Genomic DNA, 125,397 nt, shown 5'->3' on the forward strand with positions numbered 1-125,397 from the left:
ACTTGGGTTCACACTTCAACCCAAATAATGTATTATGGCAGATCGAGTGCAGGGTCAGATGTTAGAACCCAGCTATCTTGATTAAGTTTAAATTCAAAAATTAAAAAAAATTTGTAAATGTAAACTTACTATATTTGTTATTATTTTTTGTTTTGGAAAGAGATTATTTTCATTAAAATATATTATTTATGTTAACATATGGATTTATTATTATCTTTATTTGACCATTTATTAGACACTCTGCAAAGAGTTTTTCATAAATTAACTCAGTCATCATAAAACTTGATAATATCATGAATGATATATTATTGTGTTTCAATATTCTTTAACATTTTTTTCATTCTAGTGTGATAAATCCTGATAGAGTCTCCATAAATAAAAGTTCTTTGAGGTCCTCAATAGTTTTTAAGAGTATGATGGAACCCTGAGGCCAAACAGTTTGAGAATCATTGCTCTACAGCAAATATTATGTATAAAAAAGAAACTTCAGGTGCATTCTCACGAAGGCCAAGGATAAGATATGGATTCTTCTTCAGATCAACTAGTTTCATATTCTCCTGGAGGACCTGCCCACTGCTAAGACAAGAAACAGGAGAAGGGTAAGAAATGGAAGAGAAGAAATGAAACCATCATTATTTCAAGATGATACAACCTTTTACATAGAAAATCCATCAGAATAAAGTGGACAGAAGAGGCTGGTGGGCTACAGTCCATGGGGTTGCAGAGACTCGAACATGACTGAGCACATGTGCACAACAAAGCCTTTAAGAGAATTCAGTGAGATTTCTATGTTTCACATTAAAAAATCAAATGTATTTCTCTACACTAATTTTTGACAGCTAAAAAATACAACACAAAATAACATCAAAGCATTAAGTATCTAGGGGAAAAGCTTTAAAAATACATAAATATTTACAGAACAAATTTAAGTTTGTTAAGGGATAAAAAGTGGGGATGTGGGAATGTCATGTTCATGGAGAGGATGTTAGTAAAGATGTCAGTTCTTCTTGGATTAATTTATAAATTCAATTCAATACTAATCAAAAATTCCCAGTGGAATCTTTTTAGGAACCCAACAGATCTATTCTTTATGGATGAATGAAGGGCCATGAATAATGATGTCAATCAAAAAATAAGAGCCAAGAAGGAACATGCCCTAGTCTCTGAGTTGCATGAGCTTGAGATTTACCCCAAGTGGGAAGGAAATTCTGAATGCTATGTCTGTGTCTCTAGGTTCAGAGGGCATCCCTGGGGCCGTGAGAACTGAGAGCCGTTTGCAGTACCAGTTATGTTCAAAACAGGCATCAGGGAAGGGGATCCACACAGCTTTAAAGATCCTTCTCATCCTGAGTCTGGATGAAATTATTTCACATCAATAATGGGTGCCCACAGAGAAGTGTGTGTACCATCCCCTGCCTCACCATCCCATGGGGAATGTTAAAATGGTGTTGGGCCACACCTGGGGATGATTCACGAGAGATGGGACAAAGAAGGTGAGGACCCAGTGGGCATCCTCTCTCATCCTTCCCGCACCAGTGCAAATAGTGTGGCCAGCACTCTGTGGTGCCAGGAACAGGTTTGTTACTTGAGGTGGGGAGCAGACCAGGGAAAGAGGAGTGTGAATAGTGAATGGAACACACTGGGGAGTGAAAGTTTCCCTGGGGTGGATACAAGCAGGTAGTGGAGGAGTTAGAGAGTGTACTGTCTGAGCTGTGATTGTGGAGTGGCAGGCTGGGGGCAAAAATGTGTATAAGTTGAGAAACAAGGAGGCACTTGCACTTGACTGATGAGAACTCTGGAACATAGTAGAACCCGCCATGGAGAGGTCACTAGGTTCTTGACCACTCTGCAGAGAAGGAAGAATGGACTGCTGGGTTGATTGAGACTCGAGACATTTAGGTCAAGGAATTGAGATTCCAGGGATAAATGAATGCTAAAGCAAGTCAGGCAAGGCTCCAGCATGCACTGGCAAGGGCTTCATACAGCCTGGCTCATTTGGCAGCAGCAGGAGGCCTGAGTCACTCCAAGGGTGCCTCAGAAGTTGTGTTAATTGCATTATTCTGTTCTGTATCTGTGTTTTTGATGTTTTCACATTCTGGGGACTCCCTGCCCCTGGAGGGACTGCTTCTTCCAGAGGTAGCCAATTCTTAGAGATCAATAAAGTAACCTGTGATAGTAAACTAACCTGTGAGTGAGCCTTTTCTATGGAAACCAACCAAGTCAGTCATACCTCAACCACCTCCTTTAATGGGCCCTCACACTCTGGGCCTCTATCCACCTGCCCTAATTGCTCCAGAGCCAGGTACTAGACAACCAGGAACCAGCCCCTATGCCAAGAGCCAGCTGGAGGTGTTCAAACTAGCTAACCCTAATGCTCACCCTGCTTCACTGTTCTTTCCACAGAAACCACGATAAAGGCATTTTCTCATGTTTTCCCCCACTCTTTCTGTCCCCTGACCTCTGGGTGCTTTCTTGTGTGGTCACCCTCTTCCCACTTGGCGTGGTGTGCCCCCTTCTTCAGGGATCTGTAACAAACTCTTTTTAGTGGCAGCTGACTTCTGATCTGTTGGCCTTACCATACCCGAATATTCATTGGAAGGACTGCCGCTGAAGATGAAGCTCCAATACTTTGGCCACTTGATGCGAAGAGCCAACTTATTAGAATAGATCCTGATGCTGGGAAAGATTGAAGTCAGGAAGAGAAGGGGACTACAGAGGATAAGATGGCATCACGGACTCAATGGACATGAGTTTGAGCAAACCCCGGGGGATGGTGAAGGACAGGGAATCCTGGCATGCTGCAGTCCATGGGGTTGCAAAGAGTCACACTTGACTGAACAGCAATAAACCATACCTGAATAATAATTAAAAAAAACCTATGTTTTAAAACAAAAAACTTACTGTTACAAGTGTTTCAAGCAGGAAAAAGAGCCAAAATGTTGAAAATAGGGGGGAAAAAAAAGAAAAGAAAAGACATAACAACAAAAAACCCTGCAGACATCATCAGTGGGAAGGGAAACCTCTTGAGTCAGCCAGGCAGGCATCCTGGTTGAGAGAGGGTGAGGAGTTAGCCCTGACGTCTTAAAGGAAGTCAGGCCTCACTGGAGATGGGATGGGGTTAGGGTGAAGGTCTGAGCAAACAAAGTATTTCCTTACCTCATTGATGATTCGATGTCTCCCTGAGTTCTCCCACAGGATTAGAGCTGGGGAAAGGGACAGTCCTAGGGGAAGTTGGGAACCAGATTTGGCAGATGCTGTAGCCAACTGGACCACAGGAAGCCATCGGCTATTTTTCCTTAATCTTGAGACCCTCTCACTTGTCCAAATGCTGGTAATTTCAGGCCTTTCTCAGGTGCACATGTCCTGGAGGTGGGCACCCCTGTGTGCCAAGAAGGGCAGGCATGCCAAGCAGAAGCTCATGTCATCATTACCCCTCATCTTTCTTTGAGTGACACCTGTCCCAACTTCTCTTCCAACCTGGAGTCTCCTTGCTGCAAGTTCCCCACCCCTGGGAGCAACTGTTGGCTAGTTTGAACACTTTCAGCTGACTCTTGGCATAGGGACTGGTTCTTGGTGTAGGAGCCTGGAGCTCCTGAATCAGGCTGGGGGCTTCGAAAAGTGGAGGCTCTGCTTTGGGCAGTGTGCCCATCTAGCAAGTCTACCGAGCATGCACTACTGGGGGTATGGAAAGACACTTTGTGCAAGAGAGATGTGAGTCTCTGTTTAGGCTGAGAATCAACTTGGTTCAAAGTAAATTGGATGGCCAATCACTTGGAACTGGATGTACTTTTTTGTTTATTGAACCACTGTGTTGTAAATCACGTTTCTCAGAAGAAAGACTAAGGAAAACAAGGGAGTTCCAGGATGTTTAGGACACAGGGAGCTAAACAAGCACTCTGTGTTTTGCTAATTAATCAGATTAAGGCAGATTCTTCCAGTAAATGTAAAAGTTCGACTTTGTTCAATCATAAGCAGTATATGTCACGTTAGATTTTCCTGCCAATGAATAGAAGGGAAAGGAGTCTCTTTTTGAAATAACACTTTATTATTCATCTGGAATTAAAGCTTTCTCTATTTTATAAAATTGAAAAACATACTTGAAGAGACTAGCAAGTACAGAAGGTTTAATATGATTCATAAGATGTTCTTAGTGTTAAACACTTGAAATTTAAAAATAAGATGAATTATTGGGACTTAAAAACTTTCCCCTCTCATTACTTACATGTGAAATCTAAAATATGACACAAATGAATTTATTTACAAAATATAAATAGACTCACAGATATAGAAAAGAAACCTGGTTACCAAAGGAGGAAGGGGGATGGGGGAAAGAGATAAATTAGGAGTTTAGGATTAGCAGATACACACTACTATATTTGGGGTTTCCCTGTAGGCTCAGTGGTAAGGAATTTGCCTGACAATGCAGGAGACATGGGTTCAATCCCTGGGTCAGGAAGATCCCCTGGAGAAGGAAATGGCAACCCACTCCAGAATAATTGCTTGAGGAGTCCCATGGACGGAGGAGCCTGGCAGTGTATAGTCCATGAGGTAGCAAAGAGTTGGACATAACTTGGTGAACAAAAAGCAACATCTACCATATATAAATTAACAACAAGGTCCTACTGTATAGCACAGGGAACCATATTCAATATCCCATAATAAACCATAATGGAAAAGAATACAAAAAAGAATGTATATATATGCACACAAATATATATATATATATATGTATATAACTGAATCATGTTGCTATATACCAGAAATTAATGCAATATTATAAATCAACTCTACTTCAATAAAAACAACAACAACAAAATTTCCCCTCCCCAAATGAGTTCTTCGTTTCACCAATACTGCACAATTCCATAAGAGATTTGGGGTTTTGATTTGTCGGTAACTCAGTACTCCCTTTTGCAAGTGTTTAAAAAGAAAGAAAATAAAGTATCTTAAAACACATCAGAGCCTTTTTTGTACATTGTATGTTGAGAGACAGCACCAGTTGCTGACTCTCAGCATGGCCTGTTGCTGACGGTGGGCTGGTGACGTAATCCCAGCATGCTCCTCAATACACGTCCTTTATCTTGATCTGCTCCATCAGTTAGAGTCCAGGAGGCTTCAGAAGAGCAATAGCCTCAGCCAGCAGCAGCCTTTGGGGGAAGAGACTCAGAATTAAGTACAGACAGGTTTGAATGGGAAGTTCCTGGTGCCTGGAAAAGGCAGATTCTATGCTAGTAGGAACATGTTCTCTCTTCATGAGAGTTTGTGGGCTTGGCAAGAAGAGACGCACACCAAACAAAATTAGGAGTCCATATCCTTTATTAAATTGGTGATCTTTTTACATGTGTAATGGTGAACTTGCTAAGCAGAAGAAACAGGAAGAAAACAATTTTCCCCATCTTCCCTACTGCAGTAATGGAGAGCCTGCTGGCTGAAGGAAATAAAGGGGCAGGAAACCTCTGACAGCTGAGCTATTTCTCATTTTATGAATTTAAAGCAGACAGGATGGGAATGAGGAATGAATTTAGCATCTGAGGACTGTTGTTCCTTGTGAGGAGATAATCTTATGGGGATTAGTGACACCTTGTCTTCTCTTTTCTTTCAGTATAATTTTTGTACATAGTCTTTCCCTTTTATTAATTGGAATCTAACTGATTTTATCATCACATAAATAAGGGCTTTCTCTCTACACATGCATAATCATTTCCCCCAATTACAAGTCTCATTCTCATGAAGGCATAGCCTGGATCTGGTTATTTCTTATCCCCTCTCCCTGCAACATGTGCCCAACATCTAGTGTAGTGGCTGTTGCATTGAAAGTTGGATGAATGAATAAAAGAATGAACATGTCATTGTGGAAATTCTAAGAACCCAGAATAAGATGAACATTTGCCACTACCTAGAAACACAGATATTGTTTGATGTGCAAATTCCTAGGTTCTGTTTCACACTGAGAGAATGTCTTTTAACAAACCTGAGATCATATTCTATTTCACTTTTTTCCCCTTAGGTATTAATTATGCTTCTCCAGGTCAGTAGACACTCTTCCACAGTGTGAGTATCTGACAGAGCAGAAGTCATTCTAGGTGTGCCCAAATCCAGGGCTTGGCTCTTAATGCTACTTCCAAGCCCAGGTGGCTGGATTTAAGGTCTGTGATGGGAACTCGATGTCATAATCTCCACTGGGAAGGTACACGGGTGTTTTGTAATGAGACTTTCTATCAGAGATAAGCATGGGAAATGAAAGGGGCAAAGTTCTGGTTTCTGCTGTCTGCAGCTGAGGTTGCTGTGTCCACTGGTGTTCTCCCAAACCAAATCATCCAGCCTGGAATTACTGTAACCTACCCTTCATATTTCTAAGACGTACACCACTTCTCAGAAGACAGCATTGCTCAGATATGGAGGCAAGGGACTGGAGTAGGAAGAACAGTGACCGAGGCATTGTTTGCATCCTTGGTTTTGGTATTTGAGTGAGCCATTTATAGTCTCTAAAGCTTCTCCATAGAAAGAAGTTTGGAAGTGGACTGTTTTTTTTTTTTTTTTAATTTACTGGAGGATAGTTGATTTACAATGCTGTGTTAGTTTCAGGTGCACAGTAAAGTGAATCAGTTATACACATATCCAGTCTTTTAAAGATTCTTTTCCCATGTAGGTATCACAGAGTAATGAGATGAGTTCCCTGTGCTATATGTATGTGCGCACGTGCGAAGTACATTCGTCATGTCTGGTGCTTTATGACCCCGTGGACTGTAGCCCACTAGGCTCCTCTGTCCATGGGACTCTCCAGGCAAGAATACTGGAGTGGGATGCTGTGCTCTCCTCCAGGGGATCTTCCCGACCCAGAGATCGAACCCACGTCTCTTATGTCTCCTGCAATGGCAGGAGGGTTCTTTACCACGAGCGCCACCTGGCAAGCCCGTGCTATTAATAGGCCCTTATTAGTTTCTATTTTATATACAGTAGTGTTTATATGTCAGCCCCAATCTCCCAGTTTATCCCTCCCCACCTCTATCCCTGGGCTTCCCTAGTAGCTCAGTTGGTAAAGAATCTGCCTGCAGGGCAGGAGACCCTATTTTGATTCCGAGGTCAGGAAGACCCCCTGGAGAAGGGATAGACTATCTGCTCAGGTATTCTTTTGGGCTTCCCTGGTGGCTTAGACAATAAAGAAGCCACCTGCAATGTGGCAGACCTGGGTTCGATCCCTGGGTTGGAAAGATCCCCTGGGGGAGCACATGGCAACCCACTCCAGTATTCTTGTCTGGAGAATCCCATGGACAGAGGAATCTGGTGGGATACAGTCTGTGGGGTCGCAGAGTCGGACACAACTGAGCGACTAAGCACGCATGCACCTCTACCCCGTGATATCCAATTGTTTGTTTTCTATATCTGTAACTCTATTTCTGTTTTGTAGATAAGTTGATTTGTATGGAAGTGGATTGTTTCTTAATGAGAAAAGGAGAGACACTGCCAGGAGATCTGGTATACATGTGAGAAAGAATGAATTGACTGTGACTCTATAAAAGATGAATTCATAGATAAACAAAGCACCCCTATCTTAAGGAGAAATTGGGATCCCCTTCCCAGTAATCAGAGATCTCAAAAGGTAGAAACACCTGGCCGATTAGACCTATGGACACCAAGCTTGAATACTGTGTCAGTTTGAAAGACCAGCTTCTTACTTACAAATGTTTCAAGGTAAACATGTGTTGGGAGTATACCTTACCTATGCTCACTGATCTCTCTTTTCTATCTTCCTCCTCTGTGGCTCCATTCTTTCTAGAGCAATTGTCTCCCATCTTTTTGGCACCAGGGCTCAGTTTCATGAAAGACAATTTTTCCATGGACCAGAGCAGGGTGGTGGCGGTTTCAGGATAATTCAAGCATATTACATTTATCATGCACTTTATTTCTATTTTTATTACATCAGCTGCACCTCAGATGATCAGGCATTAGATCCCAGAGGATGGGGACCCCTGCTCTAGAACTTCTGTTAAAAGGAGGAGGGGGAGATCAGAAAGGCATCCCCATTGTATCATTTTACAGTCCTTTTGGACTCTGGTGGGGGGATGGTTTCCTACGGGCTCATAAGTATCTGCCTTCCATGGCACGGTACCTACATCAGCCCACAATAAATGATCCTGGCCTGCTGTCACTAAACAATTGTCTAAACTGCTGTTCCCTTTACCCTTGTTCTCCCGTCCCTGTTTTCACATCACAAAAACTATTTGCTCCTCGAGTAAAGAGCCTCAGACCTTTACACTCTTCCTACCCTTCCTCTGAGCCCTGGGCGAGAAGGCTCTGGGGAGAAGGCTCCCCTTTATTTTTGCCTCTTTCCTTTCCCCATTACAAAATCCTGAAGTTTGCCTTTCCCTTAACAATTCTGCTTTACTGTCACCTTCTCCCATGAGGCACACCTCCTGCAATCCTGAACAACAGAATGGGAAAGAAGGGACTCCATCCTTTTTTTCCCTTCACTGTCATTTCCACAGATTTTATGCCCCGTATTCTTTGGAGTGTTGTCTCCTAAGTCCTAGGAAATTCTTTCCTGTGCTCTCTCCAGCCTTACCAATGTTATCTACACAAGTGATTTCCAAAACAGGGAGATTTAACACAGGCATTCCTGAAGTCCACCCTGCACTTGCTGAATCAGAACCTTCAAGATTCTGGTCCAGGAATCTGCATACTTAAAATGCTCACAGGATGCTTCTGAAATAGACAATCTGATTAGCTATGTTTGGGGACAAAGTATGTCTCCATTATATTTGCTGATAGATCTCATGTCACTCACAAAGCCCATTTCTACATATTTGCTGCCAATGCTCTTTAAAATATATTTATTTATTTTTAATTGATTGGTGATTGGTTTGCAGTATTGCTTGATTTCTGTCATTCATCGACATGGATTAACCATAGGTGTACCTGTGTCCCCTCCCTCTTGAGTCTCCCTCCCCCCTCCTGGCATCCCCACCCCTCTAGGTTATTACAGAATCCCAGCTTGAGTTCCCTGACTCAGGCAGCAAATTCCCATTGGCTATCCATTTGCATATGTTGATGTATTTGCTTCCATGCTACTCTCTCCATGTACCTCGCCCTCTCCCTCTTCTTCCCACTCTTGTCCACGAGTCTGTTCTCTGCATCTGAGTCTCCATTGCTGCTCTGTGAACAGGTTCATCAGTACCATCTTTCTAGATTCCATATATATGCGTCAATATATGATATTAGTTTTTCTCTTTCTGACTTACTTCTCGCTGTATAATAGGCTCTAGGTTCATCCACCTCACTAGAACTGACTCAAATGCATTCCTTTTTATTGCTGCCAACACTCTTAATGACATTGGTGGTACTGAACCTTCCCACATCCTGAAATCTAAGATCTTGCTCTTGCTAAAATCCCAGTATGTGAATATCTGGGGGAAAGAATGTTCAGATGAAAAGAACCAAACCCTTAGCTTGAAATGTGCCTGGAGGGCTTAAAGATTAGGGAGACCAGTGCGGTGGACGCTGGGGAGCAGGTGAGAGGAGAGACCTAAGTCACGAGGTGTGAAGGAGACAGAGCAGAAGCCAGTGCAGGGCTTTGGCTTCAGTTACGCGTGAAATGGAGATCCTCTCCAGCAGAGAGAGACATGGTTTGCCTTGTATTTTAAGTCTGGTTGCTATATTGAGGAACAAGGGTGGAAATATGGAAGGCAATTAGGGTTTCATCACAATAATCCAGTTGATGGTGCAAAATAACAGGAGGAAGCTGGAGAGGTGTTTGCTTTCTGGAGATATGTTTTGACAGTAAGTTCAGCCGTTCAAGTAGGCTGGGATTTCACTACATATAAACAATGTCCATATTCGTCTCTAAATGATTGACCCTATACCATATGTATCATTGTTTCAAAGCCTTTCCATCCTTCCTAACTTCCAAACTCCACCTTCACAAGACCTCTACCAGTCTCCTCTTTCATAAACTCATTGATTTATTTATTTTATTTTATTTTATTCATTTTTTTCCCATTAATTAATTGATTTAGTCAGTAAAAAAAAAACTTGCGATGGGGGTGGTGCTGCACTAGGCGTTAGAGAGACAGCAGATGGTCAGGCAGCCAGACCTAGGTTCCTACCCTAGGCTTTGTGCTCTGTGCTGCCAAACTCAGAAATGCAAATAGGCAGAGTGATGAGTGACAGGTAAAGGACGGGTGTTCCTGGTTTTCCTCAGTTCTCTGTCCTCCATCTCAGAATACATCTTCCTCATCCTCTCTCCTTTCCTTTCATTATCAGAGAAAGATCTGCTTCTACTACACCAGAGCAACCACATCCTTAGTGGTCCTAATGGAGTCTTGGATCTTGGAGCATATGTCATGCCCATTTTCACTTTCGGTCACCCTCCTCTTTTTAACACTCTCCCTCTATCCTTTGAAAGTGAAAGTGAACGTGAACGTGAAGTCGCTCAGTCGTGTCCGACCCTTTGCGACCCCATGGACTGTAGCCTACCAGGTTCCTCCATCCATGGGATTTTCCAGGCAAGAATACTGGAGTCGGTTGCCATTTCCTTCTCCAGGAGAGCTTCCCAACCCAGAGATTGAACCTGGGTCTCCCACATTGTAGGCAGATGCTTTACCGTCTGAGCCACCACTCTCCCTAATCTTTATTTTATTTTTTGATCATGCATGCAGGACCTCAGTTCCCCAACCAGAGATTGAACCCATGCTCCCCTGAAGTGGAAACACGGAGTCTTAACCCCTGGACCACCAGCAAGGCCCACCCACTCCCTGATCTTCAAGTGATTCCTCCTTTGACATTTGCAAGCATTAATTCATTCAGTAACTCAGCAAGTATTTAATGAGTGGTGATATCCAATTCCCCACTTACTTCAGGTCTGTACTTTGGCAGCTGGATGTGGTCAGAGAAAAACACACAACCACAGTGACAAGTCTCACTTTCAATTCATGGTCATTAGCCTCGAGCTGCCTTGCAATCCACTACACTTCTAGCTCATTCTCTCTGCCATCTCCTAGACAGTAAGTTTCACTTCGATCCTGAAACTTTCAATACCTCCTCCTCCATTCTCCTCTTAGTTGATGACTTTGCTCCCTATTTCACTGAAAAATGGAAGTGATTGGAAATAAACTTTCACAAGCTTTCACCATTGAACACACTGATCTACCTGCATTTATTCCCAGATACTTGGCTGTCTATTCCGCACGTAGTATGTGTGGTGTGTGTTCATATCACTATCTAAGGCCAAAGTTCGGTGTGGATCCTGAAGAAAACAGTGACACCCATTTCCAGTGAGTGATCAAGTCACATTAAACAGTAATATCCATTCAAAAATTTTACTGCTAACATAGTTTCATATTAGGAGGGTGACGGAAAGTGAAGGCAATATAAACAGACATCTATTTGATATGCCTTTGTGTGTTTCAATAATTGCATCATCTGTAACTTCAGACCATTGTTTACAACCATCTGTGTACAGAATTTCCAGTGCAGGTAGAAAAGACTGTCACCCAGCTCCTTGAATTTGGACAGAGATGAATCTTAGATGTGTATTTTTTTCACTTATTCTGTCACCAACATTCCTGTATACTTTATTATGCAAAATTATTTATATTATCTTTAACAAATCTTTTAATTTTTAAAATTTATAGGCATATTTGTTGCAATACAGAAAGAAAACAGAATTCATGTCCAAGTTTCTAAAGTATTAGGTGGAGATTTCGCACAAGACACCCACCAATGGGCTCTTTAATTTTTAAATAATTAGGCAATTGTTGTTTTGGTTTATATTGTATAGGTATTCTCGATAGGTTGCTAAACAGATTTCCAAATATTTCTGACATTGTCTGTAAAAATTAGCTATTTTTAGTTAATTTTTATTTATTTAAAAGATTATTATGTTTTCTCTTATAAAATAATTAAAATAATTGATATTCAAAATATTACTACCCCTGACCCTCCAAAAACTACTGCTTTCCAACCAGCACACTGTCAGGGATAGATTAGATTTAAATAATGAGAGATGTCACTATTTGTGTAATATACGTATTTACTGATTACTACAGTATAAACATTATGGGGCTAGAGACATCCAGCACATATAGGAACAGCTCAGAAAGTACCAGTAGAATGAATAAAGTCATGAAAGAGTGCCTGTTATTCACCAGTGAGCGTGATAAGCACTATAGGTATAAACATGATGAGACAGACATGGTTTCTGTTAATTTAAGTTTAAATTGGTCCTTGGAAGAGGTTTTTAAAAATAGTCACAGAAGGCAACTGAACTTTTAAATTGTTTGCATTTCCTCTACTTTTTAATCTCCAAAAAAGAAGTCAGCTGTGTTGTCTTAACTGATGATTTGTTGCCCTGATAACAACATTATTACGGATGTCATTGACAATCTTTGGTCCTAAGTGGTATAAATACATATAAAAAACCTTTGTGAAGTCAAAAGGAAATCTTGGCATGTCTGTCTCCTCCCAGATGCTAGATTTTTTAATTCAAACCAAGTTTAAGACTCTGTCTTTCACTTATATTAGCAAACAATGACGAGATAACATTTGACTAAACAGGCAGAGAGTTGAGAGTCAAAAAAAGTATTTGCTGGCCAGTTCAAAAAAGCCCCTTGTGGCTCAGATAGTAAAGAATCTGCCTGCAATGTGGGTGACCCGGGTTCGATCCTTGGCTTGGGAAGATCCCCTGGAGAAGGAAAAGGCAACCCACTCCAGTATTCTTGTCTGGAGAATCCCATGGACAGAGGAGCCTGGTAGGTTATAGTCCATGGGGTCGCAAAGAGTCGGACACAACTGAGCGACTTCACTTTCACTTTCTTTCAAAAAATCCAGCAAAGAAAAAAACAATCAACTTCCTTTGGTTTCAGGTTTTGCTTGTTTGCTCTGTCTTTAGACAACATAAAACAATGTCAGCTTGACTGAACTACAGTCTCCAGAATTCTCTTTAGAGAATGTTTCTGGTAAGGGTGAGACACAGTGACGTTTTCTCTTGAGAGCTGAAGGCTCTGTTCATACACATACGGGCCTCATCAGCCAGGATGACACTGCTGATATTTTTGACTCAGAGTGACAAGAGGGAGGACGGTGACACCCCAAGCCCCAGTCAGGAAAATACAGCAGACAAAGAGCTGTCCTTCACCAACCCCAGACAGGGAGCCTGGCACTTCCCCAGTTGGGCTGCCATATTCCATAACAGCTGTTGCCTCCCTCTGTGTCCTGTTATGGGTTTCTTACACCTTGCACCAAACACTCTCACGCCCAGTCTGAGGCATCTCCAGGATTGGTTTGGGGAAGCACAAACTCCTCTCTACCAGGATTGCCCCTATCTCAGGATCCAACTTAGATAATATACCTCTTGTCTTCGAGGCTGAGAGGGCTTTCCATTGCCTTGGAGCTGAGAGCTCAGCACAGCCACTCAGCGTGGTGGAAGGAGCCCAGACCCCCCAAGCGATTCGGTGGGGCTGATCTGTCAGTTTTGAGGCTCAAGGGCTTTGGACATGAGCTCAAAGGATTTAATTTCTGACACATCTTCTATCTGGCTCATCAGGGACCATCCTGAGGGAATGACCAGGAAAATACCAAGGTCTAGGCTGGAAGAGCATCCTCTAATGACACACCTTCCACCCGCCAGGAGGCCTCCATCCTGGAGCTCCACACCCTTCAGATGACCTTCCATACCCTTCTTCTCCAGATGGCCCTGCCTCAGCCCTTCGACCCCTGACAGCAGACACCAGGCAGATCAGAACTGCCTATTTCCTCAGGCTTGCACAACCAGGGAAATGACCTGTGGATGAGAACAGCCATCGGTGTCCAGTAAGTCACCCTTTGCAGATCCGTAGGAGAAATGACCTGCAGGGATTCTCCCCGGGCACCAGTCCAGCTGTCATCCTCACCCCCTGACCTGCCAGGGATGGCTCAGTATAAATAGGGCCACCCCTCCACAGCAGGCAGGGACCAGCAGCTCTGCTCCACTGGGGATCAGGTGAGGAACCGCTTCAAGGAGCCATTTCTTTGAAAACATTTGCTTTAAAACATAACTCTTCTGATTTCTATTTCTCCTATATGTGGTCAGTGCTGGCAGAGTGGTGCATGGGAAATGCTTTTTGATTAACGACAGGCTGCTTTAGTAAGACACAACTTGGACCCAACTGTCCTCTTCTTCCACCAAAGCCACCTGGGTGACCTCCTAGACAGTCTGGGTTCAGGGTTGGTGGGTTCGGAATCGAGGGCTTGAGGCTGCGAGTCAGGTCCTACTGCAGTGTCTCCTAGTAGGACCACTGGGAGTCTAGTGGAAATGAGCAGCCAGGCTCTCCTTGACATACAAACCCCAAAGTGGAGAGGGGTGAAAGTCTTGTCCGTGTCTCCCTGACCCTCTCCTTTCCTTTCAGCACAATGAAGCTCTTCACAGGCCTCATTCTCTGCTCCTTGGTGCTGGGAGCCCACAGCCTGCTTTCCTTCCTTGGTGAGGCTTTTGAAGGTAAGGCCGATGGAGGGGCGATGGCATCCTTGGGCCTCTAGGCTTCACCCTAAACACCCCTGAGGGTTGGAGCTGCAGTCCTAGGGGATGTTACACTATGTGGCAGAATGTGCCCGGTGTTAGGGAAGTATTTTCAGACAGATTGGAAAGCACAGGATTTATGTCCATCAGGTACTACAGAAAGAATGAGCATCATTTCCAGCTGAAATTTAAGTATGAATGGAAGACACAAAACAAGTCTGAAATGGAACGAAATTTCCCTCAGACCAGTTGCACGATGTAGGGTGAAAGCGATCCATGTTCTCCTCTCCTGTCCTCCATCCCTACTCCTCCCTCCCTCCCTTCCTCTCTTCCTTCCTTCCATTTCCTAGTTGGATGATTCAGAGGCCTTCAGAACACCTTGTTTGTGCTTCCTATGCTGAGTGACACCATCCCTGTTTAGTCTGTTTCCTACCCTTTCCTGGCCGCTAAACTGACAAAAAAATAAAGGTGTGTGTATGTGTGTGTGTGTCTGTGTGTGTGTTTGTGAACCTAATATCATATGAAAACCTCCACCAGGAACTTGGCTCTTAATGTGCAATTTTGAGGGACCCACGTTTCTTCTCTGCCCAGGGCTGGGGAGTTTTCCAGGACATTAGCAGCATGAACTGGGCAGTTTCAGGAAGACAGAGGCCGTTCCAGTCAAGCTGGGACAATTGGTCGTATATTACCTGCGGAAAACCTCCGTGAGGGGGCATCTTTCTCCACCAGAAGGGGAGAAAACCGAGGCTTAGAGCAGCCAAGTCCGTCGCCCAGGGACTGAGTGCCCGTCAGCAGGCGGCAGGACAGAGGTGGGAACCCAGCTGTGTTTGAGGCCAAGGCTCTCACCGACTTCTCCCAGCACCACTTCCTGAAGACGGGGGCTGAGCAATCTGGGCCGCAGTTTGGAGTCCCCTGGGGAGCCATGAAAACTACTGCTGCCTGAGACCAGCCCGGAGATGGGGAGGTGACTGGCCTGGGCTGTGAGGGCTCAGGGGACTTTGAGGGTCTCCCCAGATTATTGGACAGTGCAGCCAGGCTGAGGAATAGACCCACTTCCTCAAGCAGCCCACATCACCAGTACCATCCACTAGAGAGTTCTCAGGATTCCTTTCACTCACCTAACAGGCAGGGGAATCAAGTCACAAGGGGTCCTTTCATGAGGCAGGAATACATTTCTTAGGCGTCAGAGCAGAGGAGTATGTCTGCCCTTTCTCAGAATCTGTCTCGCATGTCGCCTCCTCACTCACCCACGTGCCCCGGAGCTTATCACATGCAGCTTCCTCTACAACAGTGGTTCTGGACCCAGGGCAAATTTGTGTCCTGGGGACGTTTGGTGATGCTTGGGTGCATTTTCAGTTGTCACACTGGGGTATAGTTTCAAAGGTCAAGGATGCTGCTACACATGTTGTAACATCCAGGACAGCCCTGACAGCAACAATGTACCTGGTGTCACATGTCAATAGAATGCTGTTGAGGAATGCTGTCCTGTAATGATACCTCCCTCTGTCCTTAAACATATCAGGTAGAGCCCTCACTGAGACGCAGCACAGAGACAGCATCACAGGGGTCAGACAAAGGGGTCCCACAGCCGTAGCCCTCCCCCACCCCACCCCAATGGCGCTCACTCCGCTACCAGGAGCAGCAGCTGGGCATAAGGAACGCTCTCCTCACCCTGTGGCATTTGTGGTGCTCTGACCACAGGCTGAAACCGAGTCAGTGGAAGATTGTTCATTCCTTGATTCTTCAGTTTTCTCTCCACCGGATAATCCTTACTCCATGTGCTTTGCTTTCCAGGGACTAAAGACATGTGGAGAGCCTACTCTGACATGAAAGAAGCCGGGTACATAGGTGCAGACAAATACTTCCACGCCCGCGGAAACTATGATGCTGCCCAAAGGGGACCAGGGGGTGTCTGGGCTGCTAAAGTGATCAGGTACCAGGGTCTCTGGGTTGCAGGGATGGGTGGGCAGAGTTTGGCTGCCTTGAACAACCTGGAGGGGCCAAGCCCTGGAGAACTTTCCAGTAGGGTTGTGGGCCCTCCTACTATTAAACGCCCTCCTGCTCTGCGCCCAGTGTGAGGTCTGAGTGGTTGAAGAGCAGAGCAAGGCTGGTGAGACAGGCGATTCTCAACCCTCCCCCTATGGGTGCTGTTTCCCCAGCATCCAGGGAACGTGCAGGGCTGAGGTGGGCTGAGGCCAGGGAGCCTCAGGGTTGTAGCCCCTCTTTCCTGGCCTCCTCTCAGAGTCACTGATCCCTTGGAAAGAGGAGAGATGGGGAGGGTGGGGCTGGGGCTCATAGTCCTGGATTAATCCCCTCCCTGCTCTCCTTCTTTCCAGTGATGCCAGAGAGGCTCTTCAGGCAATCACAGACCCTGTGTTTAAGGGCATGACCAGGGAGGAGCTACGGGAGGACACGAAGGCTGACCAGTTTGCCAACGAATGGGGCCGGAGCGGCAAAGACCCCAACCACTTCAGACCTCCTGGCCTGCCTGACAAGTACTGAGCTGCCTCTCTCTCTGCTCAGGAGACGGGGCTGTGAGTCCCCAAGGGCAGGGACACTGAGCTAGAGTGTTCTCTGTCCACAGAAGGCAGCGGATCTAATAAATGCTTAAGAGATGGAATACTGAGACTGTGTGTCATTCCTGGTATGAGGACAGCCTGTTGGTTCCAGGACTGATGGCAGGACAGCCACGTGAAGCTCAGCCTGTGCCTGTGTGTTTGTTTCCGGGACACACCCTCAGCATCATTCAGGACAGACCCCCTGTCCAGCCTTCCCCCAATCAGACCCGCTCCCTCTCCAGGCCCCTCTGGTTCCCCCGGGGCCGTTTCCAGGCCCTTCTCAGTCCAGGCCTTCTCCCTCCCGGCACTTGTGTCCTGCCACCTCCTCTGTCCCCGGTCTAGTCTCCCAGCTTGTCCTTGGCGCTCTCTGCGTGGGGTCAGGGACACAGTCCTTGAAGGCAGGACTGTAGAATTCTCTTGGGACTAAGCTACGAGCCACACATCACTTCCCTCCAAACAGGGTAAGAGGGTCACTGAACTCTGTCACCCCAGGAACTGAGACACGTACTCAGAGCTGCCCAATAAACGTTTGCGGAACTGAACATGTTGATGGGAACTGGAGTCTTTGAGTCAGACCCTGGGGAGAAAGGCCTCCTGGCACCATATGGAAGGTGAAAGCTCTGTGGAGGATGAGCCTGTGACTGGAGGGTCCCAGGAATCCCCGGTGACCTGGACCCCTGCCCTGTGCTCACATGGCCCCATTGCGCCCCAGTACTCTCAGGACCCCAGTTTCTCCTCCTGAGTAAGCCTGAGCTGGGAGAGCACTGGCCATCACGCTGGGCTCCTCGGTGGCGGGGCCTGACTCGGGCACAAGCCTGGGCAGCCCCACGGCCTCTTCTTCCTCCCCAGTCACTGCGTCGCTCCTTTAGGCCTCTCTGGGTCCCGACTCTCCACTGCCCAGCCAGTTGCATCCTGACCCCGCCTCACTCCGGGCCTTATCCCCAGGGATCTCTTCCCAAATCAAGAAGGCACATTTGCTTTAGGAAGACCAGTCCCATGACACCTGTCCTGGAAACTGCATCTTAGACTCTAATTATTTCTCATCAATACCAGAGCCAACCCCTGACTCAGCTGTTAATTAGTTTCAGCTCATTTTATCTGAGAAATCATTCTCAGATGAGTTTCCCTTACCTTTATCCTCACTACCTTTGGATCAAACAAAATACTATTTTCACTTCTAGAGTGAATGTCAGCTATGAAGATACACACTTCCAACACAGTTTAAGACGAGCCTCCTCAGAAACACAGACCAATGGTGATCCAAACTCTGCTGGGCTGTGGCTGAGGCATAGTAATTATAGAGGCCACCATTTTCTTTCATTGCAAATGTTCTAACTCTACATGCTTTATTTGATTTACCACAAAGGCTTTGCAGTTCTCACTTGAAGAAATGAGGCTTAGAGGGAAGTGATCTGGACCTTGCTCAAGGTCACACCTGCAGTGGGTGAGCAGCCAGGACTGCAGGCTGGTGAGGCTGACTGCAGGAGGACAGGGATGTGCTGTCAAGACTGGGGTTCAGAGGTGGGGACTCTCTCCTCCACGGATCTCCCACATGAGAGCCCTTGTGCTCAAGAGATGCCTGACTGGTTACAGACACACCACAGCTTGTTCTCCTCATGGGAACAGTGCCTCGCGGAGTCCTTACCCTCAGCATCTGATTTCTTAATAAATTTCCACATTGAAAACCCAGACTTCAATCCATGTCACTCTTCACTCTTTCACCTTTTCCTCTTCCTCTTTATCGTCAGACTTGAGAGTCTGTCCACCTGCACGTTCTGCTTCCTCACTTCTGACTCACACTAGAACCCACACCAGCCTGACCTCTGTCCCCACCGCTCAGCAAAACAGCTCTGGTCACCGGTGACCACCAAGGTGCCAAGATAATTGACATGTTTCTCTTCCTGTATCAGGAGGACTCTGAGCCATGCTCAGCACAGTTGTCCTCCCTCCTATCTGGAAGCAAACAGTATCTATATGTTGATGGCTCTGAAAATTATTTCTCCTCCTCAGAACCTCAATTCTGAGCTCCATGCTCATATATCTGATTGGCCTCTAGACATCTCTGACTGGGGTGACTTCCAGAGATTTCACACTCAATGTGTCCCAAAGTGAGCTCTCATCTCCCCCACCAGAATTCTTCACAGTCAGGCCCCTCCATTTAAGTAAATGATCTGATTATTCCCTCTGTTGCTCAGTCCAGAAATTGAGGCATGTCCTTGATGCTTCCTTCCCTTTACCCCACATCCAGTCCACTAACAAGTCCTGTGATTCAACTTCCAAAATTCATCTCTAGTCCATCAGCCTGCTCTCATATGCACCTCTGTGCTCCTGGCCACACCATTTCTCTCCTGGGTTCCTGCAACAGCTGTCTAACCAGTCTCCCCATCTTCATGGCTTCCCCCTCTGCTTAAGTTGACTGTATAATTTTTCATCTAAACCGAGTCACTTTCCACTGAGGAAAAGGGCATTATTGATTATTATACATGGATGGCAGGAATAAACTGAAACCGTCCTGGGTAAAAGAGAGCCTGTGTTTACCACACCTCTCAGTCTAGCATACAAATGATATTCAGATCATGTCTCTTCCGTGCTTAAATTCTTCCATGGGTTCCCACTTCCCTCAGAATGTAATCCAGTGTGAGCTGTCCCTGGCCACCCTACAGCATCATCTGATGCCACACCCTTCCAGGCTCCCTGCCCTTCCATCTCACAAGCCAAGCTTTTATTTGGCACAGGACGTTTGCATCCTTTGCATATGACTTTTTCTCTGCTCAGAACACTCTTCTGCTCGTTCTTCACATGACTGCGTTTCTCACCTGTCTCTCCTGAGATCACTCTTTCTTGAGAGAGGCCTTCCTGGTCACCCTGGCTGATCTACTCTGGTTATTCTGTGCTTTTTGCCAATTTCAATATGTGGGTTTCTTGTACTAAATTTTTGTTTTATTCTTCTGAATTTTTTTTTATTTTGTTTTGGTCCATCTTCCTCCCTTTTATTATAGAATCAGTGAGAGAAGTGACCATTTCTTTCTTGTTTATATCTGAATATCCAGTCCGGGCACATAATGGAATTTCAATGAGTGCTTATTGGAAATTAATAAATGAATAATTGAATTCATGTATTGTTTTATTAGTAAAAATTTTTCTTTCAAAGAAGGTGAGACGAGCTTTAAGAAATAGGAAGGAGCTAAGGAGAGGGAGATGCTGAAGCTAAAGAAGGAACAGTAGAGTCAGGGGAAGCAGGAGGCAGGGGATCAGCCACAAGGGATGGTGGACCCCCAGGGGAGCAGACACCTCTCTGGCTCTGAGGGAGGAACAGAGGCGAAGATACTGGGGTTGGGGAAGCAGCACATGGGAGAGGAGGACGTGGAACTTGTGAGAAGCCGCTTGTAGCTGCTCTTATTGCAGGTGACTCTCCCTGGGACTCATTACGCTCCAGGGTGTCTGCCCAGTTTCTTATCTGTCTTTAGAGCAAGTAGGTAGGAAACCCAAAGCCAAAGGCATGTCTCTCCTCCTGCGTGCCATCCTTGTATCCACAGTGCCTGTCGTAGGGCCTCACAGATAGTAGTTGCTTTATGAACATCTGGTGAAATGAACGAATGTAGTCTGAGAAGAGGTATTGTTCAGAAGTGGTCAGAACTGTGAGGGGGGTTGGGAGTTGTACAAAGTATGGATGTGGATTGGATCTGCAAAATGTGGTATTGGCTGACATTGAGGTGACTGCTAAATCTGTACAAATGCCATACTAAGATACCAGTCAGAGAGATACAATTTTACTTCATCATAGAAAATATTTAATTTTCTCTAGCAATGCTTTTCACACTCATAGAAATAAAAATTAGAAACCCCCCATGCAAATAAACTATTAGTCACTGCAGTAGCTGAAGAGAAGCCTTGGGAGAAAGGAAAGAATATTTTGACTTTCTAAAGGACTTTGTTGACTAGCAGAGGGGCAAGTTAGCAGAGAATACTCTATGAGACCAGAGGAAGGGAAAAGGGTCCCACTGCATGTCTCTGAGTCTAGGTCCTCTAGATTGAAAGATGCATTATTATTTATACACCACCAAGAAAAGAGATGCTACCATTTAGATTCAGGCATAGTGTTCAGACACAAAGTTTCCTTATCACCTAGTATGTTTATTTTACACTTACTAGGAGAGTTCTTCTAAACTTAGACATAGATTTTAATCTCACATCACTCTTGTGTGTAATCAAAAAGAAAAGTATACACAAAATTAACCCTAGAACAATGATAACCTTTTCATGAGTGTTTCCTGGTTATTAGGAAATGTAAGACATGTACTAATTTCAGAAATGTATAACCAAGAGATGTGCATCTTAGAAGTGATGTAATATGAGATTTAAATTTAAACCTATGCAAGTTCTCTCTCTCCTCTCTTTATATAAATATATACATATATAGGTAGATAAATAGAGAAGAGGAGCACTCATTGTCTCTCTGTCTACATACACACACACACACACCCACAGGGAATCACCCTGACCCAGGAATCAAACTCATGTCTCCTGTATCTCTTGCATTGCAGGCAATACCTTACCCGCTGAGCCATCAGGGAAGCCCTGTATATATAAAGTGTGTGTGTGTGCATGTGCAAGTGCATATGTGTATATACGGCTTTCCCAGGTGGCACATCGGTAAAGAATCTGCCTACTAATGCAGAAGACACCTGAAGTAGGAAACGGCAACCTATTCCAGTATTCTTGCCTGGAGAATTCCATGGACAGAGGAGCCTGGCAGGTTATAGTCCATGGGGTCACAAAAAGTCAGACAAGACGAAGCAAGCACATATATATATACATATATATATATGTAAATATATGTACATATACATATATATATATATATAATTATTGAGCTATTATTAATCACCAAGTGAAGTGGTGGTGCTCCTGAGGTGAGTCCAGCTTCGCACCACCCCTCAGCTGTGGGGGACCTTCCCAGAGAGGAGCAGGTTATCCACAACGGGTTCTGATGATGTGCACATTCCAAGGCCCCTCCCTAGCTGAGATGTCACCTCACCTGGCCCAGCACTGCCTTTTCTCAAACCTCACTGGTCTTTCCAGCAGATTCCAGTGGGCCCCCCAGAATGACTGGGGGCCTCTTCACTTCCTGCAGAGATGACAGATGGGAAAAGGCTCACCCCATCTCCTTCCTAGTCACACTCCACCACTGCCTTTTCAACTCTACTGGCATGGGTGCTCCATCTTTAGAAACTTCCAGAATATTCACAGCTCCTACACATGGAAACTCTCTCAAGAACTCACCTCACTGCCCTCTGCTTGGATAGGGGCATCAGAATGAGCGGGTAGTGTCTGCAGCGAGCATGCACCCGGCTGAGAGATGAACAGGCATTTTTGTTTTCTTCTTGGCACCCTGAATCAATTTCCAGAAATCACCTGCCTGCACAAATACCGCACTCCCCGGGAGACTGGTAACCCTGCCGTCTCCCCTCCCCTCCTCGGGCATCTCCTACGTGGACCAGAGGTGGGATGGTGGAGAGGGAGGTGTTGACTGTGGGGGCCAGCGCTGCTGCCTGTTCCTCAGCTTTGGGAGCTTTCGAGGTCTGGCGCTGCTTCCTGGATGCCCTCTCTAGGGGATGGGGTACTCGAAGCCACTGTGTCCTCAGCTCTGGGTGATGGAAAAGCAGCAGCACTCAACAGCCTGTTTTCACACCCGGGTGCCAAGGGAGCTCTTGCACAATTCTCTAGTTTCCCAGGTTCACTTTTCAAAATCTGTAATTATGGGAAAGAGGAGCCAGGCCCTCTCTGAGAACAGTGTGTTCAGTTTCCACACACATTTATTACCTGTGGAGTCCTGTCAAACCACACTGTGTGAAACATGTGTGCAAAATCTCCTGTGAGTGACTCACTCGTATGTTTCCTGAAAGAATTGGGCAAATGGACAAGAACTCAGGCTGGCCAGGGTGCCTGGTTCCTGAACCATCCGACCTGGGAGGAGCCAGTGCACTGAGCCCTTCCTTTCCTCTCTGCAGGTGGACTTAGGGCTGTCCAAAACAGCCTCACGTGGAGTCTGCAAAACCTCACTTCACCCTTCCAGTAAAGATGCCTACAGAACTCCTTCATCCTGCTGTTCACTCTTCAACTCCCCCTTCATGCTCCCCCAGTGCGTGGCAGGAGCTGGGCCAGGCCCTGGGGATCTGAGACACACAAGCCCAGTCCTCTCACGTGAGGAGCATTCCCTGGAGAGTTATGATTAAGCTAATCAGTATTTAAGAGAATTGAATTAAAATATATCATACATTTATTTATGTGCCATAACACGCAGTGTAAGCTCTATGACCTGAGGCTAAGAATCTCAAGGCTCCATCCTCACAGACTAGATCTGAATTTCCGCTTTGCCACTGTGACAGGTAAGGGTAGTAACATGCAAACATTATCATGGTAAGCTGTGAAATGAAAAAGCAGAACATAAAACGATAGTATTATACCACCCTGCTCTCGTTTATGTGTTCATATGTCTACATCCACTTAGATAATAGACTGGAAACATTTTCTATGGAGGTTCTTCCTGCCCCTCCCTCTCTCTTCCAGGCTCAGGAAATTAGTATTGCTTTTATTTTTGTCTTTATACTTATTTTATATTGTTCAAGTTTCCTCGCTGAAGATGTTCATTCAGTGAGATTCATCAAGCCTGGCTGTGTTGAGGCTTTTCCTAGGCACCGAGTATGGTGGTAAAGAAAGCCAACAGCTTACTCCCTGTCCTCACTGGGAGGAGATAAGGAAAAACAGCAAATGTCCATTTACACTGTAGCTGACCTATATATTCCTTTCTCTCTACACGCATACCCCACAACAACACTAGATGCACAAACACATATATACACATAAATAATGCACATGAATTAATAAAGATCATGATAAGATAAAAATTGATAAATGTGTCAGAGTCACAAGTAAAAATTCATAATGGAAAATAATAGAGAAAGGACATCAGTAATTTTCATGCTCCATGTTCCATCTATTATTAATCTTATTCTTAGCTTTTCTATTCCATATGATTTCTTTTTCTCTCAGACTGAATCCCTTTCAGGCTTAAACAGTGTGATTTCAGCAGTTGGCCTGGTAAACTATGTGACCTACTAATCTCTGGAGGAAGAATTCTCACCAAGGTAAGAAACAGAAAATATTCCATCTCTCCTGCAGCTGCAAGGATAGCAAATAGAACAAAACCTGTATCGACAAAAGTTATTTCTAACAAAGTGTTTTTTTTTTTAATGACAACAGCAGAAGACACATCAGAGACAGTCACTCTGTCCTGTGACAGCAACCCTCTAATATTTTATTTATAATTTAGATATTAATTTATGTCTTTGAAGAAAAATTATTATCTGATGGAGCTATTAGACTGGAAAAGCAGATAGCTGGTCCATACCAAGGCAAGAACGCAGAGCTATAGAAATCCTCCCTGTTGCTGAAGGAGCTGTGAGCTGGGCTGCCCCCCTGGACCGCAGAGTGACCCTTCGCTGTGAAACTAAGGCTATGCACACCAGCTCTGTCCTCCTTTGATACAAATGGCATGATGGAGGTATCATTTGTATTGATCTGACACTTAAAACATGACTGCTTGTTGGTTTATTTTTCTGGTTATTAATGATTTGTGAATCTCTTTGTGAGCTTATTTCTTATTGCATGTTGTCTATAAACTGATTTTCTTTTTAACACTTCACCCATTTTTCTACTGGGGCTGCCATCTTTTCCTTATTGACTCATAAAAGTTCCTTGTATTTTTGAAATATTAATCCCTTGCCATATTTTAGACATCTTCTTCCATTCTCTATCTATAGCTATATTCTTATTGTTGATGTAATCAAATTCACCACTTCCTGATTTGGGGTTTGTGCCTTTGAAATTTAAGAATTTCTATACCATCTCTAGATCACAAATCTATTCTTTGATATTATTTTTATTAACTTTATAGTTTATCTTCACATTTACATATTTAATACTTCTAGAGTTGACTTATGTATGTGTATTAGGTAAGGGTCTAATTTTCTAGGCAAGAATACTGGAGTGGGTTGCCATTCCCTTCTCCAGGGAATCTTTCCAACCCAGGGATTGAACCTGGGTTTCCTGTATTGCAGGCAGATTCTTTATTGTCTGAGCCATCAGAAAAATAGGAAAACCCTATTAGGTAAGGGCCCAGCTTTATTTTTCTCTCATTCCAAAACTATCAAGCCATCCTATCTTCAATGATTTGTGATGTCTTCTTGATCATATACTGACGTCCTATACATGTGGCCCTAGCTCTGCACTCTCTATTCTGTCCCATTGGTAGATGTGTCTTTAGTTGAGCAAATATTATTCTTATTACTGTATTTTGCTGTTTATCTTAATGCCTGGTACGATAAACCCCTCTTGTTAATGCTCTCCTTTTTTGAGGCTGACTTTTCTATGCATGGACTTTTATTTCTATATATGAATTTTGAAGTAATCATCTGTTCCAGAGAAATTCAGCTGAAATTTTCAGTATTAAATGTGTGAATTAATTTGGGGTCAAATCGACATCCTTAATATGTCATCCCATCAGTGAGCTAGAAACTTCTCTCCATGTTTGAATCATCTTTTAAGGTGTTTGTTAGAGGTCCGACACCTTCTCCACTGGAGTTCTGTAAATTATTGGTGAAAGCAACTGCTAGGAATTTTATAGTTTTGCTGTTACTATGAATAGTTTATTATTTTTAGTCATGTTTTCTATTTGGATATTTCTACTATGTAAAAACCTGTTGGTTTTTGGATCAAGTGTGAGCCATCTTATTAAATTTCCCAATTAATTGTAGTAGTCTGTTGATTTTGTGGCTTGGGGGTTTATGATTATACTAATGAAAATTTTTTTTACATTTTAAAAAAATTTATTTTTTTAATTGAAAGATAATTACTTCACAGAATTTTGTTGCTGTCAAACCTCAACATGAATTAGCCATAGGTATACACATGATGACAGTTTTTTCTCTGCCTTTCCAATCCTTATATCTCTTCTTTCTTTCTATTTACTATGGCATTGGCCAGGGCTTCCAGAACTATGTTACACAATAGTGGTGACAGTGGGCATTCCTTGCGCATTCCTGATCCTTCAAGTGATGGGCTAAAAGTTTTTCTACTATAAAATATATTAATTTTATGAAATTAATTTTATTTTAATTTTATTTCATCTTAATTTTATAAAATTAAATAAGTTCCCTTTGAAATGTAATTTTCTAAAGGATTTTTCTCTTTCTTTTAAAAAATTCTTCTTATTGTTGATTTATAATGTTATGTTAGTTTCTATATGCAGCAAAGTATATCAATTAGATAATATCCACTATTTTTTACATTCTTTCCTCATATAGGTCATTGCAGAATATTAAGAAGAGTTCCCTCTGCTACACGGTAGGTCCTTATTTATCTACTTTATATATAGTATTATGTGTTTGTCAATCCCAGTCTCCCAATTTATTCCTCCTCACCCCCCACTTTATCCCCTGGACACTACAAGATTTTTTCCCTACATCTGTGACTCTATCTTAAAGGATTTTTTAAAAGAAACATAACTTCAGCTTTATCAAACTCTCCTTTTTTGATCAATCAAGATAATATTTTTCTCCTTTAGGTTAATAATGTGATGAATTACATTAATTGTAGTCATAATGTTGACCAATTCTTGCATTCCAAGAGGAAACCTCACTCAGTTATGAGGAATTTTTAATGCTCATATTTGGTTTGGTAACACTATGCTCTGTTTGAATTGTTTGCACCTTTAGAGGTGAAATGGGGCTATTGTTTTCTTGTATTGCCCATCTCTCACTTTAGAATCAAGTTAATCTACTTCTTTAAAATGAGCTGAGCATCTCTACTCTTGATTAGTTTTCTGCACCAACCTGTGTAACATACTCTTAACTGTCCCCTGAGATTTTAGCAGACTCTCCTGGAAAACATCTGGCCTTAGTAGGGTATACTGGGGAAAAGAGATCCGTGACAGCCACTTTTGCTTATTTAATACTTAACTAACTTCCTAAAGACATATATGTCTTTTGCACCAAAAAAAAAAAAACAAAATGGCTGTACCTTCATCTAAATTAGCAAATGATGTGCCACTGTGAGTTGATGAAACGGAGATCTGAGGCTCCATATTAAGTTTAACTTTGAACTGGGAAAGAGGAGTTCAGATTAATCTCACTCACTTGGGTCTGTGTGGACAGTCTACCTCTGCGAACTGGTTCTAACCATCTCAGAATACTGCTGCTGAAGAGCTTTTATGCTGAGAGACACTAGAGTCACTGCAAAGGGTTTCATGTTGTGTTGAGTTGTAGCTATTGTTGGTGTTGACTGTTGCAGCTTCTGCCAGAAGTCACTGGGTGTACACGCATGAACTGTGGGTGTTGTCTTACCTGTGAGTTGCCAGCAGTTTGCTGAGAGGAGAAACGTGGTGGATCTGGTCTCTTAGATGGCTGCTTCCAGGTTGGGAGTGACTGGCGTCAGATTAATGTGCGATTCTAGGAAGTCGGTCTTTCCTTATGACACCAGCAGTCTGTGGAGGCTGTTTTCCTACACTCCTGGACCAGGGCAGAGTGAGGACCCCCTCCAGAGCAGAGATGACCCCCTCCTAGCAGGTCACCCCATTATCAGGGTCTGCTGCCCTCTACCAGAAAAACAGAGATCCTCAGGAAGCTCAGCGCAGATGTGCAGTGTATCCTTCTTCTGGTGTGTCGATTCCACGCTCATGTGTTTTTCTTTTTTTTTTTTGAGAAAAAAAAATGCCACCAAATGATCAACAATGTACACGGCATTAATAATTTCTTCAGTGCTATTTTCTTTTAATCTCCCTGGTGAACTGAAGGATGAAGAGGAGGGAAGCCAGCCTTTCTGGTCCTAAAGCTGTGCCTCTTTTCCATTTGGTAAACTGGGAACTTCACAGGCCTCTCTCTCTCTCTCTCTCTCTCTCTCTCTCTCTCTCTCTCTCTCTCTCTCTCTCTCTCTCTCTCTCTCTCTCTGCTGTGTAGTAGAATTCCAGGGTTTGGCGTTAGAGAAACTACACACCCTCGCAACTGCTGGTGAAAGGAGAGCTGTCAGTGTGAGGAGAGACTATCCCCTCTTCTCCTGCAGCTACAACAAATACAGGAGGGTTCTCTGTCTCAAAAACTTTGGGCCTGGTGCACTGGGAAGACCCAGAGGGATCGGGTGGAGAGGGAGGTGGGAGGGGGGAATCGGGCTGGGGAACACATGTAAATCCATGGCTGATTCATGTCAATGTATGACAAAAACCACTACAATATTGTAAAGTAATTAGCCTCCAACAAATAAAAATAAATGGAAAAAAATAAATAAATAAAAAGCAGAGATGTCACTTCACCAACAACAACAAAAAAAAACTTTGGGACCTAGGCCCCAAGTGTCAGGGTATCCTGTGGGGTTTTGTTTTTTGGTTGCAAAGCTTTGGTGTTCTTCTCTTCCACTTAATTATAACAGAAAATGAAGGTCTCTTAAACCTCTCAGTAGTCTTATCACACATGGCTATTAGGAGAGGGGTACCTTCTAATTTATAAACCAGGTCTCTTTCAAAAATAAAACAATTTGCTAATTGTCTCTCACTATTAACTATTAATCTGGGACGAGAGGCACCAACAGAGACCATCTCTGCAAACCAAGACACAGCTTCTCATGGAAGACTCCTGGGAAATCCCTCTAAGGCCTGAAGACTCTGAAATCACCATAACAGGATGGTTTTCTATTGCAAGAGAAACAAGTAAAAAGAGCTGACCACTACAGTCGTCCATTGTTCTAAGCATGGCCCTGCAAAGAACTGGGTGTTCCTTCCAGAAGTCTGAGTGCCTTAAGTTAACAAGGAAGTGAATTTGCAATGCTTGACTTGGTGTTTAGAAATTGTACTTGCTTTGTCTCTAATGATTCTATCAAATAAGAAATGACTGGAATGATGCAAGAAAGTGGGAAGTGAATTCCAGTATCAAATGGCTCCAAACAGAGTCAAGAGTTGCAAAAGAATGTGATCACTGGCCCATGATTTCTGCCCCGAGGAAGGTAGAAGAAGGGATGTGGACATCACAACCCCTGTCTTTGGAGCAGCCCCAGGGCACATCTAGGGCCAATGACTATAGACAGTTGACAACATCCCCTCTCCCCACCATGTCTACTCCTGGGACAAAGTCAGCTAAGCCAGCTCAGGGACCTAGGCTACCCGAACCACAGTGAACCCCAACTTTCCCAAGGAGTGTAAGTTCTGTTGAGAATATTTAAATACTGCTTAGCTTTGCCTTGGATAAAAGCCAGACAGAGAAATCCTTTAGACAGTTATCTGCCCTACATGTTCATCTCATTACACCTACAGGAAATAAAACATGTCCCAGACCCAGAAAGAGGCATCATTCTGATTTTGAGAGGCTCTAATCTAAGACAGGGCTTCCCAGGTGGCTCAGTGGTAAAGAATCTGCCTGCAGTGCAGGAGACATGGGTTCGATCCTGGGTCAGGAAGATCCCCTGGAGAAGGAAATGTCCACCCACTCCTGTACTCTTCCCTGGAAAATCCCACAGACAGAGGAGCCTGAGGGGCTACAGCCCATGGAGTCACTGAAGAGTCCGACATGGACTTGGTTCCTAAACAACAACAACAAGTCTAAGACCGTGGTTCCCAGACCACAGGGTCATCCTCACCTGCCATGCTTCCTCCTGGGCCAGTGCTCTTTCTAATGTCCTGCTCATGATTCCCTGAGTCTTGTAACAAATTGGCAATTCTTCGCCCTCCTTATTCTCAGGATTACTACTTGAGCACAAGCCCCATGTCCTTCTAGACTCTAATTTACCATCTCCCCTCGTCTCAGTTCGCAAGTCTCCGTGATTTGCTTGCATCTGTCTTGGAGATCTGTGCCTGTGTCTCCAATGCACGGCTCACATTCCTTCTCTCCTGTGAACACTCCAGGGAAGAATCCTGAGGTGGGGCTCCTGGACTGGGCCTCACTTGGCCTCCTGCCGTCCTCAGCCTTCCAACCCAGGGTCCCACTGTCAGGAAGAGCAGTTCCATGTCCTCTGGGTCCCCACCGTCTCTGACATATCACACACGCATCATCCCTTCTCCTCTGGGAAATCCAGTGACTGAAATTTCCCTTTTGGATGAAGAGGCATAGATGGGACAAGGAGTTCATCAGAGATGCCACCCCTGTGAGAGCACCTGCATGAAATTTCCTCCCAAGATTATCTTCCTGAACTCACAGAATAAAGCCCAGTCCTGCTTTTCTGATTGGAATAGCTATTCTCTGACATCATACTCTCCAGCATTCTTGTGATAAATCAGCTTTCTCTGTAACCGTCCTGAACCATCTATGCTGATAATTTAACAGACATCTGGACTTTTCCTGTTCATTTTTATGGTGTCATTTCTACACAATATCATAGCAAATTTCCTCACTGTAGTTCAACCTTCCTGGGATTGCAATGACCTCTCAATATGGTCGACCTACTGTTATGACCATCAACAGCATCTGATCATCAATACACTTGAAGCTGGAAGACTCCCTTTTCCAGTGCTGGATCCACCTCATGTGGGTGCTGGAAGTTTGATTTTCCTGAGTTTCTGTCTCCTTCCTTTCCTGCTGCTGTACCCTGAGGTCCCAGCTTCACCCTGAGCTGTTCCTTGTAATGGACCCTTCTGCTGGTCCATTTGCCCTGTATGCTCACATTCTTTACTCAACTCTCTTTTTCTAATGTTAATCTTTGGAATTCCCAAGTGGCTCAGGTGGTAAAGAATCCACTTGCTGTGCAAGAGACCCGGATTCGGTCCCTGGATCAGGAAGCTCCACTGGAGAAGGCAATGGAGTGTTCTTGCCTGGTATTCTTGCCTGACACTCCAGTTATCTTGCCTGGGGAATTCCATGGAGAAAGGAGCCTGGTGGGTTACAGTCCATGGGGACCCAAAGAGTTGGACAAAACCAAGCGACTAAACACACACACCCTTCACAGCAAAAGTCAGTACATTACAGTGGGGGATGAAAAACACATTTGTCTCCTGGAGTGAGACTAGAAATGGGCAGGAAAAAGCCCAATATGCCACATTCTGAAAGTTGCCAGATTGCACAATCTAGGAAAATTAGATGTGAGTAAGGAATAACACTGCTGTTTTCAATGCTGTGTTCTGGTCAGGAGGGATTTCCCAAACTTTCTTCCCTTCTTTCTTTTTTTGCTTCCACCCCGTTTCTCATTGGCTCCACTGGCCAAGTGTCAGTATATAAAGCACCGGCCCGTCTCCCTGGCAGGCCGCATAGGCAGCGCAGCTGCACCAGGAGCCTCAGCAGGAGGGCACGGCCAAAGGTGAGGTGCTAGAACTCTCCAACACTTTTCCTCTTCGGAGACTTTCTCTTCACCAGCATTCTTGTGCTGCAGCCCAGCTCTCTGCTTCCTTCCTGAATCTACTGTTCATTCTGACCATTAGAATCCTCCAGGCATGAGCACGTCAGGGGGTAGGGCTCCCTTGTCTGCTTCTTCTGTGAAGGCGGTGATGGGGTGAGCACGCGGCCACAGACACTGTGCCTCATCCACCTCGTCTCACATCACAGACAGGCGGCAGGAACTCACTCCTCGTGCCTCTGGGGAACCTGCAGTGCAGCTGGGTGTCTGGCTGATAGAGGATGAGGGGACTGGAAAGTGGTTTATGCTAAAAGCCCGTTGCAATCCTCCACGCAGGAAATCACTGGGATTCCAAGATTTCACATGGAAATGAGAGCTGGATCCTCTGTGTTACAACCTATCGTCTATCTATCTATTGAGATAAAATTCAGAGAGATTTACATTTGGAATGTAAGAGTGTATCCACATTACAACTCAACCTCAAGACCTGTCATTCTTGGTTGAGTCCGCTCATCTCTCTGTTGCAGGATGAACCTTTCCACCAGCATCATTTTCTGCTTCCTGATCCTGGGTGTCAGCAGCCAGAGATGGGGGACATTTCTCAAGGAAGCTGGTCAAGGTAAGGACCAAAGGATGGGCCAGGGGAGGCTGTGTCTGCTTCCCCAGGATTCACCTGAGCAGAGGACACATCCCCACAGGGCAAAGGCCATCAGTGGGCAGAAATAGAGTTTGGTTTGCATGGTAGCACTTCCCGAGGCTGTTCTGGCAGCTTTGCACTCTTTTTGGGGATTCCCCAGCCCGAGGTCACATAAAGTCTGGGCCCCAACTTTCAGCAGGAGTGAGGAAGACATCTGGGGGGCGGGGTGCGTGTTCCCAAAATACCAGCAGGGCTCTGCTGCCCCCTCGTGGGCAACTAGAGATGGCTCATCTCCAAGTCTCCTGTAGCCATGAAGTGGGTGCAACTGCTGAATACTTTTAACTAAAATACCTGAATTTTAGTAGCTGGTCAGGACTGTCTAAGAACTTTATGTGCAGGAATCGACTCATTTTCCTCCTCAAGGTTTAATCCTTGAGCCCTGCAATGTAGGGACCATTACCCTTTATCAGAGAACCTGCTGCCCCAAGAGATTAAGATAGGTTCCAACGTCCTCCAGCAGAGCAGGATTGAACCCAGCATCCTGAGACCTTGCTGTTAACCTTGGCCCTTCTAGTGCCTCCCAGACAAGAGTACACGTGGAGAGTGAGGGGTCTGTGAACATGCGTCCTGCTCATTATCTGAGTAGACGGCAGAGAGTGGGGGTTGGTGCCTTTGGAAGGAAACCCGATAGAGTTCCCCTCCACATAGTAAATGGGAGCATGAGTTTTCTTAATGATGGTTCTGCTGAGGCTGAGACCTGGTGAGAATCCTATAGCAAGAGACATAGACCTCACTAGCCAGAGCAAACTGGCCATAATTTATTTCCTAAAACTATTTGGTGTTCTTATTTTTCTGTGATAATTGCTGAATAGTTATTTCAAGAGTTTGTTCTTAATTCCATCTAAATTCACACAGGCCCAGATAAAAGTATCTTTTCATCTCCTCGGTCAGTGTTGTTCAAGGGGCACTCCAGGATGACTTGCATGAGAATCACCCCTGGTCTGGGTGCTTTGTGGAACGCAGGTGTCTGGGTCCACACACAGTCCCTTCCCTGAACCACAATCCCTGGGGCTCTCTGCAAATCTGTCCATTATTAAGCACCCCAGTTGATTTTGTGCACAATAAATATTGAGAATCACTACCTGGTTTTGCACCCAAGGGACAAATATGTCGTGCATTTGGAAGCACTTCTTAAGCAACTCTAGACTCCAGGGAACTATTTAAATCTGTAACTCAGGGTGAATAGCTATACTAAGAATATCATAGCCCTCAACAAAACTATTTTTCTGAACAGTGGAAATAGCTAATACCTAAAATAAAGATAAGTTATCTCACAGAGATATTAGATAAACTATGATTATAATCCATGTTATATTTTCCTCTTTTCCCTAATGTGCTAATCTTTTAAACCTTTGCCATTTCATTCTACCTAGGTTGGGTTCTCTGCCCATGCCTCCCTGATCTTCATTCTACTTTATTTATTTATTTTTTTGCCCTACTCTTCTAAGGACCAGCGAGGTGATAGTATAGTGAGCACCTACAATGTTCTCCAAACTCAACCTATATTTCCTCAGTTCTGCTTAACCACCCTGAGAGAAGCATTACTCCTCCATTTTACTGGAGAGGACACTGAACTTTAGAGATGGTGGTTCAGTTGCCCCTTTTCTGCATCTGATTACCCTGTTTCATCAAACCCCCCTTAGAGAGCTCACCTTTACCACCTGCTGATTTAATTCTGATGGTTGCCCATGTGCAAACATGCCCTCAGTATTCAGATGTACTCAGGCCCGAGTTAGTCACCAGGGCTGGATTTCTCCCCTTGACCAGGCTGGGAGTATCCTATATCCACAGCCTTTCTCAGTATCGTCCTTCATCTCAATCTCTGGTCAGGGCCTTTCCTGCATCTTTCCAGGTGGAGGTTTATTATGTAAGCAAACATCCTTTAAAGAAAGAGCATCGACCTCTCCTTCACACACATCACACACCTCCAGAAACAAAGTTCCAACAGACTTAGAATGAAACCAAACAGAATAAAACTTGCACCAAGTGTGTACTCACAATTTCAGATCAGGGAAGTAAGTGAGAAGTAAAGAAGTATTCATTTCAAGCCAACATAATAATCTCCAAGGGCTTAGTCGAAGGCTGAAACCTAGAATCAGTGGCAGGAAATTATTTATTTCTGTCTGTCACCAAAGCACAATCCCATTCATCTCATCATTTTCTTTTCCTCCCAGGGGCTAAAGACATGTGGAGAGCCTACAGAGACATGAAGGAAGCCAACTACAAAGGTGCAGACAAGTATTTCCACGCCCGCGGAAACTATGACGCTGCCAAAAGGGGACCAGGGGGTGCCTGGGCTGCTAAAGTGATCAGGTACCAGGGTCCCTGGGGATGCAGGGATGGGTGGGCAGAGCTTGGCTGCCTTGGACAACCTGGACGGGCCAAGCCCTGGAGAACTTTCCAGTAGGGCTGTGGGCCCCCCTCCTCTTACCCACCCTCCTGCTCTGCACCCAGTGTGAGGTCTGGGTGTCTGAGGAGCAGAGCGAGGCTGGTGGGACAGGCGACTCTCCACCCTCCCGCTCTGGGTGTGTTCACGCAGCACAGGGCTGAGGTGGGCTGAGCCCAGGGAGCCTCAGGGTTGTAGCCCCTCTTTCCTGGGCTCCTCTCAGAGTCACTGATCCCTTGGAAAGAGGAGAGATGGGGAGGGTGGGGCTGGGGCTCATAGTCCTGGATTAATCCCCTCCCTGCCCTCTTCCTTTCCAGTAACGCCAGAGAAGGTATTCAGGGAATCACAGACCCTCTGTTTAAGGGCATGACCAGGGACCAGGTACGGGAGGACACGAAGGCCGACCAGTTTGCCAATGAATGGGGCCGGAGCGGCAAAGACCCCAACCACTTCAGACCTCCTGGCCTGCCTGACAAGTACTGAGCTGCCTCTCTCTCTGCTCAGGAGACGGGGCTGTGAGTCCCCAAGGGCAGGGACACTGAGCTAGAGCGTTCTCTGCCCACAGAAGGCAGCGGATCTAATAAATGCTTAAGAGATGGAATACTGAGACTGTGTGTCATTCTTGGTATGAGGGCAGCCTGTTGGTTCCAGGACTGATGGCAGGACAGCCACGTGAAGCTGAGCCTGTGCCTCTGTGTTTGGCTCCAGGACACACCCTCAGCATCATTCAGGACAGACCCCCTGTCCAGCCTTCCCCCAATCAGACCCGCTCCCTCTCCAGGCCCCTCTGGTTCCCCCGGGGCCGTTTCCAGGCCCTTCTCCATCAGGCCTTCTCCCTCCCGGCAGTTGTGTCCTGCCACCTCCTCTGTCCCCGGTCTAGTTGCCCAGCTTGTCCTCGGTGCTCTCTGTGAGGGGTCAGGGACACAGTCACGGGAGGACTGGATGCTGGAATCGTGCTTCAGAAACTGCCACCTTGCCCTTCTAGTAGCAGCACCTGCAAGTCCAACTATGAACCAGTTTCTGTCTGTGCATCCAGAACCATCTCCAGTGCTCCTTCCCCTCACTCTAGTTTCGTTGCCTTATACAAGTTCCCAGGAACAAACATGTCAAGAAGTGGAGGAATAGTGACAACATCAAAATTCAGAGCCAGGAGGCTTTGTTTGCATTGGATATGAGTCATGTCCTTGAGAGGAAGTCATTTTCCCCTCCTGGTCTTTTCTCAACCCAGGGAAGCCAGCAGCATTTACTTCTTATTGTGGAAAACTGTCCCTTATGGCAGGGGTTTGGGTCTGTTGTTGGTGTTGTTTAGTCGCTAAGTCATGTCTGACTGTTTGTGACCCCGTGGACTGTAGCCCATCAGGCTCCTCTATCCATGGGAGTCTCTAGGCAAGAATACTGGAGTGGGTTGCCATGGGTCTGTTAGAGTGCAAGAATTATGAGTGATTCTGGAAATCATAAATTCCTAGAAAACCAAGAAACTTCTTCCTCAGAGAAAAAGTTTGGTTTTGGTGTTCAGTTTGTTTTATTTTGTTTTCAGATTTGATGTTTAGGAATTTTTCAGATTCCAATAAGTAAAATGATCTAAAATCTTAAAAAATGGTGAATACATTTCTGTATCCAACTTTCATATCAAGTAATAATACACTTATTTTTCCTTTTTACAAAAATTTGGAAAGCTTCTGTATCCAGCCTTGCCAATCATCCTCTCTCTAATGTTCCCTTTCTTTCCCCTCATTTTGCAAAAATTTTAGACCTTCAGCACCTGGGATAGAAATCTAACAGTAAAGAATCTCATAACAAAAGGCTTCTTACAACCTGGGGTCCATTCAGACTCTACCATAGAAACCCCTAAACTCAGCAGAGCTTTGAGCCTGTTCTCAGCAGCTGATGGGCACCCACATTCTCCTTAATCCCAGCTAACTTTCCCCTGCTTTATTTTGTCAGAGAGTCACTTTTCTGAGATACAGCCATAATCCTCCTTAAACTTCTACCTACATCTCTGACAAGGCCTTCTGATGGGACCTGTATGAGAAAGCTCTCTTGTGACTACCTTATATCCACACTTCTTCTTCCTCCTTGACAGGGAAAGTCAACATGTCTTTCCTCTCTAGAGATCATTTTCTCATTAATCTTCTCCCCTCGGGAGTGCTCCTCAATCCCACGTTCAGAGTAGAAGTGTGTGTTTATTTACTCTGAGCTCCACACCTACCCTTCTTTGCCTGGCTTGTGATTCTGGAGCTGGACCCTACGAACACATCCCCGGTGCCAGCTGGCCACGGTGCTAATCTCTGCAGTTTAGGGTGCTAGAGGGACGTTGCAGGAGAAGACACTTTCTGGTTAGTGGTTCCCTTCCGCCCAGCTCCTGTGGCGCGCTTGTCCTGCACAGGACACCTGGGGACATTCATCTCAGTGAGGAAAATGTGCTTGTTCCTCATGATACACACCACACCTCAGAGTCCGGACCCTCTGTACCTGCTTCCTGAATAAATTCCCACATTGAAAACCCAGACTTCACTCCATGTCACTCTTCACTCTGGTACCTTCTCCTCTTCCTCTTTATCATCAAACTTGACAGTCTGTCCATCTGCACTTCCTGCTTCCTCACTTCTGACTCACACTAGAAACTACACCAGCCTGATCTCTGTCCCCACCACTCAGCAAAACAGCTCTGGTCACCACTGACCTACATGGTGCCAAGACAATTGACAAGTTCCTGTCTCATATCAGGAAGGCTCGGAGACATGCTCAGCACAGTTGTCCTCTTCCTCCTTTCTGGAAGGTTCTCTCTTGGCTTCATAATGCTGTATCCTCCTTTTGTTTCCCTTTAATTTTCCTTTATCTCCGTAGCTGGGTCTTTTCATCTCCCTAAACTCTAAGGGTCCCTCAGACTTGGTTCTGGTTCTCACTTTCTTTAAGTTTTTTCTCTCTTTTTTTTCCCCTAAACTTATTTAATTGAAGGAAAATTGCTTCACAGTTTGTGTTGGCCTCTGCCATACATCAACATGAGTCAACCATAGGTATACACGTGTCCCCTCCCTCTTTACCTCCCTCCCACCTCCCACCCCTTCCCACCCCAGGAAATATAGCCAGTATTTTATAATGACTCCCACCCCAGGACTCTCACCTTTTAAGTCTCTAAATTTTCTCCAAGTGCAGGAAATAGCACCTATACACTGATGGTTCTGAAAATTACACCTCCCCCGTTCAGAAACCTGGTTTCCCTGCTCCGTGCTTGAATATCCGACTGACCTCTAGACACCTCTGCTTGGATGGTTTCCAGATATCTCACACTCACTGTGTCCCAAAGGGAACTCTCATTTGCCTCCAGAACTTTTCACCTGCAGGCCTCTCCATTTCAGCAGATGACATCACTGTTCCCTCTGTTACTCAGCCCAGAAATTGAGATATATGCTTGATGCTTCCCTTGCCTTTACCCCACATCCCATCCACTAGCAACTCCTGTGAGTCTATTTCCAAATTTCGTCTCTAATCCATCAACCTGCTCTCACGTGCACCTCCAACAAACACCATTTCTCACCTGGGTTCCTGCAGCCACTGTCTAACTAGTCTCCCCATCTTCATGGTTTCCCCTTCTGCTTAAGTTGTGTATAACTTACCATCTAAACCAAGTCACTTTCCAGAATGAAAAGGGGCATTAGTAATAATTATGCCAGGATGACAGAAATAAACTGGGACTGTCACAGGCAAAAGAGGCCTGTCTCTCTAGCACAGGCTGATCTCTGTAAACCATAATCTGATCATGTGTCCCTTCTACTTAAAACTCTTCAGCAGATCTGGTCCCTGGTCATGTTCTGGCATAATCTCATGCCATATCCTCCCAGCTCTCTGCTCTCCAGCCACATTGGTCTTCCCTCAGTCCCACCAATGAGTCAAACTCTAATTTATAGGTATGTGGTATTGCCTTTGCCCAGAACATGCTTCCCACCCATCCTTCTCAAGGCTGCTTCCATCTTTCCTGCACCTCTCACTTGAAATTCCTCTTCAGGATGGCCTTCTCCGACTACTCTGGGTGGCCTACCATGGCTATTACTTCTTTCCCAACAATTATCGATATGTGAGATGATTTTATTCATTTCTCTCTCTCTTTTTTTTTTTTTTTTTTACTTTTTCTGTTATTTTTTCTGTTTACTTTTTCTGTTATTTGGTTCCTGGTGGGGGGTGGGGCATTGTTTTGCTGGTTTTCTTGGTCTGTCTTCAACCTTACATTGTAACAATTTCTGTCTCATTTAACTTTAAATATCTAGCACTAAGCAAGGTATCTGGCATGTAATAGGACTTCAATGCTTATTGAACCAGTGAATGAATGAAAGAATTAATTTTTTTAACTAACTAGTAAAAAGGGAATTTTTTCAGGGTAATACATTACAAAATGTATTTCCATTATACCACATCATCTTTATGCATTCACTCACTGATGGACTTTAAGGTGCTTTAGATGGTTTCCATATCTTGGCTGTTGTGAATATGCTGCAGTTAACACAGTGATGCATGGATATTTTCTTTTTATATTTTTAAATTGAGGTATAGTTGATGTAAAATATTTCATAAGTTTCAGATGGCCAACACAGTGATTCACAATTTTTAAAATTTATACAGCATTTATAGTCATTATAAAATACTGGCTATATTTCCTATGCATCCTTATAGCTTATTTCATACAGAGTAGTTTGTACCTCTCAATCCTCTACCCCTATCATGCCCTTTCCTCCCTTCTGTCTCCCTACTGGTAATCACTAATTTGTTCTCTTTAACTGTGAGTCTCTTTTTTTTGTTATACTCAGATTTATTTTTTAGATTCCACATGTAAGTATGTCAAAGTTGTCATCACACACACAAAAACTGTCATTGTGTATGGTGATAGGTGGTAACTAGACTTATCTTGACGATCATTTCACAATATATACAAATATCAAGTCATTGTGCTGTATATCTGAAACTAATGTCATGCTATATGCTAATGACATCTCAACTAGAACAATAATAAAAGCCATTCCAATCATCACCCGGTATCACTGGAAGAGAGGAACCAGAGAGCCTGAGCTTGTGTTTGATCCATTTGGAGTCACGTCCCTAGGCACCCCTCACAGAAAGTTCTTTTTCCAGAGCAAGTTTATTTAAGCCTAAATAAACTGAGAACAGAAAGAGCTGTAAAACCATCATCACCCGGGATTTGGCCAGAAATGCAAAATCTCAAGCTGTACCTCAGATCTACCACAGCAGGCAGGACCAGTTACATAATGTGTGGTACCAGTCCCAAATAAACATGTTCAGAAATTCTTAAAAATTCCAAGATGGTGAAAGCGGGGCATTAAACCAAGCCCAGGGCTGTGCTAGGCGTGGGGCTCTGCATGGGTGCACAGTGTCATGCCACGAAGACGGGCGGTTTAACTAGGAAAAGCCGAGGAATTCAAAACACTGATGTAAAGCCATGAAACCCAGGCTTTTCCTATTAGTATCAGATAAAATAATGCCTAGATCACTAGTATATGTCATCTTGAATATTCAGACGGATTCAGAGTAGTCCATCTGGAATAATATATTATTACCTGGGCAAGATGGGAAAACCCCAGTCCAGGAAAATATTCTCTGCATTCAGGACACAGCAGTGCCAGTATTTTTCTGTGTCTTCTGGGAAGAAATAGCAAGAAGGAATTTCCAGCCTCTCTTGCGGTTTGTGTTTGATCCACTAGACAAAGGTTGACTGGAAACTCCAGGCTAGTCATCTCTGCAAAACAGAGTTGTGTTGTAATTCTGTACTGTTCCTCAGGAAATTTCATGGTACCCAGATTTCTTTTAAATGAAGGGGTGAGAAAAATTGGAGTTTGCTCTAAATTTTACCCTAAAGTTACTGTTCCTGGCAAAAGGGCAATTTCAGTCCCTTGTCAAGCCACAAAACAGTTAAGATGGTAAATTTTATATTATCTGCATTTTACAATTAAAAAAAAAAAACTTGCCATGTGGAACTGGAAGGGACAGAACCCTGGTGGAATTTCAGCAGATGGGCCCTGGGGCAAAGGGCGGGTCAGGGGTGAGCAGGGGGCATGACCAGAGGGCAAGTGCAGAGCATGTCCATGAACAGTGCCCAGGATGAGAGACAAACCTGGGCTCTGAAACTGAGAACAAGAATCTGGGAACAAGTCATGGAGGGCCTTGTCAACAACTGTTAATCAATACTCAATCTAAGAAGAGAGGGGGGAACTCCCCTGGTGGACCAGTGGTTAAGACTTCACGTTCTAATGCAGGAGTATGGGTTCAGTCCCTGGTCAGGGAGCTAAGATTCCACATGCCTTGCAGTCAAAAAAACAAAACATAAAACAGAAGCAATATTGTAAGAAATTCAATAAAGTGTTTTCTTTAAATGGTCCACATTAAACAAAATTTTTTTAAAAAGGAAGAGAATTTTACTTGAGCCAACATGAAGATTACAACTCAGGAGACAGTCTTACAGAATGTTCTGAAACTGGCGGTCCCTGGTGGTCCAGTGGTTAGGACTCTGCCCTTTCACCACTGAGGGCGCAGGTTCAATCCCTGATCAGGGAACTAAGGTCCAGCAAGCTTTGGGATGTGGCCAAAAATAAACAAATTACTTAAAAAAAAAAAAAAAAAAAGCCCCGACTGGTCCACCCATTAGAGGTCAAAGCAGTTATATGTTTTTGAGACAAAGAGTTATACATCAAAGTGTCACACTGACATTGACATAGTCCAACAAGGTGACCAATGGGTCATTGTGACTCCTTACAGGGTCAAGGAAGGAAATCTTAACTCCTAAGGAGTTACCTTGATGATCCCAGGAGGAAATTGCTTTTTTTTCCCCTTCTTTTTGGAAAGCAGGCATTCCTGTGTCTTTTAAGGGAATCTAGTTAATGTAATACAGACACACAGTGTACATGAAAGGGAAGAGGATAGTAGTTCAAAAGGCAGAGAAATTTTTATGTCAATTTTTTTTCTTGTCCCGCCTTAAAATAATTTTTTTCATCAGTTTTAAATACCAAGCACAAGGATTTGGGCTTTAATTGGAAAGCAGAAGGGAGCTACGAAAGTTTCCAATTGGGAGGGGGTTGAAGGTTATGTTTCAGAGGATAAGGATTTTGACAGAGGGTCTCCAATGAACTTCCCATGAGACCCAAGGAACCATTCACTCTCAGGAGCCGAGGTTTATCTACCAACTAGGATAACCTGAACAATGTGGGGATAGGTGACAAGTTGAAGGAGGTTAAACTAGTCCTCGGGTCTACATGTTCAGGTCTGGGGCAGGATTCCCACATTTGTACTTGTAACGAGACCCATGATGATTCTAATGCATGGCAAGTTTGTCAATCACCTGAGTGATACTGAAAGTGGGTTCCATTGTGGAACTGAGACTGTGTGCCGAGACTGCGTGGTGTGGGGCAGGGGGGGCGGCAGGGTTTAGAAGCGTTAGAGAAAACCACAGGACCAAAATGGTGCCACTCGTGCTAAAGCCCATGGAACCGAGACTTTAGTACAAGTTGCAGTTTCAACCCTCCCCGGAAATGTAATCTTAACCAGTGGAATTTTCTGGTCAGAGGTAATCTGCCCGTGGGCCTTCTCCATTCATCCCATCTCACCACCTCCACCCACAAGAGGTAATATGCATGATATAACAGTCTTAATGGTCCCTTTTCCACAAAAATATATCCTGACCTACAAATAATTCTTTCTTTTCTTTTGCTAATAACTCCCTTGTCTCACCCTTCTAAAATTGCCCTCCCCTTCGTATACCTACTCTTCTAGTTATTAGATGGGATGCTGCCTGATTCATGAGTAATTGAATAAAGCAATTAGACCTTTAAATTCACTGTTGAATTTTGTTTTTTAACAGAAGTGAAGAAAGTTCCCTAAAGACTGATGTAATTGTCTCAGAAAGAAATAACGACAATGTGGGCTGGTGGCAATAGAGAATATAAAAATAAATAACTATTGGAAATAATCACCAATGTTGAATTGAGGGGATTTGCCTAGTAACTGAAAGTGAGGGTTGAGGAAAGGGGAAGAGACAAAATAAGATTTTGAGCCTTGATCAGGGCAGTGACAAATACAGACAAGGAAATTATTTCAATTTTGGGCTTCCTGCTCTCGTCCATTCATGAAAATCAATTACATAGGTCTGATTGACTATGCCAAAGCCTTTGACTGTGTGGATCACAATAAACTGTAGAAAACTCTGAAAGAGATGGGAATACCACACCACCTGACCTGCCTCTTGAGAAACCTGTATGCAGGTCAGGAAGCAAGAGTTAGAACTGGACATGGAACAACAAACTGGTTCCAAACAGGAAAAGGAGTACATCAAGGCTGTATATTGTCACCCTACTTATTTAACTTTTATGCAGAGTATATCATGAGAAACGCTGGGCTGGAGGAAGCACAAGTTGGAATCAAGATTGCCGGGAGAAATATCAATAACCTCAGATATGGAGATGACACCACCCTCATTGGCAAAAAGTGAAAAAGAACTAAAGAGCCTCTTGATGAAAGTGAAAGAGGAGAGTGAAAACGTTGGCTTAAAGCTCAACATTCAGAAAACTAAGATCATGGCATCCGGTCCCATCACTTCATGGCAAATAGATGGGGAAACAGTGGAAACAGTGAGAGACTGTTTTTTTTTTCTGGGCTCCAAAATCACTACAGATGGTGATTGCAGCCATGAAATTAAAAGATGCTTACTCCTTGGAAGCAAAATTATGACCCAATCTAGACAGCACATTAAAAAACAGAGACATTACTTTGCCAGCAAAGGTCTGTCTAGTCAAGGCTATGGTTTTTCCAGTAGTCATTTATGGATGTGAGAGTTGGACTATAATGAAAGCTGAACGCCAAAGAACTGATGCTTTTGAACTGTGGTGTTGGAGAAGACTCTTGACAGTCCCATGGACTGCAAGGAGATCCAATCAGTCCATCCTAAAGGAGATCAGTCCTGGGTGTTCATTGGAAGGTCTGATGTCTAAGCTGAAACTCCAATAGTTTGGCCACCTGATGTGAAGAGCTGACTCATTGGAAAAGACCCTGATGCTGGGAAAGATTGAGGGCAGGAGGACAAGGGGATGACAGAGGATGAGATGGTTGGATGGCATCACCGACTCAATGGACATGAGTTTCGGTGGGCTCTGAGAGTTGGTGTTGGACAGGGAGGCCTGGCGTGCTGCAGCTCATGGGGTCGCAAGGAGTTGGACACGACTGAGCGACTGAACTGAACTGATCATTACTGGGTAAAATGATATTCCAAATATTTCAAATAAGAGCTGGTATTTATTACCCAGACACTGGCACTATGTCCTGCATTTTGTAGGTAGTTTTGCTTCACATTTATTATCTCATTTAATCCTCCGCTACCTAAGGCAGGGCTACTATTAACCCCATTTCACAGATGAGGAAACTGAAACCTGCAGAAACAAAGCAACTTACCTGAGGTCATTCAGATAAAGAGCAGACATTCAAAGCCAGTCTGCCTCAGAACCTGCCCACTACAAACTGGCACTTGTCAATTGCTTCTGCAAGCATTAAATCATGAACTGCTTGCTGACCTTCAACATGCCCGGAAAGGAATTCAGGGTGGAGATCAAGAATGAAACACTCCAGTGATCTGGGAAAAACTGACTGAACAAGTCTTCAGATAGCTATTTTCAGAAAACTTTATGAGCTCAATTCTAGCCTCTCCTCTGGAAGAGCACTAAAATCATTAACAGTGACATTTGTTCCTCCTGACCAGTAGCAAGGTTCTGCCAAAACGTGTGCTTGGCTGCAAGCACCCTCCTTCACTGAAGTCATTTCTAACACTTCTCACCCCTACCTCTTTGGAAGTTTCTTACAGCTATCTGAAATACCATCTCCCAGATTATAGTCCTCATTTTGCCTCAAATAAAACAACTCATGACAAACCCAGGCTAGCAGCCACTATGCCACCCTGAAGTCCTGTTAAACACCAGGCAGGCCTGGGGGCAGGAGGAAAAGTGAGACAAGCACAGGGCAAGTGAAAGATGACAAGTTGTCCTTGCAAACACTGCCTAATATCCAAGTAGACTGTTCAAATATAAATGTCTAACTGAAGAGGATTTTTGCCAGCTGAACTGACCGTGGCTGTATTGGGTTACTGGACCTGTGAGTCTGTGCTAACATAAAGGGTGAAGGCCCTCCTGTCACTGTCAGACTTTGTCATTACACAATGACCATGCAAAAGATGGTCTAGAGGAAATCCCAGGAGGAGGAAACTGCCTGAACTGGCACAACTGTGCAATCTTTTACGGCCCATCTTTCTAGGGCACATCTATCCTCATTTATCAAAAGGGTACAAAGAATTTTCTAGCATTAAAGGGAAAAAAAAATTTCACCTGAATTTATTTTCCAAGGAAAACAAGCAAAAATCCCATTCAGTTGGTAATGAACAGGGAGGCCTGGCATGCTGCAGTCCACGGGGTCACAAAGAGTCAGACACCACTGAGCAACTGAACTGAACTGATAAGAAATCTATATTTGATCTTCATCCCCTTTCCTGGGCACAGTTCAGTTCAGTTTGGTTCAGTCGCTCAGTCGTGTCCGACTCTTTGCGACCCCATGAATGGCAGCACGCCAGGCCTCCCTGCCCATCACCACCTCCCAAAGTTTACTCAAACTCATGCCCATCGAGTCGGTGATGCTATCCAGCCATCTCATCCTCTGTCGTCCCCTTCTCCTCCTGCCCTCAATCCCTCCCAGCATCAGGGTCTTTTCCAATGAGTCAACTCTTCGCAAGAGATGGCCAAAGTATTGGAGTTTCAGCTTCAGCATCAGTCCTTCAGAGTTCCTAAAACCCTTAGAATTTCCAGTGACAGGTATCTTTTTGATGTTAATGAGGTGACTTTCGACCACACCTAAGGATGGGGGCTGGCTGCCAGTGCAACGAACCACGTGATTAGAGGGCTGGAGCTTTCGGTCCTGACACTGGCCATTGGCCACTGAACTCAACCTCCAGCCCGTGTCCCCTCTCCAGACTGCCGCTGCTTTATCTAGAGCTTCTGCTTGGTGAACATGCAGTGACCCATCTGAAGTGGCACTGGGAGGGGGCACGGAAATTCCTTGCCCCTTCCCCATACCATCACCTCCATCAGCTTTTCCTGAGTTACAGGCTTCTATAATAAACTGATAAATCTAAGTAAGTAAAATGTATCTCCAAGTTCTGCAAGCCACTTTAACAGATTAATCGAACCCAAGGAGTGGAACGTGGGAATCTCTGGTTTATAGCCAACTGGTCAGAAACACAGGCACACGTGCAATACAGTGGGTTCAGTCCCCAGACCACAGCAATAAAGCGAGTCACATGAATTTTTAGTTTTTCAGTGCATATAAAAGTTATGTTTATATTCTACCATAGTCTATTAAGCATGTAATAGCATTGTCTTAAAAATCAATGTATAAGCCTTAATTTAAAAATATTTTATTGCTAAAAAATGCTAACTTTTTTATCTGAGCCTTCAGCAAGTTGTCATTTTTTTCCTGGGAGAGGGTCTTGCCTCCATGTTGATGGTAGCTCACTGATCAAGGTGGTGTTTCCTAAAGTTGGGGTCACTGTGGTGATTCCTTAAAATAAGACCACACTGGAGTTTGCCACGTCATTGACTCTTCCTTCTCTTCCTTTCACAAAAGACTTCTCTGTAGCACGCAATACTTTACAGTATTTTACCCATATTAAGAGTTCTTTCAAAATTAGTTTTCCCTCAACCCTGCCACTGCTTTGTCAATGAAGTTTATGTAATATCTTAAGTCTTTTGTTGTCATTTCAAAAATCTTCCCAGCTTCACCAGTAGACTCCATCTCAAGAAATCACTTTCTTTGCTCATCCAAAAGATACTCTTCATCCATTAAAAGTTTTATCATGTGATTATAGTAATTCAATCATATCTTCAGGCTCCACCTTTAATTCTAGTTTTCTTTCTCTTTGCACATGTGCAATTACTTCCTCCACTGAAGTCTTGAGCCCCTCAAAGTCACCTATGAGGGTTGGAACCAACTTCTTCCAAATTCCTAATGATGTTAGTATTTGACCTCTTCCTATGAATCATGAATGTTCTTAATGGCATCTAGAATGGTGAATTCTTTCCAGAAGGTTTTCAATTTACTTTGCCCAAATCCATCAAAGGAATCATAACATATGGCAGCTATAACCTTACAAAATGTATTTCTTAAGAAATAGTATTTGAAAGCTGAAATTATTCCTTCATCCATGGACTGCAGAATGAATGTGTTAGCAGGCATAAAAACAATGTTAATCTTGTATATCTCTATCTTGGGCAATGCAGTACATTGTCAGTGAGCAGTAATACCTTGAAAAGAATTTTTTTCTGAGCAGTAGGTCTCAACAGTGAGCTTAAAATATTCATTAAACCATGTTATAAGTACGTGTGCACTCATCCAGGTTTTGTTGTTCCACTTACAGAGTACAGGCAGAGTAGACTTAGCCTAACTCTTAAGGTCCCAGGATGTTCACCACGGTAAATAAGCATTGGCTTCAACTCAGACACTATCTGCATTAGCCCCTAACAGGAAAGTAAGTCTGTCCTTTGAAACTTTGGAATCAGGCATTGACTTTGCCTACATGAAAAGTACTAGATGGCATTCTTTTCCAATATAAAGCTGCTCCATCAACACTGAAAATCTGTTAGTGTAGCCAGCTTCATTAATGATCTTTGACCTTCTGGATAACTTGCTGCAGCTTCTACATCAACACTTGCTGCTTCACCTTACACAGAAGTTATGAAGACAACTTCTTTCCTTAACCTTCATGGATCAACTTCTGCTAGCTTCAGATATTTCTTCTGCAGCTTCCTCATCTCTTTCAGCCTTGCTGTGGATCACGCTCTCGCTAAAGGGAATGCTCTGGTTGGCTTGAGCTTATGTCTAGACTACTAAAACTTTCTCCATATGAGCAACAAGGCTGTTTCACTTTTTTTTTGTTTGTTTGTTTTTGTTTGTTTTTTTTGTTTGTTTGTTTGTTTCACTTTTTTATGTATTCATCAGAGTAGCATTTTTAATTTCCATCACATACTTTTCCTTTACATTCACAATGTGGCTGTTTGATGCAACAGGCCTAGCTTTCAGCCTACTCCAGCTTTCAACATGCCTTCCTCACTTAGCTTAATCATTTCTACCTTCTGATTTAAATGAGAGATGTATAACTAGTCATTCCTTTCCAGTGAAAGGAACGACTTTTATATAATTAAATATATAATATATAATAATATAATTAAAATATAATTATATATAATTATAAGGTTATTAATTGGCCTATCGCTGTGTGTCAGGGAATGGGGAGGCCTGAAGAAAGGGAAAGAGATGGGGAATAATCAGTTGAAACAGTCAGAACACACATTTCTAGATCAAGTTCACTGCCTTCCGTGGGTGCAGTGATGCCACAGAACATTTACAGCAGTAACAATAAAGATCACTGACACAGATCACCATGACAAATAAGAGTGAAAAACTCTGTATTTTGCAAGAATCACAAAAATGTGACAGAGACACAAAGTGAGGAAATGCTGTTGGAAAACTGTACTGATAGACTTACTCAATGCAGGGTTGCCACAAATCTCCAATTTGTTTAAAAAAATTACAGAACAGTATCTGTGAAGCACAACAAGACAAACTGCAACAAAAAGAGGGACGCCTGTACAGTTAACAACCTGGACTTGTGACTGGCGTCTTAAGCGCAGGCAGTTTTGTGGGAATGAGCCTCAACCTGTAGAATTCAATGCCATCTCCGGACTGAACTTTCAAATGAGTGGAAAGAACACTCAGCTGATACTGGAGAACTGCTTGGTGTGGGGAAACACACAACACACACACCCTGCCACACACTGGTGACCGAAACTGTTAGGATTTCCTAACAGGAAGGAACGAACTGTCTGAACTGTTAGAGACAGAAACTTGTGTCTCTAGCTCTCTGGCTGTGTTATAAATGAAAAAAAAAAAAACAGTAGTGAATCATTCAATGTATCCAACATTTTGCTTATTCCACACTGAGTTTATACCACACCTTCCTGCAAATTACACACAATGAGCCTCATGCCTACATTCTAGTCAAGTAACATTTTAAATCAGATTTTACATTTATTATTAATAAAACATGCTGTGTAAGTATACAGAAGCCTGAAAATGGTAATCTAGTACTTGGCTTAAATAATACAAGTACTCCCTGCAGTCTTTATCAATACTCAGCCTGCCTTTATTATGGCTTTTAAAAAACAACCTTTAAAAGTGCATGATTCCTTTGGGCTACTTTATTTAGGAAAGACTGGAGTAAAACATCTCTAGTAATGAATTAGTTTTATATAGGTTCGGATTAGAAAATGTCAAGCACTAGAAAAAAACATATTCTAAATTAGCTCAATTTAAATACGGGGCCATTTCATTTATACATTTAATTTGAAACTTCAGTGGTTCACTTATTTTATGTGTTAATTCCATTCTACCAGGTCTTACTTTGGTAATTTCTCAAGTATCCCAGAGAAGATAAGAAAGCAATTCAATTTCTATCAACTACATTGCTATGTCTTCATGTGAACAGGTTGAGAAACTTTTGCTCCCTGCATGGCAGTCACAATAGGAAAAAAATTCCTCCAGTCCACCAACAAGGAACCAACAATACTGCTGTCCAGCATAAGGGCTGCACAGCTGGGAATATTCACATTCTGCTTCCTTCCAGAGCATTTCATTTTAGCAAACAAGGACTGATTCCTTTCAAAATTCAACTTTGGTTGAAAAACACTGAGGTCACAGACAGAGCCACAAATGCAGAGGTATGAAGGTGTTCCCGAAAAGGTGCTGGGACCTCCGGTGGGGCCTTTCCTTCAAGAACAAATGCGTTCAGGAGGCTCAGGAGCACAATTCAGTCATTCTCAACATGTCGTGACACCCTGCTGCGTCTTCTTCAGCTAGGCCTGCTGAGACCAGAGAAACCGATCACATTTTTCGAGCATGCTTTGTATCAAGGCTCTGAAATCCCAAAGAAAAGAAACAAGCAAATTTAGTTGTCATTGTTCATTCTTCACAGGAGTAAAGAATTCAAAAAGCTGACTGACTGTGCGTGAAAAGGCATCCTGTGAATACGGCACCTTGTGCTATATAGTAAGGGAAAATATTTGCAAATCATTTATCTCAGAGGTCAATACCCAGAATATGTAAAGAATTCATATGACAAAAAACAACGCAATTTAAAAGTGGGCAAAAAACTTGAACAGGTATTTTTCCAAAGATGACATTCGAATGGCCAACAAGCATATGAAAAGGTGTTCAACACCACTAATCACTAGGAAGACGCAAATAAAAACCATAATGAGATATCACCTCATGCCCATTAGGATAGCTAACTATCAAAAAATAATAACTAGTGTTGGTAGGGATGCGGAGTAACAGGAAGCCTTGAGCACTACTGGTGGAAATGCAGAATGGTGCAGGATCCATGGAAATTAGTGCAGGAGTGTCTTAAAAATTTAAAAACAGAAGTACCATCTGATCCAGCAATTTCACACCTGGGTAAACACCCAAAAGAACTGAAAGCAGGGTCTCAAAGAGAGATTTGTATCCTCATGTTCACAGCAGCATTACTTACAATAGCAAGAGGCAGAAGCAACCCAAGTGTCTATCAAGAGATGAGCAGATAAACAAAACGTAGTTATATACATACAATGAAATATTATTGAGTATCAGAAAAAAGGGAAACTCTGACAAATGCTACAAGATGGTTAAGGACATTATACTAAGTGAAATAAGCCAGCCACAAAAAGACACACACTATGGTCCCAGACAGAAAGAAGAACAGTGCTTGCCAGGGCGGGGGCAGAGGGAGGAGAGGGGAATTGTGGGGACAGTTTCAGTTTTGTAAGATGAAAAGGTTCTGGAAATTAACTTCACAATGACACGAACATACTTAACATTACTGAACCAACTACTCAAAAATGGCTGACAGTAAATTTCATGTTATCTGTATTTTACCACAATTTTTTAAAATTAAAAAAAAATTTTTTTTAACTGACTGAGCTGATCAGGGCTGTGTGTGTCTATGTGTGAGTCGCTCAGTTGTGTCCGACTCTTTGCAACCCCATGGACTATAGCCTGCCAGGCTCCTCTGCCCATGGGATTCTCCAGGCAAGAATACCGGAGTGGATTGCCATTCCCTTCTCCAGGGGATCTTCCTGACCCAGGGATCAAACCCTGGTCTCCTGCATTGCTGGTATTAGGAATATGGTACAAATAATATTCTTAAAGAATTGAGTATACATCATATTTGGGTATTCACATCAACCTACAAGTATCTTGGTCATGTCTATGAACAAAGTATTACTTTAGCCTCTCCCCTTAATCACCTAAATCAACAGAGGAGTCTCTGGCCCCTCATCTGTGAGTGAGGGGTTGGGACTATGTGATCTATACAGTCCCGTCCCCTCTGAAAATCTGTGGGATTCTACACTCCCCAAGCGCTTGTGGACAGGGCAGGACGAGGGCAGGACAGACAGACATTACCTCTGCCTTTTCTCGGCAATTCTCAGGATATCGCAGGTTCTGGTAAACCTCTCTGACAGCTCCAGGGTCAAACCACATTCCTGAAGCAGTGACCAGGCCTGGTCTGGGCCCATGGCCTTAGCTAACAGGAGGGCCACAGTCTCCACAGTGATAGGGGAAGGCCCGTCGCTGAAGTTTCCATCTGGTGACTGCTGCGGGGCTGGCTTCGTGCTTGTGTTCTGCACCAGATGTAGGAGAAGCTTCCATTCTTCCACAGTTTCTGGGATCCAACCTACTCAAACACACAGAAACAACGTGGGCTCTGAGCACCCTGCCTACACACAGGAGAAACCATTCGGAAAAACGTTTCATACCAAAACATAAAAATATTAAAGAACATAATCTCACCACCCCGACACAAAGCTGTTTTCTGAATATGTGTTGAATAAATAGCTCATGACAAGGAGAAGCCATGAAACTAGCCTCTACATTCTTTCATCTGCTCACGCAGTAATAACCCAGGGCACACTCCATGCTAGGCATTGAACATGGATGTGAAACAGACATGATGAGTCCTGCACTGCTGCGGCGCTCATGGGCTAATAACGGAGAAAGAACTTAGTAAACACGTAAACAAATCGATGCTCATAAATTGTAGGAAGTGCCTGCTATAAACGCAAAGATCAAAGAGCCATCAGAGAGACTGGCAAGTTCTGGAGAGTTTTTTTTTTTCTTTTTTTTTTTTTAGGATCAGAGGAGGGCTCTATGAGAGTGACATTTAAGCAAAGAGCTGAAAGATGAGACAAGTTTACCACGCGTGTGCATGTGACCCGTACGCATGTGACATACATGCACGGAAGGTGTCAGGAAGGAGGGGTAAAAGAGCTTACGTTTCTGATCAGAGAAACATGGAAGATGACACAGGAAGAAACTAGGTGAACTCAAGGAACTCAGAGGTGTCAGTGAGGATTGAGAATGAGATGACAGGGCCAGGCCATAAGGGAAAAGCTTGAGAATCTAGACTTTGAGTCAAGTGTAAGGAGTTTCAAGGAGGAGAGCCACATAACCCAATTTTTGTTTAAAAGAACCATTCTGAGCGTCGGTAACACGGTGGAGTGAAAAGCTACCTTTGTCTCTCCCATTCATCCTACAACCAGTAAAACATTCACAAGCCCACAGAGGTGCCTGTGTCCAATACACCGAGACACTGGAGAATTTCCCACACAAATGCACAGCTGAAGGTGGCGAACGGGAACACACAGAGGCGGCAGAACCACAGGAACAATGGAGATGGTGCCCGCAGTGCCCAGACCTCCGGCCGAGAGAGGCTGATAGCGGCAAGGGAGGCGGTGCACAAGACTCCAGTCCCCCCACCAGCCCCAGCCCCGCCAGAGTCGCAGAACCATGAATCTTACAGCACTGGACACGGCTACTCCTCCCTACTCCCCGCTTCCCCACAACAGCAGTGGAACCTGCCACTCAAGGGATCCTGGACAGGAGGTGCACCAGGCGGCTATGCCAGCATGACCGGCAGAAGTAAGGCATCCGTGGCCCTGCAGGGACAAGAAGTGATGACGAAGGCCGCATGGCAGAGACGGTGGAGGGCACCAAGGGCTGACTTTCAAACATCAACAGAAGCAGCTGAGGGAAGAGAAACCCAAAATGTGTGCTGCGGCGCCATCTGCTGGAAAACAAAGGAAAGGCCTCTACCTTGTAACCTACTGTGTTATCAGAGTCAAGCAGAGAGGTAGGTTACTTGTTACTTAAAGGTGCCGGCAGAGGAACAATTTCATCAAACATCAAGAAGAACCATAGTAACACTTTCTCACACAAGGACAATGACATTTCTCCAGTAACCTAAATTAAAGTTACAGAATATTGTGAGCTAACTGATAGGAGAATTCAAAACGGCCTTCTGAAAATTCAAAACAGCCTTCATGAGGAAAGTCAAAGAGCTACAAAAAAAAAAGAACAGAAAGGCAGTTCAATGAATTCAGGAATAAAAGTAAACAGAGGGGGAAAAAGTGAATGAACAGAGGAATGCTTCACAAAAGAGTTTAAAACTCTAAGAAAGGAAGACTTCTTTGGTGATCCAGTGATTAAGACTCTGCATTTCCAATTGAAGGGGCACAGGCCTGAACCCTAGTCAGGGAACTAAGATCCCACACACCATGGGATGCAAGGAGGGTTGTGTCCACAAATCAATTCACAAGATACACCACATTAACAAAATCAAGGACGAAAACCATGTGATCATTTCAACAGATGCAGAAAAAGCATACGACAAGGTTCAATGCCCATTTATGATAAAAAAAAAAATTTCAATAAAGTGGGTATAGAAGGAACATAACACAACATAAAAAGGCCATATACAACAAATCCACAACTAATAAAATTTTCAATGATGAAAAACTGAAAGCTAGTCCTCTAAAATCAGGACCAAGACAAGGATGGCCACTCTCACCACTCTTATTCTACATAGTACTAGAAGTCCGACTTCCAGCAGAGCAATCAGGCAAGAAAAAGAAATGAAAGGCATCCAAGTTGCAAAGGAAGAAGTGAAACTCACTGTTTGTGGATGACGTGATTTTACACACAGAAAACCCTGAAGACAAGAACTATTACAAATAACAAACGAATAAAGCTGCAGGGTACAAATCAACATTCAATAATCTGTTGCAGGGGTTTCCCTGGTGGCTCAGTGGTAAAGAATCCATCTATCAATGAAGGAGTTGTGGGTTTGATTCCTGGGTCAGGAAGATCCCACATGCCACAGAGCAGTGAAGTCTATGCAACACAGCTACTGAGTCTGTGCTCCAGAGTCCGGCAGATGCAACTGCTGAGCCCACATGCTGCCAACCACTGAAGACCGGGCGCCTAGGGCTGTGCTCCACAACAAGAGAAACCCATGCGGCAGTGAAAGCCTAGCACAGCTAACAAGTAACGAAATAAAAATTATCTTAAAAATCTGTTGCATTTCCATATGTTAACAATGAGCTAGCAGAAAGAGAAAGTAAGAAAACAATTCAATTTATAATGAAAACGGAAAGAATAATTTATTTATTAATAAGTTTAACCAAGGAGGTGAAAAACCTATACACTGAAAACTATCAGACACAGTTGAAAGAAACTGAAGACGGCACAAATAAACGGAAAGACACTGCCTGCTCAGGGACTGAAAAAATTCACGTTGTTAAAATGTCCGTATTTCCAAAGCATGCTGTAGAGTCAATGCAATCCTTATTGAGATCCCAGAAACATTTTTTTCACAGAAATAAGACAAAAATTTCTAAGATTTATATGTAACCATGAAAGACCCCAAATATCCAAAACAATCCTGAATGAAGAACAAAGCTAGAGATATCACATGCCTTGATTTCAAACTATACTACAAAACCACAGCAATCAAAACAGCATGGTAGTGGCAGAAAAAAACAGATACATAGATCAATGGAATAAAACTGAGAGCCCAGAAATAAACCCATACATGTATGGACAATTAATACTAAACAAAGGAACAAGACACATCAACAGAGAAAGGATAGTGTCTTAAATAAATGGCACTGGGGACACTGTTGGGGACATTTTTTTGCATGAGGCAAGAAAATGAAAATAGACCACTACCTCACACCATACACAAGAATCAATTCAAACTGGATTGAAGACTTAAATAGACTCAAAACCATTAAACTAGAAGAAAACAGAGACAGGGCTCTCTTTGACATCAGTCTTAGCAATATCTTTCTAAATAGGTCTCCTCAGGCAAGGGAAACAAGCAAAAATAAACAGAGCTACATCAAAGTAAAAAGCTTCTGCATGAAAAAATTTTAAAAAATTAAAAAAAAAAAATAAAAAGCTTCTGCACAGCAAAAGAAACCATCCATAAAATGAAAAGATGATCTACCAAATGGGAGAAGATATTTAAAATGGTAAGGGGTTAATAACCAAAAACACACAACTAGGTGAAAAACTGACCAAACGCGCTAAATAGACATTTTCCCAGAGATGACATACAGATGGCCAACAAGCACAAGAAAAGATGTTACGCATCACTGATTATTAAAGAAATGCAAGTCAAAACCATATGAGATACCACTTCACACGTCGGAATAGCTATCATCAAAAAGTCTACAAACAGCAAATGTTGGCAAGGATGCAGAGAAAAAGGAACTCTGTATACTGTTGGGAATGTAAACTGATACGGCCACTGTCGAAAACAGGGAGGTATCTCAAAAAACTGAAACTAGACCCACCATCTGACCAGCAATCCCACTTCTAACATTTATCCAAAGAATATGAAAACAGTAATTGGAAAAAATATATGCACCCTTATGTTCACTGCAGCACTATTTATAACAGCCAAGATGTGGAATCAACCTAAGTGCCCCTCAATAGATGAGTGGATAAAGAAGATGTGATACACACACAGAGATTACGGACTACTAAGCCATAAAAGAAAAGAAGAAATCCTGCCACCTGTGGATCACAGATGGACCTTGAGGGTATTATGCTAAGTGAAATAAGTCAGACAAAGACAAATACCACATGATTTCACTCATAGGTGGAATAGACAAAATCAAAAAAAAATAAAATAAAATAAAATAAATGAACAAACCAAACAAAAACAAACATGTAGACGCAAAGAACGAAGTAGTAGTTAGCAGAGGGGGTGGAGCCGGGGCAGGGTGAACTGGGTAAACGGGAACAAACTTGATGACAGATGGAAACTCAATATTTAGCAGTTAGATTATAAAAAAGTGAAAAATGTTGTACACATAAAACTTATATAATGTTATAAACCAATGTTACCTCAATAAAAGTTTTAATTGGAAAAAAAAAGACCCAGAAGAAAAATGAGTTAAAGATGGGTAAGAATAGAAATCTGATGTCCAATTATTAAGTTATTATAGTATCTAGACAAGTAGCTGGGACCAGAATGATGGTGGCAGAACAAAAGAAAGTAAATAGCTATGAGATATATATTGGGCAGTAAGATCAACAAGCTTTAAAGTGATAAAATGAGTCAGGAGAGAGAAATGTCAAGAAAAGACCCTCATTTAATATACCAAGGGTAAGACCAGCTATTATTATTATTATTATATTAACAAAACATTAAGAGTACTTGTATCTGGGTGGGAAGAATTTTAGGTGGTATCTTCAGTTATTATTGCTATAGTTGTGATATCTGAAGCTAACCCTTGCCGGTCACCTGGTTTCTTTGCTCGGTTCTAACTTTCCTTCTATACCAACAGCACTGAAAGAAGCAGGTGGTCACACTGCTACATGAAGGATCCTGACGTCACGCTATGGGTATCTCTGCATTGAGATGAATAAAACAACACTACAAATCCAACCGAGACCACCTCTCTGAGTGGAGGATAAACTCTCAGACTTCAGTTTGTCAAAATCCTGGCCTCCTGCCATTTTATCTGTACTGAATTGATGAAAATTAAAAAAAAAAAAGTACCTAAATACTTTTAAAGGCTTAGGAAAATCTGACTGCTACTCTAAGTTCACCTTAATGATCTCTAACTGGGCTGTGTAAAAAGGCAACATGATGAAGAGAAAAAAACCTGAGCACAAGCTTTAGAGATGGTTGGACCTGGCCTGAATACCAGTTCCAGCATTAACCAGGTGTATGACTGTGGGGAAACTATCCTTTTTCTAGGCCTCAATTATAGCTTCTGTGAAATAGAAGTAATAGTAACTATCCCACAGGTTTGTTATTTCATTTAAATTAGATGGAAAAGCATCTGGTAGAACGCCTCACACAATAGGCACTCATGAAACAGAAAAGTTGCCTGCAGTTTATTTCTAGTTACGATTTCACGATATACGAAGTAGTAAGGATCAAAAAAACTCCACAAATTTGACAAGTAGCTAGAATGAAGAATATGATCATTCAAATGATTACCACATTTCTTTATTAGAAAGTCTGTAGTGACTTCTAAAATACTATAACCAAGAGTAACCAACTGGAATTTACATACCATTGTCCCCTTCCATCAGGCTCATATCATTCAGATACACAATGTTGGTGAAGGCCTCTCTTCTTCTCTCCAGCTCCAAACAGAGAATAAGATATCCAGGCCAGAAACTTTAAAGAGACCAAAGTTGGTGAGAAGAATAAAAGGCAGTGAATTTACATGGCATTCTGCTGTCCAACACAGTAATATTAGCCACGTGTGGCTATTTACATTTATTTATTTTTGGCTGTGCCATGAGGCATGTGGGATCTTAGTTTCCCAACTAGTGATGGTACCCATGCTCCCTGCACCTTGGAAACACAGTCTCATCCACTGGACTGCCAGGGAACTCCCTATTTACATTTAAATTAAGTAAAATTTAAAAGCCAGTTCTTCAGTTACCAATACATATTTCAAGGATTTAATGGCCACATGTGACTAGTGACTACCATACTGGACAGCGTGATAAAATATTTTTAGAATACTTTCATTCCCTCAGAAACTAGAGCACTTATGAAAAAAAGAAAATTAAAGTTAGTGATAAATACTAATTCCCTGGTGGCTCAGACAGTAAAGAATCTGCCTGCAATGCAGGAGACTTGGGTTTAATCCCTGGGTTGGGAAGAACCCCCAGGGGAGAAAATGGCAACCCATTCCAGTAATATTGCCTGGGAAATCCCAGACAGAGGAGCCTGGCGGGCTACGGTCCATGGGATCACAAACAGACACAACTGAGCAGCTAAGCATGCACTCAAGGCCAAGCCCCAGCTCTGAGACGTTTAAGCTCATATACTTTATAAACTTTAAGGTTCAATACAAAACGAGCATATTTCTTCCCCAAACATGCACACTTTGGCAGTTCTCCTTGACCTTCCCCTTCCCTCATTTCCTATACCCAGTACCGAGAGCTCACTGTGTGTTCCTTTGAAATGTCCCACTGGCTTTGCTCTTTCTGTTGCCCTGGAATCAACTCAGTCACATCTGAATTACTGCACCAGGTTCCTAGTTGGCCTTGATTTCTTGTCTCCAATCTTCCTCGCATATGAAACTAGAAACCTTCATTTGTCATTCCATTTTTGTACCAAAAAGTTTAAAAGGGTCTCTGCGGATCATAAATTCTTTTAACCACCTTTCAAGGTCCTATATGATCTCATGACCCATCACCTAGCCAGTCTCACCCCTCATTACCAATGAACAAATATGCATCAAGTGTCTACTACTTTATGAATTATGCACCAAGGGAAAAGGAAGACACATGCTCCTATCTTCAAAAGACTGTAATCCAGGGGAAGTCAAAGATAACACGAGATAACACCTTTGGGCTATAAATAACTGACTAATAAGTGATACAGATAAAAAGCTATGTCAGTTTTCATGGCCTTGATCTTGCTGTTTATCTCAGCTGACCTGCCCTCTACCTGGCTCATTTTTAAATACAAACCCTCCCCATTCTTAGGACTTACCTCCAAGTCTCACCTCCTCCCTGAGTCCCTCACCAGAAGTTCTACTGAGCCCATTCTGATCTCTCCCTTCCCAGAAACTGTATCAATTACAACTTGTGTCACACAGCCTGGTACTTAATTAAATACACCTGAGAACTGGAGTGACCGACTAAGCAGAAGGGGGAGAGAGGGAGAAGCAAGGACCAGTCTCATGGACACACAAAATAAAATATGCTCAGAATTTAAAACAAAAAAAGATGCTTACTATCACTTAAAACAAAAAAGCACTTCAGCCAAAAAAAAAAAAAAAATGACAAAGCATATATCTTCAATCCCTTAACTACAAAGTTATTAACTAAAATGACTCTTAACCTCAGCTTCTAGGAAAACTCTCACTTACCCATGAGACCTACAGATGTCAGTCATTTTCTCTTTTGTTGTAAAATCTGCAGGAAGTTTAATCAGAAGAAGGATGAGCTGACTGTAACCCCAGGAAAACAAGTGGGAATGAGGCCTGAGAATTGAAAAAATATCAGTAAATTAGATAGGAAATTACTCTATAAAAACGCTTATTCATCAGCTAATAGGCAAGGATAGAGTTTAATTCTATTTCTTCCATCATTATATTTTTCAAACATTTCTACTTGGCTTTCAAAACATTAAAATTGCTATTTTTCCTATGACAAATACCTGTTTATTTTTTTAAATTATACATTTTAGAAATCAAAAGAAAATTCAAAATTCTATCACTCACAGAGAGCCATTTTATATCTTTTCAGACCTTTTTACTAGGCATGTAAGATAGGCATTTTGGGAACTTTTAAAAGTTTCTTTAGGAAGAAAACATAAGGAATATATCTGATATATTACAAGCATCAATGTGTATTTTTTATGAATTTTGGTTTTTTTAAATACCTTATTCAAGACTCTATATTGTATTTAGTTGCACTGAACAGCTTTAGCTGCATGCAACAAATTCTGATAAATTCTCTTTTCATTTTTGTTCTGTTACAAATGTTTTCTAATTTTCCTTGTTACAGATTCTCAGATACACTCATCATTCCAAAGTGGACATTTAATTTCCAAATACATGGGGCTTTTGAAGTATCCTTGATATTAACTTCTCATTTTTATATTAATTTCTCATTAAATGCTTCTCCTCTGCAACCACCATCTATGTCTTTTCTGTCTTTTAACTTTATTAAGGCCTTCAATGGCTGAGTCAAAAATCTCTCTTGATAAATGTCATATTGCACTTGAAAATACATGAGTTATTTTCAAATATCTTTTGATATTGCTTTCTAACATAATTTCACAGTGATAAGAGAACAGACTCTATGATTTCAATACCTTTAGACCATGAAATTTTTGCACCTTGTTTTATGTCCCTGAATATGTTCCAGTGTCTCCTGGTTTATAATCTTTGGGAACTTGAATAGAATTTGTCCCCTGCTGTTGTGTGAAAATTGTATAAATCTTAACTATGTTGAATTGGTTCATAGTGCTTTTCAGGTCTACTAAATCCTTCTACTTTTCTAGTCATTCTATTAATTATTCCAAGTTTGATATTGACATTCCAACTAAAAAATAATTGTAACATATAGTGGAACTATATGTAACTTTGTTCTGTATTTTCCAAGTCTCCTATAAAGGTGTTATCATACTTTCACAATTTAAAAAAGAAAAAAAATTCCTAGATTATGTATTGTCTAGAAATCCCTTGGCAAATTTCTAGGAAGAAAACATGCAAACAAATACGCACACACTTTTCCCTCTAACACAGGTTTAATCACCAAGAGTTCTGAATGTTGGTCCATAAAAGAGTTTCAGAGGCCAAGTTTAATTCTCTGAAATCATGTGCAATATTCTCCATGAATGTGTATTTCTCTGACAGGAATCATCAGATTCTCAGAGGGTCTGTGATTCAAACAAATGTTCAGAACTACTAGGCAGTACACTCAATTTGATTACTAACATGATTTGGGTAACTCTCTTCCACAGCTGTTCCTAAAATAAGCCCAGAATGCTCTATGTGAATAAACTAGTTCCATTCCAAAGGAGCAGCCAAGCTTAGAAATGACTCCTTTATACCTGGGGTTTCCTTCATTATCCATAGTGCTGGTGCTTGGGGGAGCATCATGGGACACAGCCAATAGCAGCCAATCCAACCTTAAAGACTCTGGTTGTAGAAGGGACTCAAGGAAGGATGGCCTAAGAGAAATGAAAGTTGGAGAGAAAAATCACCAATATTCGTGTTGAGAAAGGAAAAATAAAATGTGCAGATATGAAGAAAACGTTATTAAGGGATCAATATAGTGGACGAAACAACTTGAAAAACCTTCTCTACAAGATGTATAGAAATGCTGGTGAAAATCTAATAGCCTTTTAAATGAACAGTTGAGCCTCAAGATAACACCAAAGAGCCAAAAAAAAAAGAAAGAAAGAAATACCAGTATATCAAATGTGAGCCAATCAGAAAAGGGGAGGGGAAAGTTGCCGTTCTCAATAACCTAGGGACATGTGTGTTTACTGCCATGGAAAGATAGGAAAAGAGGCCTCAGCCCAAAGAGGCTGAGAGAGCTGGAACTGACAGTCACCCACAGAAAGCTGGGATATCATCACAAAAAGGTAGCAGAAAATCCACTCACTGGCAGGGAAAACAAGGAAGTTTATCAGTCTTAGCCTAGGCCCTGAAGCGGGAGTTTAATTTCACACTGTTGATCTGAGAATCTCTGAGGGAGAGGCAGGAAAGAGAAGTGTGGTTAGGTGCACATTTGTGACGTGTACTGTGAATCGTGAAAGAGTGGTACATGACTGCCAAAATCCTCCTCTTCTACAGCAGGTACCTCAATTCTGTGTCAACTAATAGTAAAAATGTTTCAACTGATTATATGAGAGAAACAATACTCTATCAAGAGAAAGTGAAAGTGAAAGTCACTCAGTCCTGTCCGACTCTTTGCAAACCCATGGACTATACAGTCCATGGAATTCTCCAGGCCAGAATTCTGGAGTGGGTAGCCATTCCCTTCTCCAGGGGATCTTCCTAAACCAGGGATCAAATTCAGGTCTCCCACATTGCAGGTGGATTCTTTACCAGCTGAGCCACAAGGGAAAGGAAAGTCTTTAAAAAAAGAGAGAGAGAGTCTGCAAATATTCTTTCCTTCTCACCGCTGATCTTCGGGCCTTGATTTCACCAGACTGTCTAAATAGGCCAAAAACTGAACAGGATTATGATGACAAAGTTGCATGACATCTGAAGGCAAAATGGATGGGTAAAACCTGATTAAGGATCGAAGGGCTGATTCTCCAAATTTCTCATACAATCTGCATTTAAAAACAAAACACGTTAGTCTCCAACTTCAGTAAGATAATATAACTTGGTTACATTATCTACATATTTATTAGAAATGAAAATAAATATACTAACAAGAAGCTGCTTAACATGTGATAGAGGAAAACTTTAGAGACTAAGACCAAGAAAACACCTGGGCTTTAATGCATATGAACAATATATAGGACCACTCACCGGGTAGCATATGCAATCAACAAAGGACTGTCAAAAGGAACCAAGTCCTCCAATAACTTTAATCTTGTTGGAAGGTCTCCTTCTTCCATCTTTATATGTGTAGGACTGGAACTCACCATTTCTAAAAGACAAAGCACACCCTTTTCCCTTCATCTCATAGCTGAAAAAACTTTAATTCATGAACACATTAATCAACAATCACTAGTCATCTACCTACTGTGTGAAAGTCCCAACAACATTTGTAAAGCATCACAGGAGAGACAAAAAAAGACAAAAGAGACAATCTCTGCTTTTAAGAACCTGAAAATCAAACTGGGAGACAAAGCATATTCAATAAGACAAAGGAATAAATAACCAATATGTAAGTGACTATTACTATTGAAAAAGCCTTCTTTTTATATGTGTTATCCATATTACATATATAAGCTATTATATATATATACACATAGTATATATATAGTATATATACATGGTACATAAGTACCATTAATGCCAAATTCCATAATTTTTTTTCTAGAACTGGTATCCCTAATCCATCTTTTGGAACGTCTGTCCTAGGTGGATATATTAGCAAGAAATAAACTATTCTATCTGCATTACTATGAAGTATCACAGCACTTGAGCCTACTCAGCTATTATGATCTTTTTCTGCCTTACTTTCCTCACCTACTAAAGATCCACTCCAAGTGTTGGAAGGAGGAAATGAAACAATGCCAGAAAAGGGTTTAGTGTTAATATCTAGCACATGTAAGTACTTAATAAACAGGACATATGATCTCTCTATCAGTAAGTTACATTAGGGATTTTCTGGTTTTCACACATCAGCATTTATGAAATTTTGCTTAAATCCAACTTCTCCAACACTGCTATATCATTTTCTCAATGACTGTGAGAAAAATAAAACCAATTTCTTATAATAGCTGCAAAAACTATTAAAAACTAAATTGAGTTGTAGGTCAATTTCTTAAAAAAGGGAACACTCTCAACAGAAAACAAAATTAAATTGAGTAGAAAACTAAACGAATGGTTGACCAGAACAGACATGATTTTCTACTTAAATATTTTTCTTTAAACTTAAAAATGTCAACATGCTATTGACCTCTACACAAATTTTATCTTTAGTAAGGCAATCTGATTATTACCTTTCAATCCTTCAATAAAAGTATCCCAAACACGAGGACTTTCAGGGTAACTCAGCTTGATGCTCTCCTTTGCTCTTTTCAAGTCCAGAAGAAAAAAGTACTTCTTTAGGAACTGACAAGTCAGCATTTCAAGAGAGCACTGTTGCAAAGTGTGGTCGCCATGTCCACTCGTACTTTTGATCTCAGAATTCAATACACTCAGTTCCAAACACAATGTTGTCAATTCAGCCAGATCCTTCTGAAGACTGTTTGCAATACTCCAAGGAGAACATACTTGAAAAAGGTCATCATCCAAGGGCTCCCTCAGACTATTTACAGATTCACATGCTGTTTGATCAATAGTTTCTTCATTGCCTAAAGAGTCCTTTTCTTCTTTTTCATATTCTTCACCTAACATTCCCTTTTTTGACTCATCAAGCAATAGCATATCCTGGTTTGATTCCACGGATGAGCTGCCAGTATCTGAAATGCTTGAAAAGTCCTTCATGGCAAATGTCTTTTCTAACTGTGAAAGCCACTCCCTTAAAACCGTTCTCAGGGACTTCGGTTCAAACAAAACCAGTGGGTCCTGTAGCTTGGTCCTATACAAGACAGACAAGTATGAAACTTATGTTTTATGTGGTTTTCCAAAAACAAATTGTTTCATGTTAAATAAGCCTAACAGAGACAACATTACTTATCTGAATAAATGTCACTTGTCAATATTTTTTTTTCAACTCTTTAAATAAAAATGATCTTGGTATAAAGATAACACAGAAAATATTAACTTAGTACTAATTCTTGAATTTCAATTCCCAGTGAAGGTACCTCTGCCCCATACTATCTCAGGACTATTACTTATGATTTCAAAAAGTCATTCTCACTTACTATAAAACTTCATTCACAAATACTCACATTGCGTCTGCTGTTGCCATTTTGAGCTCTTGGAACTTGTCCTCTTCTGGAGGGTGACTAGTTATTTCTTCTTTTCTTCTAGAAAAGTATGAAAAAAGTTAGAGGGGATTAGAGCTTCCTTGGGTAAATACTGCTAAGTGCTCACTAAATGGTATCTATTGTACTTAATGTTACACGAAGCAAACAGACAAGCATAAAAAAAATGGTCCATGGCTTCAAGATGAGTAAGCTCAAGTCAGAAAGAAAGGCATGAAAAAAACTCTATTATAAAAGAGAACAAAATAAATGCTAAAGAGCAGAAAAAGCACTGTGCTCTGGGCACAGAAAAAGGAACAATTACTCTGACTAGGCAATCAAGAGGGTGTCCCAGGTGGGGCTAGTGGCAAAGAACTCTCCTGCCACTGCAGAAGACATAAGAGACACGGGTTCAATCCCTGGGTCAGGAAGATCCCCTGGAGAAAGGCATGCAACCCACTCCAGTATTCTTGCCTGAAGAATCCCATGGACAGAGAATCGTGGCAGGCTACAGCCCATGGGGTCACAAAGAGTCAGACACAACTGAGCGACCTAGCACAGCGCACAGGCAATCAAGAGAAGCTTCCCCGAGGAAGTAGTATTTGCCTTAGGAAACAAGGGTAGAAAACACTGCAGGGGGGAGAAACGGCATGAAGAAAAGCAGTGAGGTGCACACACCCAGTTCTCTGATAAGACCAGAATCTCAAGTGCTTAGAAGGACGTGGCTAGAAATGAGGCTGGAAAGGTGGGCTCAGGTCAGGCTGAGGGCTGCCTTAAATACAGATGCCACAGCACTATCTGTACTTTTTCCCAGTATTTATATATATGGTTTCATAACTAAGTTACGCTAAGGGTATCACCCTTATATCTTATTTTATAAAAAACAGACACTGGCCCCCTGGGTCTCTCCCAGTTCCTGGTGATGCTGGGCTTGTGTACTTCCAAGGCCCAGATCCCCTGAACTATGAGAAAAGCCAGAGAAAAGATAAGGTACACTGTTCCAGTCCAAGAGCTCTGCTGCAACTCCACAACACAAGGACCATGCCACCAGCATATCACTGGAAGTTACACGACGACATCAACGCCAAAGCTCTCGTCTTACAGGCCAGAGGGCATCACTCACCAACATCACTATGCTAGTCAGAAGCAGAATCGGAACAAGGCCTAGACCCTTGGTCATCCTATCCTAATACTCCTTTAACACCCTAGACGTTTGAAGAGACTTGGAGGTGAGGGAAGTTGTTCAGCGGAAAGATAGAAGAGGCGCTCAATTAAAATTCTGTCTCGGGAATTCTTTCCTAGCGGTCCAGTGGTTAGGACTCTGTGCTTCCACTGCAGAGGACATGGGTTTGATATCTGGTCAAGGAACTTAAGATCCTGCATGCTGCACGGCACGGCCACACACACAAAAAAAAATCTGTCTCAACAGACTTGCTCTTGGTTGATGTAATTTTCCAATATTTACTTTGCAGTATTTACAATTTTTATAAGCTACACAATCTACAATGAAGAGAGTTACTGTGCACCGCTGCCTTTAAAAAAAAATGTACTTTGTGGTTCTCTCCAAACTGACAACTATGTCCTCTAGAATTTACAGACTTCTCGGCAACAACTTACTCAGTGTCTTCCTCCTTTGGGCAAGTGACTGGACTCATGTCCTCATCACAGGACGTCTCATCACCCCGAGGTTCTTGTCTCACTTTCAGATCAGGGCTCGTGTGAAGGGTGCCAATCTTCTCAGTAGTCTTCCGCACAAAGCTGGAGACACTGGAAGTCAAATACCAATAAACTAGCATTAAAAAAGTCTCATTACTGCCAAGAATGAAAATTTCAGGGCACGAGTTCTCTAGGTTCCTGTTAGTCTCTGAAGGGAACTGGGACTTACTAACAAGACTCTGTCTATTGTAACTTCCCTAATCAAACTACATATTTCACATAAGGCCCACACAAATTTTATAATATAAAAAGGATGCACATCATTTACTGAACTACTTTGATTCAGCCCTAAAGAAAAGGTCTTTAATTCCAGCTGGGCCTGCAATGTTTCTGCATGTGATCATCCTAGTCATAGAACTTCTTCATGAAACTCAGCTGCTAACTTGTCACATTTATCCTTCTTGGAAAGCAAATATGTATCCAGTAGAACTCAGATTAGCAGCCCTGGCACAAAGTCTTCTCTTTCATGGTCAATCCCAGGCCCACAGAGTAGTTAGAAAGATTTCTGAGGAGTCTCCAACTCTGAGCCCAAACTGAGAAATGATTAAGAAATGACTAATGCTATGTGGAAACTTTTCCTATCAGGGATGAGGGCAAAAAAAGATTTTTAAAACTTTTGCTCAGTCTGAGGGGGAGGGTGGGGGTGGGAAACCCATTTGTAATAACTCAAATATCCAGCTACTCTAACAATCTTGAGGGTAGTTAAATTCCCCAAAATGGAAATGAGAAGTTAACAACTTCATATAATAGGCTATATGAGGAATAACCTAGTGACTTCCTTTTAAGTCATTTAAAATGTCTTTCTATACTCAGCACAGACATGCCTAATATGACAACAGAAGTAAAAACCAGAAATAGGATTAAATGACAAGACTAACGAGCTTACCTTTCCTTGACAGCCTGAAGAGACACAAGAGGAGATGGAGAACGAAATGATAACGGAATGCCGAAGGGGAGAAAAGTTTCACTTTTATCCGTCTCAAACGTCACTGATGCGTGAGAAACGTTGTCTGGATGAATGGAATCAGGGAAAAGAAACAAAATCTCATCACATGAAGAGTTTTTTAATCTTTAAAGAAATTCTGAAATGAATAAACCAAAGGAAATAAAAGATTCAATACCAAAATCACAACTGACCCAAATACAAATGAGTGGAACACAGGTTTACAAGATGCCCAAGATGGTCCACATATAAAACACTTAGACAGGTACCTTAGTTTTTCCTACTAACCCTGAATCCCCATAGTCATAAAGGAAGGTTAGAGTCTCTATTAATCTCTTCTCAAGAGTTCGGCCACAGGAATACTTGAACATCGAAAAGTGAAGGCAATGACCCCCAAAACTGTAGTAATTTTTCATTCCTAATGAAAAATAATTCGGTTAGTCAGGATAAAATTGTTCCACTCTTTTGGTTAATGACTTCCTCTCTTAGCCTTTCCTGCACTTTAATACAAGATCAAAATTAGGAACTTTACCAAATTTAGTTAGCTTAAACATGAGAGGGAAAAATTCCAACTAAACATAAACCCATTCCTCTAATGGTGAAGAGATCAATAAGTCTGGATGGAAAGTCTATCAACTTAATAAAAATTATTAACACCTTGTAGAAAAAAAAAAGAAGCCACAGAAAATAACTGCTTCACATCAGCAGTCAATAAAAACACTTTCCTTTCCTCACCTTCACTTCCCTGGGAGCCACAGCAATGATCTGGTTGGTCCTCTTCTTGATGTGAGGCGAACTCTTTAAGTCTCTCATCTTCTGAGAGTGTTTGGCTATGAAGGGAACAAGAGTCCTCATCTGACTGACTGCCTCTTCTACTATTAATGATGCGATAAATACCAGAGTCCAAGATGCTGAAACTTTCCTAGAAAGAAAGAGAATTAAAGAAAAACTAAAACGTTTATAACACGATATAGCTCTTTTAAGGAAAAAGTCAACACTAAAAGAAACAAGTCATTAATGACAGTTATGGCTTATTAGAACAAAACGGTGAGCAAGGTCTAGGCACCTGGCAGCCAGGTCCCTCTCACGTGCCTGCGGCATCATGCGACCAGATTTCTCTAGCCGGACTCCACGAAGCCTGGCAGTGAGAATGAGGATTAAACGAGACGATCCTGAGCTGCCCTGAGACTCAAGCTAACATGAAGCATCTGAAACCACATACTAGGGGCAATTTAACTTGTCCTGAAGGCTACATAATGTACATTTTCAAACAAGATATAATAAACAATGACAAAACAAAACGCAGCTCTAAGACACACATAAAGAGGTGCTTCAGAGGGCTGTCCAAGAGCTGAAAGCAAGCCCCTCTTGACACCCGCCACCTCCCCTCCAGTATAAACATTGGAAAGAAGCTAAGTCTGGGGATCCTGGAAGTTAAGTGAGGACAGCCTAATGGAGAACATCTCACTGTACAGCAAAGCCCTTTGAAAAGTGCGAATACCTACATGTGATGAAATGGAGCTTCTTCTACTGCTACATGCTGAATCCAAAGGCTCCAATTTTAAAATCAACTCTTCCAGTTGGGAAATTAGATCACCATAGGTTGTTAAGTCCAGCTGAGATTTCAAGTGTTCCAATTTATCTACAGTTAAAGTTTTTCTTCCCTAATAAAAACGACAAGTAGAAATCCAATAGGAGAGCTTTCCATTTGGAACTAATTTCATCTTCAAATTGCCAATACATTGACAGAGGTCTAACATAGAACATAAAACCTCAAAGGTGCTTTAAAAGGGCTTTAAAGCTAGTGAAAGACTTAATGGGAATTTTCTTAGGAATTAAACATTTAATTAAGAGTTACTGCACACATAATAATTTCACTTAAAACAAGGCTGGAAACTAAAATAAATTTGTGGGTAAATTTTATCTGGGAGCTTCCCTGATGGCTCAGATAGTGAAGAACCTGCCTGTAAGGTGGAAGACCCAGGTTTGATCCCTGGATCAGGAAGATCCCCTGGAAAAGGGAATGACTACCCACTCCAGTATTCTTGCCTGGAGAATTCCACGGACAGAGGAGCCTGGAGAGCTACAGTCCGTGGGGTCACAAAGAGTAGGACATCACTAAGTGACTAACACACACAGGTACAGTTTTTCTCACCCCCACTCCCCATTCCGGACTTCTAGGTCACGCTTCCTTTGGGGATTTCTTACTGCTTGATCTGCAAGCTAATGTGCTGTTCACAGTTGCTCAGTTGTCCAGCTCTTTGCAACCCTATGGACTGTAGCCCACCAGGCTCCTCTGTCCATGGGATTTTCCAGGCAAGAATACTGGAGTGGGTTGTCATGCCCTCCTTCAGGGACTCTTCCCCACCCAAGGGTCAAACTCACATCTCCTGCATTGGCAGACAGATTCTTTACCCCTCAGCCACCTGTGAAGCCCCCTGCAAACTAATAAATACAAGCAACTGTGTAGCATAATCCCGAAAGCTAGAATGATCTTAACAACCCAGATGAACATGTAAGCTCTCCGACTCACTCTGCTGGCAATGACAGAATTCTGGAAAAGACAGCAAGTTCGAGCAGCCAGGTTCCACAGGCCTCTCCTTATCAGACGTTCCACACAGCGCTCCACAGACAACAGGGAGAGATGTGAGACCTTCCCATTCAGGTGTAGACAGAATAGCTCATTCTTGCAAACAGCCACATCCTGAATATCTACAAAAATCATAGGGGTGAACATGCAGGATGCTAACCAAATATTTCTTTTCCATTTTTGTGACTGGACGAAATTACTTTAATATATTCATTTTATATGGTTTGGTTTGATTGAATTTCACCTCTATTTTTATATTTTCATTTCAATGAGAAAATCATATTTTAGACATTATTCTAAAAAGATCAAGAATAAGAGGAATACCTGTCTGATCTAAAACCCTATATTTAAAAATGCTATTTTTTTGTGAAAAGAAGGGCACTTCTGAGACCAGACTATCACATTTCTGAGAGTAACAAATTTGATGTCAATGAACAGACTTTAACGCATATGTAAACCAACAAACTATTCCTAAAAAAATACCTGTCTTGGCAGAACGTCATGAAAGAATCTAAAACACTAGTTTTCACAGGAGACCCTCAGGAAACTTAATTCACAAGAAATCAATGTTGATCAGATCATGAGATAATGGTTCCTTTATCTTTTTTATGTTTTTACAAAGTACAAAATGACTCGTAAGTCAAGATACAATCTCTGGGCAATCATACTAAAAATGCTAGATTTATTTCTTTTGTTTCTGGTTTAAACCTGAATAACACAGTGACTGATAGTCTTTGCCTCAGCCACATAAAATAGCTATTGCTCCCATAAGGACTTTTCAAAGTCCCCCCTCCCCTGCCCCCTGCCCTGTTTTTTGCACACGAAGAGTATTTATTAACTCAGGGACTCCCCAATATGTCAACCCTGAATTACTAAGCCACAAAACAGGAGTTAAAGCAAGGTTTCTAACAGAGATAAAGATTAAGGGTAAGTAGAAGGGGAAAATTAACCCATTCAATCCTTAGCAGTGGTTGCTAATACTTAAGAATAAATGAAAATTTTATTTAAAATAACTAACTATAAATTCACAAATGTATACTTGGGAAGTATCTTATAATGGAATACACCTATGACATTAATCTTTAAAAGAAATGTCACCTCTTTCTACTTTCTACTTCTTACAATGCAAGAGAATCCTCCTACAATAATTAAATCTTTCACAAGCATGTGATTAAAAATTATGTAAGAAAAAAAAACATAATTACCTTTGACTTCACTCCAAAGAAGAACTTGAACATTCTGAGGAATGAAAATATAAATTCCTCTTTCTGTCCAAGTCAGCACACAATGCTCACTGCAAGAAAACATGGAAGAGGTCAAGAGAATTCTGGGCTGCTCGGAATCAGAAGTTTATGATGTAATTCCCTGAATTCAGATCCTCACATTAGCTATTAAAGCAAGATCTGCCTGTACAGAGAAAACCCAACAGTCAATTAGGCTAATCATGTCCTATCACCTCTTTTTTGTCTGTGACAAGAGCCCACCATAACATAACATGATGCCAAAATGGGAAAAATTCAGATACACTAAATATCTTCTACAAAAATAAAAGGCTGATATCTTACCTGATGTTTGTTAAAATATCTAAACCTTCCATATCTAGTATGACAGGGGCCCATTTAAAACAAAGACTAAACATAACATTTTACCATTCCTCACTGCTCTGGTGAGCTACTTTTAGGGAGGGAAATACTTTGATGTCCTTCGTTTTATGTGGGCAATAAAAGGTTGAAAACTCCCAGTCAACTCTGGGAGTTTTTTTTTTTTTTAATGAAAAGCTATACCTGTATTATTTAACCTTGCAGCAACTCATCAAGATAGAAGCATTATTCCTATTTTGTAAAAAAGAAAAACTGAAGCCCAGAGAGATACATAATATGTCAAAGGCCATTCAGCATGAATATACAAGAGTCCAAATTTATCCCAAGGAGTCTGGGTCCAAAATCTGGACTTTTTTCTCCACACCTCACAGAATCTACTTCTACCCTCACTGAGCCTCAATGACCCACCCACTGTTATCTGGAATCCTGAACATTCCACTTATCTACAGTCTTGAAAAGTCACAGATTTTCTAGCTGCCAAACCCAATAACCTCCCTCTTCATTTTCCTTCTTGAGCCCCAAGCAGAGGCCAACCCTGCACATTGTTCCCTCCTTCCTGAATCTCACTTTCCTAGACTCTGGACATGCTTCTTCATCCACGTCCCTTTCAGTCCTCTGGCACTCTCTCTCCTAGCTCATTTCCTTCTATACTCCTTTGTTCGTATGCCTCACTTACTCTCTCCAGGCTGCTATTGCTTTTTTATACACCACTGGTAATTCCTACTTCCTGTTCCTGGTCAGAGCTTTCTCCATATATAACATTCTTATCCTAACCACCTCTCAGGATTAGCAGCGGTTTTACTCCCCTTTGAAATCCTCCCCGACAGCCCTCAGCCACTGCTCACAACTCTTACTTTTGATTGCTGTTAAACATTTTCTAGAAATAAACTATATCTCTCCAAAAATTATGATCTTGAGAACAGGGACTTTTATTTAGTTTACGCCTCCAAGTGCACTACAAATGGTAGGTACCAGGTGGTTACAAAACCAAAAGCGATATTTAACAGGAACTGGGTCATCACACAAATATTAAACATTTTGCCAATATAAGATCAGATTTCTGTCCCTACAGGAAAGTAACCTTTGTCACAAAGAAGAAAGAAATGGTCAGAACCATAGTTAAAACTAAAATTGGAAGGCTGCCTTTAGGAGCCAGAGGGGGAAAAAAAAATCAGACCAGAAGATCCTTGAATACAGACACACAGGATCATGTTTTTGACACTGAACTTCATACGCAGCTTGGAAAAATTCCGTAAAAATAGATATGGGATGGGGCAGGGGAGGGGGAATTACATAATAGCTGAGACTTTGAAATTCATACAGCCCTTCATCCCCTTATAATAAACAAAAAGTGACACAAGCCTAACAACATTGTGTGAAAAGTTAAAGAAGGGAGGGATTTCCCTGGTGGTCCTGAGGCTTAGACTCCACACTCCCAATGCAGGGGCCCCAGGTTCAATCCCTGGTCGGGGAGCTAGAGCCCACATGCACAACTAAGAGCTCACACGATGCGACGAAAGAGCCCGCAATGCAGATCAAAGATCCTGCGCGCCACAACCGAGACCCAGCACAGCCAAGTAAATAAACACAAAATTTTTTTTTTTTATTTTTCAAGTTAAAAACAGGAAAGTGTACCAGTGTACCCAAAAGGAAATTAAGTATACAAATTTGCTTCCTCGTGGGATTCGTGGGTATAACAGTGAAAGTTATCATGAACAAATGGGGGGGAAAGTAACCAAAAGTCCTCTTACTGACTTTTTTATTTAGTCATTATTTGAGAACTTTCTACGTGCCGAGCACTGTGCCAACAGTGAAGGAGCTAACAGCATGGTGCTGGGATGGATATGCACAGTACATGAGACAGGATGGTGACGGAGGAATGAACAAAAGTGACAATGGTGCAAAGGAGCAAGCGTCTGATGTAAGCCACCGGAGGAGTCAGGCAAGGCTTCAAAGTGGCACTAATTACTACTTAAGCAGAGGAGTAGGCAGAGCCAGATCATGCAGGGCTTTGTTAGCTAGGCAGGAGCTCTAACGGGAGCTTTAAATAGCTTAACTCAAAAAACTAACACTACCAGGAGAACCACGCAGACTGTGGCCTTACCATTAAAAAACATACTCTTGGGTAAGGAACTTCCCCCTACACCCCACACCACAGTCAACAAATGTTTAAGTGTCTATGATGTACCAGGCATTATGCCAAACATTGAAAAAAACACAGTAAATAAAACAGACACCAAGCCCTCATGGACCTTACTGTCTAGGAATAAGATAGGAATAAGAATTCTTGCCTGGAAAATCCCATGGACGGCAGAGCCTGGTGGGCTACCTTCCACAGAGTCACAAAGAGTCGGACACGACTGAGCGACTTCACTTTCACTTTCACATATATTTGAATATGTAATGATAAACCGTGATAAGTGCCATAGAGAAAGAGTTTTTAATATGCTTCATCTATGAGCAAATAACTAGCTTTCTCCAGTTAACTCTCAGGATGAATTATGGATTTATCAAAGAGTTACACTCTTTACAATTGACTTCCAAATATTTCAGTGTAGGTAGTGCAACATATACATACATTAGTTAGGGGCGATTAGTTGACATTTCAAGTGCTTTGTTTTTTGTTTTTTTAATTACATTCAAAGAGAGGTTACTTAGCCTTTGAAAAACTCAATCAGGAGCCAAACTCCAGACTACCCTGTAAGAGCTCTACAGAATGTTTCCTGAATCTGCATTAAAGATCTTGTTAATTAGCCTAAGGGATATTAGAAATAATATCCTATTGCTGAAATAAGAGACGCTCAAGACACACAGACTGACTGGAAACCATACACTGGGCACTCCCACGCTTGTAGAACGAGCTGGAAGAACTGGCAAGCCCAGCAGCTAACCGCTCTCAGTGGCCCTCTGTGCTGCCACTTAATAGTAGACTTTTTTGTACCTAACCCAACTAGAAAGCTCGCTAAACTCTGACGTCAGAACATGGCTGGCTGGATCCAGCTTGAGCAGATCTTTCATGCAAAGCAACTAAAGAACAGGGAGCTGAAATTTCATGTTTACAAGAACAAACTCTACAACTACTTTTGCACCTGCTTGCTAGGAAACATACATATGCAGCAGATTCCGGTCTGAGGCTTGCTTTCATTGTTGTATTCCACCAGGGAGGGGAGGTTATGAAAGAATGTGTACCTATAGCTCTGAGCTCTAGTTGTCAGATGTACCCAACAACTATAAAGTGTTCAAGTGGTTTAGGGCAGTTCAAAACAGAAAGGGAAGTGTATTTCTATGCTTTTTTTTCATTCCTCTTATATATAGCACTTTACACAGTCGTTTCCTGATTCTCCAAAAATGATTTAGTACAAAAACAAACTTAAAAAGCTAACTGCCTCTGAACAAGAAACAGATATTGTTGTGTTTTTTTTTAAAAACGCTCAAAGAGAGAAACTTACCTAAGATGCAAAAGTTTGGGGAAAGACAAAGACTGGGAGGATCCAATTGTATGATCATACTGAGGTTCTGATCTAGGAAGTAAACATGATTAATGATTTAATCACAATATAAAAGTATCTTTTTCAATACACAGGAAAATTTCTGCCTACAAAACAAATTCAAGAGCCAGTTCACTGTATTTGCTCTTGTTCAATTTGCTTTAACCATACAAAAAAGAATTGATTAAAGACTTTTAGGTTTCTCTGAATCTTTTTAAAAAAATTCTATTTCACTCTTAAAAGGTATGATAAAATCTTTGCTGCATATAGAATGTCAGAGGTTTCAACCCAACCTCCAACCCATGTAAGTTCCTCAAATACTTTCTGCTGAACATACAAGTCATTACCTTGGATTAATCACAGGAAGAGGTGGTGAGGAGAGGAGTTTCTTAAACTGATGTGTGCTTAAAACTTCTCCATCAAAGTTCACCTCCCACATCCTGGAGCCAGGGCGAGCACAATATATTAGGGGCTGCTGGCCTGCAGAGCACCTTCCCGGGAAGAAACAAGCTCCATATTCTCCATCTCTTTCCTTGTTTCCAATTTTCCAAAATTTTTCTCTAATACCCCCCACGAAAAAAGAGAAATCATGTTTACTGACAGAAACGTCAAAAGCACTGGCACTGCAAATCCGCATGGCGGTAATAACCCCACCACAACATCCTCCCTTTCTTCATATTAGCAATTTACTGGAACGAACAACAGAATGGAAAGATCAAAACAGGGTTACAACTCTCATTTGCCATTAACTATTTCTGTTACAGGAAGCAAAACACTTCAGGTTAGTACTCAGTTTATTAGCCACAGAATGAGGGGTCAGAGTTAATGTGAAGGCTCTTTTTCAAAACTAAAAGATGAGTGCTACCAAACCATCTCCTACACCCTTAAAAACTGACTGCTCACCTTGCTTTTCAGCTACCCTGTGGAGGCCACTCATCTACTCTCCAACCCTGTCTCCAGGCCACTCGTCTGTCACAAATACCCAATAAACGCCTCACTCTTTCCTCAAAACGCTAAGTCCTCCTGGAAGTCTGTACCTTGGAACATTCTGTTCCCTTAGGATTACACGAACTAGATATATAAAAGAACAGCACACACAAAACCGCCTGAGAACAGGGAGGGTGAGAATGAGTATGGCTCTTCCCAAATACTCCTTTATTTTTCACGAGCTAACTCCATCCTTCCTCCTCTGACAGTCTTCTCTGACTCCTACAAGCAGAATTTCAGGCTTCCCACGCCATGTTTTCAAAGCATTCACCACATTGTATGTGGTAGTGGTGTCTACTTGAGCAGTAGGTGCTAGTGGTAAAGAACCCACCTGCCAATGTAGGAGACGTAAGAGACTCTGGTTCGATCCCTGGGTAGGGATTTTGATCCCTAGGTAGGGAAGATCCCTGGAGGAGGATTCTTGTCTAGAATCCTCCAGTATTCTTGTCTAGAGAATCCCCATGGACGGAGGAGCCTGGCAAGCTACAGTCCATAGGGTCGCAAAGAGTCAGACACAACTGAAGCGACTCAGCACCCACACACACACCCTGCACTTAACTTGCTTCATGGATAAAACAAAACATCAGCTTTACTAGAAGAATAGTTTTAAGGATTAATTAAAATAAGCCAGAAATGTATTTTATTTCCCAAATAAGGAACATAAGTAATGAACTTATGTTCATAACTACTTCTATTGCTCTGTACGCACTTCAAAGCACTTTCACATCCATATTCTTCTAGTAAAGCTCATTAACAATACTGACAGAAACTAGCAGGAAAAGCAACCTCCTATCTCACTTTGGTTAGTTATCAGGAGCCTTGGTTTGAACAAAAAAAAAAAAAGTTTGTTTGGAAAGGAACATAGGTTGAAACAAACAGAACTTTAATATAAATAAAAGATTTTAATTATTGTACTATCCATGTTCCCCCAAACTGAATTCTAGCTAATGAAGAAGGCATTTCTAAAACATGTTATTTTTGCAGTTGGCTATCCTCATAACCAACTCTAGTCACAATCCTGTGAAATGGGAATTAGCAATTATACTGCACAGAGATAAAAATAAACCTCCATTTATTTAGCTCTTTATACCATTTCACTAGATTCTCAAAACAACCAGGAAGGTGTTAATTCAGTCCAGTGTTCTGACCACTTGTCAGAATGTTAGTCAAATTTCTGAACTGGACTGTGTGGTAAACAGGAAAAACCACAGATGAAGAATATTTATGAAATTTGTGAGGTTAATTAATATTTTATCAAAATCTCAAGGGTAGATTTAATGGCTAAAAGGTCCAATGTCAAAGGATATACTAGAGGTAACTGAGGTACAGAAAAAGCATAAAGTCAAGACAGAAAGATTCTATTCTGCCTCCTCCAGCTGTGTGATGTCAGGCAAGCTCTATTACTCACTAGGTCTAGGCTAAAAATGAACAGGTGACACTGGATGATGTCCAGTTCTGTAAGTCTAACTTCATCACTGATCCACAGTCTGAAATAAGTCAGAACCAAGTACATCCCCCTTCCTACTAATTCCGGGTAAATGGATCCTGTGCGTCTCAAAGCCTTGCTCCACAGCTGTATACCTAGGTTCTGATACCAGACACCTGCAACCTGCTATTTCTGGTCTCATTTCCACAAGTCTTTCTCATCCCAAGACAACAAAGTGAAACCTCTCCTCACTGTCTCACGAGATAGAAGAACCCCCAGAAAGACGTAAAAAGTTTCCAATCCTGGATAGTTCTAAGAGGACCAATTTCCAAACCCTGATTTTCCACATGTACACTTCCTTAAAATGATCTGAGAGCCCATGTACTTACTTAGAGTGACATTTAGAGCTGTCACTCTCAGTATTGTGCAAACTTACCAATGTGATCCCCAGCAACTCCCATCTCAAGCCAGTTGGACACATCTTGGAATATGCCTAATTCTTTTTCGCTGCTCCCCAAGAGGCTGTACCTTCCTACTAGAACAGCCTCTCCCCTCCTACCCCTGTGCCTTCAAACTTCACCTACTAAATCTCCTCATCAAGTTACTGAAGCTGGCTGGCGGACTCACAGGGGGTTATTAAGCAATTCTCTCTTCTGTGTGCTCAAAATTCTCCATAATAAATTTCTAAAAGAGGGAATGGGTTCAGAGGAATATGGTAGCTGGTCAAGGCTACTGGAAGAGAAAAGGCAGGGTGGGGGGCAGTGAATATTTCTATGCAGTGAGAACGGCTGAGGAACTTAAGCACAATGATACACAAGATTTATTCATTTCAAGCCACTTCCTGTTCTGTTCTGGTATTTCACAGCCACCACCAACACATTCCTTTGCCATTCACAGGTCTTTTGGCTCAACCCTTGAGATTTCATTAAATAATTGTCAGCTTCACAAAGTTTTCAATTATTCTTCACCCAATTTTACCTTTTAGTAAAATTCTATTAAATACACAGCAAAATTCCCTATCACCATAAAACCTGAGCTTCTGAGCCATGTGGGAGAGCAGTTCTCCTGGGTTCCATTATCCTTGTTCTCCACCTGGGCACCTTTCCCAAAAAGTCTCTTGCTTTTCCAGCAAAAGAAAAAGAAAAAAAAAAAAACAACTACACAGCCAATTTCAACAACAACAACAAACTCAATCAAAGAAGACTCCCTGATTCCCCACACAGCAACAGGCCTTTGTTCAGCCTTCCTTCATGGCACTTAGACCAGGCTTCTTGGTAGAATGGAGTATTTGCCTTAGTCACCCACTGGACTCTCACCTATATCCTCTCTGCTCTCTAGCATCAACTTGCACAGAGCTGGTTCCTTATTAATATCTGTATAACTGAATTGAAGAAATTGGGCTAGATGACTTCTAAGTCCTTTCCAGTTCTGAAATTCTATATTTCCAATGACTCATGGTTAGTAAGCATACCTCTCAGTGTCACACAAGAAGGATCGAGTAAGCGAAGATACAAGTAGTCTTCCATCCAAATAATCTAACTGGACAACACAGGAATCAACTGTCGTTATTGTCTGAACAGGGAACATCACAAAGGCAGCAGCTGCCTAAAGGGGACGTGACAAGAAAACAAAATTTATCTTTACGTATACACATAATCCTACTCTCTTTACCTTTTAAATGAAAACAGCTTAGAGGGCAAAACAGAAATTTTAAATGGACCAAAATTAATTTGCCTGTTAGACTATCAAAGTTTCATCCATTCATTTCGTGAAATAATTTTCTATGTAACTGAAGAGGAGGATTCTTAAGGCTCTGTTTGTGATTATCTATTCTTAGAATTGGAATGAAAAAGACGAGATAAGTCTTGGAATATGTGAGAGAACTGTTTACCTGTAGACAGTACTTCTCCACTTGGAAAAAAAGACAAACTAGGGCTAAGAATCCCAAATGTATTTTGGATGAAAAATACATTATGAATCAAGTGGTAACTGTGATGAGTCACCATGAATATTTCATTAACACATCAAGAATACTCTGGGGACTTCCCTGGTGGCCCAGTGGCTAGGACTCTGAGCTCCCAGTGCAGGGGGCCCAGGTTCAATGCCTGCTCAGGGAGCTAGATCCCACATGCTACAACTAAGACCCAGAGCAGCCAAATAAACAAATAAAATTAAAAAAAAAAAAAAGAATACTCTGATGTGTTAACTAAAATAATTAGGCAATGGTATTTAGATCTCTTCTAATCTGCCACGATCCTCCAAGGAAATAAGCCAATGAGAGACAAGTTCCCCACTTCTGATGTAACACCTTTGGAAAAGGAGGACAGTGAGAAGAAGGTCCGCTGTCTTAATGACAAACTGGAGCATTCCAGGAAGCCTCAGGACCCACACTGCTGAGCCCAACCCAGGGGGTACCTTTAAGACTCCATTCACAAGTTACATCCATCCTGGAAGAAAGTATACCTGCACTCAAGAATTTCTTCAAAATGGGGACCAGGAGAATAGGAGCCTGGGCAACTGGGCGTTCCTCCATGTCTGCCATTTTATTCACATAACTAACAAACAGGCATCTGTTCTTCCTTGACAGCCAACTATTAAAGAACGCTTTATTTAAGTGGGCCATCCAGGTGAATTATGGAGTAATGTGATAGACAACGTGCAAATTATGAAAGTTAGCTCACAGCCATTCTGCAACATGACCAAGATAAACCAGGGTACCATACATACTACACGCAAACAGTTTTCTCAAAATTAATAGTCTGGGCCCCAGATAACTCCGCAAGACATACAGATCAAACTGTGTTCTTTAATTGAAATTCTGTAAGACAACACCTTATATATTCACCCACTTACACAAAGCACTGAACTGGTTCTCACCTTTGTTTGCTTAGAAGTGTTGAATTTGATGGCAGAAACTTTCCCCAAATGATCACCTACAAATACTCTAAGAATAGCTGTATCCCAACAGAGAGCTGTAACTTTTCGGCCTTTGTGTTCTGAAGACACATAAATTCGTTCTGGTTTCCCACGACGCTCTTGATTTAATTCCCAAACAACTACAAGACCTTGACTGTAAGAATGGAGACACAGAAGCAAATTTTTGGCAGTGGTGAAAAAGGTACAATTCCGCTGCATCACAGTATCAACTATATTAAATATATAAGCATATTCTTATTCTTCAGAAAAGAGGAAATAGAAAGCCAAGATATTAATCTCCTTGCTTTAGTCCATCAATCCAATACAGAACTTTGAGGTTCTAAATTATGCTACCTTTCTATTTTGAGGTCTCAGAAATGTTGCCTCATATTAGTGTTTTCCACAAATCCTATGGTGACCAAGTGCGCACCTTGGCTTGCTTGGGTCTAAATGGTTTCCCAGGTCACAGGACTTTCAGCGCTAAAAAAGGGTGAGGCCCAGGCGCACCAGGATGGTTGGTCACCCTAATACACACAGAACCCCACATTTTTCAATTTCAGATGCATTTGGGAAAGATCAGATAGTTTCAAAACAGTTTCTCACCTGGTCGCCACAGCAACATAATCATCATCATGTAAACAGCAGGCGATCTGAGAAATTGCACCTTCCTAGAGCACAGAAGGAAAAGTATTAGGCAGCTCCTCAAAAACGGGTAATTTACTACTCAATCTCAGGTTTTACCTTCTTCTTTTATGCCAAATGATATTTACAATGGAGAGCTCACATTTATGACAGATACTCTAGATGGTACATGACAGGGCAACCCTTAATCTTACCCTGTGAGAAAGAAAAAGCCTGTGCTTCCAGCCTTCTTTCTGAATGAGGTTGAGTCCTCCGCCTGAGCTGCCCAAAGCCAGCCATTTTCGAGACACGGCTATGCTTGTGCACTAGGATCATGGAAACAGACAAGTAAGCGACTCGGTCACGCAGCAAATAAACTATCTACGGAAATAAGATCCTGAGAACCTGCATCAGGTTCCTGCCCACCGCCCTACCCACTGCCCATTCAGACACAATGGGACTCAAGCTCTTATTCTAGAATAGGGAAGGATACAGAACAAAGGACATTTCAGTTTTAACTTTTTAATTGAATCTCAAAATGGCTGAACAGGCTCAATTGTATAAATGAGTAATTTCCCCCTTTGGCAGAAGCCAGTTACTAGCCCATTCATATCTTCTGGGCAATTCAGCTAGGTCATTCCAATGCTGATCACAATGATGGAAGATCAAGTACCCAGGGGATAAAGCAACCACTTTAACGATCTGTTCAGGTAAATCCTTTCTAGTCTGTATGATGAGCACCGAACACCCACAGCTCTGAGAGCAAGTGAGACTGTAGACGACGCAAATACAAGTCGCTGTACTATGACTTCTCCCCACACCTTCCTCTCCTTATCCATCAGAAAAAGCAGTAGCCATGCTGTGCCCAGTACATTACGGTAAAAATTACTGGTTGGCAAACCAACATTCCCAATCCTCTTCAACCTTGTTTCTTTCCACTATAGAAGCTGGAAAATCCAAATCTTCACTTACCCAGTTTCTTTTGCAGCTAGGGGGAGCCCTGGGACTCAAGTCCAGCTAATGAGACCATGCCCCGTGTGGCCTTCCTGAAAAACTCTGCCCTCTCAGATAAATGGTAGAATCTGAAGCGGAAAAAAGCCTCTGTCTCAGGCACCTCCATCTCACTTGAGCTGCTACTGGAGATAATCAAGAAGCCACCCCACTTATCTTGCAAATGTAACCAATGGTCAATACACAGAAACTAGCAGAGCAGGAAAGATGGAGAGCCTGGGTCCTAAGGAATATCAGTGGCCACCACACTAAACCCAGAAACAACCACCTCCAACCAGGTTATAAACACCTTTATTGCTTGAGCCATTACTGAGGAGATTTTCTGTAACTTGCAGCTAAAAAAAATGTCAGCTATCAACCCTCCTAACTGTTGCTCATATTACTTTGCCTATTTCTTCCTGTTCCTTTGCTCAGAGGCTAGAAGGGTGCTCTGGGGTGAGGAACTGGTTATGAGACTGTTCTTTACCACGTCATTCCTGAGTTCATCAAATGAACTCAGAGTGTGAGAGCAGCTCATACTCTTTCCCACAGAACTAATTTTTGGCTAATTTTGTAATGCTAAATTTTAGTTCTGTTCCCTAAAACAGAGGGGGTACATCAAATTCCTTGTTTTGAAATGAACTTCATATAACTGCAATGGTTCTTGTTGTTCAAAAGGCAATGAGGTATACTCATTTAAAGTATGTTATTTTCAATCAAATATTACTTTCTGAGAGAGTTTGGGGGAGGGGGTGGATTCAGTAGTCAATATCATGATTTACAATGATGGGAAAGAAGAATTCAATCAACTGCTTGAAAAATAAATCAAGAAAGCACTAAGAAAATATTACTTCCATGCAAAGTATTACAGCACAGGTAAGAACACCCAGGATTCTACAAAAAAATAAAAAATGGGGGGGGGGGGCGCACATGTAACAGAGAGAGCACCAAAACATGAATATGAAAATAAAACTGATACAAGGATCAAGAAAATCACCTTTAGACGAGTGGAGTCCAGCCTCAGGGCTGCAAGTAATGGATCCAGAGACTCAAATTCTGCAAGAACATGGCTGTAGGACTCTGGTATCACTGGCACAAAAGTCATTTACCCAGAGAGATGAAACTACGTTGAGGGACAGGCACAGAGATCCTGAATAAAACCTGCTGAAATATAATTTAAGAAGCTCACCTCTCTTTCAGCAAGCATTAAATGAACAGGTGTTACAGCAAAGAACAAAATCTGACTCCATGTTGGATCTGTTCCTTTTAACCTTTGCTCCCCATTGCTGTTGCTATCCATACATAATGGCCTGCCTCAAGGAACCCTGCTCCTCTGCCTGAATCTTAAACCAAAATGCCTTTGTTCAGGACCCTGTCCACCTGGGCAAGGCTACAGGAAGGGGGAAATTAACAGTCCCCTCCCTGACATCGGCCATTCCAGGAGATAGTTGTAAGATTAATAGCCTTTTTACTTTACTTCCTCACCTTCCTCCCCACCCCTATAAAACAGTCTGGTATCCAGACCCCAGTAAGATGGTTATTTTGAGACAAGTCTGCCCTTGTCTCAGTCAGCCACCTTTCCAAATAAAGTTGTTCTTTGCCTCAACACTTCTGTCTCCGATTTACTGGCCTGTCAGGCGGTGAGCAGAGCAAGCCTGGACTCGGGAACAAGTGGAGAAAACAAGGAAACATGAGAAAAGGACAAGGATTCCTTCCTCTGGAGCTGCCTGGCATCTAGGTGGAGAGAAAACATGTACAAGTAACATCAGGTGTGACAGTCAGCTTGTACTGTATCACTCCCTGACTAAAACTCCCAGGGAACGAAATCCAGACTCTCAAGGTTCTCCACAATCCTATCCTACTCTATTTATCTAACAGTATAGAAGAGACACTGCAGAACATAAGGGGAAATTTTGTCAAGCTCCTCTGTGGTAAAACAGCAACTTCAGCTGCAATGCTTTGGGCTATAAATCATCTGTCTTTAAGTCTCTCACTACATTCAATGGTTATGAGCCCACAATTCAACAGTGTTTAATAGGAAAGGGCCTCTGGATGGCTTCCTCCAGCCTGTAAGTGAGAAGTCGGATGCCGAGAATTAAGCACACCAAGGGGAATGAGAGCTTCACTATCAGACCTGATAGGAAAAGATAGGAGTAAGAATTCACATCCCTGAGATTGCAAAAGTCAGACACAACTTAGTGACTAAACAAAAGAATACAAGGGAGCAAATGCCAGCTTCCCAGTGAAGACTTTGTAAACTAACACAAGCATTCTTACCTCTTCAACAACACTCAAGTGTATGTTTCTGTCAAATTATGAGTTTCCAGAAAAAAAGAAATAGAATTTAAGAAAATTCTACCCATTAATTTTCACTTTTCCTCAATGTTTTGTTACCTACCAAGCTGAGAATAAAAAGCAAATACCATGGAAAAATTCAGAAATAATTGTTTATACTTGTTTTTAATTATTTATACCTTGTGGTTTTGGTGTTTTTTTTCCCCCAAAAACACATGTATTCACTCACTCATTTACTCAACAAATATGTACTTAGCACCAACTATGTGCCAGGCATCCTTTTAGGTCCCAGAAGTACAACAGAGGACAAAACGAGTCCCAGCATTCATGAAGCATACTTTCCAGGGGCAAAACACATATAGAAGCTTACAAAACTTTTTACTGCATACACATAACATAGTTTTATTTTCTGCTATTAATGCTGTTTTTAATACAGCTTGATCTCTGTAAGAATGGTGTTCTGGGGGGAAAAAAATCTTTAGTAGTTCTCCTATACTCAAAATATTATTTAAAAATCTTCTCTCATTCTTTCACCCATTCACATTATTAAGTGTCACAGACACAGAAAAATCAGGCTCACCAGACAAACAGCTCTGCTCACCATCCAGTTCTACAAGGGTTAAGTCTTAACCTGCTGCAGTTGCTGACCCACCAGGGCACTCTGAGAGGAAATTAAGTCAACAGGATGAGGCCCACTGCTCCGGACAACAGGCCCCTCAAACAGATGTTTGTCTCAGGAAGAATTTTAATCACCTCAGATTTTTATACCTCCCCATACATAGAAAAGCACTAAAATCTGTTCTTTGTGATTAGCAGTAGTCTTTTACCAACATATAGGCTTGCCTGCACTTATTTCCTAGCTAAAATTCATATGTAAACTGTCTTCTCAACATCTTCTAGTAAAATATGAGGTACAGTGGTGCTAACAAGACAAAATAATTCCAGAAAGCAGTCATTTTATAATCAACTAAGGAGGAAAGACAAATCACACACACACATACACACACACCCTCATAAGGGGAACAAAAGCAAAGTAATACGTCAGAACACAGAGGACAGAGGGATCACACTGAGTTAAAAGTAACCACAGAAAACTTTCTAAGGGAAGTAGCACTAGAGCTGAGGAAAAGGCAAAGGGTAACAAGGCAGCAATAAGCCAAGTATTTACTGTTGTTGTTCAGTCACTAAGTGATGTCCTACTCTTTTGCAACCCCATGGACTATAGCCCACAAGCCTCCTCTGTTCATGGGATTTCCCAGGCAATACTGGAGTGTGTTGCCATTTCCTTCTTCAGGGGATCTTCCCAACTCAGGGATCGAATCCGTGTCTCCTCCATCGGCAAGTCAGAGGATAAATTTGGAGAATTTACATTTAGTCTTTGGTTGAAACACAGGATACAAGCAATGGAATAAAAAAAGATAACGCTGGATATTAATTCAGGTACAAGTTACAAAGCACTGTGAATCTCAAACCAAGGGACCTGAACAAATTATAATTTGGTAAGCAACAGAAAGGCACTGAAGTACTGGTAGACCACATAATTTCTGTGAAGTGCTGTGGGAAGACACCAGAAACCAAGGACTTGAGAAAAGGGGTTAGAAGTGAGAAACGAAAGATAAGGACTCAAGACATCTTGTGGAGAAAGAGAAAACCTCTCTTGACCTTATGAGCAGGGGAGACTCAGACATGTAGGTAGTAAGCAAACAGAATTTAGAATGATAGGGACTGAAGACACAAGAAAAAGATGATGAATCACTGTGTAAGACCCTAAGGAAGATAGAAAGGAATGACATCAAGACCACAGTGGCTATCTCTTTCACTTGCAAACTTAAACTCTGATATGGATAGACCATTTGGCATTGATCTCAGTGAAGAGAGAATGGCCTGGAAATTATGACCTAATCGGGTAAAAAACCTAGTTTCTATTTCTCTGAAAAAGACTTAATGGAGATGAGAATGAAAAGAGAACAGCATCTACAATGCCAGTTCTCAAGAGAAGCTGCTGGGTGTTAGCGAAAGTGAAAGTCGCTCTGTCGTGTCTGACTCTTTGAGGCCCATGGACTGTAGCCTGCCAGGCTCCTCTGTCCATGGAATTTTCCAGGCCAGAATACTGGAGTGAGTAGCTGTTCCCTTCTCCATGGGATCTTCCCAACCCAGGGATCGATCTCAGTCTCCTGCATTGCACACGGATTCTTTACCATCTTGGGCTATCAGGGAAACCCAGCGATAGTGTTACACCCATTCCAAATTTATACCTTCCCGTGTGCTTACTATCTCTGAATAGACGCTTTACCTCCCAGACCTACTTACCAAATTCTTCCCAGGTTTTCAGGTCCAGCATAAGCTCCACTTCTCATAATTCTCAAAGTGGAAGACTCGTAGATAACTCGGGGCACACATCCACGTAATTCAAAAATTAATCTGAATTAAGATTCTGGATCCCTGAACATTTTCAGGAAGGGAAAGGAAGTGCTCCCCCATTATACAGAGTGAAGGAAGCCAGAAAGATAAAGACCAATACAGTATACTAACGCATATATATGGAATTTAGAAAGATGGTAACGATAACCCTATATGCAAAACAGAAAAAGAGACACAGATGTACAGAACAGACTTTTGGACTCTGTGGGAGAAGGCGAGGGTGGGATGTTCTGAGAGAATAGCATTGAAACAAGTATACTATCAAGGGTGAAACAGATCACCAGCCCAGGTTGGATGCATGAGACAGTGCTCAGGGCTGGTGCACTGGGAAGACCCAGAGGGATGGGATGGGGAGGGAGGCAGGAGGGGGGATGGGGATGGGGAACACATGTAAATCCATGGCTGATTCATGTCAATGTATGGCAAAAACCACTACAATATTGTAAAGTGGGCTGCACAGCCCACTCCTCCACAGCTCACACCATTATAAGGTACTTCTTCACTACTGGGCTGAAACCTGATGACTTGGAGCTTTTATTCCCAACTGTGGCTTCTACAGTTTAAGAAAATGTCTGCATGCGTGCTAAGTCGCTTCAGTCGTGTCTGACTCATTGCAACCCTATGGACTGTAGCCCTCCAGGCTCTTCTATCTGTGGGATTCTCCAGGCAAGAGTACTGGAGTGTGCTGCATGCCCTCCTCCAGGGCATCTTCCTGACCCAGGGATCAAACCTGTGTCTCCTGCATTGATAGGCAGGTTCTTTACCACAAGTGCCTCCTGGGAAGCCCAAGGAAATGTTTACTCCTTACAAAACAGTCCTTCAGTATTTGAAAAATGTCATGAGGTCTCCAAAAAATTTACCACCACCAGTTCTTCAATCATTCTGACCTGACAATTTCCAAATTCCTCTCAGTTCTGATAAGCCTTCCACACAGGACCTTTAGTTTGCCTGAACATGTCCTGTCCAGAACTGAACAGAAAACTCTTCAGTAGCTTGATAACCAGAATAGAGTAGAAACACTAACTTCCTTGATCTGGACACTAAGTTTCTATATTACATCCTAAAATAGTATCAGAGGCAGTTTTTTGTTGTTTTTTTTTTTTCCAGGTATGTTTTTAAGTAGCCATGTCACACTTCTGATTCAACAGAGCAAGAAGCTAACTAACACCCAAAGAAATTTTCAAACAAAATTAATATAATCTTCCTAGCTAGTACCTGGGCTTCCCTGGTGACTTAGTGGTAAAGAATACACCTGCGAATGCAGGAGACACAGATTCGATCCTTGGGTTGGGGAGATCTCCTGGAGAAGGAAACGGCAACCCACTCCAATATTCTTGCCTGGGAAATCCCATGAATAGAGGCGCTTGGCGAGCTGTTATCCATGGAGTTGCAAAAGAGTTGGAGACAACTTAGCAAGTAAACAACATCAGCCAGTACCTAGATACAGTAGAATCGAGCTCAAATTGAAAGCTGCTATTAATCAAATTCAACAATGGATATAAAAAGTACCCAGAAATTTTTAAGCTGTTCAAACAAGAACAGTAGAATGTTGATACTTGTTAAAGTTTGGTTAGATATACATGAGGGTTCATTATACTATCCTGTTTATCTTTGTGTTTGAAATTTTTCTGAACAAGACTTTTTCTTGAGGTACATACAGTTAAATTACAATGCTGTCAGTTTCAAGTGTACAGCAAAGTGATTTAGTCATGCACATATATGCATTCAAGACTTTAAAGTAAATTCGTAACAACAAGAATCTGTGTACAAATCTTTCATTCTATAAACTTTCTGTGCCTCCATGGTTTAATATATGCTGTTTCTGGACTCTTCCTCCACAGAAAAGACCCGTCTCTCCACAAAACTGAGTTTAACTATTACTTCTGTCACAGTTAGCCTAGCAAAACACTAAGCAGAGGGTGGCCATAAATGCTTACCAAAGCCAATGAAAAAACCTTCTGAAGAGTTGGTTTACTAAAGGTCACAGAGCTCATAAGCAGAGGTGAGACTAAAACCCACTAATCCTGAGTCCAAATGTAATTACCTTTTCATTTCCCTTATTGCTTGATGGCAACATAAAAGAGCAGTATGATCAAAAAAAAGGTTCTTCTCTTGGCCTACTACTCATTTTACTGAACCAGTGTTCGCTGTGTGAACACCTAATGCAAATCACAGCGTTCTCTTTTCCCCACTACCTAGTGAAAGGAAGAAGAGGCAAGAGAGAAAAAAGGAAGAAAAATTAAAGATATTATGCCAAGAGGAAGTTGGGGATTCCCTCATAATGGGATCTTTCTATAAAGAAGGCTGAACGCCAAAGAACTGATGCCTTTCGAACTGTGGTGCTGGAAAACACTCTTGAGAGTCCATTGGACAGCGAGGAGATCAAACCAGTCAATCCTAAAGGAAATCAACCCTAAGTATTCTTTAGAAGGAGTGATGCTGAAGCTGAAGCTCCAATACCTTGGCCACCTGATGCGAAGAGCCGACTCTTGGGAAAAGACCCTGATCCTGGGAAAGACTGAGGGCAGGAGAAGGGGCGACAGAGGATGAGAAGGTTGGATAGCATCACTGACTCAAGGGACATGAGTTTGAGCTAACTCTGGGACACAGTGGAGGGCAGCGAAGCCTGGCGTGCTGCAGCCCATGGGGTCGCAAAGTCGGACACGACTGAGTGACTGAACAACCACCCAATAGAGAACTCCTCTCTACTTTAGACCAAGAAATGGCGACTCACTCACTCATGCACTCAACATGCTTCGCACGCATCATTGCAGACCTCTGACCACAAGCTCCCTGCCTAGCGGAACTCCTAACTTAACACCAGTTAACTTTAATACTACATTCAGATCTCTTGAAAGAAGCCTCGATAATCAAGTTTTCAAAGCCAGGCTCACAGCCTGTAGACCTCAGCCCCTCTCCCCCACCTCTAGGCCAGCAGCCCCCAACTTTCTGTGGGCCACAGCCTCTCTCCCGGTTACGCGCCCGCACACTCACCGCGCGCTAAGAGCCGCACCTGAGCTTCACTCTTCCCTCCTACTCCTCCCCTCCCAGGCGTACGTCATCCCGGAGCGCCGGGGACGCCGGGACAAAGCTGTTAACGGTACTTCCTCGTCACGTGATGGGTTACGCCCTGCTTGCGCGTGGTCCCTCCCCCTCCGGCCGCGGTCGCGATTACGCTCTCTGCGGCCTGCCTGCTGCTTGCCGAAGACGCAGCGCCGAACGGGACCGGAGGAGCCCTAGGCCAAAGGGGTGAGACAGCCAAGTTCCTGGGACCTTTCACCGCCTAAAGCCGGCGAGAATAAATGAAACAGGCGGGCACCGGTGGAGGAGGGAGGGAACTAGCGGAAGGTGTCATGGCGGCCGCGCTCTGGGGTCACGTGCCCCGCCGGCCCGCCTTGGTACTTCCGGTCACGTGCCCTCAGAGTTCTCGCAGCCAGCGATGGAGGCGAGACCCCCTGGTAACAGAGGCGGTGGCGGCGGCGGCGGCTACTGGGTTTCAGCCTCTTTCCCGCAGCATCTTTAAGAAGCTCAGCGAAACTCGACTCGACCCAGCGCAGTAACTTACTCCCTGCCCAGGGCCGTCTCCCACCTGGTAAGTTTAGACCGAAAAATGGGGGTGGACGGGTGGGTGATGAGCTGACAGGCCTGGGGGCCGCAGGACGGCACGGAATCTGCCCCTTTTTCCTGTATCCCTGTCGCCGTTGCTGCAATTCCCAGTTCTGCTGTCTCGGTTAGCCCTTTATTATTCTGAATAGAGGAAGAGGCGACCCGTAATCTGCTTGTCTATAGAAAGCCAACCCCTCCACTGAAAGCAGGGACTCAAAAGATGTACCCTAAGCTGGGATGAGACTTGGCTCATGAGGGTGAAGGACGTGGAAGCCTCTCTCTGGCTGAGGAGCCCTTCCCGTTAGAGAATGTGCTATTGAGCCTTTCGGTTTCTGTAAGGGAAAAGCTTTCATCTTAGTTCCACACACCTTTTGCTTCGCTTGTCAATCCTGTCCCTCTTAAAACGACCTTAACACCTGTGCCAGTTCACCCCACCCCCGCCACTCACACACCAAGTTTTGATCTATGCCCAACTTGATCATGTTTAAGCACCAACACATGGAAATATATAATTTATTTTAGAAATTCTCCAAGGCTAAATTGTGTAAGGAAGTGTTTTCGGTTGACTCTTAAACACCTGTTTTAGGGTCTATAAAATGGGGGGGAGGGGCCGGGAGGAAAGAGATAAAAACTTAACCTTTTGCCCATTAGCAGACCCAGTTTTAAAAACATACCAAAACTGTGTGGTTTAAAGTATACCTTGCAGTAAGTACTGACTCCATAAGGAAGTGGAACAATTTTTCCTCGTGAATTCTTACCAGAAACCCCAGACGTATAAAGCAGCATGCCATGGTGGAATTGCATTTGGGAGCACCCATCCTACCCACTCAGCCTCCCCTCTTGGAACACAGCTTGAAAATCACTGAACTCGACTTTGGTAACTAAAGCAAGGTTGCCAACCCTAAGGTAGATTTTGAAAAATCAAAGGTAGAAAAATGAGATGGAGGTCACAGCAGAGGGGAGGGTAACCTCAGGCTTACGGCATACAAAAGGACTAGACTCTAGAAGGAATTTTGTACCTTTTAGCAGACCAAAATCCCTGGTTTGGAAAAGAGGGAGATAATTTGGAGCCATTAAACCTGTTCTGCTACTCTCAGCCAACACTTAGCAGTGCGGCAGATTGAAAGATTTGAGTCTCTTCTGGGTGATATTAATAATAAATCTGTATGGTAGTGCTCATGTGGGGAAAAAAATCCACACAAGTGCAGAGAGAGCTGTTTAAAAATACTAGGAAGGTTGATGCAAAGAGAGGAATTGGTTAAAATCAGTGCACCAGATGAACAACTTCAGTCAGTTGTGGCTGCTGCTTATACCTCCTGCTCTAAAGGCTTATATCTTCTTCCTTATAGTCTGTCTGTATATCTTTTAGCCCTGCTTTTCTGTGCTGCTGGTTTTTCCCTCACCATCAGAAGTTGTCAGAGCATTTTGCCCGCTATTTCTACTTCATGGATACTGTTACTAGAAGTGTCTTTAGTTCTTTCCTCCTTTCTCCACTTTGATTACCAACTGATCGCTGTCCTCTCACTTTTGGTATCCTGCTGTTGTCAGCATGTAGCATTTATTAGTGAATACAAGCATACACTTGCCTCTGTCTTGCATCTCTGTCGCATTTTCCTCCTCCTTCCTCTCCCTGCACTGCTGTAAAATGAAAAAGTGGTTGGTCTTAAAATTGCTACTTAAGTTATTCCATTTAATGTCCTTCTTACATATGTGACTATCCTTAAAACAGTACATTTTGGTCACTCTTTACATACTTCCAAGGTCTTATTCCCTGTAGTGCTGAATTGTTAACATTTTTTAGGCTTGCCTAAGGGCAAGCAGCATTCCAGATCTCCATTTTGTATGCTGGCAGACACAGAAGCACTTTCTCTAATAATAATCCTCCTTTTAGAGAGTGATACGGCATTTATTTCATGTGTCGCCTATTTTGTTTTCCTGCACCGTTTATCTCTCACGTTGGAAAGGGAATGGAAATGCAGAGATACAGGATGTAGGAAATGGAAAGTTAAAGATTTCTGGCAAGTAGTTTCAAATTATTCTTACCCCTGTTTACTTATAAGCCAGTTATTGGAATCTGTGAGAAATGGTACTCTGATCTGTGAATTGAGTTCCTGGAGTTTAGTCCAGAATGTATGTACAAAGGTTTCTTGTTTCTTAACCAAGATTATACCCTTTTAACAGCAGAGATCTTCCATAAACGTCACAGGTGTTTATTGGACTGTTCCCTCGGGCTTAAATATGCTGCTGGGCCCTGTATTGCCATGAACAACATATGCAGCCTCTGCCCTTCTTTATGAAGCTTGCAGTCTTTCCAGAAGACAGACATTGAAGAGTTACTTTAAAAATTAATTACAGTAGTGATAAGTGCTGTAAAGAGAAGAACAGGAAACCTTGCCTGGTGACTTTGAAACTTAGGAGACCAAAAAATGAGCACAAGCATGTTGATGGAAAGGGAGGAGACTGTGTTCAGGCTCAGTGCAAGTAAATATTTAACTGCAAGTGAGTTAATGCCTTTGCTGGAGGATTTTGCTATTTAAAGAAGTCTTGTGGCAGATTATTTCATAAAGTAATCTTTTAAGTAAAGCTACATCTCCAGCAAGCCGCTTTATTTATATGTAACCACATCAGTATTTTTCCTAAGCAAAATAGTCTGTGGCTCTTACAGAGTTCTACTAGAAAGAACTTTTGCCTCCCCAAGGAGCCACCTTCAAGAAAAATGTAGAAATCTTAGACACCATTGCAGGATGGTACCACTGGTTCTGTTAAACTTCCTAAAACTGGTCCTTCTGTGGTTAACAGAGGTGCTGCAGATGAGCAGGGAAATTTGCCAAGCAAGTTATCTGTAAGACAGTCGACTAGTTATTCCCAGTGTTCAATAACTTAACTCTGATGCATTTGTAAAGCTCCCTCTAAATGGATTTTAATATGAATGATTTTACCTTTTGTTTTTCCCAAATTGATTTAAAGTAGCCAACTAATAGTTCTATTAATCTAATTTATCCTCCACTTTACAGTTCCCTTGTCTTCATTCATCTTTCTTCCTTACCGACCCATCTCAGAAAAGTTTTTCTGTACTTTTCCAAAGCTAACACTTGTGTCTGTAAGCCCAGTTAATTGGGGACTTTCTCTATCAACTGTCCTTGCTTTTCCTCCATACATGGACATACTTAAAATTATCCTGTCATTATTTGCTTATCCCCCTCCACACACCCTCCCCACCTGTCTTTCTCAGATTTTAATTCATGTTTCCTAAAACATGGTTCCTGTGGTATGCAGTTTAATTTTACAAAGTATAGATAAGTTTTTTTTAATTTTGTAATAATTAATGTTATAATATTAATGTTAAAATATTTAGTGGTTCCATAGATGTTATAAAAATTACTCTAAGTTAAAGTTTTAATACTAAATAAAAATAATATGCATATTACAAAACTTGAAAATAACAGTTACTTTAATTCTTACCCACACTAGCCACCTGTAACATTTTCCCATGTTACCTTATAGATACAGTTTGATAGATCATAAACTCTTGGAAAGACTTTTTTTTAGGTATTTAGTTACTTGACTGCACTGGGTGTTAGTTGCGCTGTGTGGGATCTAATTCCCTGACCAGGGATCAGATCCGGGCCCCCTGCATTGGGAACCCAGAGTCTTAACCACTGGACCACCAAGGAAGTCCCTGGAAAGACATTTTTAATAACTTTTTCTCGTTACAAAATACAGTGTTTATTGTAGATAGTCAAGAAAACAAAAAGAACATTCAAATCATGTGTAGTCCTGTCACCATAGATAACCACTACTAAATTAGGTATATGTCTCTCCTGTCATATCTATTTGCAGAGTAGCATAATGGAACTCCAAGGTCAGACTGACCCAGATTCAAACCCAGTTCTACTTCTCGATGCTTTGGGAAACCTTTTGGATTTCTTAGACCCAGTTTCCTTTATCTGCAGAATGGAACTAATAATAGAACCTACCTCAGGATTGTTAACTGGGGACTCAATGAGATAATGCCTATAAAGAATTTAGCCCAATTCCTGGCATGTATTACAAGCATTCAATAAATTTTAGATAGGTTTTTTAAAATTTAAGAATATATAATCAAACTAAGGTTTTTTGCTTGTTTTGAGCACCTACCAGGGAATTTTTTTAATGGCATTAAATAGTCCTTTAGGGACTTCCCTGGCAGTCCAGTGGTTAGGACCCTGTGCTTTCACTGCCGATGGCCCAGGTTCGATCCCTGGTCGGGGAACTGAAATCCCACAAGCCGCAGCACAACCAGAAAAGGGAAAAAACAAACACTTCTTTAAAACCATGGTTTTTCAAACTTTTTAAACAACAGTAATCAAAATCTCAGGAGGACATGAAATAAGTAAATCAGTTAAAAGATGTCATTAAGAATTTTAATCGTTTATCATATATGATGTATATTAAAGCTGGAGGTTGTAAAGTAGCATGGGAAAATGCTTTCAATGACAGGTAAATAAGTTGATTAACTTGGGGCATTTTTTAGAATCCTTTTTTGTTACTGGACTTAATGAAACTCAGTTCCAGCATTTATAAATGCCTGCATAATACAGACTATCTTTACCTGCATGACTTAGCGGCACCTCAGACTCATTTTCAGAGCTGAATTGCTTGTCTTTACTTACAAACTTGTTTTTTCTTCTTACTGTTTCAGTAAATGGCATCACTATACTCATGTCAGTAACGCTTAGAAGTGGGGTGTAAGCAGCTCTGACATCTTCAGCACAACATCTATTAATTCTGCTTCCTCAGTACCCCTCCTTGTCTCTTCCTCTCCATTCTCACTGCCCCCAGCCTGCTTCAAACCCTTCTGGTCCCTTTCTTCAGTCTCTCTCATATTGTCTCAGATTACTTTCCTAAAATACAGATTGCTCCCTCATTTCAGTCTTTTAGAAGTTTTCTGTTGTCAGCCACACAGTGAGGTATTTTCCATTGTCTGGCTCCATCTTAACTGTTCAATTTCATATCCCACTGATCCCCATTATGAATTTTGTGCTACATCCAGAGCAAACTAGTAACCAACCCTAGCCCCAGTCCTCCAGTTCCAAACCTTTGCCCCAAGCCATTCCCTTTGATTACAATGCTTATTTTCTTTTCTCTGTCAAAACCCTCATTTAAGGCCCAATTCATGAATAACTTACATATTAAAAAAAAAAAAAACTACTCATTCATGTAATAATATGGTGAGTTTCAAAAAGCCAAAAACAAAATCATAGTGCTGCATGATTCCATTTCCAGTGAAATCCTGGAACAGACAAAAACTAACCTGTGATAATAGGAATCAAAACAGTTGCTGGAGGGTGGGAGGAAGAGAATAGATTAGAAAGGGACACGAGAAAACTTAGGAGGGTGATGGAAATGTTCTCTCTCTAGTTTTGGGTAATGGTACATGGGCATAAATGGTTGTCAAAATGGATCAAACAGAACACCTAAGAACTATGCATTTTGTTGTTTTGTTAATTATAACTGTATATTTCTTAGTTGCCCTAAGGTATCCATGACAAAGCCTCTTATATGAAGAAGTTAAGTGCCTGAGTCCTAAATCAGAACATTTTTTAATCTCCCTGAACTTTACACATTCTAATTTGTGTACACTCACAGGCCTATCTTGCTCACTAGACTGGAAGCTTTCTGAAAGCAGAAATTGCCACCGGCAGACATTTGTCATAATCCCTAGACTCCTTAGCTCAGTACAGAACTATTGAATAAATGTGTTCACACTGACTCTTTTCCACTTGGGGGTTGGAGTAACCTGTAAGGAAACTTACAAAAGGGAAGATCTGGCTAATAAAAATTCAGGTAATCACCTTCAGAGAAATTAAAATTTGAGTCTTTTTTTAACTTGTGTTTTTAATATTTACACTGCCTCAGTGAATAAGAAATGTTACAATAAAGCTTCTCTGTTTGCTCAGATTTAATTCTTATGACACCTGTGTATGTTAACTTCTCTGAAATTATAACTTACACCTGAACGAGCAAATCTTTTTAAGTTATATTTTAAGTCATTGCTTTGAGGATGAAAACTAAAGTCATAACTTCACCAGAAATGGCATATGTGCCCTTTGTGCTACCAGTTTCCCCATCCCAGCCCATGGCAGACTTCATCACTTGTGGCATCTTTCCTGCTGAACCCAGACTCATTCTAGATAGCCACACTCAAGGCGCTAGGATTTGGGTTGGGTGGTTCAGAATCCCAGAATTGGGGAGAAGTTGGGCAAACGTTTGCTAGGTAATGGATTAGCCATATGCAAATGAAACTAGCAGTTGAAGACATTTCATTGTTAAAAGATGTGGGAAATAGTGTGTGAAGCGTTAAGTGTTAAATTATTTCAGTTTTATTTTTAAGTACACAGAAAGAAACTTAGACCAAGTTTTTAGATCTGGGAGTGGTTTTAGGAAGGCTGCACAAGCCCTGTGGCTCTTGGCTCTTTCAGGTGAAACAATTTGAACTGAATTGTCCAGCAGTATAATTCTAAAGTTTTACAATTCCAAGAATAGGTTATAGACCACATATTTGTAGTCAAATCATACATTTAAAATTTAAGAATATAACTGAGGAAAATAAAAATAAATCAAAAATACTTTGATTAGCATATGTAGAAACGGTTTGAAAACTGGCAGGTGTGTCAGTTTAAATTGTTGTATAAATTCATGCCTGTGGTATGAGCAAAATGAATTTAAATTTTAAAGGAATAGTGCAATACTTCACCTTTGAATGAGGGAAATGACTTTTTTTTCCCTTTCCTTATTACTCATTTTAGATTTAGAAAGGACTCAAAATCAACAAATCCAACCCTAGTTGAGATGTGAAATCTTTTTTTTTAGCACCTTCTAGTCGTCATGGCAACTTCATCTGAAGAAGTTCTGTTGATTGTAAAGAAGGTGCGACAGAAGAAGCAGGATGGAGCTCTGTACCTCATGGCAGAAAGAATTGCTTGGGCACCTGAAGGCAAAGATAGATTTACCATCAGCCATATGTATGCAGATATCAAATGTAAGTCAGCTATACTAAGGTGTGATATATGTTGTTTTTGTTAGTAATTTTATAAGGAGACAGCTTAGACTATCTTTGTGGATTTTCTGTTGTAATGTCAAAAAATCAGTAGTATTGACATTACAAAGTGGGGTCACTGAATGTATATTATTCTATCACCTGCTTTTCTACAATAATAGAGTATATACAACTTCACATGTAAATCTGTCTCATGTGAAGTTCTCCACACATACTTTCTTTTTAAGAGTTGCCTAATAGTCCACTGGATGGATTTAGTTGTTTATTTAACCTATTGAAGGACGTTTAGGAAGTTTCCAGAATTTTGTTATTGAAAGCAGTGTTGTAGTATTGACCTGTGCACTAATATCTTTTTGGGTAGGTCATATGTATGGGATCCACCTCTTCAGTGGACTTACTGGTTCAAATGGTTCATGCATTTAAAATCTTGATAGATGATGCCAGATTGCCCTTAATAAAATTGTATCATTTAAGTAAAGTTGTCTAATCTTCGGTGATGTGGCCAACATCTATTGAGAAAATAAGCTCAGTTTTATATAAAGTGTAGATGGGAGAAATACAGAGCATAATATATTTATATTCTTCTTATGATTTTCAAGTATGAAAGCTAACATCAAAACCCCTTCTCTTTTCCAATTAAATTAACTTTGAATTTATTACCCAAAGGGTAAGGTACTTTGTGGCTCAATAGTTAAGTTTAAAGGCACCAAGTGAATCCTGAGATTTAGAACCTTGACTCTGAAAGGGATTTCTGCAGTTCACCTATCTAAAAGATCTTGAATAGGAGGGATCCCAGGGGAGTCTGGGCAACAAAGCCCTTGACAAATTGTGGTATCTTAACTGTGACCATTAATATGAATTCATTTATCTTCCTGGATATGAGATTCTTCTCCTAGATAAAATCCTTTGCAGATTTCAATAAATAAGACACTTTAAACATAGATAGTCCTCAACTTGCGAGAGGTCAGTGTACAAAGGTCCTTTGTATGTGAACAGTTCCCCGAAGGGCTTACCTCTAATTTGCTGCTGGAAATGACTAAGCGCTTCATCTTTCTCCCCTGAAATAACTTAGTATATTAATTTCCAAAAGGAAATACTGTTTAAAATTCATTATCTTAATATTTCAGTACTGCCTGAGCTATCTGGTCTTTGTCTACTCTCCTGCCAACACTACTTCCTTTTAAAACTTTGTTTCTGTGGAGAAGTGCCTCACCAAGTCTCTAATAATAATCTTGCAAACTAGCATTGGTGGCTTCAGTAGCCTCACGAAATAGGAACTGCCTGTATTAGCACTTCTCTTAAACGGGAAGCCTGCTCTATACCTTTGCAAAATATAGACTTCCTATGATTCTCACAGCATGCAGTAGAGAACATGCCTATCCCCTATGTTGGGAGGAGAGCACATACCCAAATCTAGATGTGCATGAAATCGGTTTTCATTTTAAGTTGAATATTTGAAAGAATGCTCATTTCTGAAAGAAGCCATTGAAAGTTTTCAGTAATAACATTACTAAGGTAAAAATCAGCAATTATGTCAGTTAAAAAACTTCAGAAGTAGGCCTCTCAGAGGCACAAGCTAAGATAGAGCAAGAATAAAGCAATGACTAAGAAAAGATACCTAGAAAGGAGTGATAGTTTGTTTTGGAGGAATAGAATAGTGGAACAGGCTGGCTAACAGTGTAAATGGCTTCATATTGCTACTTTTAGCAGTAAGGTATTTTATCTAAACTGTTGGTTTGGAAGCAACATCTTCATTGAAAATATTTCTCTTTATTTAAGTGTTAGTAGATTGCTTTACAAGGAGCTCTCAGTTATGTGTTCACACTACCATGATTCACACGTTTAGTGAGACAAAACCCCTTCATCTGTTTCCCTCATGAAGAAGACAAGCCATGAGGCCCACTTTTTAAGAATAAAGGATTTCTATTATGGAAGTATATTTTGACATTTCCAGCCCCAGCTTATTTCGAAAATTGTCACAGTTACAGAAAAGTTTAAGGAATGGTGCAGTGTATACCTGTAATTATATCCTATCTAAGTGTTATTATTTTGCCATATTTGTTTTATTATATGTGTATACACTTTGACTGTTCATGACATTATGACACCAAGAAAATTTTAATAACTATCCATACCACTTTGGGATTTTTTTTCCCAGTTGTCCAAACATTGTTTTTTATAGCTGTGGGGGGTTTTTGGGGTTTTTTTAATCAATATCTGGTCTAGGTTCATGTATGTAGTTGTAGTTTTCTGTAATCTCTTCTTTAGGAGTATGGACTTGTAGACTATCATACATTCTGATTATGTCAGATCAAGGTTTTATTTAATTATTTCCTGTATTTCTTATAAACTAAAAGTCAAGTCTGCAGTCTTGACTATACTGAAGTTAAACATTTTCAGCAAGAAGAGCACCTAAGTGGTGGTGCTGGCTTCCTGTTCTGTCACCTCAGAAAGCCCATAGTGTCAGATTGTTCATTTTTAATGTGGCTAAGTTTGATCACTTGATTTAAGTGTTGATGCCTGATCTCTCAAATGTAAAATTACATATTTCCCTTTGCAGTTATTAAATAAGCCATGAGCTATGTTTTGGAGTTTTTTTGAATTATGACAAATCATTTTTATTAATGATAACGTCAGGTGGAAGCAGCTGTTGGTGGATTCAGGACTCCCGAGTTTGCTGTTTAGAAAGCTTTAGAGAAATCTGCTCAGTTGAGTGGAAACAAAAGCCCTTCAGCATCCAGAGGTGGACTAGTGGGTAAGACATGCCACATAAAAAGAATACTAAAGAAGGAACCTTAGTGTTACCAGTGAATTTGTTGAACTGTGCTCTGGTAATATGCAGCTATTTGAAAAGAGTGGATTTCTTAAGCATCGAGATTGGAATAGGGCAGCTAAAGCCCGAAGAAAGCCTGAGTCTTCTTGGGACGAGCGGTAACTTACTGAATGACTGCACAGTGCAGAGTTCCTAATCTCACTAGCCTCGTGCTTCTCTTTAGGCCAGAAAATCAGTCCAGAAGGAAAAGCGAAAATTCAGCTTCAGCTGGTCCTGCATGCAGGGGACACAACTAACTTCCATTTTTCCAATGAAAGCACAGCAGTGAAAGAGCGAGATGCAGTGAAAGACCTTCTTCAGCAACTGCTTCCCAAATTCAAGAGGAAAGCAAATAAAGAACTGGAAGAGAAAAACAGGTGAAGGAGGAAAAGAACAGCCTTTTAAAGAGACACTAGGTTCTCAGAAGTCAAGTAATAGTTTGTTATTTCTCACCCTTTGTGCTCTGATAGTGTAGTCTAGGAAAATACAGGCTTTGTTATCTTTATCTCTGTGTTTGGTTTGTTTGTTTTTTAAATTAGAGGGAAATTGCTTTAAAATGTTGTATTGCTTTTTGCTATACAACAATGCAAATCAGCTGTAATTACACATGTGTTCCCTCCCTCTTGAACCCATCTACAGGGAAGGAAGGGAGATGCAGATGTAGAGAATGAACCTGTGGACACAGTGGGGGAAGGAGAGACTGGGACGAGGGGAGAAAGTAGCATCAGCTTATATACAGCGTCTTGTGACAGATAGCGAGTGGGAAGCAGCTGTGTAACATAGGGAGCTCAATTTGGTGCTCAGTATGTTTGGTCCTTCAGCATCTTAACTAACTTTGGCTTTCAGCAAATGCGATGAATTAGAAGTTAAACTAACTGCCTCAAGCCAAATATCAGATAAGGAATAAAACTGTAATTCAAAGATGCCAAGGACCCTTAATTCTCTGTGTCACAGAGAAGATACTAAGAAGTGTGTTTGTGAATGAGAAACCTGAAAAAAGTCATACTAAGATGTTTAGAAAACATGTAAAATAACAAGAATTTCTGGGACTTCCTGGCAGTCCAGTGGTTAAGAATCTATGCTTCCATTGCTGGGGCATAGGTGCAATCCCTGCTCAGGAACTAAGATCCTGCATGCGGCGTGGCATGGTAAAATAAATAAATAAATTTAAAATAATGAGAATTTCTGACAAGATGAATTATCTTTCTGTGCTTATAGCTCTGAGTGTTTATCACCATGAAAAACTTAGTTGGTAGAAAATCCCTCTTCCCCATTCAGCTTTTCATGAAAGAAACCACAGTACAGTACAAATACAGCCTTTGTGTCCCTGGAATATAGGGATGAATAGGACCAAATCCAAGCCCTCAAAGACTTTAGCCTTTGCTTCTTCAACTGCCTTCCATTTATCTGTACTGGATTTCTTCCTCCAAAAATGTTTTTTTGCTTTTAATTACTAACAAATGAAGTAAATGACCTCTGCCGCTCATTCATCACAAAATGAAAATTGGGTGTTTTGTGTAGCTAAGGTCTTTTTAGAATGCTACCTAAATGGTGTTTTATTCTAAAAGTTCAATATGTTGGTATATTCTATCACCAGAATGCTGCAAGAAGATCCTGTTTTGTTTCAGCTTTATAAAGACCTTGTTGTGAGTCAAGTCATCAGTGCCGAGGAATTCTGGGCCAACCGTTTAAATGTGAACGCAGCAGAGAGTTCTTCCACATCTAATCATAAGCAGGATGTTGGCATTTCTGCAGCATTTCTGGTATGTGACCCTTCTAGATATCTAAAGAGGAAAAAAACCCTGGTATATGTGCTAATGATGCCATTTTTTCTGTAAAATTTAGTATTTCCTTAAAGTAAATTAACAGATACTTCAGTAGCCGTGACACTCTTCTAAAATGGACTTTTGAAAATGAATCTTCTAGCAATTGGACTAATGCTTATTTCTCCTAATACTTTTAAAGTAAGGGCTTTCAGATATCTTTTTTCCCTTTTTTAATGATTTCAATATTTTACCTATAATGCAAGTTTAAATGTAAAATGACCATCGTGTTACAAAAAAGTAAAATTTGGGAACTTCTCTGGCAGCCCAGTGGTTAAGACTCTGCACTTGCAATGCAGGGGACACTGGTTCAGTTCCTGGTCTGGGAGGTAAGACCTCACATGCTGTGTTGCATTATCAAAAAGTTTTTTTTTTTTAATTTTTTTTAATTAAAGACGATTCGTAAAATGTATCTTGAAAGTTGAGAATACTGTATGTATGGAATTAGAAAGTGAGTTTCAGTCTATACTTTGGTAAAACCAAAGCATTATTTATACACTTAACAAAAATTTCAGTACCAGTTACATGTTTGGCATCTTCCTGAGTGCTTAACAATGAATTGAATTAATAAGGCCTTTCTTAAAAAAAAAAAGTCAGATAATATGTTGTAACCAAATAGTTAAATATTTGGCAACTGTAAGCTTTATGTTAAATTTCCACTAGGTATCTGCCTTTGGCCACATTTAAATGTGTCTGTTTGACCATGTTGTGTTTTCAGAAACACAGATTTTACTGGTCACTAAAGTTATGTGAAGCAGGTCAGATTTATTTGACCTGTCTCTGTACCAAAAGTAAAGGCAAAGGATTTGTCTCTGTATTTCATTCAGAGAGTCTGTTTCTCATCCTTTCTCCTGTGTCCATTGGGTTCTTAGACATCTTGGCCCAATACTCTTTAACAAATATCTTTATTTTAGGCTGATGTCCGACCCCAGACAGATGGATGTAATGGTTTGAGATACAATTTAACATCTGATATCATTGAGTCCATTTTTAGGACCTATCCAGCAGGTAAGAAGAATCAGTTTTTTCAGATAGTTAAAATATTTGTTTCAATGAATTCAGTGAAATATCTGAAAAACAAAAAGCTTACCTTTATTCCTGATAAAGTACAATAAAATATGTAAAGTGCTTTATCCAGTGCCTGACATGGTGGATATTAAGAGCTTAGCATGTAATGTACTGACATCGATCCATGGCAATGATGACTTTCTCATTCCTTCCACTGGTGGTTCTTAAACTTTATTTACCCTTTAACATAACCTGAGTAGGCTGACATACTCCAGAGGCATCAGTAAATGAGTGTCTACAGCACTAACTCAGATCATCCTTCATGCTGCCTGCAGAATGACTTTTCTGACCCACAAATCATTTCCCTTGGAGAAATCATCTAAAGCATAAATGCCCTCTTTGAGGAAGACGCGGTCGCCGCTGCAGCGGAGCTCGTTGCTGCCCGCTCTTGTTCCTGACTCACCGCTGTCCGCTCTCGCCGAGGAGCAAGTCGGTCAGGGAGCCGCGCCGCAGCCATGGCCTTTAAAGACACCAGCAAGACTCCCATGGAGCCAGAGGTGGCCATTCACCGGATTAGGATCACCCTCACCAGCCGCAACATGAAGTCTCTGGAGAAGGTGTGTGCTGACCTGATCAGAGGCGCGAAGGAAAAGAATCTCAAAGTGAAAGGATCAGTTCGGATGCCTACCAAGACTCTGAGAATAACTACAAGGGAAACTCCTTGTGGTGAAGGTTCTAAGACTTGGGATCGATTCCAAATGAGGATCCACAAGCGACTCATTGACCTGCACAGTCCTTCTGAAATTGTCAAGCAGATCACTTCCATCAGTATTGACCCAGGAGTCGAGGTGGAAGTCACCATTGCCAATGCCTAAATCAACCTTTTTAATAAATCAATAATCAGTTGTTAAAAAAATAAAGTATAAATGGTTTGATCCTAGCTCTAGTGCAAGTGCAGCCGAGGTTGAGAGCAGTTACCCCAGTCTTGTTCTAACCTCACAAAGCTCTCAAACCATTTTGTTCTCTCTCCCGGCTTCCTCAGCTTCTGCCCCTTTACTCCTCAGGACTCAGTCTCCTAGGATTCACCTCAAGCATCACTTCATTGCCACTTCTGTAAAATCTGACTTCCTTAGACAGATGTACTCCGCCTCCCCATTCCATCTACAGGGCTGTGTGTCTTACCACATTATAATGTAGTTATTTTCTATTTTTCTGATAATAATTATGTAGTGTTTACTCTTTGTCAGACACTATTCTGAGGCTTTTATGTGTGTTAACATTTAATTGTCACAAATAGTACCTATGAATTAGGTTATCATTACCCCATGTTACAGATGAGGAAACCAAGATAAAGATTAAGTAATTTGTCCAGCATCACATTGGATAATAATTGGTGGACCTAGAATTTTAAACTCATGCTTTCCAGCTTCAGAGACCTTAACCTCTTAACTTAATCTCTTTGATTATTAGACAACACAGGCTTCTGGAGTGCTGAACTGTTAGTCCAGTGGGTTATGGAGATCTTTATTTCCCCAGCACCCAATATAGTGCTTTGGACCAAAAGTGTCCATATATAAATGATCAAACAGGCAAACTCAGGTCTTCCTCTTAATCTTGATGTTCCCAGTAAAACTTTGAAACTTGAAGCTTATTAATTTTCTTGGTGCAAAATAAGGTTTTGTTTCTAATTTAAGATTCGTAAAGGTAATGTCTAATGTAATCTCTCAAGTGATGTTACAGTTAAATTATTATATATTGTTTGTAAGGTTGAATACTTTTATAATTTGGTTTTGCTCTTGGACTGTTTTTAAACTAATTTGAGAGGTTTTAAGAATTGGAAATTCACTATGTAACTATTGTGGTTTTTATTCACAGTAAAAATGAAATATGCAGAAAATGTTCCCCACAACATGACAGAAAAGGAATTCTGGACACGTTTCTTTCAGTCCCATTATTTCCACAGGGACCGGCTGAATACAGGGTCAAAGGACCTCTTTGCAGAATGTGCCAAAATAGATGAGAAAGGTAATTGCTTATCCCTGACACACTCTAGCATTTAATCTGCTGCTCTCTAGTCATCAGTGCCATTAGTGATTATTTTGCTTTCTGGGAAAGGTAAAACTTAATCAACTTTTTATTTCATTGATTCTCTAGGGTTAAAAACAATGGTTTCATTAGGAGTGAAAAACCCGCTACTTGACTTAACAGCTTTGGAAGATAAACCATTAGATGAGGTAAGTAGTAGTAAAAGGATTTACAAGAGACAATAGTCTTTTCCCAGTCTTCAACATTTGTATTTTAAAATTGCCTAAAGTATAGATGTTCTACTTGTGAGAAGGTAAAACAGAATAATGTTATTTGAAGTGGTTTATCAAAAGTGCTTTTTGATAGCACTATTCATTATTAAGATTGCATGGGAGAACTGAAATTCCTCTGTGAGTTGGTAGAACATTTTTTACAAGAATTTTTTTAACTCCCTTATCAGCAGTTGTTTCAGTTCAGTTTAGTTCAGTTCAGTCGCTCAGTCGTGTCCTGACTCTTTGCAACCCCATGAATCGCAGCACGTCAGGCCTCCTTGTCCATCACCAATGCCCGGAGTTTACCCAAACTCAGGTCCATCGAGTCAGTGATGCCATCCAGCTATCTCATCCTCTGTCGTCCCCTTCTCCTCCTGCCCCCAGTCCCTGCCAGCATCAGGGTCTTTTCCAATGAGTCAACTCTAGGCATGAGGTGGCCAAAGTATTGGAGTTTCAGCTTCAACGTCAGTCCTTCCAATGAACACCCAGGACTGATCTCCTTTAGGATGGACTGGTTGGATCTCCTTGCAGTCCAAGGGACTCTCCAAGAGTCTTCTCTAACACCACAGGTCAAGAGCATCGATTCTTCGGCGCTCAGCTTTCTTCACAGTCCAACTCTCACATCCATACATAACCACTGGAAAAACCATAGCCTTGACTAGACAAATCTTTGTTGGCAAAGTAATGTCTCTGCTTTTTAATGCTATTTAGGTTGGTCATAACTTTCCTTGCAAGGAGTAAGTGTCTTTTAATTTCATGGCTGCAGTCACCATCTGCAGTGATTGTGGAGCCCAGAAAAATAGTCAGCTACTGTTTCCACATCTACTAGGCATGAAGTGATGGGACCGGATGCCATGATCTTAGTTTTCTGAATGTTGAGCTTTAAACCAACTTTTTCACTCTCCTCTTTCACTTTCATCAAGAGGCTTTTTAGTTCCTCTTCACTTTCTGCCATACGGGTGGTGTCATCTGCATATCTGAGGTTATTGATATTTCTCCCGGTAATCTTAATTCCAGCTTGTTCTTCTTCCAGCCCAGCGTTTCTCATGATGTACTCTGCATATAAGTTAAATAAGCAGAGTGACAATGTACAGCCTCAACATCCTCCTTTTCCTATGTGGAACCAGTCTCTTGTTCCATGTCCAGTTCTAACTGTTGCTTCCCCATCTGCATAGAGGTTTCTCAAGAGGCAGGTCAGGTGGTCTGGTATTCCCATCGCTTGAAGAATTTTCCACAGTTTATTGTGATCTACACAGTCAAAGGCTTTGGCATAGTCAAGCAGAAATAGATATTTTTCTGGAACTCTCTTGCTTTTTCGATGATCCAGTGGATGTTGGTAATCTGATCTCTGGTTCCTCTGCCTTTTCTAAAACCAGCTTGAACATCTGGAAGTTCATGGTTCACATATTGCTGAAGCCTGTCTTGGAGAATTTTGAGCATTACTTTACTAGCGTGTGAGATGAGTGCAATTGTGTGGTAGTTTGAGCATTCTTTGGGATTGGAATGAAAACTGACCTTTTCCAGTCCTGTGGCCACTGCTGAGTTTTCCAAATTTGCTGGAATATTGAGTGCAGCACTTTCACAGCATCATCTTTCAGGATTTGAAATAGCTCAACTGAAATTCCGTCACCTCCACTAGCTTTGTTTAGTGATGCTTTCTAAGGCCCACCTGACTTCACATTCCAGGATGTCTGGCCCTAGGTGAGTGATCATACGATCGTGATTATCTGGGTCATGAAGATCTTTTTTGTACAGTTCTTCTGTGTATTCTTGCCACCTCTTCTTAATATCTTCTGCTTCTATTAGGTCCATACCATTTCTGTCCTTTATCGAACCCATCTTTGCATGAAATGTTCCCTTGGTATCTCTAATTTTCTTGAAGAGATCTCTAGTCTTTCCCATTCTCTTGTTTTCCTCTGTTTCTTTGCATTGATCACTGAGGAATGCTTTCTTATTTCTCCTTGCTATTCTTGGGAACTCTGCATTCACATGGGTTTATCTTTGTTTTTCTCCTTTGCTTTTCACTTCTCTTTTCACAGCTATTTGTAAGGCCTCTTCAGACAGCCATCTTGCTTTTTTGCATTTCTTTTCCGTGGGGATGGTCTTGATCCCTGTCTCCTGTACAATGTCACGAACCTCCATCCACAGTTCCTCAGGTACTCTATCAGATCTAGTCCCTTAAATTTATTTCTCACTTCCACTGTATTGTCTAGGTATTAATAAAGGTTTATGCTGTATCTGAGTAAGTGTGAAAAAATATTAGATAGGGAAAAGATGATAAACATTGTTGGTTGCCCACTATTTACCAAATGCTGAGCACAGTCATGACCCTTACTCCACATTAGCCCCATTTTGTTTCAATAGCTGGACCATCAAGTATGAGCTACCTACCTCAACAACATGACTCCAGACTTAGAAATTCATGCAATGCTAGAGAAGTAGGTGATCCATCTGATCAAGGCTAATGCTGTTCCTGCCTCTGTCTTCTCGTCTAGAAAGGACCTTGCCTTCCTCAGTTACTCTCTGGACACTGTTAACTTTTAGTGCCCTTCCTTTCATTTAATTTTTATTTTCTTGCTTTCCTTTGGCTCCTTTTCTATTGACATGTGCTCCTATCTTTTTTCTCTTAGTGTATGCATGCTCCAGGTGAGGAAACCAATGTTAAAATTTTATCTATAGTCCAAATTATTAAATTAACAGAAAATAATCCTTGGTGCCCCAGTGAGTTGTTTGCCTAATGAAATTCAGTTGTTTTCTTGAAAATTCTCAGCACTCAGTCAGTTCCTTGGTGAATCGCAACACATTATAAACATAATCTCTTTAATCACCCTGAAAAAATGAAGCTAAATAAACCACACAGCTGTTAAGTACATTGACTTTAAAACCAAACTACTTGGTTTTAAACTGTAGATTTTTTTAATGTTTCTCATACCAGTTTTCTTGTAAAATGAGGTTAATAGCTCTGACCTTGAGGAGAGGTAGGAAATTTGGAGAGGTGGTGTTGAAGGATACAAACTTACAGCTAGTAGATCATTTTTGTAGACCTAATGCACAGCATGGTTGACAGTAGAAACCTCAGGTTGCTCAGAAACTAGATCTTACTTCTTAGTAAGAGAAACGATAATTATGTGACATAATAGAGGTATTAGCTACACTGGTAATCATTTTACAATCTGAAATCAACACATTGTAAACCTTAAACTTACACAATGATTTATTATTTACTTTTTTTTATTATTTACATTTTTAAAACTATCCATGTTGTATTCCCTTGCATGGATATGTAAAAATTTATAAAACCAAGCCTTTTAATAAAAATGTTGGTTGATTCAATCTTTCCCTCCTCTTTGCCTATCATCCTCTAGTAATTCTGTCCCAGGATATGGGCTTGGGGCTCCTTGTAATTACATTCTTTCTGTTCCATTGCTAAAAATATCAATACTAATTGTGTAATGATGACTCCCAATTAGTCCTGGTCTGGCTAACCCAAGAAGTCCAAAATCATATGTCCAACTCCCTACTTGGTATCTTCATTTAGCTTGTTTCCACACACCCCTCAGTATAACATGTCCAAAATGGAGTCTTTGATTCCCATCCTCAAAAACCTGTTTCCTCCTGGTCCTTCCCTATGTTAGTTAAAAAAAAAACAAAAACAATATTAGCATGGACTCAGTTGTTCAAGCCAAAACCTAGTAGTCTCCTTGATCCCGCCCCTTTGTTGACCTCCAACATTCAGTTGCTCAGCAAGTGCTCTACATCTCAAAACTATCTGCACAGACATATTAGCCTCCTAATTGATCTTGTTTTTGTTCCTTATAGTTTATTCTTCCCTAGCAGTAAGAGTTATAAATCAGATCATAATGTTCCCCTATGTAAAAACTTTCTCAGGGGTTTCTCATTGAACTTGGAATAAAATCAGAACTACTACCAGGCTCTTAATTTGGCCTCTGCGTACTCAGTTGGGGCTGTTTCTTGGCCCACCCTTTATTCGAGGTATACTGAACTGCATACAAACCCATGACATAGTATGTTTTGCATTACTCCTCTACCTTCTGTTTAAGCAGTTTCTTCTTCCTGAAATGTTGTTCAGTGTTTGCTTTGCAAGCACCTGCCTATTCATCTTACAATGCTCCATGAAGCTCGTTTGAACCTACCCTCCCCGCCCCCCACCTCTAATGGGATTGACCACTTCTTTCGTAGCACGTGTAAGTTTTAACTTAAGTGTAATGGCTTACAGCCCAGCATCCCACTAACCAATATTTTAATGTTTTGCTAACTAGTCCAGAATTGCTCCTTAGGGAAAAAAATGCAGCACTTAGCAGTCAAGATAATTTTGTGATACTAAAAGCAGTTGTTAGCATTTTTAATTTTTGTGTGTGTGTATAATGTTACTTATTTTTAAATTTTTACCTGTAAATATTTTTTAAGTCCTATATCCAGAAAATTTTTTCAACTCAACAATATCTCTATTAAATTGTTCCTTGCAGGGCTATGGCATTTCCTCCGTGCCATCTACTTCTAATTCTAAATCCATCAGAGAGAATAGTAATGCTGCCATCATCAAGAGATTTAACCATCACAGTGCCATGGTCCTGGCAGCAGGTCTCAGGAAACAGTTAAGTACACATGCAAAGGTGCACTAACTGGGTTTTCCATGATAGCCAGTTGGAGTTTTGTTGTTCTTCCTGTGGTATTTAACGTTAATTTTTTTCCCTTTGTTTTCAGAGAAGCACAAAAGGAGCAAAATGGCGAGCCCAGCAGCATTGATGGAAATTCCGGAGATGTAGATTGCTTTCAGCCAGCAGTCAAAAGGGTATGAGTAAAAAGTCTGGAATGCTTATGGCTCAGATTTCTCCAGATATATGTTATGTAACTGACAGTACCTTATGTTGACCCTTGATAAGTTCACAGGGCTTTAGTTCTTCTGCCCAAGCTGTTAAATATTAGGCTTAAAAAATACTTCCTCAGTTTTGGCTTACTAGCCTACTTTCCATGGACTCAAGTCTGTTAACTGTTTTTATTGTTTTATTTATCTCCTTCACCTATAAACACACATAAATGTTAACATAAATGTTAACACATAGTTTTATTTTCTGGAAGAGTACCCAACAAAGGCAATATGACAGAAAGAAAAAACTAAAGATTTGTGTATTTGATTTAAAAGATAAGATTTGGCCCTCATGTTACACCTAGCATTTCAGAACTGGAAATGTCGTTCATTAAATACTGAAGATGGATTGTGAGGGAGTATGAACAGTTACCTACTTGTATATTTCTTCTCTCTCTGCAACTTTGCCAAACTTCTGTATCCTTCAATTTTAAGTTCCTCCCTTGTTATAAAAATTATGATAAGGCTTTCTTAGAGGGCGATCAGGCAATATAGTGTATTAAATTTTTAAAGGTTTATACCCTTAATTTCACTTCTGGACAGTATTCCACTTGGGACTTTTTTTTTTTTTTTTTTTAAAGATATGTGCAAAGATTTAGATACAAATACACTGACAGTATTATAATTGAGAAAATAGCAAACATCATGATATTCATGATACATCCCTACAGTGGAGATTGATGCATACAGCAAATAATGACTACTTTAAAGGATTAATGATACGTTGAATTAAAGTGAGTTCACATATACCGTGACAGTAGTTCACTTCATTAAAATTAAAGAAACCATTTTTTAATTGCCTTACATGCCATATTAGGTGGCAGGAAACAAAAATAAGTAAGACTGGGTTTTTGTCCTCAAAGAATTTAGTGTCTATAGGTAAGACAAAATGAAAAGAATAATTGTAAAACAGAATTTAAAGTATAGTAATTGTTTACAGTAGGAACCAGAGAGTAAGTAGATAAAGTTTGCAGAACAAACTAATATGATACAATTAAGTTTATGAACTTTAAGAGATTATAGGTCCTTTATGTATTTCAGTCACCTAATATGTTTCTACAGGGATGTACACCTTTAAAATTAACAAAGTAAAAAATTTCTTCTCTGAAATAAGCAAAGTGAAGCTAAAATATAAGCTAGAGATGTTAAAAAAAAAATGTAGGAAGTGATTCTTTTCAATATTGCACTGAGTACCCTTGATTCTTGGTAGTGATGAAATTGTCAAAAATCACTGAATTTTCACAATATTCAATGATAAACTGACTCAGGATGTTCTTTCATGGCAGTAGTTGTCTGCTGTGTGTTCCACAAGGGATTTATAGAATGAGAGATCCTGGAATAATAATAGACAGAGTCCTCATATTCATGGAGCTTTCAGTTAAGTGCGAAAGTTAGGTGGATGACCAGGCCTTGGCAGAGATTTAGGATTTGGATTTATATAAGAGGTTGGGTCAGGACATGACTTAAATCAGGCAGCAGCAAGCGTAGAAATGAGCTTGACATACGGGAATGGTAGTGAAAGACATCAGTATGCCTTGAAGTTGACTCAAGGGTATAGAGATGAGAAAGTAGTAAAAACACACTGAGTCTAGGTGAGGTGGGACTGATTGATGCATTACTCTGAATAGCATGCTAAGGTCAGATCTGTTCCTATACAGTACAGGAGAAAGCACATTAGTAAAACCAAAATAAAGAATGCAAATGTAAACCCAAGTACATGGAGGGATTAAATACATATATGATAAACACGGCATTTCGGAATCAGTGGGGAAAGATGTTATTCTACAAATGGTGTTGGAGGACTGATTAATAATACTTTTTAAAAAACTGACTCCCTACCTTACTCCTTATTTTACAATAAATTCTGTTGGATCAAAGTTTAAGCAAAAAAAAAAAAAAATGCACAAAAGAATAGGCATAAAGGGAATAATTAAAACAGAAACACCAAAGTGAGGGCAAAAAGTATTTGCAACACGTGTAATAAAATTAATTTTTTTAATTTAGTTCGAGTAAAATAAACATTTTCATCTATCAGATTTTCAAATATTAGAGGTTTAATGATGCATAGTATGGTCAGAGTATAGGAAAACAGTTACTCTGTTAAGTGGTTACTGAAAAAATAGGTTCAGCTGTGTGTAGAGGGGACACATGTAGGAAGTGCAGCAATAAAAAGTGTTGTGTTGATAATTATAGGCGAAGTTACAAGAATCCATTGAATATGAAGACTTGGGAAAAAATAATTCCATAAAAACAATTGCACTAAACCTCAAGAAGTCAGATAGGTAAGTTTGAAGACTATTAAATTAATTTGAAGCAAAATAGTTTTATATCACAAGTTGGTACAGAATTTATTCTGCAAATGTAGTATTCAAGTTTTTATCAGTTACCATAAAACATAGTATTGTATTTCTTTAAAAAGTTACTTTGTACATCTCAGGAAAGGATCCTAAATGATTGAAGTGAAGAAAATAAATTTTAGCTATCTGCTGTTCTCTTCCTATTACCCTTATTGGAATTAAGTTATTTAATTGAAATATCTTTAACTCTTTATTTGGGGGGAATGTTGTATGGAGACTGCTAAAATATTTGAAAGACAAATATTGAGCACCCTTATTCTGTGTGATTAGTAATTTTTGGCTAATCTTCAGGTATTATCATGGTCCAACTCCAATCCAGTCGCTGCAGTATGCAACAAGTCAGGACATTATTAATTCTTTTCAAAGTATTAGAGAAGAAATGGAAGCTTATACACCCAGATTAACTCAGGTAGGTGACTTGTACAGTTTGAAAAACAGAATTCCCAGTTACTTCCTCAGTTTATGAGCACATTCATATTTATAAAACTCATACTTTACTTGGGGTAAAGACATTTCTGCTTAATAAATTGAAAAAGTCAGGTAAAGAGAAGTATTTGGCATACCTGAAGTTCAGATGATAATGAAAATAAGATAATGAGTTTTGTGGTTGCTAATTTTTTTTCTTCCATATATACAGTTTTATTGGAAAAATCTCCCAGATTTCCAAAAAATTTCTGGACATCATTCTGTAGATATTCTTTGTTTTTTCCTGCCCTTAGACATACTTCAGTTGATCAGCAAGTTCTGTCAGTTCAGTAATTCTTGACTCCATCACCTTGACTTAGGTAAATGGGACAGGTTTTCGGCACGGCCACTGCAAGTTATTTAATAAGAGCATGATTCCAACCACATCACTCTGCAACTTAAAAACCTTTGCTGCCTCCCTTTCTTCTCATAGTAACTGTCTGAATGTTCTTTGTCTTACTCGCCAAACCCTACAATCTGACCCTAACCCACATCTCTAGTCCGAACTCCAGCCATATCTCCACCATTTCCTTCCCCACATAACTTCAAGAGTCCTCTACTCCAGCCTAACACACTATAAACTACCCCGAGGTTTTTAATTGTATCATCTGCATACTTCCCGTGCTTTTTCTCATGCTTTCTCTCTTAAGAGTGTCGTTTGCCTGTTTCTGTGTCAAGGAGCAAATAGTAATAATTCAAAATAGTTCAAATTCCGTTGCATCTGTAAAGCAGTCCTCAGCATGCCCAGTAATGAGTTATTTTTTCCCTTTTCTCTGTTTTCATAAACAGACACTGAGTTGAAACCTGAATTGCTTATCAGGTTGAAACCTATAGTGCTTATCACATATGGGGATTTACTTTTTAAATTTTAACCTTGAAATAATCTTAGATTTACAAAAAGTTGCAAAAGTTTTTTGACCCATTTTGAAGGTAGAACCCTTTGTGAGCATGCTGAGTTGCTTCAGTCATGTCCAACTCTTTGCAACCCTAGGGACTGTAGCCCAGTAGGCTCTTCTGTCCATGGGATTCTCCAGGCAAGGATCCTGGAGTGGCTTGCCTGCCTTCCTGATCCAGGGATTGAACCCTAGTTCTTAGTCTCCTACATTGGCAGGTGAGTTCTTTACCACTAGCGCCACCTAGGAGCCCCAGATCCCTTTACATCTAAATAACACAGTACAGTTACAGAAACAATAAGTTAACATTGTTTAAGTCTTATTATCTAATCTGTATTCTTTTTAAAAAAATTTTTTTTTCTTTATTTGGCTGTGCATGGTCTTTGGAGAAGGAAATGGCAACCCACTCCAGTATTCTTGCCAGTAGAATTCCACGGACAGAGAGGATCCTGGCAGGCTACAGTCCTAGGATCACAAAGAATCAGATATGACTGAGCAACTAACACACATGGTCTTAGTTGAGGCACTCAGGATCTTAGTTGTGGCATATGGGATCTAGTTCCCTGACCAGGGATCACACCCAGGCCCCCTGTATTGGGAGCATGGAGTCTTTTTTTGGGGGGAGCATGGAGTCTTAGCCATTAGACCACCAGGGACGTCCCTAACCTATATTCTTGGAAAAATTTCACCAATTGTACCGTTAATGTCCCTGTAGCAAAAAAAAAAAAAAAAACTTTTTTGGTCCAGCATCCAAATCAGGTTCATGAATTGCATTTGGTTCTTAAGTCTCTTTAGTTTCCTTTACAGTGGAGTAGTTTTTCAGTCTTATCTTTCATGACCTTGATGTTTGAAGAGTAGGTCAGTTTTTTGTAGAATGCCCTCAACTTCAGTTTCTCTAACATTTTCTCATGATTCGATTTCATTTTTGGCAAGAATTCCACCAGGTTGATGTGTAAGTAACATGTCATCCTTTGTGCATCATATGAGGAAGCACATGTTTATTTGTCCTGCCTTGCAGTGTTAACTTTGATCACTTGGTTAAGGCACTATCTGATTTCTCTGTGGAAAACTTACCTATTTTTCCCTTCATAATTAGTAAGTATCTTGTGGAGAGATACTATGTAACTGTTTTGTTTCCCCTCAAACTTTTACCCACTAATGTTTTAGAATCTGTTGATGATTCTTGGTGAAAACAGTTATTACCATAATGATAGGTAAATGGTGATTTTCTAATCCTATCCTCCCATCAGTTGACCTTCTGAACCTCCCTGACTCATTCATATTTATTTATGTTTCTTTATAAGCATGGATTCTTATATTCTGTGGGTTATAAATTGTTGCTGTCTTTTTTTTTTTAACTGAAATATCTTACGGTAAAATTTACCTTTTCAGTATATTCTTTTGAATTCAGTGTGTATATATAGTCATGTAATTACCAACACAATCAAGATAAAAAGCAAGTTTTGTCACCCCTGAAAAGGTACCCTTGCGCCTTTGTAGTTAGACCCTTTCCACGCCTTTTATACTGGCGCCTGTATCTTTCTGACAGTATCGTCATCAGTTTTGGGCGCCTCTTTAGTTTATGGCACAATGAGATAACTCCAAATTCATCTTACTCTGTCCATGCTTGCCAAGTGCTGAGTAGGTTTAGAAACCAAGATCTGAGTACTAGGTGGGATGTCATTTGCTACTGGTTTCCTTGTCCCGTTAGTGGACAAAGCAAAGAAATATGTGTTGTACATACTTATGCTCACATAACAAATATGGGATTGCTTGACTATATCTTTCCTTCTAGACTGTAACTGTCCAGCATTTGGCCCTTGGGCCAAAGTAGTTCCACCTAGCTTTTTTTTTTTTTACATTTATTTATTTAGTTAGTTCAAATTTGGAAAAGCACTTATTTTGTACAAGTTCTTTTTATTGTATATAGTCAACACTAACTTTTTTAAGCTGTGGTTAGTTTAGATTTTTCCCTCCAAAAAGTGATTTGATTATCTGAGACACATGAAGAGATTATCTGCCATCGGGTATGTATACCTGAGGGTCTCCAGTGACTAGTCAGCAAGTTTAGCAATCCCTGAAACTTCTGGTTACAGTGCATTATAGCACTTTCTGACAGAAGGAAATAGGAATCAAGTGAACTTTCATGTCTCCTTGACTCATAGTTGACATGTAATGTGCTCTTTACACCAAGTTAAGTGTTTTGTCTTGTTTTTTCATCCAGCCCGTACATGCCTGGATTTCTACCTGTAAAACACACTAACCCTGTGCGTGAGCTGTTCAGCGAATGATATATGATCCTTTCTGTGGCTGGGCCTTCGTACTTGTTAGGCACTCATTGAAGAGAAACATCAGTTATGGCCCTGAATGTTCATGTGGATACAGTGGGGAATGTAGGTTTTTTCCCCCTTTTGGCAATGTGTATCCACTTCCTTGAAAAATGACAAGTGATATATTTCTACTTTGCTGGATTTTCTTACATCAACTGCCAGCCAGGGTTTATCATTTGTTTTTTTGACGTTTTTTTCTTTCCTTAAACTCAGCTTTACCTTCAGTGCTAAGAAGTTGGTACTTAAGAAAGAGCTTGGCTATATCACTTATATGTGGACTCTAAAAAATAGTACAAATGAACTTATTTACAAAACAGAAACAGACTCAGACATAGAAAACAGACTTGTGGTTACCAAGGGGAAGTGGGGTCAGCGGTGGGGGAGGCAGGAGCACCCTGGGGGTGTGGGGCCAGCAGGTGCACACCACCAGAGAGTGGAGAGAGAACGTGGTCACACACGTTACTGAGTCAGCTTGCTGCATGCCTGAAGTGGCACAGTATTATCAGTCAGCTGTACTTTTCAAAGGTGGGGAAGCCTGACCAGACAAAAGGGTGTGTATTTTGAGGTACCTATGAATTTGTCTGGTATCCCTGGAAGATGAGTAGGTGAGTTCTGGTAGCCTTCTGGGAAGTGGTTCACTCCGGTTGCTGTGGATTGTGTGTTTATGGACATCTGCTGTTAAGCTGCAGTGCTCTCCTCGTTGCTTTCAGGTTCTCTCCAGTAGTGCTGCCAGTAGCACCATCACAGCCCTGTCCCCTGGAGGAGCACTGATGCAGGGAGGGACGCAGCAAGCCATAAACCGTACGTGCTGGGCCTCCTCTTGCTATCCCTTACCTAAAGCAGCTCTGAAGAGCAATTTGAGAAGAGTGCTGAAGTTGTATTGGTTTTCCTTTGGAACATTTCCGGGATCTGTGTTTTGTTTTTATGCATCCAGATCCTGAAGCATACCTAGACAAGAGCTTAACGTTTCAGTACTGTTTTAATATTACAAACAGTGGCACATTGCTATGTCATACTAAAAGGTTTTTTCCCTCTCCTACCTCTTAAAGCAAAACCTGAAAAGTCCTCTGAAACCCCAAGGGAATCTAGTGTCAGCCACAAAATCACTAACTTAGAATAGCACATCCAGGTTTAACATTGGCAGAGTGCACATTCACATTTATACTGTGACTATAAATTCTCATTCTCTCAGAGACGTGGGAAAATAGCTTTTATTCTGTGAACCGCTTTTTCTTTTGCAGAGATGGTGCCAAATGATATTCAGTCTGAATTAAAACACCTATATGTGGCTGTTGGGGAACTTCTACGGCACTTCTGGTCCTGTTTTCCTGTTAATACGCCATTCCTAGAAGAAAAGGTTAGAACTGATCCCAAACACAGCCAGCTATTGTGATAATGTGAATTAGTGAGCTGTTATCTTGAAGTTGGAAAACTGTACTGAACGTTTACTATGTGCCAAACACTACTTTGCCTATATTGTTTCACTTAAGCCTCACAGCTTCCTCATGGAGTAGGTATTGATACCCATTTTGTAAAGAAACTTGAGATCCAGACCAGTTCCATAACTATTAATTGTACATCTTAAAACTTAACTATCATTTTTCTGTACATCAGAAACACAATATCGTTAAGTCAACTATACTTCAATTTAAAAAAAAATAGTAATAACTTTACTATATAAATCATCTTACAGACAATCTTTAGGGACTCTCCTGGTGGTCCAGTGGTTAAGAGTTCACACTTCCAATGCAGGTAGTATGGGTTCATTTCCTGGATTATCTTTAAAGCTACAGAAAAAGTGCATTTTCACCTATAATTTGCTAAAGAATAAAAAATCTGAAATAATGGGTATTGGCCAGGTTGCTGAGAGTCCTTTCTTCTACTGCTAGTACTACCTTTTTAAAAAATGCTTTGACCCAGAAATTCAACATTTGGATATGTAAGAAAATAATAATTAAGAATGAGTATATGCAAATATTGAGCCATAGAGATGTCTCTCTACCACTGTCTGTGTTAGAAATGGTCTGAAATCTGTCAGAAGGGGATTAGTTAAAGATACATCGATTTTAAATGATGACCTAATACTTAATGACTTAAAGATATTCACATTAAACCAAGTGGAATTTTATAACAGTATATACTGTGTTTTCCACATACACATTTATACACATGCACAAAAATATCAGGAAGGATAAGAATTACGAACCAAAAAAATCTAAATATATGCTTCTCTCCCTGGTGGAGCCAGTAAATCTTAAAGAAAGAAAGTAACCTTGTGTATATTTTTCCCTTGATCTCTATAGGTTCTTGAGAGTGTAATTCATTATTTGTGTCATCTTTTTTAGGTAGTGAAAATGAAAAGTAATTTGGAACGATTCCAAGTTACAAAGCTCTGCCCATTCCAAGAAAAAATTCGGAGACAGTATTTAAGCACAAATGTAAGGCAAGACTCTAATTTTGGCCTGATTTTTTTTCTCTGTAGTAAAATGATGAAATTAACTGTTTTCCTGTAATTGAGTATATATGTTGTTTTTTATGTCACTGGGAATCCTGTTTTTTAATTGTAAAATGTATCATACATTCATATGTGTGTAAAACACAGTTGCTTTTTTAAGCAGTAAAGCAGGTGTCTGTGTGCTCGCCAAGCGTGGTGAGAAATAGCACCGTACCTTGGGCGCCCCTGTCCAGTTGCCCACACCGCCTTCACACTCTCTCTAGGCCATGACTAACCCAGCATTTGTAATAATCATCTTCATGCTTTTCTATATAGATTTACAACCTATGTATTTACAACCTATGTTCCTTAAAATGTTTATTTTGAAAACCTGAGTATCAAGTTACATTCTAGCAGTACAAAGAAAGGCAGAATTGCCATTCTGTGAAAGTGAGCTAGAAAATTCCTGGGTTATGGCCTGCCTTCAGCTTCCCTGGTTGACAGCAGGGCAGCAGTGAGGTGAGGAGTGAGAAGTGTCACCCCGCACCCAGGATTTTTAATGTTTTTAATGCGAGGCTAGAGCAACCACACACACACAGCCACCACACAAGATTGTTTCTCCCATCCAAGTACTAACCAGGGCCGACCCTGCTTAGCTTCCGAGATCAGACGAGATCGGGCGCGTTCAGGGTGGTATGGCCGTAGACAAGATTGTTTCTCTGTGTGTAATGCAAGTCTTCCCAGAGATGACTAGGAAAAAAGTAGCATATAAAACTATTTTTGTTCAGTGTGTAAGTAGAGTAATCAAAACACGAAGTTTCACAGTTGAAAGCTGAAAAATCTTCATTAGTAATATTTTCAGTAAGTTTTTATTCCCTAAACATTGGGGTTTTTTTTTCCTCAAAACATAATATTATTTATAATCAGAAAAGAAGCTTGAAGTATCTTCCCACAGCAGAGCAGGGATCTCAGGTTTCAGTTGATGTGCCTTCTCATTTGGTTGTATCTGCCTGGAGCACTGTAAAAAAGATTCTGGTAAAAAGAATTCTGAGGCCCTGAGCAGCCTTACACGAGGCTGTGGTGGTCATCTCTTCTAACTGGTACTGTGGAAACATTGTGGCCTGTCAAGCAGAATAAATGAGTTTTATGTAGTTTACAGACAGAAGTAAATAAGGGTTTGTTTTGTTTGTTTTTAACTGTGCCTCAGATTGAATCCAAATTGTTGGCATGCTATAAGGATTTAAGCCTTCCTATTCTGTCTTCATACTGCCAAAATTGACTTGGAGACTTTACAAAAATTTTACTTCCAACCATGTAAATTACACTGTCCAATTCTAAGGAAACAGATAATCCAAGGACATTCTGCCTCAGGAGTCTTTATCAGCTTAGATCAGTGTGATCCTGATGACTTCTAGTTATGTTTATAATGAGGGCAAAAAATTTTTTCTACTTAAGGTACATAGTCCTGACCTAAGGGGTTTCATAGTGCTTGTGTGGAGCTTTAAGACCAATTACATTTTTCTATAATCTACTGAATTATGTGGAAATCCTGAAGTATTAAGAGCTGGAAGAGACCTAGAGAACATAGAAAAGTGCCTCTCTAGCTTGGCTGTTCGGCAGAATTAAGCTCAGAAGCTTCTGAAAATCAAAAGATTCCTGGGTATCATCTCAGACCTGCTGCCTCAGAATCTTCAGGGGAGTAGGGCATTTTTTATATTTTCTCTCAGACAGTTTTGATGCCACCTTCGGGATCTTACTTAGAAGTCTAATGTTTAAATCTCAAAATCATCAGTTTAGTTCACCTATCTGATTTGACAGAAGAAACCAAGGCCTGTAATGCTGGCTTTCCTGTGGTTCTGTGGCTGGTTAAAGACAGGGCAGACATAAGCCTAAGCAGGGCAGGTGAGCTTCCAGCTCTACTGTACACCACCCCTATCCCTCTTACCTTTCTATGCAAAATGTATCTGAGAATACCTTCACAGAGGGCCTGCATGTTGCCTCATTGGGGAAATAAAGCTTTGCAGCTGCGCTCTGAAACATGTACCAGATCTGAATCAGAAGCATCAACCTCGCCAGCCATTAGCCTGTTGTTGCTTAAGGGTAAGGGTCTTGTGTTTGTTTTTCAGTTGGTTAGTCACATAGAGGAGATGCTCCAGACAGCCTACAACAAGCTCCACACGTGGCAGTCACGGCGTCTGATGAAGAAAACGTGAAGTGTCCGCACTCTCACAGGTTTTGTGAGGCTGAGAACTGTGGCCTGCAGTGACTCTGGAAACCTGGCCTGACAGACATGCAGGTGATCACACAGAAGTGACGAGAAACATCTGCAGCACGCCGACTCTTGGAGCTGATGCTGTTGTACTTGCACATTGAGAACTGAAAGGAAAGGAACTGTGATTAAACTAAAAGCTGGGGAAGTAAATTAAGGCAGAACCAAAATGAGCTAAGTTGCAAATATATATATATATATATTTTAAAAAGACACTGTTTACTGCAGTTACTCAGGAACTGCTTTTGATTCACATTAAGCTGCTTTCAGAAATTTAAAAAAAAAAAAAAACACTTTTTAAAAGGGTGCATTGATAAATCTGAGGGTTTTTTTTTTTTCTGTGTAAATTTTTTTCTTAAGTTTATGGCACAGGGTACACCTTAAGTATTTCTCCTCCATCTTCCACTTGGCTCCTCAAGTTTTGCTGAATTCTAGCTGTACCTTACATCAGCAAGTTAAAGAGAGTACTTTAAAAAAAGCAGAGGGAGACTGTTGCTCAGCCATCCAGAAACAGTTGTAGTCAGAAGACATCATTGGTCCTGTGTTTCCTACGGAAATAAGAAACAATAAATATTGCACTGAATGTTTGTGGTTTAGAGTCCCTAACTGGTAAAGAGGGGACATGTTTGCAGAAAGTCGAGTGAGGTTTTTATGCAGAATTTTGTCAGAGGACAATGGCGCTGCATGTTTTTCTTTGAGTGCAAATGTACATTGCTAAGATTTTTTTTTTTTTTAAGATGGCATGTGCTTTGAAAAGAGGAAATTGCATTTTTAAGAGTTTGAAAATCTTATGAGTGAGAAATATAAGAAATCTTACTTATTTTCACCTCTTTAGAAAAAAAATAAAAGATGTTTCTCATATCTCTCTTTCTCTAGTATTTGACTGTTGGCAAAGTGATAATCATTACCTAGTGACTACAAAGCCTAAATGCAAAGAAAAAAAAAGATATGTTTATGTTTTTGGAATCCATGCCATATTTTGTTCCTAATAGGATCAACTCACTGTTCATCTAAGACTTTAGATGTATTAAAATTACAGGAAAAAGTAAAACTTTTTATAGATAACTCTTTTAACTGCAACACATCTTGTGGATTCTCCTTATGTGTGGTGCTTACTTGGTTGGGTTGCTCGAGGGCTACTCATTACTTTTTTAAGCCATTATACAAGCTGGTTATTTTCCATATAAAGTGGCTACAGTAGGTCAAAAACCAGTTCAGATTTCGAACCAGTAAAAGGAAAGCAACAACATCACTCTTCTGCTTCAGTCCTGCTGTTTCCCTTCCAGACCAGTATGGTGATGGTGTGTTATACCTTATAGTTTTACAAAGTACATTTCAAATGTATTATTGTCATAACTATAAGCAATAGCAATGGAGCAGATCAAAAAATGTTTGAAATAGAAGAAAGAGTATGTCTGGGATAAGTTCTCTGTTAAAGATTAAGTGATAAGTATAATGGAATGTTAAGTAAGAAACCATTGGGGGAATTGGGTAGGCTTCACTAAAGAGGTGACATTTTAGCTCAGCCTTGAAGATAGAAGAGGGAAGGGTGTGATGAAGGTGTGAAGGAAAGGAAAGGCATTTTGGGGCAATAGTGTTGGGGAGTTGAAAGTGATAAGAGGCTGAAGAAAATCAGTTTAATTCAAGTTGCAAATGGCTTTGTATGCCAAGGTAAGGAATTCAGGTCTTGGGACTTCCCTGGTGGTGCAGTGGCTAAAACTGCAAGCCTAGTACAGGGAACTCAGGTTCCATCCTTGATCAGGGAACTTGATCCCACATGCTGCAACTAAGAGTTCCCAGGCCACACCTAAAGATCCACAAAAAAAAAAAAAAAAAAAAAATCCTGAATGCTTCAACAAAGACTGAGTGCAGTCAAGTGAATAAAAAAGTTTTGTTCTTTATAAATAAGAGCTATTTTTAAAAATTCAGACCTTACCCATTAGGTGTGGGTGAATCTTGGAGAAAATTTTAAGCATAAGTTGTTTTTGTGAGGGAATTATGGTTGGTTGACTTGTAGATAAAAAGTCCAGCAATTAGAAATGCCAAAACCTACATAAGGCTTTGGAACAATCCAGACTGGAAAACTGGGTCCAAAGTAAGTGGAATTCTGATAAATAGAAAGAAGGGAAATAAAGACTTTCATAAGAGATGAGATGAAGTCTTAATAAGGAATGAAGGACTTAACAGGAGATTTCACCAAAGGTAGTTCTCAGTTTCAAGTCCAGCTAACATCTGATAAACTTGATCCTTGGCGTGCTTTCAAATTGAACTTTGGCAGCTGTTCAGGCCTGCCATGACCCCACCTTCCCATTGTGGAAAATGATAGCAGCTACCGGTGATAAAGAGCCATGATAAACCAGCACTGTGCCAAGCACCCTTAGAAAAGACTTTGATAAGTAATTTACCCCAGTAAGCGGCAGGGCTTAGGCTAGACTGCTAAACTCCAGTAGTCACTTAGGTAAGATACCGGTGAAGTTGGAAGCTTTTACTCCCTAGCCCAGGCTTTTCTTGCCCAGTTTTTCCTTTACCCTGTCAGTCATTCCTGCCTCCAGTTCTACTGTGTGCTGCTTTTAAGGCAAATCACATTATGGGGTTAGTCTGCTTAGCAGGGCCCATTAGCCTGGAAGGCTGCAAAATGTCATAGCATAGGGAAAGCATGCCATGCCCTAGAAGAATGAGTTTCTCCTGGAAAAAAGCATAAAATCAGTAGTCTAGTTTACTTTGGACTTACACTACAAAACGAGTAGGATACCCTGTGTTGCCTGCTTCAATCTGAAAAAACAAAATTGCTTAAACATCCGTAACTTAGGTAACCCACTCATCCAGGCCGAGGGTTTAATCCAGAAAGTGATTTCCTATTGGTGCCTATGTCATCTGGAGCCACCGTGGCCTTGGGATGGAAAGCTGCCCGTTTTAAACTTAGGTTTGCTGTTTCCAGTGTCAGAACTTGCGTGGGATTCCTTTACTGCATTACCTCTGCCCTTTCCCAGTTTAGCTTCTTCAAGACTCAGCTGTTCTCCCAGTTCCTGAGGCCAGGGGAGTCTTAGTTATTTTCAGCTCTTTAATTATCCAGAGCTGGAGCAGTTCCTAGAACTTGGTTCAGGGATGATCAGACTTGGTTTGTAGTCCATATCCTTGATTGGGTGTGTATTTAAGTCACAGAAAAGACTGGAAACTGGAAACTAACCACAGAGTCTGGTTTTCATAAGTCTTTCCCAGAACCCCTAATATGACAAACATGGAATTAATTGCACCTTTTGAGGTGGAGCCAAAGGTCCAGGTGTTCCCATTTCCCCTAACAATACAGCTTGAAAAACCTATACCCTCTCTGGCCACCTAGTAACCTGCTGTGTTTGTTGGGATGGATAACAGAAGTAGGCCGAAGGGAATTTCCCCGGCCTCACTTGGCACTCACTGCCATGGGCCCAGGTTTGATCTCTGGTCAGGGAACTGAGATCCCATGAGCCCAGAAAATAAAAATTCTCTTAAAAAGTAGGCTGAAGTTGAAGCATAAGGTAAAACTGGCTCAATCTTTAAATTTTACTCATCTGTAGTCATAGAAACAAATTAGCAAGATGGTAGGCTTAAACCCACCTTCTTGTTCAGTTGCTAAGTTGTGTCTGACTCTCTGACCCCATGGATACTCTGTCCATGGGATTTTCCAGGCAAGAATACTGGAGTGGGTTGCCATTCCCTTCTCCAGGGGATCTTCCCAACCCAGCGGTCGAACCCAGGTCTCCTGAATTGCAGGCAGATTCTTTACCATCTGAGACACCAAGGACACCTAGCATGCACCTTAGCAATTAAAACAGACTGAACACTCTAAAAGATAAAGGTGGTCAGATTGGATTGAAAAACAAGACTCAACTATACGCTAGTTGAAATGACAGAAATGTCTACTTACCTCACTGGATTTGCCCTCCCCTCAAGTCAAATTCAGGTTCACCAGGTGTTAGAATTCACAGACCTCCTTTACTCAAATGTATCTTTGAGTAAAGACACATGTTCAAGTAGCTGAGTGGTGAGCTGAATAGTGAAAAGGAAATGACAAGATCACTGACCATTAATGTCCATTTTCTAACTACAAAAGCGTAATTTTTTAAGGTTTGAATAGGACTGATATATATAAAATAGAAAATGTTTCTGTATCCTTACCCCAAATCTCATTCTCTTGAGGTAGTGCTTAGTGCATCTTCTCCCAGATATTTTTTCCATGCACTTAAAATTATTTTTCTAACCTACGGAGATTTTTCTAGCAAAGAAACACCTGTGAACACATTTATACCCTTTAAGATAAACCCTGACAACGGGGCTTATCTCCTTCTTAAGAGCAGCCACTCATGGTCCCCTTTATGTAAGCTAAATTTTGTGAATTTTGGTCTTACCCATTAGTGTGCTACTTCTGGTACCCAGTTATCCATAACAACAGGCTATGTCTGGACTGAATACAAAAATTCCTTGGAATTTTACTTGTACAATCAGATTCTTGTCACCCAAGACCCACAGATGTAAGAAGCAGAGAAAAAGGAGTGCTGTATCAGGCCCTCCCAGGATGGACTGCTGCCTCAGTAGTGGCAGACACATGATGTAGCAGAGTCATTGGAGCCCAGACTTTGAACCTACACTGTTGGACTCAAGTCCCAGCTGCGAAGCTCACTAGCTATGTGACAATCTGTGCATTGGTTTCTTCTTCATCTATTAATTTAGTGTTATAGTAGCACTTAGCCAATAGGATTACCGTGAGGATAAGAGTATACAGGGCACTTGGGACAGAGTCCGACACTTGATATGTGTCAGGTGAGTGTCTGCTGTCCTTAAGGCTGATACAGGTTTTCACCGAGCCATACAGTAAACTGCAGCATCTTATTGAGTTCCTTGTTTAGAAACCTGAATGGAAGAAAATTCCCTCAAAGAACAGTAAAGGTGCTTAGTTTTGTACATTTACCCCACCCAAAATTGCCCCTCAAAACTAATTTTCATGGCTTATTTATTAATAGTCGCTTCTTAGTGGTGCCCTGCATCCTCCAAATTACATATATGAAATTGCTTATAACTAATTGCACACTTCAGTTGCAGTATTCACGAAATACACTCTTTCCACTCTTTTGAGAACCTGAAAAGTACGTTTCTGTATTCTTCCCTGGAATGTAAAATTTAAAATATAGATTAAAGGACAACTGTAAGTTAAA

The 125,397-nt window shown here is 41.2% G+C and overlaps 5 protein-coding genes across 10 annotated transcripts; 4 read left to right on the top strand and 1 right to left on the bottom strand.

Moving 5' to 3' along the window:
* The first annotated feature begins 13,940 nt into the window (after positions 1–13,940).
* On the top strand, positions 13,941–17,128 carry LOC133073780 (serum amyloid A protein-like). The gene is made up of 4 exons (XM_061167743.1): positions 13,941–13,975; positions 14,382–14,470; positions 16,286–16,424; positions 16,828–17,128. Exons 2-4 carry the CDS (start codon positions 14,386–14,388, stop codon positions 16,991–16,993), a joined length of 390 nt encoding a protein of 129 aa, XP_061023726.1. The 5' UTR covers positions 13,941–13,975; positions 14,382–14,385; the 3' UTR covers positions 16,994–17,128.
* Positions 17,129–31,248: 14,120 nt separating this feature from the next.
* LOC133073776 (serum amyloid A-3 protein-like) lies at positions 31,249–35,100 on the top strand. Its single transcript, XM_061167730.1, has 4 exons — positions 31,249–31,380; positions 31,944–32,035; positions 34,288–34,426; positions 34,817–35,100. Exons 2-4 carry the CDS (start codon positions 31,945–31,947, stop codon positions 34,980–34,982), a joined length of 396 nt encoding a protein of 131 aa, XP_061023713.1. The 5' UTR covers positions 31,249–31,380; position 31,944; the 3' UTR covers positions 34,983–35,100.
* A 12,878-nt stretch (positions 35,101–47,978) lies between these two features.
* Positions 47,979–89,110, bottom strand: HPS5 (HPS5 biogenesis of lysosomal organelles complex 2 subunit 2). Of its 6 annotated transcripts, none has more exons than XM_061167767.1 (23): positions 88,982–89,110; positions 82,269–82,432; positions 80,497–80,607; positions 80,264–80,328; positions 79,622–79,814; positions 78,216–78,349; positions 74,679–74,891; positions 74,293–74,364; positions 70,448–70,536; positions 69,186–69,364; positions 68,158–68,316; positions 67,388–67,574; positions 66,596–66,719; positions 65,611–65,760; positions 63,979–64,056; positions 63,085–63,665; positions 61,943–62,063; positions 61,585–61,740; positions 60,508–60,627; positions 58,817–58,930; positions 56,999–57,105; positions 51,030–51,300; positions 47,979–49,502 (listed from the first exon to the last, which is right to left on the bottom strand). In XM_061167767.1, the coding sequence occupies exons 2-23, from the start codon at positions 82,374–82,376 to the stop codon at positions 49,442–49,444; spliced, it is 3,393 nt and encodes a 1,130-aa protein (XP_061023750.1). In that variant the 5' UTR covers positions 82,377–82,432; positions 88,982–89,110; the 3' UTR covers positions 47,979–49,441. The 6 variants fall into 6 exon arrangements, with proteins under 6 accessions (XP_061023750.1, XP_061023778.1, XP_061023741.1 ...); XM_061167795.1 differs by having other exon boundaries at positions 47,979–49,447; positions 82,269–82,435; positions 88,982–89,094; XM_061167758.1 differs by having other exon boundaries at positions 82,269–82,435; positions 88,982–89,094.
* A 276-nt stretch (positions 89,111–89,386) lies between these two features.
* GTF2H1 (general transcription factor IIH subunit 1) lies at positions 89,387–121,288 on the top strand. The gene is made up of 15 exons (XM_061167815.1): positions 89,387–89,579; positions 96,446–96,614; positions 99,629–99,821; positions 101,042–101,207; positions 102,182–102,275; positions 104,151–104,300; positions 104,430–104,509; positions 109,060–109,187; positions 109,298–109,385; positions 111,654–111,742; positions 112,109–112,226; positions 116,216–116,306; positions 116,747–116,862; positions 117,851–117,943; positions 120,066–121,288. Exons 2-15 carry the CDS (start codon positions 96,461–96,463, stop codon positions 120,150–120,152), a joined length of 1,647 nt encoding a protein of 548 aa, XP_061023798.1. The 5' UTR covers positions 89,387–89,579; positions 96,446–96,460; the 3' UTR covers positions 120,153–121,288.
* Positions 102,282–103,966, top strand: LOC133073814 (small ribosomal subunit protein uS10-like). Its single transcript, XM_061167821.1, has one exon. The coding sequence runs from the start codon at positions 102,791–102,793 to the stop codon at positions 103,148–103,150; it is 360 nt and encodes a 119-aa protein (XP_061023804.1). The 5' UTR covers positions 102,282–102,790; the 3' UTR covers positions 103,151–103,966.
* Positions 121,289–125,397: the final 4,109 nt, after the last annotated feature.

Source organism: Dama dama, chromosome 2 (genome assembly GCF_033118175.1).
Source record: "Dama dama isolate Ldn47 chromosome 2, ASM3311817v1, whole genome shotgun sequence".
NCBI lineage: Eukaryota > Metazoa > Chordata > Mammalia > Artiodactyla > Cervidae > Dama > Dama dama.

Excerpts from the sequence above, each read along its gene's own strand:
- LOC133073814 (XM_061167821.1), top strand. The coding sequence starts at position 102,791 with ATGGCCTTTAAAGACACCAGCAAGACTCCCATGGAGCCAGAGGTGGCC.
- LOC133073776 (XM_061167730.1), top strand. The coding sequence starts at position 31,945 with ATGAACCTTTCCACCAGCATCATTTTCTGCTTCCTGATCCTGGGTGTC. Across the intron at positions 32,036-34,287 it reads TCTCAAGGAAGCTGGTCAAG|GGGCTAAAGACATGTGGAGA; the intron begins GTAAGGACCAAA and ends TTTTCCTCCCAG. Across the intron at positions 34,427-34,816 it reads TGGGCTGCTAAAGTGATCAG|TAACGCCAGAGAAGGTATTC; the intron begins GTACCAGGGTCC and ends CTTCCTTTCCAG.
- HPS5 (XM_061167767.1), bottom strand. The coding sequence starts at position 82,376 with ATGACTTTTGTGCCAGTGATACCAGAGTCCTACAGCCATGTTCTTGCA. Across the intron at positions 74,365-74,678 it reads CTTCCTGTGATTAATCCAAG|ATCAGAACCTCAGTATGATC; the intron begins GTAATGACTTGT and ends TTTACTTCCTAG. Across the intron at positions 51,301-56,998 it reads CCTGATGGAAGGGGACAATG|GTTGGATCCCAGAAACTGTG; the intron begins GTATGTAAATTC and ends GTGTTTGAGTAG.
- LOC133073780 (XM_061167743.1), top strand. The coding sequence starts at position 14,386 with ATGAAGCTCTTCACAGGCCTCATTCTCTGCTCCTTGGTGCTGGGAGCC. Across the intron at positions 14,471-16,285 it reads CCTTGGTGAGGCTTTTGAAG|GGACTAAAGACATGTGGAGA; the intron begins GTAAGGCCGATG and ends TTTGCTTTCCAG. Across the intron at positions 16,425-16,827 it reads TGGGCTGCTAAAGTGATCAG|TGATGCCAGAGAGGCTCTTC; the intron begins GTACCAGGGTCT and ends CCTTCTTTCCAG.
- GTF2H1 (XM_061167815.1), top strand. The coding sequence starts at position 96,461 with ATGGCAACTTCATCTGAAGAAGTTCTGTTGATTGTAAAGAAGGTGCGA. Across the intron at positions 102,276-104,150 it reads TTTTAGGACCTATCCAGCAG|TAAAAATGAAATATGCAGAA; the intron begins GTAAGAAGAATC and ends TTTTATTCACAG. Across the intron at positions 104,301-104,429 it reads TGCCAAAATAGATGAGAAAG|GGTTAAAAACAATGGTTTCA; the intron begins GTAATTGCTTAT and ends TTGATTCTCTAG.